The 144179-nt window shown below is 42.9% G+C and overlaps 7 protein-coding genes across 21 annotated transcripts; 6 read left to right on the top strand and 1 right to left on the bottom strand.

Annotated features, from left to right (window-relative positions):
• The first annotated feature begins 10974 nt into the window (after positions 1–10974).
• On the top strand, positions 10975–29411 carry LOC118397896 (apolipoprotein B-100-like). The gene is made up of 28 exons (XM_052471285.1): positions 10975–11073; positions 12519–12560; positions 12680–12792; positions 12901–13046; positions 13195–13342; positions 13927–14079; positions 14298–14422; positions 14521–14606; positions 14691–15132; positions 15232–15346; positions 15441–15587; positions 15688–15899; positions 16017–16212; positions 16329–16508; positions 16636–16839; positions 16984–17151; positions 17275–17480; positions 17568–17750; positions 17862–17992; positions 18104–18311; positions 18403–18575; positions 18748–18911; positions 20369–20478; positions 20594–20967; positions 21085–27117; positions 27201–27312; positions 27865–28051; positions 28175–29411. The coding sequence occupies exons 1-28, from the start codon at positions 11019–11021 to the stop codon at positions 29159–29161; spliced, it is 11400 nt and encodes a 3799-aa protein (XP_052327245.1). The 5' UTR covers positions 10975–11018; the 3' UTR covers positions 29162–29411.
• A 23569-nt stretch (positions 29412–52980) lies between these two features.
• On the top strand, positions 52981–69077 carry LOC118398839 (apolipoprotein B-100-like). The gene is made up of 26 exons (XM_035794598.2): positions 52981–53136; positions 53512–53556; positions 54614–54726; positions 54833–54978; positions 55203–55350; positions 55802–55954; positions 56464–56588; positions 56721–56806; positions 56930–57380; positions 57505–57622; positions 57747–57893; positions 58506–58747; positions 58856–59078; positions 59193–59366; positions 59459–59662; positions 59861–60028; positions 60299–60504; positions 60613–60795; positions 60907–61037; positions 61139–61340; positions 61461–61633; positions 61776–61951; positions 62071–62186; positions 62323–62696; positions 62947–67628; positions 67758–69077. The coding sequence occupies exons 1-26, from the start codon at positions 53082–53084 to the stop codon at positions 68847–68849; spliced, it is 9933 nt and encodes a 3310-aa protein (XP_035650491.1). The 5' UTR covers positions 52981–53081; the 3' UTR covers positions 68850–69077.
• An 8234-nt stretch (positions 69078–77311) lies between these two features.
• On the bottom strand, positions 77312–79228 carry LOC118398842 (rho-related GTP-binding protein RhoB-like). Its single transcript, XM_035794606.2, has one exon. The coding sequence runs from the start codon at positions 79023–79025 to the stop codon at positions 78435–78437; it is 591 nt and encodes a 196-aa protein (XP_035650499.1). The 5' UTR covers positions 79026–79228; the 3' UTR covers positions 77312–78434.
• Positions 79229–80031: 803 nt separating this feature from the next.
• On the top strand, positions 80032–106420 carry LOC118398841 (pumilio homolog 2-like). 6 transcript variants are annotated; one of them, XM_035794600.2, is made up of 23 exons: positions 80032–80199; positions 81717–82071; positions 82789–82857; positions 82999–83104; positions 89205–89392; positions 89633–89805; positions 90066–90381; positions 93245–93338; positions 93963–94070; positions 94244–94380; positions 94557–94677; positions 95487–95630; positions 95937–96227; positions 96417–96644; positions 97008–97275; positions 97573–97702; positions 99800–99934; positions 100385–100522; positions 101150–101275; positions 101608–101679; positions 102821–102942; positions 103246–103438; positions 103955–106420. In XM_035794600.2, the coding sequence occupies exons 2-23, from the start codon at positions 81730–81732 to the stop codon at positions 104084–104086; spliced, it is 3633 nt and encodes a 1210-aa protein (XP_035650493.1). In that variant the 5' UTR covers positions 80032–80199; positions 81717–81729; the 3' UTR covers positions 104087–106420. The 6 variants fall into 6 exon arrangements, with proteins under 6 accessions (XP_035650493.1, XP_035650495.1, XP_035650494.1 ...); XM_035794602.2 differs by lacking the exon at positions 80032–80199 and adding an exon at positions 80324–80565 and having other exon boundaries at positions 94253–94380; XM_035794601.2 differs by lacking the exon at positions 80032–80199 and adding an exon at positions 80324–80565 and having other exon boundaries at positions 99800–99928.
• Positions 106421–106568: 148 nt separating this feature from the next.
• On the top strand, positions 106569–112741 carry LOC118398843 (syndecan-1-like). Its single transcript, XM_035794607.2, has 5 exons — positions 106569–106946; positions 109298–109379; positions 109489–109631; positions 109754–109868; positions 109979–112741. Exons 1-5 carry the CDS (start codon positions 106878–106880, stop codon positions 110143–110145), a joined length of 576 nt encoding a protein of 191 aa, XP_035650500.1. The 5' UTR covers positions 106569–106877; the 3' UTR covers positions 110146–112741.
• A 3280-nt stretch (positions 112742–116021) lies between these two features.
• On the top strand, positions 116022–129796 carry LOC118398838 (lysosomal-associated transmembrane protein 4A-like). Its single transcript, XM_035794597.2, has 7 exons — positions 116022–116231; positions 121794–121932; positions 124245–124321; positions 125238–125360; positions 127121–127216; positions 127550–127648; positions 128804–129796. The coding sequence occupies exons 1-7, from the start codon at positions 116103–116105 to the stop codon at positions 128987–128989; spliced, it is 849 nt and encodes a 282-aa protein (XP_035650490.2). The 5' UTR covers positions 116022–116102; the 3' UTR covers positions 128990–129796.
• Positions 129797–133755: 3959 nt separating this feature from the next.
• matn3a (matrilin 3a) lies at positions 133756–143418 on the top strand. 10 transcript variants are annotated; one of them, XR_008071359.1, is made up of 8 exons: positions 133759–134062; positions 135063–135323; positions 135426–135548; positions 136408–136983; positions 138245–138382; positions 138964–139089; positions 141412–141939; positions 142017–143418. XR_008071359.1 is itself a non-coding variant. In XM_052471281.1 (6 exons), the coding sequence occupies exons 1-5, from the start codon at positions 133897–133899 to the stop codon at positions 141922–141924; spliced, it is 1026 nt and encodes a 341-aa protein (XP_052327241.1). In that variant the 5' UTR covers positions 133759–133896; the 3' UTR covers positions 141925–141939; positions 142020–143418. The 10 variants fall into 10 exon arrangements, 2 of the variants coding, with proteins under 2 accessions (XP_052327241.1, XP_035650486.1); XR_008071358.1 differs by having other exon boundaries at positions 135408–135548; XR_008071357.1 differs by having other exon boundaries at positions 133760–134062; positions 135063–135548; positions 142020–143418.
• The last annotated feature ends 761 nt before the right edge of the window (positions 143419–144179 follow it).

Genomic DNA, 144179 nt, shown 5'->3' with positions numbered 1-144179 from the left:
AAACAAAATAGCCTGAACGAACGCAGACCAAGGAGCATCATAAGTCACTCTGGGTTCATCCTGTCGTTATCTGCATGTGGGTTGTTGTCTTAACCCCACCCTGGCTTAGTTTCCCAGATGCAAGGATGATTTAGAGACAATGAGGAATTGTTCTTCCTGGCTATCTCTATCTCGGTTTACACCCACCACATCTTGTCTATGTAATGCAGTCTTTAACTCATTTGTCAGCTCAAGCCATATCTAGTGAACATACGCCCAGATTAGCTGCAGGGAACTAGAGTGGAAACCATAAGACACAGCATTAACAGGACAGAAATATCTTACTGTTTGTTAAGTAAATAATTGTTTACTATTAACATCAAACAAATCAGGTAAGTATGTCATTTTCTATCACAATGGAGTGTGTCTCCCAGTTTAGAACTAGAGGGGTCACAGATTGTCCCAGAGTTTGACCTAGTTTTGCTTTTGACTGGCTTCTGGTTTTCTAGAATGGCTTTATCTCAGATTTGAGAGGTCTGTAGGCAAGTCTTATTGCTATAGCTGTAGTTAGAGTGTAAATACTGTATTGGTATTTTTAGCAAAGGACATTTTATGAAAAATAAAAAGTATAAACGTTTGGAAAATACATACTGGTGACTATGTACATTTCTTTGTATTATTTTCTCTCAGCTCGAAAAATGAGTAGAATTGCTAAAAATGTGATACCTTTTTAAGTAATATATTATTTCAGAGTTTACACTTCCTCTGTGGGGATGTCAAAATAATGAAATATATTCATTATCATTCATCATTCATTTATTCATTTTAAAATGTTGATAAATTTTACTTGCCATTATTTTTTTTATTATTATTTTTTGCTAACATATGATAGGAGGTGGGTAGGTCATCAGTCTGCCTGGGCAAAGGTCGCTGAAAACCCCTGGCCGACAGATTAGAGAGGAGGACCTGTAACCGGAGGGTCTTCGGTTATAATCTCTAGCCAGGCACTAAAAAGTTACAGGTCCCAAGTTATATTTCCTACTGTTGTTCCTACTTGACAGTGGCTGACCCTGTGCACCTCTCAAATGTGTTCAGAGAGCTACATCCGGCGCCGACAGAGATGGCCGCCTCGCTTCGCGTTCCTAGGAAACTATGCAGTTTTTTGTTTTTTTACGTGTTATTTCTTACATTAGTACCCCAGGTCATCTTAGGTTTCATTACATACAGTCAAGAAGAACTACTGAATATAATAAGATCAGCGTCAACTCACCATCAGTACGACCAAGAATATGTTTTCCGCGACGCGGATCCTGTGTTCTGCCTTACAAACAGGTCAACGGAATTGATTCCATGCAGCGACCCCCAAAAAAAACGACTTCGTAAAAGAGGGAAACGTAGCGGTCTTCTGGTCAGACTCCGGACACGGGCACATCGCGCACCACTCCCTAGCATTCTTCTTGCCAATGTCCAGTCCCTTGACAACAAGGTTGATGAAATCCGAGCAAGGGTAGCATTCCAGAGGGACATCAGAGACTGTAACGTCCTCTGCTTCACGGAAACATGGCTCACTGGGAAGACGCTATCCGGGGCGGTGCAGCCAACGGGTTTCTCCACGCATCGCGCCAACAGAAACAAACATCTTTCTGGTAAGAAGAGTGGCGGGGGCGTATGCCTCATGACTAACGAGACATGACAAAGAAACATACAGGAACTCAAATCCTTCTGTTCACCTGATTTAGAATTCCTCACAATCAAATGTAGACCACATTATCTACCAAGAGAATTCTCTTCGATTATAATCACAGCCGTATATATCCCCCCCCAAGCAGACACATCGATGGCTCTGAACAAACTTTATTTAACTCTTTGCAAACTGGAAACCATTTATCCGGAGGCTGCATTCATTGTAGCTGGGGATTTTAACAAAGCTAATCTGAAAACAAGACTCCCTAAATTTTATCAGCATATCGATTGCGCAACCAGGGGTGGTAAAACCTTGGATCATTGTTTCTCTAACTTCCGCGACGCATATAAGGCCCTGCCCCGCCCCCGTTTCGGAAAAGCTGACCACGACTCCATTTTGTTGATCCCTGCCTACAGACAGAAACTTAAACAAGAGGCTCCCACGCTGAGGTCTGTCCAACGCTGGTCCGACCAAGCTGACTCCACACTCCACGACTGCTTCCATCACGTGGACTGGGACATGTTTCGTATTGCGTCAGATAAAAATATTGACGAATACGCTGATTCGGTGTGCGAGTTCATTAGAACGTGCGTTGAAGATGTCGTTCCCATAGCAACGATAAAAACATTCCCTAACCAGAAACCGTGGATTGATGGCAGCATTCGCGTGAAACTGAAAGCGCGAACCACTGCTTTTAATCAGGGCAAGGTGTCTGGTAACATGACCGAATACAAACAGTGCAGCTATTCCCTCCGCAAGGCTATTAAACAAGCTAAGCGTCAGTACAGAGACAAAGTAGAATCTCAATTCAACGGCTCAGACACAAGAGGCATGTGGCAGGGTCTACAGTCAATCACGGACTACAAGAAGAAACCCAGCCCAGTCACGGACCAGGATGTCTTGCTCCCAGGCAGACTAAATAACTTTTTTGCCCGCTTTGAGGACAATACAGTGCCACTGACACGGCCTGCAACAGAAACATGCGGTCTCTCCTTCACTGCAGCCGAGGTGTTAACCCTCGCAAGGCTGCAGGCCCAGACGGCATCCCCAGCCGCGCCCTCAGAGCATGCGCAGACCAGCTGGCCGGTGTGTTTACGGACATATTCAATCAATCCCTATACCAGTCTGCTGTTCCCACATGCTTCAAGAGGGCCACCATTGTTCCTGTTCCCAAGAAAGCTAAGGTAACTGAGCTAAACGACTACCGCCCCGTAGCACTCACTTCCGTCATCATGAAGTGCTTTGAGAGACTAGTCAAGGACCATATCACCTCCACCCTACCTGACACCCTAGACCCACTCCAATTTGCTTACCGCCCAAATAGGTCCACAGACGATGCAATCTCAACCACACTGCACACTGCCCTAACCCACCTGGACAAGAGGAATACCTATGTGAGAATGCTGTTCATCGACTACAGCTCGGCATTCAACACCATAGTACCCTCCAAGCTCGTCATCAAGCTCGAGACCCTGGGTCTCGACCCCGCCCTGTGCAACTGGGTACTGGACTTCCTGACGGGCCGCCCCCAGGTGGTGAGGGTAGGCAACAACATCTCCTCCCCGCTGATCCTCAACAAGGGGTCCCCACAAAGGTGCGTTCTGAGCCCTCTCCTGTACTCCCTGTTCACCCACGACTGCGTGGCCACGCACGCCTCCAACTCAATCATCAAGTTTGCGGACGACACAACAGTGGTAGGCTTGATTACCAACAACGACAAGACGGCCTACAGGGAGGAGGTGAGGGCCATCGGAGTGTGGTGTCAGGAAAATAACCTCACACTCAACGTCAACAAAACTAAGGAGATGATTGTGGACTTCAGGAAACAGCAGAGGGAACACCCCCCTATCCACATCGATGGAACAGTAGTGGAGAGGGTAGCAAGTTTCAAGTTCCTCGGCATACACATCACAGACAAACTGAATTGGTCCACTCACACTGACAGCGTCGTGAAGAAGGTGCAGCAGCGCCTCTTCAACCTCAGGCGGCTGAAGAAATTTGGCTTGTCACCAAAAGCACTCACAAACTTCTACAGATGCACAATCGAGAGCATCCTGGCGGGCTGTATCACCGCCTGGTACGGCAACTGCTCCGCCCTCAACCGTAAGGCTCTCCAGAGGGTAGTGAGGTCTGCACAACGCATCACCGGGGGCAAACTACCTGCCCTCCAGGACACCTACACCACCCGATGTTACAGGAAGGCCATAAAGATCATCAAGGACATCAACCACCCGAGCCACTGCCTGTTCACCCCGCTATCATCCAGAAGGCGAGGTCAGTACAGGTGCATCAAAGCTGGGACCGAGAGACTGAAAAACAGCTTCTACCTCAAGGCCATCAGACTGTTAAACAGCCACCACTAACATTGAGTGGCTGATGCCAACACACTGTCATTGACACTGACCCAACTCCAGCCACTTTAATAATGGGAATTGATGGGAAATGATGTAAATATATCACTAGCCACTTTAAACAATGCTACCTTATATAATGTTACTTACCCTACATTATTCATCTCATATGCATACGTATATACTGTACTCTATATCATCGACTGCATCCTTATGTAATATATGTATCACTAGCCACTTTAACTATGCCACTTTGTTTACTTTGTCTACATACTCATCTCATATGTATATACTGTACTCGATACCATCTACTGTATGCTGCCCTGTACCATCACTCGTTCATATATCCTTATGTACATATTCTTTATCCCCTTACACTGTGTATAAGACAGTAGTTTTGGAATTGTTAGTTAGATTACTTGTTGGTTATCACTGCATTGTCGGAACTAGAAGCACAAGCATTTCGCTACACTCGCATTAACATCTGCTAATCATGTGTATGTGACAAATAAAATTTGATTTGATTTGATTTGAGCAGAAGACTACATTTCGATGAAACAGTTGGATTAATAAAAGTTGTATTTGATTACTCACCACAGAAATAGCCATGGAAACAGTCATCAGATGTCTGAGCACTGTTTCTGTCTGAAAAGTAATATTCCAAACCATAACAAGTCCTATAGCAGAAACATATTCTCACACACACAAATAACATTATTCAGTACAAAATCTGCATCATCATTTCAAGTACCAACCACCCATTCCATTACTGCTTCAACATTGTATAGCTTCAAAACATGGTTAAAATGATCATTTTAATCGTATGAACTGTCAGTCCTTGCATTCATAGCTCCATCTATGAATTTGACAGTGGTTCAATTTTGCCAGCCTTATTCCTGAATTGTTTATCAAAACAAGTGGTAGGGCGGCTATTTTGTTGTTTTTCAAATGCCAGACTCTAGCTTAATGTGTTTGTGTCGTATCTCACGTGCAATGTGCTGCATTATGTGTGAACAAACACATAGGAACATAAACAAAACAATAATAGTATACCTCTCTGTAAATAATGTTTTGGGGATTGCCATGAAGTAAATAAAGTAGTATAATTATTAATTTTGAAGAAAAATAAACATAAACCATTCAGTACATTGGATGACGTGTGTCATCTTTTATGTCATAATATAATAATAATAATATATGCCATTTAGCAGACGCTTTTATCCAAAGCGACTTACAGTCAGTCATGTGTGCATACATTCTACGTATGGGTGGTCCCGGGAATCGAACCCACTACCCTGGCATTACAAGCGCCATGCTCTACCAACTGAGCTACAGAAGGACTATACTGTACAGTACCAGTCAAAAGTTAGGACACACCTACTCATTCAATGTTTTTTCTTTATTTGTACTTTAACCTTTATTTAACTATGCAATTAAGTTAAGAACAAATTCTTATTTACAATGACGGCCTACACTGGCCAAACCCTAACGCCACTGGGCCAATTGTGCACCGCCCTATGGGATTCCCAATCACAGCTGGTTGTGATACAGCCTGGAATCGATCCAGGGTCTGTAGTGACACCTCTAGCACTGAGATGCAGTGCCTTAGACCGCTGCGCCATTTGGGATATCAAAATGATAAAATAACACATATGGAATCGTGCAGTAACCAAAAAAGTGTTAAACAAATAAAAAAAAAATGTTATATTTGAGATTCTTCAAAGTAGCCACCCTTTCCTTGATGACAGCTTTGCACACTCTTGGCAATCTCTCAATCAACTTCATCTGGAATGCTTTTCCAACAGTCTTGAAGGAGTTCCCACATATGCTGAGCACTTGTTGGCTGCTTTTCCTTCCCTCTGCTGTCCAACTCATCCCAAACCATCTCAATTGGGTTGAGGTCGGGGAATTGTGTAGGTCAGATCATCTGATGCAGTACTCCATCACTCTCCTTCTTGGACAAATAGCACTTACAGTGCCTTGCAAAAGTATTCATCCCCCTTGACGTTTTTTCCTATTTTGTTGCATTACAACCTGTAATTTAAATGGATTTTTTATTTTGATTTCATGTAATGGACATACACATAATAGTCCAAATTTGGTGAAGTGAAATGAAAAATTACTTTATTCAAAAAATAAATAAAAAATAAAAAACAGAAAAGTGGTGCGTACATATGTATTCACTTTGCTATGAAGCCCCTAAAAAAGATCTGGTGCATCCAATTACCTTCAGTTGGCCACCTGTGTGTCACATGATCTCAGTATATATACACCTGTTTTGAAAGGCCCCAGAGTCTGCAACACCACTAAGCAAGGGGCACCACCAAGCAAGCGGAAATATGAAGACCAAGGAGCTCTCCAAACAGATGAGGGACAAAGTTGTGGAGACGTACAGATCAGGGTTGGGTTATAAAAAAATATCCCAAACTTTGAACATCCCACGGAGCAGCATTAAAACCATTATTAAAACATGGAAAGAATATGGCACCACAACAAACCTGCCAAGAAAGGGCCACCCACCAAAACTCACGGACCAGGCAAGGAGGGCATTAATCAGAGAGGCAACAAAGAGAACAAAGATAACCCTGAAGGAGCTGCAAAGCTCCACAGCGGAGATGGGAGTATCTGTCCATAGGTCCACTTTAAGCCATACACTCCACAGAGCTGGGCTTTACAGAAGAGTGGCCAGAAAAAAGCCATTGCTTAATGGAAAAAATAAGCAAACACGTTTGGTGTTAACCAAAAGGCATGTGGGAGACTCCCCAAATATATGGAAGAAGGTACTCTGGTTAGATAAGACTAAAATTGCGCTTTTTGGCCAAAACGCTATGTCTGGTGCTAACCCAACACCTCTCATCACCCCGAGAATACCATCCCCACAGTGAAGCATTGTGGTGGCAGCATCATGCTGTGGGGATGTTTTCATCGGCAGGGACTGGGAAACTGGTCAGAAAGGAGGGAATGATGGATTGCGCTATATACAGGGAAATTCTTGAGGGAAAACCGTTTCAGTCTTCCATGGATTTGAGATTAGGACAGAGGTTCACCTTCCAACAGGACAATGACCCTAAGCATACTGCTAAAGCAACACTCAAGTGGTTTAAGGGGAAACATTTAAATGTCTTGAAATGGCCTAGTCAAAGCCCAGACCTCAATCCAATTGAGAATCTGTGGTATGACTTAAAGATTGCTGTACACCAGCGGAACCCATCCAACTTGAAGCAGCTGGAGCAGTTTTACCTTGAAGAATGGGCAAAAATCCCAGGTGTTAGATGTGCCAAGCTTATAGAGACATACCCCAAGAGACTTGCAGCTATAATAGCTGCAAAAGGTGGCTCTACTAAGTATTGACTTTGGGGAGGTGAAGAGTTATGCATGATCAAGTTCTGTTTTTTGTCTTATTTCTTGTTTGTTTCACAAGAAAAATATGATGCATCTTCAAAGTGGTAGACATGTGGTGTAAATCAAATGATACAAATTCCAGGTTGTAAGGCAAAATGCCAAGGGGGTGAATACTTTCGCAAGCCACTGTACACACCCTGGAGGTGTGTTGGGTAATTGTCCTGATGAAAAACAAATGATAGTCCCACTAAGCGCAAACCGGATGGCGAATTGCTGCAGAATGTTGTGGTAGCCATGCTGGTTAAGTGTGCCTTGAATTCTAAATAAATCAATGACAGAGTCTCCAGCAAAGCACACCCACATCATCACACCTCCTCCTCCATGCTTCATGGTTGGAACCACACATGCAGAGATCATCCGTTCATCTACTCTGCGTCTCACAAAGACACAGCGGTTGAAACCAAAAATCTCAAATTTGGACTCATCAGACCAACGGACAGATTTCCACCGGTCTCATGTCCATTGCTTGTGTTTCTTGGCCCAAGCAAGTCTCTTCTTATTATTGGTGTCCTTTAGTGGTCGTTTCTTTGCAGCAATTTGACCATGAAGGCCTGATTCACGCAGTCTCCCGTGAACAGTTGATGTTGAGACGTGTCTGTTACTTGAACTCTGTGAAGCATTTATTTGGGCTGCAATCTGAGGTGCAGTTATCACTAATGAACATATCCTCTGCAGCAGAGGTAACTCTGGGTCTTCCTTTCCTTTGGCTGTCCTCATGAGAGCCAGTTTCATCATAGCACTTCATGGTTTTTGTGACTGTACTTCAAGAAAGTTCTTGAAATTTTCTGGATTGACTGACCTTCATGTCTTAGAGTAATGATGGACTGTCGGTTATCTTTGCTTATTTGAGCTGTTCTTGCCATAATATGGACTTGGTCTGTTATCAAATAGGGATATCTTCTGTATACCACCCCTAACTTGTCACAACACAACTGATCGACTCAAATGCATTAAGAAAGAAAGAAATTCCACAAATTAACTTTTAACAAGGCACATATGTCAATTGAAATGTATTCTATATTCTGCAATGTAGAAAATAGTAAAAATAAAGAAAAACCCTAGAATGAGTAGGTGTGTCCAGACTTTTGACTGGTTCTGTATTCCATAACTTATTCATTGCTGTAATGTTACACAGCAACACTGTATGTCTGAGACAAAAGCTTTCTCAGGGACAATAACGTTTATCTTATCTTATCAGCAACCAGGTTAATAATGGACATGGTTGACAAAAAAGTACTGTAAAATGCTCAGGTGCATATCTGTGATGTGGACTTGTTGCCATCTAGTGGTTTAAATTGAAATGATGCTCTTTTGAGAAATACAATATGGAGAGGAATTAAAGGTGCCTCTCAAAGCACAACTGCTTTCCTCATTTCAAGAGACAATATACGTACCACTCTTTGTGACCTGAAAATGTTGGCATCATATTATCAGAAAATTGTTTCCATTTGTTGCTTCCACATCAGTGATACGTTAGTTACATTCTGTACAAATTAGCACACATTTAAACATTTCAAAAATTGTTAGTTAATGTTTTCTTATTTGGTGTGCAGTAGCCTAAATCAGAGGTATAACGACTGAGAATGAATGGAGACTGTGCGTGCACAGTTGTTATAGACTTGAAAAATGTGTCTACCAAACGGGCTAACAGTGGCTCCGCCTATCTCCACCCAGTAAGTAATGATAATGGGGACACTACCCACTGGGCACAGATGTCAATTCAACGTCTATTCCACATTTGTTCAATGTAATTTCATTGAAATGGCGTGGAAACAACGTTGATTCAACCAGTGTGTGCTCAGTGAGTAGATTTTAACACTGCCATTGATGCACGGTCATGTGTGGCCTAGGCGTACTGTATAGGACCAATTATGAAGAAGAGGGTTGTGATGTGCTGCTGGGTGTCTCAGGGAAGTTAAACTCCTCCATGTACGGAATTAATAAAGTATCACGAGTCATCCGAAATATTTTATACTTAAACAGCTCAAATGCAATATGTGAAAGAATGGCATTGGCTATGCTAATTTAGAACATTGGAGATGCAGGTAGCCTAGTGGTTAGAGAGTTGGACTAGTAACTGAAAGGTTGCAAGATAAAATCCCCGAGCTGACAAGGTAAAAATCTGTCGCTCTGCCCCTGAACAAGGCAATTATGCTTTAATGACATTGAGTTAAAATTATAATATATCAAAGTTGGGATTATGTATTGCTTCATTTTTGGCTCAATCCCCTTCTAATTAACCCACTGTTCCTAGGCCATCATTGAAAATAAGAATTTGTTATTTTTTTTCTAGTTAAACAAAGGAAAAATAAAAATGATTTTCAATAGGTACAGTCTGCCTATCTTAACCCAATGCAGACATTGAGATTTGTAGATGTGAGAATATGTTCCCTGTGCTAAGCAGATATCACATCACACGTGTGCTCCAGACAAAAACAGAGATAAATCAGTGCTCCTTTGAAGAGTTTGTTGATAACGATACACACATGCCCAATTACACCACTTGTTATCAATACACAGGAAATATCAGAATAATACCCTGCAAAGAAATGATTACCTTTTTGGCTCTGAACTCTCATCTCCATATTGAATGAAGAGAGGCTGATTATAGATCACCTATAAGCTTATGTTTGAATTCTCAGTTTGAATTTATATGCAAGTCAGCTTTTTGTTAGTCAAGAAAATGATGCAATAAAGCCTGTTTTTGGACTTCACCCTTGCCTGTAGCTGTGTACCCAGACCCACCTCGCTCCAGTCAGTGGCAGGGGCCAGGCCTTGCTACACTTGCCTAATGCATTAAGTATATTATGTCCATGCAATAAGTCATAAGTTCATAGATACATACACAGTGGTGACCTATTTGTTTCTTGTGAATGTGATATCCCTCTGAATATCCTAAGATGGGAGTAATTGATAGTCATAACATGATATGCTTAATTAACTAATTCAAACTAAACAAGTGGAAGTATTTACTCTTCTTAAGCACATAAATATGTTCTAACATGCTATATCTGAACTAAAAGGAGAGAAGTAAATGTGTATCAACAAAATGTTTAGTAATAGGTTATGTATTGCTTTTATATATTATGTCAATGCGATGTTGTTTGAATGCATGCTTTTATGACACTGAGTTAAAATTATACTATATCAAAATTGGGATTATGTATTGCCTAATTTTTGTCTCAATCCCCTTCTAACAAGTGAATTGGAGTTTTATCAGGAAAAAATATATATAAAATGTGTGAAATAAGATGAAAATAAGATGAAACCTTCGCAATTCATTTACACTGAGAGAAATCACTAGTTTTTGCTGTTTTCTTCAGTGGTCTTCCTAATCTTGGAAAATACGTGTTACTACTGCACAAAAATGACTGATTCTGCAAGTTTGTTATCATATCCATGGACAGATTTATGAAACTAGTTGCCTTTGTCCCTCCACACATACGTATGGGATGGACTTTGGAGTAGGGGCAGCACTGTCTGTAGCTCCCACTTCCCCTTCCTATAGAATCCCTAGGGTATAATAGACTAGTGCTGGAGTGGAGAAATCAGTCTCAACGAGGACTCGCCAACGCAAAGGAAAGAGCTTCAACGAACCCATCATGGGGGACACAAAGCTCTCTCTTTTGCTTCTTCTGAGCACCCTTGCCTTAGCCCGTAAGTACCTCTCTGACTGGTCCCTGCTGTGAATAAAAATCTTTTTTTTTTACCAGGTAGTAGTTTGTTTCTTGAGTTTACATGTTTGTTATTTTCAGATTTGAAGTATATGCTTTAAAAGTTTTCATTTGGGACATTTTTAGTTTTACATATTAAAATACCAAAGAGACATGTATGCAGCTGTTAACTTTTTAAAAGATTTAAAATGAACTTTTACCCAGCAGTAGTTGTCACACTCTGACCTTAGAGAGCCTTTTATTTCTCTGTTTTTGGTTAGTTCAGGGTGTGATTAGGGTGGGCATTCTAGGTTTTTGTTTCTATGTTTTCAATTGATTTATTTTTTTGCCATGTGTGGTTACCAATCAGAGGCAGCTGTCATTCATATTCTCTTATTGGGGATCATACTTAGGCAGCCCTTTTTCCCACCTTCTGTTGTGGGATCTTGTCTTTGGTTGTTGCATGTGTTTGCACGCCTAGCTTTACGTTCGTTGAGTTGTTTATTGTTTTTGGTGGAACATTTAAAATGAAAGAAAATGTACGCCTACCACACTACACCTTGGTCTTCATTTAACGACGAGTGTAACAGTAGTTTGTTTCTTAAGTTTTCATGTTTGTAATTTTCAGATTTTAGGTATTTTCTTTAGAAGTGTTCCATTCGGAAATGTTCCATTTTAAATATTCTAATGCTAAACCAAATTATCGGTAGCTGTTGACTTGAACAACTAGAATTTGTTTATAAAAGTGGGTGTTTTTATCTATGTTCATTTTGCTTTGCATGTGCAATATCTATTATATCATTTTGTTGCAAAATAGTTTTTTGTTGTAAAATAACACTTGGAACATTACAGAGTGAACTGAAGCATTTCCTCTCGACACTGCACAGTTAATCTCCTAAAATAAGCACTGTCCCTGTTTTGCGAAATTACAAGTTTCAACTTTCTTCAAAACCACAAAATACATTGACTGTATATCAGCAAAACTATTTATGATGGTGAACCTGAACCATCAAAATAAAATGTAAATGATGAAAGTCCTGTTAAACTGGTAGATGCAAATCGAGATCTGTCTTTGAGCTTTTTGTCCTCTATTTGTAGTCTGGTAAAACAGTGTTTTCTAACAAAATGTATGATTTAATAAGTGATACTGTGCAAGCAATTTTACAAATATCTTAATTCTGACAGTGCAGACGTGCAAATATCACTTTCTGTGATGTAAACTATATCCGTTTTTATACGAGTGGGGGCAGTTCCCCCTCACACCCACATGATTTGATAGTGCAGTGAGAAGACGGGACAGGCAGTTGAACAGATACATAACTGCGCCCACACCATTCAAAGAAATTAAAGCTGCTTTTTACACACTTAAACGATTTCAGTCATGTTATAATTCATTATAAAACTTCTGTATAATCCTGCTTTGACCAAAATTGCGTTATCCACTCACAGACTCCCAAGACGATGGTGCCGAAGAACATCCAACATGCTTGTGTACGTACCAACAAATCCTTGCTTATCCTACCAATGTGCTGCAGTTTGCTCACTGTTATGGCAACATGACGGGTCTTTACTCAAACACATTCAAAATACAATTTCTAATCTCTCCCTAGTGGCAAGAAGATACAAGAGCCTTCACAAATATGAATACCAGTACGAAGCAGAGTCCCTGAATGCAATTAAAGGAGCTTCCAATCTCATGAATGGACCCAAGTGCACTTGCAAGGTAGACATCATACCTCAGAGCATTAAGCCTTCACTTCAGTCCATTAATATTGTCCTCACGCAACATCCCAGTAAGCAAGCCGTCTAACCTCTTTGTCTCCCCCTACAGGTCGAGATTGAAGTTCCTCAGTCTTGCAGCTACATCCTGCGCACTACAGGCTGTAGCTTGAGTGAGGTTGTTGATATGGACGCAGAGGGCAAACCTGTGTTCGGACCTGCCCCGGGATCTGATGCCTTTACTGCTGCCATGGAGAAGTAAGACCCCAAGGCTGTCACAAATGCCCTAACCCAACCCTTGTCCCCAATATTTGTTAAAAATTCCTTGTCCTCTCTTCTATTAAGCACATTGTAATTTGGAGTTAACAACTGGTAACCAACCTTTCACTTCTCTCTCCCTACTCAGACATCCTCTGAAGGTTGTGGTTGAGGGAGTGTATGATGTGAAACTGTACCCTGAGGAGGACGAGTCCGTGACCATCTTGAACATTAAGAGAGGTATCATCTCTGCTCTTGCCGTGCCCCTGCTGGAAGAGGAGAACAACAAGAAAATGGTCTGTTGATCGTCTCAGAAAACACCCTAATCATGACTATACACTTTGTATTACAGTGTAGTTTCAGTGATATGAGCAAGTAATTTCATATTGAGTACTTTATTACTCTAATGGGTACTTTAGAGTAGCCTAGTCGTTAGAGCATTGGACTAGTAACCAAAAGGTTGCAAGATCAAATCCCCGAGCTGACAAGGTAAAAATCTACCATTCTGCCCCTGAACAAGGCGGTTAACCCACTGTTCCTAGGACGTCATTGAAAATAAGAATTTGTTCTTAACTGACTTGCCTAGTTAAATAAAGGAAAAATAAACAAACTACCTGGTAAACAATGGTACATATTGGTGCTTGTTTTAGTGAATCCAAGAAAGAAAAATGTAATTATTGTGTAATAAAGCAATAATAAATGAAAGGGTGTGCAGTACTGTTGGCACGCCGACGTGATGCACTACAAGGTATAAGACTAGCAAAGAAAATTATATTCATGGCTCTGCAGAGAGCAATTTCTCACATTCAGTTTTTCAGAAAACATGAATCAGTATTTATATTTATTCAAATATGTCAAGGATCATTGACTTTCCCCTCAGCCCACCATCCACGGCATGTGCAAGACCAACTACATAGTCAATGCCATGGAGGACATCGCTACTGACATCACTCTCAACAGGGACTTGTCCAAATGTGACCACTTCATCCCCCAGAGGGACCACACCAGCCCCCTGGCCCTCATCTCTGGCATGGTAAGACTGCAAGGCAGTAAAAGTTGCTGGTTAGATTCTGAAATACACCCTAAATCATTTATTAATCCTAATTCACTTTTTAACTCCTTCCCAAAAACCCTTCAAAGTACTTATCTTCCTCTGCTCCAGTAGCTGAAATGACAACTAATATTACTCCTAATTCACTTTTTAACTCCTTTCCAAGAAAACCTAAACAATAATAATGTCTCCTCCTACAGCACTATCCTCTTGCTCAGCTGATCAGAAGCTCCCAGACCTGCCACTACAAGTTTGACAATGACAAGAAGCACATGACCTCTGGTGCCTGCACTGAGAACCACATCCTGGTGCCTTTCTCTCACAAGTGTGTAAAACATTATGCCTATAATGTTTTATGAAATACGCACCTGCAATGTTAAGAGATGTTGCATAAGTCTTTATCACCTCTTTGGCTTTCCACAGGGGAGAGTATGGAGTTACCAACGTTGGCAAGCAGTTCCTGACTCTGCTGGAGGTTTCCACATACAATGAGAGAGTTTTTGACCACAGTAAGTATCCCTTACATTGCATTCTAATTATGGAGATGATTGAAAAATGATTTCATTGTCAAAACTGACTTTATCTTCCTGCAGATGTGGCCAACCTTAAGGGTCTGCCAATGGAGGCTGCTGAGGACAAGAGCGTTGTTCAGGACAAAGATGCTCCTCTGGCTGTCCTGAGGGAACTGGCCACTCTGTCCAACGGTGAGAAGAGAGCCCACCTCTTCCAGCAGCTTGTGAGCATGGTCCGTGGAATGAAGACTGAGACCCTGAGCCCTGCTATCCCCGAGGCACTGAAGGTATCCAGACCCCTGACCTACCAGGTTCTGGCCCAGTGCGGTACCCCAGAGTGCAGCAGTGCCATCATGCAGATCCTCAGGACCTTTGACAACTCTGCCTTTGAGGTTGACGCCATCGTGTTCGCTATGGGACTGGTCCCCAACCCCTCTGCCCTCCTGGTCAACGACATGCTGGCTATGGCACGGTACAAGCAGAGCAAGCCTATCCTGTATGCCCTGAGCAATGTTGTCAAGAGGTAAACAGACATTTTAAAGCAACATATTTTCTAAATGGAACTGAGCAGGTGCAGACAATGAAATTCTTATGTTGAATTTCACATTGTCTTCTTCATCAGGTTCTACAAGGCCGAGGGCAAAGTGACCCCTGAGATCGAGGCTGTTGCTGAGTTTGCTGTTGCCCAGCTGGGTGACTGCACTGGGGACAAGGAGCAGAACTTCCTGGCCCTGAGAGTGAATGTTCCATCGCTCCCCTTAGTTTTTTCAGATTTACTCAATCAACAATTTGAATCAGAATACTTAATGTTTGCTTCTTTCTGCTCCCCAGGTTATTGGTAACATGGCTGCAGCCATGGGAGCCGCCAGTCCTGCCCTGAAGTCTGCTGTGATCCAGTGTGTAAACGAGCCCGCCGCTTCCCTGGAAGTCCAACAGGCTGCCATTCAGGCATTCAGACAGACCCCTGTCCCTGAGGAGGTAACTCACTCTTATCCTATTAGCTTTAAAAAATATATATATGGAAACCTTCAACTCTTCGTTCACTGCAGAACTGTTATACACATTCTACTGTTTACAGGGCAGAGAGGTGCTCATGCAGGTTCTTTTGAATGGTGCTAGCCCCCTGCAGAAGCGCGTTGCTGCCTACCTGGTGCTGATGAAGGACCCCCAGCCTGCTGAACTAGCTCAGCTGGCCGCCGCTCTGCCCATCGAAGAAGACCAGCAGGCCAAGAGCTTTGTCATCTCCCACCTGACTAACATACTGGCATCCACAGCAGCGGAGACCCAGGAGTATGTGAGAGATATCATCTGCAGTATTTACTGCCTCAGCTAACAGAAATATTCTGTTCGGTTGTTCCCTTCTCATCATAGGTCTGACTATGTAATAAATTATTCCATCCATTACAGGCTGAGACAGAAGATTCTTGATGCCCTGCAGGGCAATGAGGTTGGAATTGTCATGGATCCCACCAAGTTCTCCCGCAACTACATGATTGGATCTGTGCAAGGAAATATGCTCTTTGAGGGCACCAGCTATCTGCCCAAGGAAGTCATGCTGGAGATGACCCTGAAGGCCTTCGGCTACAATGTGGACATGATGGAGGTAAAAAATACTATTGAATTTGTTTCCCTAAGCCTTTTATAGAGATTATGTTTTTTTGTAGAATATGCAATTATTTTTCTATCGGTCTCATGGTGAACATTCTCTTCACTTGAAAGGTTGGCATGGAAGGCAAAGGACTTGAGCCAACTGTTGAGGCTTTGTTCGGAGAGAACGGATTCTTCCCTGACACGGTTCTAAAGATCGTCTACTTCGTTTCTGACAAGATGCCCCTGCAGGTCAATGAGGTCATGAAGAGGATGATGCCCGCTCTGAAGAAAGACAGAATGAAGAGACAGGTATTTAAAACCATACTATGTTCTTCCTCTTTCCTTACAAAACATTTTAATTAGTGTGATTTTAATCCTAGGTATTTAATTGTAGCAATAGCTAACTGTCTCTTTCCTTGAAAAAAATATTCTGTAGGCTTCCCAGAACATCGTGAGAGAAATCAGCCGCAACCTCAACAGACTGGTCAGGGATCTGAAGGCTCAGGAGTCCCCTGAGGCTATGATTTACCTGAGACTGCTGGGAAATGAACTTGGATACCTGAAGACCAATGAGATAGAGAAGATGGCCTACTCTGCTGGTCTGATGATTGACAACGTACTCAAGATGTTTCCCACTGATGTATGTAGAAAATATGGAGAGAAAAAAACACTATCACATCAGATATACATTCATGTTAACTCATCTGGCAAGAATGACATATCAATGATAAAAAAATGTCAACTCAATTTACTATCCAAAATCTGAAATCTACATGTTCCACAGCTTATGAAGGGACTGATGACCAACGCTGACAATGAAGTCTTCGCCCATTACATCTTCATGGATAACGAATTCTTCCTGCCAACTGCCACTGGTGTGCCACTGAAGATTGCCCTGTCTGGTACCTTCACCCCTGGCATCAAGGGAGGACTGCACATTACACCCGACATGGTAAACTTTTATATTTATTTTCACTGATCTGTTTTCTATTTGTAGTAACCCTAATACATGTGACGTCGGTCAGTCATTTTTGCATATCTGTATAATATCCTTGGACGGATCCCTTTCCCACAGAGCGAGGTCTCATTCATGCCCTCCGCTGGAATTGAGTTTGTGGCCCGGGTTGGTTCCCACATTCCTGAGTACCTTCTCTCTGGCCTGGAGATGCACACCAGCCTATACCATGAGAGTGGGCTCAGCGCTAAGCTCGTCATGGCTGACAAACAGGTCAAGCTGACCATCCCTGCTCCTCAGGGTCCTGCCAAGCTCATCAGCATCACGTAAGTGTCAGAGTATCATTCAGATAATACCTGATGACCAATATCTATCAGAGCCTAAACATTTCCTTTCCACGACCCCTATTATAGCAACAAGCTGTTCGAAGTGACCTCTGCTGGAGTGAAACCCATCCCGTCTCTGGTAGAGGACAGAATTGATGTGTCTGAGTGCACTCCATTCTTAGCTGGTATGAAGTACTGCACCACCCTTCAGTACTCTGATGCTAGCTCCCATGACACTGCACCCTACTTCCCATATACCGGAGATAGCAAGTAAGTACTAGTTCTATGCAAATACATTTTAACATGCTCCATTTATGTTTTCCTATTTTCAGGTAGAAATTGATCTTAGCCATAACTTTTGGAAATGAAACAATTATTTAGGCTTGCTGTGGAGCTCCACCCCACTGGGGATGTCACTGAATACACGGCCACCATCGGCTATGAACTCCTCAGGGAGGGAGAAGAAGGTCGTCAGAAAGTTGACACTGTAAAGGTGGTCCTGAAGGCAGAAGGTATAGATAGCTAAGTTACAAAATCCCTCTTTTAGAGTAACACAGTCCTTCCATTTCTAACGTACAACCTTTTCCTTGGTGACTAACTAATTCAGTTTATCCTGGACACAGGTGCTGACCCCACAGCCACAGCCACTGTGAAGTACAACAGGAGGAAGAATGTCCTCACCACCGACATCCAGATCCCTGACTTTGACTTGGAGGCCGGAATCAGACTGGGCGTTGTTGATGGCAACACCAAGGGCAACGAAATACACTCCATCTCCATTGACTTCATCAACAAGAACATCCCTCAGCTGTCGCTGGTTGGCCGCGCTAAGTAAGCTGACAATGCTACCCCACAAAGTACGTCCCTGTTTTGGTTTCTTCTGTTTTTCCAAATTCCAACTGACTAATGCTTTTCTTTGCAGAATTGAGGCCATGAAGGATGCTATGCTTCAGGTGCAGCTGCTTGTCCCTTCAATCAAGGCTGACGCCACAGTTACAGCCAACGTGAAGCGTGGTGAGGAACTGGAACTTGAGCTTGAGTGTGACATCAAGCTCCCAGAGACCACCTCAGTGCAAAAGATCACCCTAAAATATGGTATGCAGGCATTCAATATCGCCCAGCATTTGTACAATGATAAATTGTTTTGCTTCATGATCAACTTTAACTGTATGTTCCTGAGAGCTTTGCCAGGCTTTAAATGTCAAATATCCATTGGAAAGTCATTAACATTCAATTTAATTTACAATGAATGTATCTTACTTTGTAGATGATGAGAAGATTGTGGCTGAGGTCAAGTCTGACATGAACTCTGAGATCCAGAACATCCTCCCTCATGCTGAGGCATTCCAGAAGATGGTCAGTGATGTTCTTGATCAGCAGGTGGGCCAGACTGACATGAAGGTCCGTCACATCCTCACCAAGTCTGTAGAGGTAAAACAACAAAAAAACACTTTCATCTTATGATCACTATTATGTCCTTTCTGAACTTAATATATTACAATATGTATAGTACCAGTCAAAAGTTGACACACCTACTCATTTAAGGGTTTTTCTATATATTTTTACAATTTTCTACATTGTAGAATAATAATGAAGACATCAAAACTATGAAATAGTTTGTTTAACACCAAAAAAGTGTTAAACAAATCCAAATCTATTTTACATTTCAGATTCTTCAAAGTAGCCACCCTTAGCCTTGATGACAGCTTTGCACACTCATGGCATTCTCTCAACCAGCAGTTCCCACAAATGCTGAGCACTTGTTGGATGCTTTTCCTTCACTCTGCGGTCCAACTCATCCCAAACCATCTCAATAGGGTTTATGCCCTGTGATTGTGGAGGCCAGGTCATCTGATGCAGCACTCCATTACTCTCCTTCTTTGTCAAATAGCTGCAGAATGCTGTGGTGGCCATGTTGGTTGTGTGCCTTGAATTGTAAATAAATCACTGACAGTGTCACCAGCAAAGCACCCGCACACCTCCTCCTCCATGCTTCACGATGGGAACCACACATGCGTTCACATACTCTGCGACTCATCAGACCAAATGACAGATTTCCACCGGTCTAAAATCCATTTCTCATGTTTCTTGGCCCAAGCAAGTCTCTTCTTATTGGTGTCCTTTAGTGGTGGTTTCTTTGCAGCAATTCGACCATGAAGGCCTGATTCACTTAGTTGCCTCTGAACAGTTGATGTTGAGATGTGTCTGTTACTTGAACTCTGTGAAGCATTTATTTGGGTTGCAATTTCTGAGGCTGGTAACTCTAATGAACTTATCCTCTGCAGCAGAGGTAACTCTGGGTCTTCCTTTCCTGTGGTGGTCCTCATGAGGCCCAGTTTCCTCATAGTACTTGATGGTTTTTGCGACTGCTCTTGAAGAAATTTAAAAAGTTCTTGAAATGTTACGGATTGACTGACCTTCATGTCCTAAAGTAATGATGGACTGCCGTTTCTCTTTGCTTATTTGAGCTGTTCTTGCCATAATATGGACATGGTCTTTTACCAAATAGGGCTATCTTCTGTATACCACCCCTACCTTGTCACAACACAACTGATTGGCTTAAACTCATTAAGGAACAAAATTCCACAAATGAACTTTTAAGGCACACATGTCAATTGAAATGCATTCCAGGTGACAACCTCATGAAGCTGGTTGAGAGAATGCCAAGCTGTCAAGGCAAAGGGTTGCTACTTTGAATAATCTCAAATGTAAAATACATTGTGATTTGTTTAACACTTTTTTAGTACCTACATGATTCCATATGTGTTATTTCATAGTGTTGATGTCTTCACCTCTATTCTGCAATGTAGAAAATAGTAAAGATAAAGAAAAACCCTGGAATGAGTAGGTGTGTCCAAACCTTTGACTGGTACTGTATTCTATTACAGGCAACCAACAACTACCTGGAGAAATATGCTGCTGATATCCCATACATGCAGAACCTGAGAGTCCCTGGGATGCCAGAGATTACTCTGCCTGAGAAACTTTTCCTGAATGCGTAAGTTACATCAATCAACTAGCATGAGAATAATTTCAGTCAATACATTAACTGATTTTTTGAGGGGGGGGGGTTCCATGATTAATTCATGATTAAATATAATTTTCTTAAACAGTGAGGCCACAGCTGCTTACCACTTCAACAATGAGCGTATCTTCATCGCCATTCCCCTGCCTCTTGGTGGAAAATCATCTGTGGAGCTGAACTTCCCAGCTGCACTGACCACACCACACCTGGCTCTGCCCCTGCTTGGCCTGGACATTGCATCCTTGGAGATCCCGATCCCTGAGCTTTTCATCCCAGAGACCCTTGATGTGTTTGTGCCCCTCTTTGGAAAAGCTCAGCTGTCCACAAAAGTGAAGAGCAACTTCTACAACTTGGAGGGCTCAGTGTCTGCTGGCAAAGATGCCGCTGAGACACCAAGCTATTCTGCCAAGTTTGATGTGACAGGCAGCTGCTCAATGGAACTCCTGTGCATCAAGATTGAAGGTAGTGCTCCACCTCCAGACATGTTCTAATGCCTTTGTAAATAATAGAGAATTACACCATCTGGAACATGTTTAGTTGTGTAATAATCAATCATTGTTCCTTCTGTGTTGTAAATAGGATCTGGATTGCTTGCCACCACTCCTGCTGATTCCATCAAGGCCCATGTGAAGACCTCCGTGAGCCACAAGCTCATTGATGCCAGCATTAGCATAAAGGAAGTTGGCACTGTTACAGACAACAAGATCAATGTGAAATCCAGCAGCAAAATCGAAGCAACAAGCCCCATGGGTCTGAGTGTAAACCTAGAGCACACCGGCCAAGTTGGCTTCAATACTGAAGCGCTAATACTGGCTCCAACACTGAAGATCTCTGGTGATAGCAACTTGGAGGGAACAGTCAAAGCAGGACCTGTCTATGGCACCACAATCACCACCCAGTCTTTTACCATCTTCCCATTCAGACCAGAGGCAAAGATTGATTCTTCCCTGAAAATCGATTCAACCATTCTTATGGCCCAGAACACCATTGCTGCATCGTTTGCCAATGGCGAGCTGTCTGTTGTGTCTAACACGAATGCATTTGAAGACATCCTGACCCATGCTGCTGAACTTGCCTTCAAGGATAACCAGCTGTCCCTGAAATGTGACACCAATGCCCTTGCCCTTGGCATGAAGATCCACAACCAGGCTGAGGGTTCTGTTGGCTCTGGAGCAGTCACAATCAAGATGGAGACCAACGCTGACCACTCTGAGAATCGCATATACTCTCTTGTCACTGCCTCCCTGGATGTCAATGGCCTGGCTGTGAACAGTGATGCCACTGTAAAGCTGCTTGAGAACAAAGCTGCACACAAAGCTACCCTGACAATGAACAAGGATGGCCTGGCCACAAGCGGAACAACCACCCTGCAGGGCCCGTTCGCCATGGAGAACACCTTCAACGGTGGAATTGATGCCTCCAAGGCAACTCTGTCCATTGAGACCAAGAGTGCATTGAATGACATGAAGCTTGAGAATGCCAACTCATTGACCATCACTCTCTCCAGCCTTGCCTTCAACTCAAAGGCTGAGGCCATTGTCAGCGAGAGCACTTCCTATGCACATGACATCACCATTGACCTGCAGGACTACACTGCCTCTGTAAATGTGAACAATGACCTGAAACTGCTGGGAGCCAACCTCGTCAACGAGGCTCAGCTAAAGGCAGTGGTCTACAAAATTTACTTTACTGGAAGCCTGAAGGGGGCCTATGGTGAGGAAGAGCTCAAACACACCTATGAGATCAACTATGCAGACTTGACCACTAATGCTAAGTGCAGCACTACTGGAAAGCTCCTCGGTGCTCACATGAGCCACAACACTGAGCTTGAAATTGTTGGCCTTGCTGCAAGGATCCAAAATCATGCCCGCTTCAACTCCCAGCCTTTCCGCTTCGACAACACCATCCGTGCCAGCATTATTCCCTTCGACTTCAATCTTGACGCCATCTTTAATGCTGATGGTGACCTGACCCTATATGGCAAGCAGAGCGCTCAGCTCTATGGAAAATTCCTTCTTAAAGCACAGCCCCTGGCTTTTGCCAGCTCTCATGAATGCAGAGCTTCTGTCACCCATCAGCTGGACAATGGCTTCCCCCTGGAAACGACAATTGACAACAAGATAGACACACTTCTGACTCCCCAGGAGCAAAGGGCCATACTTAGGATGAAGTCAAAGTTGAACAGCCATGCCCTCAATCATGAAGTGAGTGCCTACAACAATGCTGAAAGGCTTGGACTGGAGCTGTCTGCAACCCTCCTCACCGGCCTCCTGAACACAGCTGCCAGTGAAGACCAGGAATTCACCATCTCTGGGTTCCTGAAGTATGATAAGAACACTGACAGTCACTTGATTAACCTTCCCTTCCTTAAAAGTTTGCCTGCAATCCTGGAAAAAATCAAGATCACTATTGTTGACATGGCAGAGGCTATTCAGAATTACATCAATAGTGATGAGGTCAAGGCTAAGCTTGAGGCTCTGCCCCATCATGTCAGTGACTTTGTTGCCAAACTGAATCTGGAAGGCAAGGCTGTCCAGCTCAAACAGAACCTGATTGCCCTCACCGAGGAGTACCCCATCACTCTGGAATACCTAGAGGTCTCCCTTCTGAACCTCAAGACTGCAGTTGAAAAACTGCTGATGGGCCTGGCATCCAGTATCCAGGGCATTGTTGCTGCCACCAAGGAGATGATTGCGAGTGGTACCCTGTCTGAAACTGTAATTGAGAGGCTCAGCCAGGAGCTGAATGCCATCAATGAGGAGTATAAAATCACTACTATGATCGTAGCTGTCATTGATGCTATCGAAGAGCTGATCAAGCAGATTGACATGCAGAAACTGAAGGACAGCAGCATTTCACTCCTTTACGACATTGATGCCCAGTTTGAAATCAAGGCTAAAATTGAAAACACAGTGAGTGAATTAAAGCAGTTCATTGAGACCTTTGACAGAACCAAAACTGTTGAGGATCTGAGAAACTACATTTCCTCCATCAACTTGGAAGCTCATGTTGAGCAGCTGATGGAACACCTTCCCACTGAAGTGATCAGCAAGATAATTGAGTCTGTCAAGGCAGTGATCCAGGAATTGGACATCATTGGCAAATTGAATGTTTTCCACGCCAAGCTGAGAGGTCTGATTGTCAAGTATGAGGTTGACAAGAAGGTTGAAGCAGTCCTGGAGAAGGTTGCGGGTCTAATTAAGCAGTTCAAAATTGTTGAAACAATTCAGGTCCTTGCTAACAACCTGAAGGCCATCGATATCCCAGGGAAGGTAATGCAGATGCTGGAAGAAACCATCAACTACTTGAAAGCTACTGAGATCAAACAGGTGATTGAACAGCTGAATGAATATCTTGACTCTGTTGTCCAGCAGCTGAGGTCATTTGATTACAATGCCTATGTGGATGAAGTCAACCAGATGATTTCTGAATACACTGCTCATGTAAACGAGCTGATCAAGGCACTTGAGATCCCACAGAAACTTCAGGCTTCAAGAGAGTTTGTCAACTTTTTTGTGTCATCTGCACTTAACTACATTGAACATCTGAGGAAAATCAAGGTTGCAGACATGATCAAAACAGTGAAGGACATGGTCGACCATGCCATCCTTAATGACCTTAAGGCAATTTCTGAGAGGCTAAAGCAGAGAATCACCGATATGGACCTTAGAAATTATATCATCTCATACCTGCAGCAGGTGAGCGAACACTACACCAAGGTCATCACTGTCATAAATGAGGTGTACGGCAATGTGATTGAGGTGATCCAGAAGTTTGCTGGTGAACAACAAATTGTCAGCGAGGTCAAGCTGATAATTGAGGGAGTTGTTACTGGACTGAAGACAGCTGAGCTGGACTTCCCTTCATTCACCATCCCTCTCACTGACCTGGTCATACCCTCCATGAAGATCAGCCTGGAGAAGCTTCAGGAGATTGAAATTCCAACACAGCTGGATATCCCTGAGTTCACTATCCTGGGTTTCCACACAGTGCCAGCCACCACCGTTTCCTTTGACGATATCAAGCAGAAGGTAACAGAGCTCATAGATTTTATTGTCAACTTTGAGATCCAGAATCTTAATTTGGATGTTTTCTTCGGAAACCTGACCATGAGCTACCTGCCAACCCTACCTGACATTACCCTCCCAGAGATTACATTCCCAGAGTTCTCCTTCCCTGTCCTACCTAAGGTGGCTGCAGAGAAGCTCCTAGAGATTCCAACTCTCCAGATCCCTAAGATCAAGCTCCCTGCCATTCCCAGTGAGATCAGTGTCCCTTGCTTTGGCAAGCTCTATGGTGAGATCAAAGTCAGCACCCCCATCTACAGCATTAGGACCTCTGCTGAGCTCCAGAACTCTACTGACAGTGAGGAGACTCCTCAGCTCACTGCTTTCCTTACCTCCCAGGCCATATCTCCCATTTTTGAGATATTCAGCTACAACCTGGACTCCACTGCTCGCGTTGCCATCCCCAAGTTTAACCGTGTGATAGTTGCAGAGACCCTTAAGTTTACCCACACTGCACTTGCAGTCGAACACCAGGCATCAGTGACCCTCTACCGCCTTGCAGCCCAGGCCTCAGCTAAGACCACAGTCAAGGCAACCACTGCACACTACATGGCTGACATTGTCAATAATGCCTTCTTTGCCACATTGGGTGGTATGTCTGCATCTGTGGACACTACCTACAACCACCAGATCAATATCCCAATCCTTGGCTTCACCAATGGAGCCTCTGTGACCCAAAAGGCTGTTGCCCGCCTGGAGGACACAACAATCACTCTGACCATTGGAAATGATGGTGCTATCAAGTCCAACTCTCACAAGGGCACACACAAGTGTGACCTTCACTTCACCATCAGTCCCAGCACTACTAAGCTGACAATCTCCGCTGACACAGACACTGCCCTTCTGAAGATGAAGCAGACCATGAACGCTGATGCAGTCATTCTCAGTCACATCACATTTGAGGCCCGCTCTGAGGCAGAAGGCCCAGCCATCAAGAACAGCCTTCTGGTGGCATCTGGAAATGCCAATTTGGGAGATATGAAGGTTGAACTGAAGGCAAACCATGACACAGAGCTTGTTGGAGATCTCAGTGGAATCCTGTCAAACTCACTCACTGTTAAGATTCATCCTATTGAAGTTGTCTTTGACTTCCAAAACAAGGGAAACACCAAGCTCAGCTTCAACGAGGCACTGATGGCCAAGATTGATCTCCAGAATGACTACTCTGCCACAATAAAGCCTGAAGCTCAACAGATCAACACTGTGGCTCTTGCCCGTTTCAACCAGTACAAATCCTCCTACAACTTCACTATTGACAACAACAAAAAGGAGGCTGGTATCTTTGCTACCATGAATGGTGAGGCTAATCTTGAATTCCTGACAAACCCCATCAGCATCCCTGAGATTGATCTTCCCTTCATTAACTTGCACATTCCAGCCATCAGCGATCTGAACCTGTATGAGCATACTGGCTTGAAGAACATCTTGACCACCACTGAGCAGTCTCTTGATGTTGCTGCCAAGATCCTGTACCAGAAGAGTAATTTTCACTCTCTGGGCAACCTGATCACTGAACTCTCCCTGAAGTCACCCATCTTCAATCTGAATGCCAATGCTGGACTTTACACTGAAGACGATCTTGTGTTCCGTCTCAGAGCTACCACAGCCTCCATTTTTGAGGCTCTTAAGACCAAGCTTGATGGCACCACCAGTTTAACCATCAAAAGAGGACTTAAGCTGGCCACGGCCCTGTCCTTGGAGAATGCCCACATTGAGGGAAACCATGACAGCACAATCAGCCTGAACACTGACAACCTGGAAGCTGCGGTGTCTGTGGCTACCATTGCAAAGATTGCCCTGCCCATCTTCAACCTAGAAGCCAATCAGAAACTTGTTGCAGACACCAAAACCAAGCCAAATGCTGCCTCTACATTGAAGCTGAAAGGTGATTTCAACCTGCCCCTTATCAAAGCAATTGGCAAGGCAGAGGCTGACCACAGCCTGAAGCTAGAGGGAACTCTTGAGTACATCTCTGTGGAGTCATCCATCAAGGGCAACATTGATGGCACAATCCTGGAATACAATGCTGTTTTGGGAGCTCTGCACAATGAAGCTAACATCTACCTGAATGCTGATGGCCTACGCTCCACCTCAAAGATCATTGCCAATGCCAAACTCAGCAACCGTGAGACAACTATCCTGGAAATGGATGTGGATGAGAATCTGGCTGTTGAAGCCTCCGTGATCCGTGTGTATGCAGTGTTGAAATTCGCCAGCAACAACGAAGCCAATGTGATTACCTTCAACACCAAGGGAAAGCATGTAGCCCAGGCTACCATTGACTTTGCACCATTGACATCACTGACTGCTGATCTTGAGATTGACATGTCTCAGCCAAGCAACATGGGTGACATTTCCCTCTTTGAGAAGACTGCTGTCGAGCTGACATGTACCAAGCAGAAGATCTCTACCACCGCCAAGATAGCCACCCCTGTGTATACGACAAATCTGGCAGCTGAGTTGAAGGGTGATGCCCCTGTCTTCAAGGCTGAACTGAAGTCATCTGCTACCTCTGTCATCAACTTCCTGGATTACGACGTGGATGGTAAAATTATAAAAATGTCCTCTATAATGTCATTATTTGATGCAAAATAATTGTATTTGAGGAAATTGAAACTGCCTCAACAGCTTCCTTCACTGCAAGCTTTGAGAACGAAGCCCTGAGCGTGAATGGCAAGGCTGTCCTTAACCATGCAGATCTGACCATGGACATTCAGAATGTGATTACCCAGGCTATGAGGTAAAGTAATACTTTTAAACAGGCTGATTTAAATGCATAATACATATTGAAACAAATTATTTAGGCTTGTTAGCACAATGTTAATCAAACCATTACAAACATTTAGCAATTTGAAGATACCTGAATATGTATTAGTATGGTTTGATTTGTCATTTGTGCATTTCAGGAAGAAGCGTCAAGAGGAGGGAAGGTAAACACTCAATGTACCTTCAATTCACATCAATCTAGAACTATTGCATGAGAAAATAAAGTCTACATCTTTTGACCTTCTACTACACACATGTATTACATGAAGTTATAAACTGGATGGTTCGAGCCCGGAATGCTGATTGGCTGAAAGTTGTGGTATATCAGACCATATACCATGGTATGACAAAACATTTATTTTTACTACTCTAATTGCGTTGGTAACCAGTTTATTATAGCAATAAGGCACCTTGAGGGTTTGTGATATATTGGCCATATACCACACCCGCCTCGGGCCTTATTGCTTAATTAAACTATGAATGAATAGACAGTAACTGATCACACTGTTTTTCTTCCACTTCTTAGTGTCTCCCGTCACACCCTGAATGTGGACATCACCAGCCCAACCTTCACTGATGTGAACTTCCGCTATGCTGCCCGCAGAGATGGAGTCAGTGCTTCCATCTCTACTCCATCCACTGGGTTCTTGGGTCTTCAGCTCCAGGGCAGGATCCCATCTCAGCTGAGCGCTAGACTCTACAGCCGTTATGCTGTGAGTTTCTTTTCATTTCATTCATCTTAAAATACTCCATATTTGTGTCCCTACAAGTCAAATAAATGTCACCCTATTGTACAGGTCAATTGAAATGGGTTGTGTTTCTCCTATATCTAACAGTCTGCCCCTGAGGATGATGTTGACATCTTGCTATTCAGAGCTACTGCTAAGGATGCCAATAAGATAAAACTACAGGTTGCCTACAACATGAAGGCTCCCCACGACATGCTCCTGGGTCTGAAGGAGAGACTCCCTGCCATCACATCCACCCTGAACAGCTTCTCTAACAAGTATGAGATCTTCGGGCACGTGGAGGGGCTGAAAAGCTCAATCATCAACCTCATTGAGGAAGCCTACACTGCTGCCAACAGCCATGCAGCTGAGCTGAGCCAGCTGTCAATCCTCTTCAGGAACACTGTTTTCCAGTTCCAGAAAACCATCCAGGTGTTCCTGGATGCTGCCATTAAGTTCCTTAGGGAGACAGAGTTCAAGCTCCCTGGCTCTGAGGAAATTACCACCCTGCCTGAGGTCCTCAAGCAGCTGACCACCGGCATTGCCACTATGGTTGAGCAGGCCATCCAGATGCTCATAGACAGCGCAGAGGCCTCCTTCAATGCTCTGGTCGATATGATCAGCGACATCCAGGTCACTATGCCAATTGGTGATGTGATGACTGGAGCCCAGATTGTAGATAACATGAAGCATGCTCTTGCCCAGCTTGTGGGTCTGGTGAAGCATCTGGAGAGCCTTGACATGGTCCTGGAGAAGCTCGGCGAGACCCTGAAGGTCATTGTTGAGAAGGCCCAGGAGTTTGTCGACACTCTGAAGTCTGACTACCTGGATGCCGTCGCTATCTACATCAACGCTCTGTACAATAACCTTGTCGGCGTGATCAAGACCATCCTGGACCAAGTCAATACTGTGTTGAACATGGAGCAGGTGAACTTAGCAATGGAACACATCGCTGACATGGTTCTGTCTGTGGTTAACCAACTCAACCTCGGCATCACTGGTCTTCTGCAGCAGGCTTCTGAGGAGGCCCAGGCTTTCATCAAAGTTAGCGGTGGAAGGCTTGAGATGGAGCTTCCCTTTCCCTTCCACCAGTGAGAGAACCTCACAGACTGAACCTTGAGTGTAACACTACAATGTGTTTAACATTATGCTATTCTGAGGCACAGGGCTGGGAACGTACCTCAAACAAGTATTTCAGCACGTCTTTAAAGCCTTTAGGTAAACATGCAGCTATTATTTGATCATTTTTGTGTAAATGACAATTGGTACACTTACCAACATAAAAATGAAATACTGTTGAGTCCTATTTCACTATCTGTCTGTACCATACAAGATGCAATATGAGTACAAAATAAATAACATTTATACAGCATTATGTTTGATTTATATTTTTCCACCTGCTATGTGTATGTTTTGAGATCCTCAGTATTTTAACAACAAGCATTCCATTAGTGATGCAAATGAGTGATGCGAACCATAGACAGTATTAATATTGATAAGACTGACTTTCTTTCAGTGTTGAGAGATCTTTAGACATAGCCCACATATAACTTCCAAAATGAGCAAAGTGGAAAGCCTATATGAATAATATAAGATCCCTTGCTGAACTTTAAAACCAACCGATATTATGGAATCACAGGACACAAACTCTGGCTCAAACACATAATTGAGCATTATCAAATACTTGTACATGGAATGCTATCAAAACTACCCTCCTATTTCAAATATTGTTTTTCATTTCTGATCTGACTGTAATCCTAACCTGTTTATGGATCTCCAAGGGATGAAAAGTACATATTACTGTAACATAGAGCACTACTCAAATGAAGGGCTGATGTATGCTGCTGGTCACCTTAACACGGCACGTTTAGTGGCTGTGATGTCTTGCCTTGTTAAGAACAAATTCTCTCCTGTGTAGAACGACATTGAGATAAATGTACTCTGGTGTACTAGTCACTAGGGAATCACTCGGGGAGAAATACATTTAACATTTTCTACAACACCCTTAGGGTATTCAGGCTTCAGAGCAGCAAAGGGTAACATCACGTCAGTAGGTAGCTAGTTTAAGTGTGAACGATTTGGAGGATATGGGCTGTTCTACACTAATGAAATAATTGGAACATAAGTATGTGACTGCGTATAGTGTGCAGCTTTCTTTATTTTTCATAAGTTTGTGTAATTTTTCCGTTCATAAGCACCTCTTTAATTATTTAGTGTGGGCGTCAAAAAGAAAGGAGGACCAAGACACTTCTTGTAATTAAAATGCCTTTATTGGGGTGGAATGTCTAATGGAACAAAATATTTACAACTTTTCAGCATGTCTATCTTTCGTCCTGGAGTAATGCAATGATTGAAAAAACAACATGGCTTGTCATGGGAACAAACTACAGAACAAACAGTATTTCAACCATGACTAATGAGGGAGTGGCTACTCACAACATATTATGGTCATCGGTGGACAATTATCAAAGGCAATATAATTTCAAGATAGAAATGAAATACATATGAATATTAAAAGGTAGACTCAGCAAAATGAGTTTGCCATGAGCAGCACCGCAGATATTGAGATGAGAGATGCAAGACTTCACTCTCACACAGTCACACACAGTATCTGCACATGGGCACGGGTTCGCTTCATGCTGTTCACAGATTGGAATCCACCACACCTAAACAGCAGAGAAGTTGAGCCTCACGCTTCAACACTCTTAGTTGTGGTGGAAATTAACTCACTATCCTGTTTACATTTAAATCACTGAGTCTACCTTTAAAGCTGGAATCCTTAATCAGTGGAACAGCAGAATACGCAGAATACATGTGATTGAACAGCAGAATACGTGATTGAACAGCAAAATACGCAGAATACACGTGATTGAACAGCAGAATACGCAGAATATGTGTGATTGAACAGCAGAATACGCGTGATTGAACAGCAGAATACGCAGAATACGAGTGATTGAACAGCAGAATACGCAGAATACGCGTGATTGAACAGCAGAATACGCAGAATACGCGTGATTGAACAGCAGAATACGCAGAATACGCGTGATTGAACAGCAGAATACGCGTGATTGAACAGCAGAATACGAGTGATTGAACAGCAGAATACGCAGAATACACGTGATTGAACAGCAGAATACGAGTGATTGAAGAGCAGAATACGCAGAATACGCGTGATTGAACAGCAGAATACGCAGAATACGCGTGATTGAACAGCAGAATACGCAGAATACACGTGATTGAACAGCAGAATACGCAGAATACGAGTGATTGAACAGCAGAATACGCGTGATTGAACAGCAGAATACGCGTGATTGAACAGCAGAATACGCGTGATTGAACAGCAGAATACGCGTGATTGAACAGCAAAATACGCAGAATACGTGATTGAACAGCAAAATACGCAGAATACGCGTGATTTAACAGTAGAATACACAGAATATGCGTGATTGAACAGCAGAATACGCGTGAGTGAACAGCAGAATACGCAGAATACACGTGATTGACAGCAGAATACGGCAGAATACGGCAGAATAAGCGTGATTGAACAGCAGAATACGCGTGATTGAACAGCAAAATACGCAGAATACGCGTGATTGAACAGCAGAATACGGCAGAATACGCGTGATTGAATAGCAGAATACGGCAGAATACGAGTGATTGAACAGCAGAATACGCGTGATTGAACAGCAGAATACGTAGAATACGGGTGATTGAACAGCAGAATACGCGTGATTGAACAGCAGAATACACGTGATTGAACAGCAGAATACGGCAGAATACGGCAGAATACGCGTGATTGAACAGCAGAATACGCAGAATACACGTGATTGAACAGCAGAATACGGCAGAATACGCGTGATTGAACAGCAAAATACGCAGAATACGCGTGATTGAACAGCAGAATACGCAGAATACGCGTGATTGAACAGCAGAATACGCAGAATACACGTGATTGAACAGCAGAATACGCAGAATACACGTGATTGAACAGCAGAATACGGCAGAATACGGCAGAATACGCGTGATTGAACAGCAAAATACGCAGAATACGCGTGATTGAACAGCAGAATACGCAGAATACGCGTGATTGAACAGCAGAATACGCAGAATACGCGTGATTGAACAGCAGAATATGCAGAATACGAGTGATTGAACAGCAGAATACGGGTGATTGAACAGCAGAATACGCGTGATTGAACAGCAGAATACGCGTGATTGAATAGCAGAATACGGCAGAATAGAGTGATTGAACAGCAGAATACGCGTGATTGAACAGCAGAATACGTAGAATACGGGTGATTGAACAGCAGAATACGCGTGATTGAACAGCAGAATACACGTGATTGAACAGCAGAATACGGCAGAATACGGCAGAATACGCGTGATTGAACAGCAGAATACGCAGAATACACGTGATTGAACAGCAGAATACGGCAGAATACACGTGATTGAACAGCACGCAGAATACGCGTGATTGAACAGCAGAATACGCAGAATACGCGTGATTGAACAGCAGAATACGCAGAATACACGTGATTGAACAGCAGAATACGCAGAATACACGTGATTGAACAGCAGAATACGGCAGAATACGTGATTGAACAGCAAAATACGCGTGATTGAACAGCAGAATACGCAGAATACGCGTGATTGAACAGCAGAATACGCAGAATACGCGTGATTGAACAGCAGAATATGCAGAATACGAGTGATTGAACAGCAGAATACGGGTGATTGAACAGCAGAATACGCGTGATTGAACAGCAGAATACACGTGATTGAACAGCAGAATACGTCAGAATACGGCAGAATACGCGTGATTGAACAGCAGAATACGCAGAATACACGTGATTGAACAGCAGAATACGCAGAATACACGTGATTGAACAGCAGAATACGCGTGATTGAACAGCAGAATACGCAGAATATGTGTGATTGAACAGCAGAATACGCGTGATTGAACAGCAGAATACGTAGAATACGCGTGATTGAACAGCAAAATACGCAGAATACGTGATTGAACAGCAAAATACGTGTGATTGAACAGCAAAATACGCAGAATACGCATGATTGAACAGTAGAATACGCAGAATACGCGTGATTGAACAGCAGAATAAGTAGAATACGGGTGATTGAACAGCAGAATACGCGTGAGTGAACAGCAGAATACGCAGAATACACGTGATTGACAGCAGAATACGGCAGAATACGGCAGAATACGCGTGATTGAACAGCAGAATACGGGTGATTGAACAGCAGCAGAATACGCGTGATTGAACAGCAAAATTGAACCGCAGAATACGCGTGATTGAACAGCAGACGGCAGAATACGCGTGATTGAACAGCAGAATACGCAGAATACGCGTGATTGAACAGCAGAATACGCAGAATAGAATACGTGTGATTGAACAGCAGAATACGTAGAATACGGTTGATTGAACAGCAGAATACGTAGGGTGATTGAACAGCAGAATACGCGTGATTGAACAGCAGAATACGCGTGAGTGAACAGCAGAATACGCAGAATACATGTGATTGAACAGCAGAATACGCAGAATACGAGTGATTGAACAGCAGAATACGTGTGATTGAACAGCAGAATACGTAGAATACGGGTGATTGAACAGCAGAATACGCGTGATTGAACAGCAGAATACGCGTGATTGAACAGCAGAATACGCGTGAGTGAACAGCAGAATACGCAGAATACACGTGATTGAACAGCAGAATACGCGTGATTGAACAGCAGAATACGCGTGATTGAACAGCAGAATACGCGTGAGTGAACAGCAGAATACGCAGAATACACGTGATTGAACAGCAGAATACGGCAGAATACGGCAGAATACGCGTGATTGAACAGCAGAATACGCAGAATACACGTGATTGAACAGCAGAATACGCGTGATTGAACAGCAGAATACGTAGAATACGCGTGATTGAACAGCAAAATACGCAGAATACACGTGATTGAACAGCAGAAAATGTTCTGTACAGGAGACTGAAAAGATTTGGTATGGGTCCCCAGATCCTCAAAATGTTATACAGCTGCAGCATCGAGAGCATCCTGACCGGTTACATCACCGCCTGTTCTGGCAACTGCTCAGCATCCGACAGAGGGTAGTGCGTATGGCCAGTACATCACTTAGGCCAAGTTTCCTGCCATCCAGGACCTATATACTAGACGGTGTCAGAGGAAGGCCCAGACAATGGTAAAAGACTCCAGTCACCAAAGTCATTGACTGTCCTCTCTGCTACCGCACTGCAAGTGGTACCGGAGAGCCAAGTCTAGGTCCAAAAGGCTCCTTAACAGCTTCTATCCCCAAGCCATAAGACCAGCATGTCAATACTTCTTACAAAAAAAAGTAGTGATGAAGTCAATCTCTCCTCTACTTTGAGCCATGAGAGACTGACATGCATATTATTAATATTAGCTCTCCGTTTACATTTAAGGACCAGCTGTGCTGCCCTGTTCTAAGCCAATTGTAATTTTCCTAAATCTCTCTTTGTGGCACCTGACCACACAAAACTAGGGCCTGTGTTGTTAAGTCAGAGCAGCGCTTTATTATGGACAGACTTCTCTCCATCTTAGCTACTGTTGCATCAACATGTTTTGACCATGACAGTTTACAATCCATGGTTACTCAAAGCAGTTTAGTCACCTCAACTTGCTCAATTTCCACATTATTCATTACAATATTTACTTGAGGTTTAGGGATTAGTGAATGACTTGTCCTAAATACAATGCTTTTAGTTTTGGAAATATTTAGGACTTACTTACTATATTACTTGATAACCATTCTGAAAATGACTGCAGCTCTTTGTTAAGTGTTGCAGTAATTTAATTCGCTGTTGTAGCTGACGTGTAAAGTCTTGAGTCATCTGCGTACATACACACCGGCCAGAGACATGTCAATAGTAAAGACTGAAAAAAGTAAGGGGCCATTAAAATCAAATCAAATGTATTTATATAGCCCTTCTTACATCAGCTGATATCTCAAAGTGCTGTACAGAAATTCAACCTAAAACCCCAAGCAGCAAGCAATGCAGGTGTAGAAGCACGGTGGCTAGGAAAAACTCCCTCGAAAGGCCAAAACCTAGGAAGAAACCTAGAGGAACCAGGCTATGAGGGGTGGCCAGTCCTCTTCTGGATGTGCCGGGTGGAGATTATAACAGAACATGGCCAAGATGTTCAAATGTTCATAAATTACCAGCATGGTCAAATAATAGTAATCACAGTAGTTGTCGAGGGTGCAACAAGTCAGCACCTCAGGAGTAAATGTCAGTTGGCTTTTCATAGCTGATCATTAAGAGTATCTGTATCGCTCCTGCTGTCTCTAGAGAGTTGAAACCAGCAGGTCTGGGACAGGTAGCACGTCCGGTGAACAGGTCAGGGTTCCAAAGCCGCAGGCAGAACAGTTGAAACTGGAGAGGCAGCATGACAAGGTGGACTGGGGACAGCAAGGAGTCATCATGCCAGGTAGTCCTGAGGCATGGTCCTATGGCTCAGGTCCTCAGAGAGAGAGAGAGAGAGAGAGAGAGAGAGAGAGAGAGAGAGAGAGAGAGAGAGAGAGAGAGAGAGAGAGAGAGAGAGAGAGAGAGAGAGAGAAAGAAAGAAAGAAAGAGCATACTTAAATTCACACAGGACTCTGGCAAAGACAGGAGAAGTATTCCAGATATAACAGACTGATCCTACCCCCCCGACACATATACTACTGCAGCATAAATACTGGAGATTGAGACAGGAGGGGTCAGGAGACACTGTGGCCCCATCCCAATGATACCCCCTAGACAGGGCCAAACAGGCAGGATATAACCCCACGCACTTTGCCAAAGCACAGCCCCCACACCACTAGAGGGATATCTTCAACCAGCAACTTACCATTCTGAGACGAGGTTGAGTATAGACCACAAAGATCTCTGTCACGGCACAACCCAAGGGGCGGCGCCAACCCAGACAGGAAGATCACGTCAGTGACTCAACACACTCAAGTAATGCACCCCTCCTAGGGACGGCATGGAAGAGCACCAGTAAGCCAGTGACTCAGCCCCTGTAATAGGGTTAGAGGCAGAGAATCCCAGTGGAGAGAGGGGAACCGGCCAGGCAGAGATAGCATAGCAAGGGCGGTTCGTTGCTCCAGAGCCTTTCCATTCACCTTCACACTCCTGGGCCAGACTACACTCAATCATATGACCTACTGAAGAGATGAGTCTTCAGTAAAGACTTAAAGGTTGAGACCGAGTCTGCATCTCTCACATGGGTAGTCAGACCATTCCATAAAAATGGAGCTCTATAGGAGAAAGCCCTGCCTCCAGCTGTTTGCTTAGAAATTCTAGAGACAATTAGGAGGCCTGCGTCTTGTGACCGTAGCGTACGGGTAGGTATGTACGGCAGGACCAAATAGGAAAGATAGGTAGGACCAAACCAATGTAATGCTTTGTAGGTTAGCAGTAAAACCTTGAAATCAGCCCTTGCCTTAACAGGAAGCCAGTGTAAGGAGGCTAGCACTGGAGTAATATGATCAAATATTTGGTTCTAGTCAGGATTCTATCAGCCGTATTTAGCACTAACTGAAGTTTATTTAGTGCTTTATCTGGGTAGCCGGAACGTGGAGCATTGCAGTAGTCCGATCGCTGCCTGCACCCGCATGCCCGACTAGCATCACCACCCTGGATGGTTCCAACCTTGAATATGTGGACATCTATAAGTACCTAGGTGTCTGGCTAGACTGCAAACTCTCCTTCCAGACTCACATCAAACATCTCCAATCAAAAATCAAATCCAGAGTCGGCTTTCTATTCCGCAACAAAGCCTCCTTCACTCACGCTGCCAAGCTTACCCTAGTAAAACTGACTATCCTACCGATCCTCGACTTCGGCGATGTCATCTACAAAATGGCTTCCAACACTCTACTCAGCAAACTGGATGCAGTCTATCACAGTGCCATCCGTTTTGTCACTAAAGCACCTTATACCACCCACCACTGCGACTTGTATGCTCTAGTCGGCTGGCCCTCACTACATATTCGTCGCCAGACCCACTGGCTCCAGGTCATTTACAAGTCCATGCTAGGTAAAGCTCCGCCTTATCTCAGTTCACTGGTCACGATGGCAACACCCATCCGTAGCACGCGCTCCAGCAGGTGTATCTCACTGATCATCCCTAAAGCCAACACCTCATTTGGCCGCCTTTCGTTCCAGTACTCTGCTGCCTGTGACTGGAACGAATTGCAAAATCGCTGAAGTTGGAGACTTTTATCTCCCTCACCAACTTCAAACATCAGCTATCCGAGCAGCTAACCGATCGCTGCAGCTGTACATAGTCTATAGGTAAATAGCTCACCCTTTTTCACCTACCTCATTCCCATACTGTTTTTATACTGTTTTTATTTATTTACTTTTCTGCTCTTTTGCACACCAATATCTCTACCTGTACATGCCCATCTGATCATTTATCACTCCAGTGTTAATCTGCAAAATTGTATTATTCGCCTACCTCCTCATGCCTTTTGCACACATTGTATATAGACTGCCCATTTTTTTTCTACTGTGTTATTGACTTGCTAATTGTTTACTCCATGTGTAACTCTGTGTTGTCTGTTCACACTGCTATGCTTTATCTTGGCCAGGTCGCAGTTGCAAATGAGAACTTGTTCTCAACTAGCCTACCTGGTTAAATAAAGGTGAAATAAAAAAATAAATAAATAAATAAAAGTCTAACCTAGAAGTAACAAAAGCATGGATTAATTTTTCTGCATAATTTTTGGACAGAAAGTTTCTGATTTCTGCAATGTTACGTAGATGGAAAAAAAGCTGTCCTTGAAACCGTCTTCATATGTTCGTCAAAAGAGAGATCAGGGTCCAGAGTAACGCTGAGGTCCTTCACAGTTTTATTTGAGACGACTGTTCAACCATCAAGATTCATTGTCAGATTCAACAGAAGATCTCTTTGTTTCTTGGGACCTAGAACAAGCATCTCTGTTTTGTCCGAGTTTAAAAGTAGAACGTTTGCAGCCATCCACTTCCTTATGTCTGAAACACAGGCATCTAGCGAGGGCAATTTTAGGGCTTCACCATGTTTCATTGAAATGTACAGCTGTGTGTCATCCTCATAGCAGTGAAAGTTAACATGATGTTTCGATTGACATCCCCAAGAGGTAAAATATATAGTGAAAACAATAGTGGTCCTAAAACGGAACCTTGAGGAACACCGAAATGTACAGTTGATTTGTCAGAGGACAAAACATTCACAGAGACAAACTGATATCTTTCTGAAAGATAATATCTAAACCAGGCCAGAACTTGTCCGTGTAGACCAATTTGGGTTTCCAATCTCTCCAAAAGAATGTGTTGAACACTACGGCCTAGGAGTTTAGTTTTTTTAGTTTAGTTTATTTTATTTTTACAGGGACAGTGCACATTAATCAACGTTTCAGTAAAAGTACCGGTTTTAGCCAGCCGGCTAATTTTCAACCGCAGTCCCTGGGCAGGTTATTAAAAACAATTACAATATAGACAATAGCACCATAGACATAGCAACATAGCAACATAGGACAAGCAAGACATAGCATACAGACAGAGCAACATAGAACAAAAAGCAGCAAGACAAAATTCATAAAAGCAACAAAGTGTTTCCATACCTCACAAGCTACAGACAACATGGAAAGCGACAACACAGCGGAGCATGAGGACAGATGCAGCGCCTCGGTCTGACGCCATTAAAAGGTCATTAACCACCTTCACAAGTGCAGTCTCAGTGCTATGATGGGGTCTAAAACCAGACTGAAGCATTTCGTATACATTGTTTGTCTTCAGGAAGGCAGTGAGTTGCTGTGCAACAGCTTTTTCTAAGGTTTTAGAGAGGAATGGAAAACTTGATATAGGCCGATAGTTTTTTAAATATTTTCTGGGTCAAGGTTTGGCTTTTTCAAGAGAGGCTTTATTACTGCCACTTTTAGTGAATTTGGTACACATCCGATGGATAGAGAGATGTTTATTATGTTCAACATAGAAGGGCCAAGCACAGGAAGCAGCTCTTTCAGTAGTTTAGTTGGAATAGGGTCCAGTATGCAGCTTGAAGGTTTGGAGGCCATGATTATTTTCATCACTGTGTCAAGACATATAGTACTGTTACTGTAATTTAACGATGCCAATGTATTGTCATTAATTGAAAACCCTTAATCTATTTTATGAGAATTTGTAAGATTCTTGTTTGCATAAAATATATGGAGACCAGTCTTTTCAATAATAGGTAACAGAATTTTTTCTCGGAGCGCGCTGCCACTTCACCACGAGCAACAGTTTATATACAAAACATGACGTCATTTCATTGCTTAACAGAAACCCGTCCTCTCGACAGGGACAAAGTGAGGTGAAAAGTTCACTCTAACTTACTAACACACTCCCAGGTAACTTTTGACCCCTCAACATTATCAATCACCACTTAGCTGACAGTTCTAATTAACAGAAAATCTAGGAATGCACTCACTGTCTTATCTTAAACACCCCAGAGCTAAGTTTCGTCGGTTCAACCATAGGTTAACGACCTTATCTGTTTACACAGTCCACTTCTTTCTTCCTAGTTGGAATGGTGTTCATTAACTTTAATTACTCCTTGTCTGTGTCACACAATCACATCGTATGAACTCATATTGTTAATCAGATATAATAAAACAGAGTATAAGTTTTACTTAGTTACAGTTCCATTTAAAATGATTTGTTCAGTCATTTAATCATAATTTTCCCAACAAGTACTAAAACACTTGAGTGTCTCTATTGATCCTAGGTCCTGGCAGAGTTGTGCAGACTCAGGACAACTGAGCTTTGGAGGAATACGCAGCCTCATATAAAAAACATTGCTGATTTGGCTGACATGCTTTAACAAATGTGGTTTCTACTGACAATTGAGATGTACAAACTATGGCATAAATGGACGGCGAGCAGATATAAGGCAATCCATAATTTCGATTAAGACATTAATGAGCGAGCTAGGACGGACATGGTCAATGTAACTATTTGTTCAGAGCTTTAGAAATGTACAGCGACAGAATTCAGAACATGGGCCGTTCTTACAGTATTCTCTCTGTACACCAAGTTAGAACCGCAGGATAAATAACGGGCCCATATAAGCAGATGAAATGAAAGCTCTTACAATATTTGATGATGACATTTATCTAAAACAGGCTATAGGCTACATGTGCAAAACCAAGTCAGAAAAGTAGTCTAAATTATGATGGGAAAAGGGACCAAATGATTAGGGTAAGGCACATGAGCTACTAACAGCTTACTACACAACATACACTTAGTATTCCTTTCTTGGCTACAGTATGCATGTAAGTGGAGCAGCAGCAGGGTGGCAGGCAGCCTACTGGTTAGTGCTTTGGACTGGTAACCGAAAGGTTGCAAGATCGAATCCCCGAGCTGACAAGGTAAAAAGAATCTGTCGTTCTGCCCCTGAACAAGGCAGTTAACCCAATGTTCCTAGGCCATCATTGAAAATAATAATTTGTTCTTAACTTGCTTGCCTAGGTATAATCAAATATAATATTGTTGTGCTTTGCTCACTTGAACAGGAAGGTGGCATGGAGGTCCTTCGTGGGCATCAAAGTCTGGCATTATCTGGATTTATGGTGCTTTCAAGACAACTGGGAACTCTGAAAAAAACAAGGTCAAATCAGGACATTAGTGATCTTCAGGTCGGAGCACTAGAAAGAGGAATTCCAAGTCGAGAAAGAGGAATTCCAACCTAATTTTCCCAGTCGGAGCTAGTTTTTTTCCACGGGTTCCCAGTTGTCTTGAATTCACTGAAATCTGGGATTTCCCAGTTCTGAGTTTCAAGTAGTTTTCAAAACTAATTATAAGCTCGAAAAAGAGACCCTTAAATCCAGACTTGGACCACACATCCACTCCACTGAATAGCAGGCTAGTGATTGCTTTGCTATGCTTGCAGTTCGACACTGATTCCTTCCAAACAACTTGTTGTTGAATTTGTGATATCCAACTTGTTTTGTATTGTATTTCCAATGGCCAATGAGCAGCGATACATTTTATCTAAAATCTCTCCTCATAATTTCTCTCATATGACAAGGATGGAAAAGGATTTGCCAGTAGATTGTCAACTTGATTCATCATGATGACTGCTAGCTTGCTGGCTAAGATTATGAAAGTATTATGTTGACATGATCAGTCCAATCACAGCTACTGTAGATATAATGTGATTTGACATCAATTTATCTGTGGCCAATGACCTTGAGCCTTCTTGGATGGGCACTTCTAATGCAACTCTATGGAAGCACCCAAGGGGCTTGAATTTTCTAGCTCTCCATGTAGATTTTGCGTTGACGTAGTGTCCCCATGATGGACAGAACACTGAGCCAATCACAGTGCAGCTAGAGAACATTACCAACCCCTACGCTTAGTATTTTCCGCTGGCTGCCCCACCACCACAGAAAGCACTGAGCTAAGCTGAAACACACACATTTTGGAGCTGCCTTACTCAATAAAGAAAAAAAGAGACTGTTTGTATGCAGCTTTATTAACTCAATGATTTATATATTTTTTTACATTGCTTGCAAACTGATATTTGACGCATATTAATGCCAATATAACATGCAAAACAGGCAAAGCAAAACAAGTGGGGCACTGAATAGACAACAATCAGTTTTTCACCTCTTCCACACTCACTTTTTGGAAATAAAAATTACAATGCTTGTCTTTCATAATTTTCATCATATGGATGAACCAGGATGGGAGCAGTGAAGCTGTGTTTGAGGTCATGGAACGCCCGGTCAGCAGCAGGGGACCACATGAACGGAACCTTGGGAGAAGTAAGTGCTGACAGGGGGGAAGCCAGGGTGCTGTAACCCCGGATAAAGCGGCGATAGAATTTGGCGAACCCCAGGAAATGTTGCAGCTGCACCCTGGACGAAGATTGAGGACAATCCACCACCGCTCACCTTCCCGGGATCCATCTGGACACTCCCAGCGGGGAGGATGTACCCCAGAAAGGGGATGGTGGAACGATGGAACTCGCACTTTCCTGCCTTAACAAACAGCTGGTTCTCCAGGAGACATTGAAGAACCTGTCGGATGTGGAGCACATGTTCTTGGGGGGAGCGGGTGAAGACGAGGATGTCATCAATGTAGACGAAGACGAACAGGTTCAACATGTCGCGGAGAACATCACTTACCAGAGCCTGGAACACAGCAGGGGCATTGGTGAGTATCCGGACCAGGAAGTAGGTGTTCTGTAGATCCAGCTTGGAAAACACGGTGGCCCTCTGGATTGGCTCGAAGGCTGAGGAGATGAATGACTGCGGGTAGCAATTCTTCTCTATTACGTCATTAAGTCCCCGGTAGTCGATGCATGGGCGCAGAGTCTTGTCCTTCTTCTTAGCAAAGAAGAACCCTGCACCGGCGGGAGAGGACGAAGGACGTATAAATCCTGCAGCTAGGGAGGCCCCAATATTGGTGTCCTGACAACGAATACAGTCGTCCCCGGGGCAGAGTGGTGTTAGGTGTTAGTTTTCAGACCATTTACTCAGTACTTTCTTGAAGCACCTTTGGCAGTAATTACAGCCTCGAATCTTCTTGGGTATGACAAGCTTGGCACACCTGTATTTGGGGATTTTCTCCAATTCTTCTCTGCAGATCCTCTCAAGCTCTGTCAGGTTGGATGGGGAGCGTGGTACGGCAACTGCTCTGCCCACAACAGTAAGGCTCTCCAGAGGGTAGTGAGGTCTGCACAACGCATCACCGGGGGCAAACTACCTGCCCTCCAGGACACCTACACCACCCGATGTCACAGGAAGGCCAAAAAGATCATAGTGGATAACAACCACCCGAGCCACTGCCTGTTCACCCCGCTATCATCCAGAAGGTGAGGTCAGTACAGGTGTATCAAAGCTGGGACCGAGAGACTGAAAGACAGCTTCTATCTCAAGGCCATCAGACTGTTAAACAGCCTCTATCTCAAGGCCATCAGACTGTTAAAAAGCCATCACTAACATTGAGCGGCTGCTGCCAACATACTGACTAAAATCTCTAGCCACTTTAATAATAAAAACAAATGGATGTAATGAATGTATATCTAGTCACTTTATATAGTGTTTACATACCCTACATTACTCATCTCATATGTATATACTGTACTCTATACCATCTACTGCATCTTGCCTATGCCGTTCGTCCATCGCTCATCCATATATTTGTATGTACATATTCTTATTCATTCCTTTACACTTGTGTGTATAAGGTAGCTGTTGTGAAATTGTTAGATTACTTGTTAGATATTACTGCACGGTCAGAACTAGATGCACAAGCATTTCGCTACACTTGCATTAACATCTGCTACCCATGTGGATGTGAGCAATAAAATGTGATTTGATTTGAAGCCACTCCTGAGTTGTCTTGGCTGTGTACAGATGGTCCTTGTCCTGTTGGAAGGTGAACCTTCGCAGCAGTCTGAGATCCTGAGTGCTCTGGAGCAGGTTTTCATCAAGGATCTCTCTGTACTTTGCTCAGTTCATCTTTCCCTTAATCCTGACTAGTCTCCCAGTTCCTGCTGATGAAAAACATCCCCACAGCATGAATCTGCCACCATCATTCACCGTAGGGATGGTGCCAGATTTCTTCCAGATATGATGCTTGGCATTCAGGCCAAAGAGTTTATTATTGGTTTCATTAGACCAGATAATCTTGTTTCTCATTGTCTCATTGCCTTTTGGCAAACTCCAAGCGGGCTGTCATGTGCCTTTTACTGAGGAGTGGCTTCCGTCTGGCCACTCTACCATAAAGGCCAGATTGGTGGAGTGTTGCAGAGATGGTTTTCCTTCTGGAAGGTTCTCCCATCTCCACAGGGGAACTCTGGAGCCCTGACTTATGCCCTCTTCCCCTGACTGCTCAGTTTGGAATGGGCGGCCAGCTCTAGAAAGAGTCTTGGTGGTTCCAAACTTCTTCAACTTAAGAATGATGGAGGCCACTGTGTTCTTGGGGACCTTCAATGAGGCAGAAATGTTTTGGTACCCTTCACCAGATCTGTGCCACGAAAGAATCCTATCTCGGAGCTCTACGGACAATTTCTTTGACCTCATAGCTTGGTTTTTGCTCTGATATGCAATGTCAACTGTGAGACCCTATGTAGACAGATGTGTGCCTTTCCAAACCATGTCCAATCAATTTAATTTACCACAGGTGGACACCAATCAATTTGTAAAAACATCTCAAGGATGATCAACAGAAACAGGATACACCTGAGCTCAACTTCGAGTCTCATAGCAAAGGATCTGAATACTTATGTAAATAAGTTTTTTATTTTTAATACATTTGCATTTACACTTTTTTTCACTTTGTCATTATGGGGTATTGTGTGTAGATAGATGAGGATTTGTTTTTATTTAATCCATTTTAGAATAAGGCTGTAATGTAACAAAATGTGGATGCAGACAAAAAAACACACAAGGGTACTTATAAATACAACCAGTGCAACCACTGCATGAACAGTGCACGGAAACAGTTTGGACAGGTTGTCACAACCTCCAACACTGAGTATCAAAACAAACATTTAATGAACTGTAAAACCGACCGCCCAAGTCAACATAGATATTGTTGGAGAGCCATAGCCAGCTGTAATGAACACGAGGGAGACAGAGAGCTGGTTTCAAGCGCAGGGCGTAGCAGGTGTTTAATGTAAAGGACCACAGGAGGAGGCAGGTAGCTGGGTCCAGGGGCTGGCAGCAGGTCATACACAGGGGGTCCAAAAGGCAACAGTACAGGCAGGGAAAAGGCTAGTAACGTCGTCCGTGAGATCAGGCAATAGGTAAATAACAGGAAATCCGATAGGCTAAGGTACATGAATGGAATAGGCTAAAGGGGTTGTTAGTGAGGCAGGCAAAAACTATAACTAAACTATAACTGCCTGGTTAAATAAAGGTAAAATTAATATATATTTTTTTAAAGTAGTTGTTCCCCTTGCTCTGCAAGGGCCGCAGCTTTTGTGATGCGATGGGTAACGATGCTTTGTGGGTGTCAGTTGTTGATGTGTGCAGACGGTCCCTGGTTCGCGCCTGTGTATGGGCGAGGGGACGGTCTAAAGTTATACTGTTACAATAGCATCCCTCTCTGTTTGAGCACGCTAAGCTAGCTAGTTCCATTCGCTAGCAAAGTGAAAAAAATACAAATAAACATAGCTATGTCTCTCTCTCTTTTAACCTTGCTTCTCCTTTTTAAATAAATACATTTGTTAAAAACTGTTCAACTATTGTCTTTCTCTCTTTGAGTCAACTACTCACCACATTTTATGCACTGCAGTGCTAGCTAGCTGTAGCTTATGCTTTCAGTGCTAGATTTCTTCTCTGATCATTTGATTGGAACAAATAATTAACAAAAAGTATGAAAATGTATGCACTCACTGTAAGTCGGTCTGGATAAAAGCATCTGCTAAATTATTAAAATGTCAAATGTAAATGGACATGCCAGTTCATGCTTGCTACAAGACCTCTGATAGGTTGGAGGATGTCTTCCAGAAGTTGTCATAACTACTGGGTAAGTCAATGGAAGGGGGTGAGAACCATGAGTCAATGTACCCAGAGGATGACAGAAAGTAGCTGTCCTCCACCGACACCATGGTGCTACCCAACAGAGTACTGGTGAAGCTACTGTAGACCTTTGTTGCAAAACAGTGTGTTTTTATCAATTATTTGGTGACGTGAATATATTTAGTATAGTTTTAATTTGGGGAATAAAACCGAAAATATAATTGAAAATGGGGAGGACACATTTCAAGTTTCCATATTTAATCTGAATGAATGCCATACTTTCCTAAGGCCCTAACGCTCAGTCTTGAGTATTAAAAGCCTCTCATTTGTGGGGAGTACAACTCCCTGACGAAGCTGGAAGGATGCCATCATGCAGGGCAAGCTAGTGATTTAAAATCAGTACTCTATATGGGGACCAGTTCAATTTATTGACGTTGATAGTGACAGATGAATAGAAACGAACTAGATTAATTGTTGCAATGTGCCCTTGTGCACGTTAGTCTGTTGGGAGCTCTGGCAGTTTATGAAACCATTAGGTCAACTGGAGAATAACTTCCATTTGTTCTAATTATTAGCTTTGGTTAAACAGGGCGAAAATGATCTTATCCGTGATGCAACCCGTTCTGCAGCCTTGTGAAGCGCATGTGCATCAAGTACAGAAAATGCGGGCAAAAACAACACATGGCAAAACGCATGTGCAGCTGGTGGACATGTGGCAGTAGTCACATTGTTTCTGACACCTATATCAGAATCCCATAGTTCTTACCTTTCTGAAAGTACTATGTAGGAATTATAGTTTTGAATCCGAAATGCACTTTATGAGGGTAGTGTTATGTATGGTACAGCGTGCTGTACTGTAGGGTTTACCACAATGTGCTGCTTTACGGATGAATGGGTTATGAGAATGAGTGGCACATGTCATTAAGAGAGAGTGATGTACAATGTGAAACCGTGCAGATGTGCGTTCTTCTACAGCTAAACTAGATATAATATTGGCAACGACGCCAGCACCATTCCTCGCCTTGAAATAACTGGCTTGATAAGTTTTAACTCTTATCTCGAAGCTATGGACTGTTCCATCACAGACTCCGTACAGAGGGACAGAGGATTTTCAGAGCGCTTGGATCGGCTCCAACATTCTGCTGCAGTCAGCCTCCTACTGAACCACTTTGCCGGGAAAAAGCGAGTGCTCCTCGGACGCTACCGGCTATAAAAAAAATAAATCAATGCCCGGGTGAGTCCATTCAAAGCTACGTGGCTATTCTGTGGGTATATATGGGACACTTCAGGACGAGATCAGCTGATAGAGGGGACGTTATGTTAAAAGACAAGGCGGGAGAAGCAGCTTTTGGAATCAAATAATTTACAAGTCGATGGAACTATTCAAACAGCACTCCAGGTTGAAGCGGCGTTGGAATGCTCAACAATGCTGACAGACAGCTCTGCAGTATACACTCGGCCCCCAGCCATTCACACAGCAGCTTCAGACCGAGCATGCGCACTACAACGATCACGCGCTGTGCACGCCTTCCTACATAGATAGCTGCATGGACACAGACGCCAGCATCAGTGATGCCAATTTAGACATTTTGTTGCTAGATTTAGCAACTTTTTTTTCAAACAGCATGTAGCAACCAATTTTGCTACTTTTAAAAATGTATTTTGAACTTTTAGCAACTTTTGAAAAGTGGCTAAAATGCACACATTTTCCCTCAAAATGACACAAAAACGTTTTTTGAACAGAACTTACAACATCAATCAACATGTCTCAATAACAATTGTACAGCCAGAAGAACAGAAAAGAGTGGGAGTCTGTACCTGAACATGTCAAATCATATTTTTCGCTGAGATGGCCAGTCAATTTGAGTAACGTTGTTGTGTGTTCTACGTAATGACGCAGTTTTACGCTATCACGCAATGACATCACAACGTCATTTAGCAACTTTTAGCAACAAATCAACCTGCCTCTAGCAACTTACCCTGAACATTTTTTTGGCACACTGACCAGCATGCCCATACAGCAGACACACAGACAAACAGACAGACTCTCACAATTCAAGGGCTTCAAACTGCCCAACCCATGGGAAAACATGCGAGAACTGTTCAAAATACAATCACTTTGCAAAATGTCATTCTGCTCCAGCTTTTAGCCACACTCAGAACAGGCACTTATTTTCATCTCACTCTCAAAATGAACACACTGAAATCCGAACCGTCTCCACCAACCATGTGACATTCAAGACATTGTGCAGCTCAGCGAGGTGGGTTTGCCTTTGCTACTGGATACTAGCACTGCGGTGTCGTTGCTCAACCTTGCCACTTACTACAAGTTTTTCCGTCACCTACCACTCCAACAACACTCCACTGCCCTGTGTGGGTATGGTAGATCCAAGATAGACATTGCAGGTGTAGCCGATGTGAAATTGCTAGCCAGTGCCAGTTAGTGGTGGTGCGCGCTTGTGGCGTTTCAATCGGTGACGTCACTTGCTCTGAGACCTTGAAGTAGTGGTTCCCCTTGCTCTACAAGGGCCGTGGCTTTTGTGGAGCGATGGGTAATGATGCTTCGAGGATGACTGTTGACGTGTGCAGAGCGTCCCTGGTTCGCACCCAGGTCGGGGCGATGTAAAGTCTATACTGTTACACAGGCACCCTTCAGGTCCCAGTGCACTACGGCGCCAAGCATCTACCATCATTCACGTTTCAAAGTGGGGTGTCAACCTCCTGGGCCTCGACCTCTTCATGGGCTTGGGGTTCACACTGAGAGATGACAGTGGGTCGGCTATCCACCAAGTTACCTGCACATGGCAACAGAATTGGCCAACTGACCGCACAATTTCATGGCTCCAGGGTCTTCACGAAGCTCGACCTGCGTCAGGTTACCTTCAGGTGCCTTTCCACCCAGCCAGCAGAGATCTCACGGCCTTTGTCACACATGCTGGCGTGTTCAGATACACACGCAGCGGAGATTGGAGTATGTGTCTTAGTCAACCTCCAGGTTAATGGACTGAACTGGCTAGTTTGGAGAGTCATTGTTTACCTCTTCTATTAAAGGGTTCATTTTTCATTCAGGTATCACTCTAGGTTCTCGCCCTATGGACATTTTTATATATGGTACCAGTCCCTGGTTTTGGAAAGGGGGGGAAATGTTATGTATGGTACGACGTGCTGTACGTTATGGTTTACAACAGTGTGCTGCTTTATGGATGAATGGGTTGTGAGAATGAGTGACACGTGTCATTAAATGAGAGTGATATACAGTGCCTTACAAAAGTATTCATCCCCCTTGGCGTTTTCCTATTTTGTTGTATTACAACCTGTAATTTAAATTGATTTTTATTTGGATATCATGTAATGGACATACACAAAATAGTCCAAATTCGTGAAGTGAAATGAAAAATATATAACTTGTTTATAAAAAATATAAAAAATGTGGTGCGTACATACTATGAAGCCCCTAAATAAGATCTGGTGCAACCAATTACCTTCAGAAGTCACATAATTAGTTAAATAAAGTCCACCTGTGTGCATTCTAAGTGTCACATGATCTGTCACATGATCTCAGTGTATATACACCTGTTCTGAAAGGCCCCAGAGTCTGCAACACTATTAAGCAAGGAGCACCACCAAGCAAGCGGCACCATGAAGATCAAGGAGCTCTCCAAACAGGTCAGGGACAAAGTTGTGGAGAAGGACAGATCAGGGTTGGGTTATAAAACATTTCCCCAAACTTTAAACATCCCACGGAGCACAATTTAAATCCATTATTATGGATTATTATTATCCATGGAAAGAATATGGCACCACCACAAACCTGCCAAGAGAGGGCCGCCCACCAAAACTCACGGACCAGGCAAGGAGGGTATTAATCAAGAGGCAACAAAGAGACCAAAGATAACCCTGAAGGAGCTGCAAAGCTCCGCAGCGGATATTGGAGCATCTGTCCATAGAACCACTTTAAGCCGTACACTTCACAGAGCTGGGCTTCTACGGAAGCCAGCAAAAAGCCATTGCTTAAAGAAAAAAATAAGCAAACACGTTTGGTGTTCACCAAAAGGCATGTGGGAGACTCCGCAAACAAATGGAAGTAGGTACTTTGGTCAGATGAGACTAAAATTTAGCTTTTTGGCCATCAAGGAAAACAATATGTCTGGCACAAACCCAACACCTCTCATCACCCCGAGAACACCATCCCCACAGTGAAGCATGGTGGTGGCAGCATAATGCTGTGGGGATGTTTTTCATCGGCAGGGACTGGGAAACTGGCCAGAATTGAAGGAATGATGGATAGTGCTAAATACAGGGAAATTCTTGAGGGAAACCGGTTTAAGTCTTCCAGTTATTTGAGACTGGGACGGAGGTTCACCTTCCAGCAGGACAATGACCATAAGCATACTACTAAAGCAACACTCAAGTGGTTTAAGGGGAAACATTTAAATGTCTTGGAATGGCCTAGTCAAAGCCCAGACCTCAATCCAATTGAGAATCTGTGGTATGACTTAAAGATTGCTGTACACCAGCGGAACCCATCCAACTTGAAGCAGCTGGAGCAGTTTTACCTTGAAGAATGGGCAAAAATCCCAGGGACTAGATGTGCAAAGCTTATAGAGACATACCCCAAGAGACTTGTAGCTGTAATTGCTGCAAAAGGTATTGACTACAAAGTATTGACTTTGGGTGGGTGAAAAGTTATGCACGATCAAGTTCAGTTTTTTTGTAATATTTCTTGTTTGTTTCACAATAAAAAAAATGTGCATCTTCAAAGTGGTAGGCATGTTGTGTAAATCAAATGACACAAACCCCCCAAAAATACATTTTAATTCCAGGTTGTAAGGCAACAAAATAGGAAAAATGCCAAGGGGGTGAATACTTTCGCAAGCCACTGTATAATGTGAAACCGTTCAGATGTGCGTTCTTCTACAGCTAAGCTAGATATAACAGGCAGCATACAATATTATGGGTCATTTAGAAAATGCCACCAGAGGTCATCAGAGTTTGAGGTTTGAAGAAAGTGATTGAGCCCAATGCTACTTCCTTGTAAAAATGCATGTAGGTACAGTGTGAAAAAAAGTACCCAAAAGTCATACTTGAGTAAAAGTAAAGTCACCCAGAAAAATACTACTTGGGTAAATGTCTAAAAGTATTTGTTTTTAAATATACTTAAGTATCAAAAGTGAAAATATAAAATATTTCCAATTCCTTATATTAAGCAAACTGGACAGCAATATTTTCTTGTTTTTAAATGTATGTATAGCCAGGGGCACACTCCAACACTCATAATTTACAAACGAAACATGTATGTTTAGTGAGTCCATCAGATCAGAGGCAGTAGGGATGTCCAGGGATGTTCTCTTGATAATTGTGTGAATGGACCATTTTCCAGTCCTGCAATGCTTTCAAAATGGAAACGATTACTTTTGGGTGTCAGGGAAAATGTATGAAGAAAAAAGGACATTGCTAAAGAAAATAAATGTAGTGAAGTAAAAGTTGTCAAAAATATAAATAGTAAAGTACAGACACCCCAAAAAACGACTTAAGTAATACTTTAAAGTATTTTTACTTAAGTACTTTACACCACTGTGTTGGTAGTTGTGTTGTTGTGTGTTTGTTCTGATGTTGTTTTGTTTGTTTGTTTATTTGTTGTTGGTGGGGGTTTTTGGGAGGAGGGGTGCTAGGAGGGGGGAGGGACATTTTTAAAGTGTTGCCACAACAGCAGTTGTGCAAAGTGTTCATGCCAACACAAATGAACGGCATAAGACATTTTAATTCAAAATGAGGCCTTACAACCCATGTTCAACCCTAGTCTGTATGGGACCAACAGTATGTCCCTTCTGTGTCCCCCTTTCTGAGCTCCTTGGTCTATTTTAAACGCTTAAGGTAGGCATAAACCTATTGTTAATGTTGCCTAATCACTGATGTAGTCGTTGTTCATGCCTAAAGGAGAACCAGTAAATAAAAAGGCTTTGTATCAGCACAAACTTCATCGCCTCCAGTTTTCAATTTGCCATAAAATCAACTGTGAAGTAAGCTAATAAACATTGACTTAATGTGTATTTCTTTAAATTTTCAGATGTAATTTAAATAATTTCTATCCCAGTTGATTTAGTCATTGAAGTGTATATAAGTGTGCACACTGAACCACTATGAGAGTCAAAGTTTTCAATGACTACTTTTTCTCTTATCCTGCTTTTTAATAATAATAATAAAATAATATGCCATTTAGCAGACGCTTTTATCCAAAGCGACTTACAGTCAGTCATGTGTGCATACATTCTACGTATGGGTGGTCCCGGGAATCGAACCCACTACCCTGGCGTTACAAGCGCCATGCTCTACCAACTGAGCTACAGAAGGACCACTTCTGCTATCTATGAAGCCTTAAATGTTCACTCAAAACATTTTCTGTACATAATAGTGTTCTGCAGTCCTGAGGTTACTCTTTTAAGGACTTATGCAACTTCACATTATGTTCGTCTGCCTGATTATGTTATCTTCTCACTCTAGCAAATATCATCACGCTGACTGAGTGCACTTCTGTGGGAATCCTGATCAAAGAGGTTCATAGATTTCTTTATGGAGGTGAAAGGGGGAACTATGCATCCGTCTCTGTCCATTCATACTTTAGTCACACACGATATGTCAGACACCACTGGCCTGATTTGAACTAAACTTGGGTAAATGATGCATCTTGCCATAGAGATCTGGCATTTACAAAATACATTTGATAAGCCCAAGGGGGGCGCTATATTAATCAACTGAAATGTGGCCTCCGTTTACACTTCTGTCCATTATAAACGTGTACATATGATATTCAGTTGGAAAAATAGCATTCATGGTCTTGTAGATAGAATTTCAGGGAAGTATAATTAAGCATACAGAAAACAAATGACTAAAATACACATTTATCCATTCAACTAACCTATTTGGGTTGGTAGAGTAGATCATTCATGTTAGTAGGCATGTTCTGAGTGACTTGCAGGCCACCAATCTCATCTGACCACATTAATCTATACAACACAAATATCAGAACAGGTGTACAGTAAATCCCATGTAACAATGATAAATAATTTGCTACAGTGCTTGAGCATCAGTGACAATGTTTTTTTTTTTAAATACACAAGTTTATTTTACAACCCCTTACTTCAATCACTTGTTTCTAAAGCATGAAAAACCTTAGTTTGTAAATAAAATAAAAATGATAATAATAAAAAGCTAATCTAATACAATCAGAGAGTCCAATCAAGTCCAGTGCTGACTGACAAGTCTTGGGAGTGTTTGTGAAATGAGTTAGGCCTACCTTTGCCCTGCCACAAGGACTGCCTGAACTCTGGAACCAGGGCGGCACTCTGGCAGTTCTGGATCTCTGAAAGAGGGTTGTGAGAACTATAAAAGCAGAGAGCCAAAGCAGAGGAATCAGTCTACTGAAAGAGTGAAGAGACCTCTTCTTCTCTCCCGAAGGCTTACAGAGCTTCTTCCAACCCATCATGGGGGATACTAAGCTCTGCCTTCTGCTACTGCTAGGCACCTATGCCTTGGCCCGTAAGTACAGCGCAATTTACACATTGTTTTTGAGGTCCATTTTTAATACATGCTTTTCATTCTCTACACAACTTTTTGGTAGTTTTGTGCTACAAGCATCCAGTTGTGTTGAAATAGGTCTACATTTAACAAGAGACGATATAAATAATTCTGAGTAGCTTACATACACTTTTTAAAATTGTCATTGACATATAAGCCTATATATATAAGCCTATATATATATATATATATATATATATATATATATATATATAATGAAAATATGCAGATACCCTGAATACAATTTACAGACAGACAATTGCTGCAATGGATGATGTTCTGTGCACTGGTATTTCAACTTTTTTCCCAATCCTTTTTTATTTTCATTATTCACAGAGCAAGATATTGGGAATTCTGAGGGACAATCTCCAACTTGTCTCTGTAAGTTTTTATTTTTATTTATTTAAATGTTAGATGAAGGTAATCTTCCAGTAGACAATGGTCTCTAGGGGAAAATGGGTTTTCAACTTTCAACAAGTTGCAAAATGTCACAGAGAAGAGAGGAGAAACAACCATATTGCTTGCTAGCTAGGAATCAAGCTTCAGGGGATTTTGTTTTACCTCAGGATTACAATAAAAATATGTTTTCTTCCAGACTCCACTAAAAACCATAGTGGAATAAGCACATCTTTATTATAACGTTTACTCCTTGTAGCCTAATCACAACAACTCTAGGGATCATTGCTAAAATTCACCTAGGCCTACTGAACTTGCACTGGTCAGCTGAAATGTGTGACTTTGGACACTTTTGATGATATCGCCATTCACTATCAGGTTGACTTTGCTAGCTAGCTACTGTCTGTAGCTATTTAGTTTCACCCCAGGATTAAAATTAAAATAGCTACATGGTGTTCCAGACTAAGATACTAAGCAAGTTGTCAATACAACTCTGATATGGAATTTTTGTGAATTCGCCTATAGACTATACTTAATTTGCAAACATTTAAAAAGAGTGAATAAACAGGATGGGACAAAACTTATGCTTAGCTTTTTCTCTGGTAAAATTCTGATAATTTTCATACACTAATTCTGACGTCATCAGAACCCAAAACAGGATATCAAACAAAAAAGGAGAGTGATTTTGTGAGAAGTTATCACGGCTTGTTAAAACCATAGAGGAATAGGCAAATCTTTGTTTCAACTCCTTGTAGTCTAGTACTCACAACGGTTCTAGGGAACGTTACTTCACCTAGGTCTACTCAATTTGCACTGGTCTCAGCTGAAATGTGTGACTTTGAACTCAATGATGAGATCATCGATCAGTGTCATGTTGACTTGCCAAATGTCAACACTATCAATTTTATCATACGAAAGGTAGAGTCCAGAACTCCTTATCTCACTAGAGATTAGATGTCTTTCATAACATGTCCCTACGTATTGCTCCCTTTTTCTCATAACTGTAATTGCAACGTTAGTAATTTTGCCCCCTTATTTTTAGTGGCAAAGAGGTTCAAGAACTTCAGAAGATTTCTGTACCAGTATGAAGCCGAGACACTTAATGGCGTAAATGGAGCTACCAACCTCAAGAATGGCCCTAAAGTAACCTGCAAGGTACGTGACAGACTCTTCCGGGCTCTCACTCAACTTCCATTCCTTCCTTACAGAAGGGGACATTAAAGGGACAGTCCTCTGACCGTTCCTTTTGTCCTTCTCACAGGTCGAAATTGATGTGCCCCAAACATGCAGTTTCATCCTGCGCACCCCAGAGTGCTCCCTGAGCGAGGTCGTCCACATCGACACAGAGGGTTCAGCTGTGTTCGCGCCCGCTGCTGGTGCTGAGGCTTTCCAGGCTGCCATGGCGAAGTACGCTATCACGTCACTCTTATCCCACAGCGATTTACAGACCTTTTCTATTGCTTGATAACCCTTGATGATATAATAAGAGTATACTTAGTGGCTCTGATGAAAGTTTGACTACCACACGTAAATAAATAGAAAATTGTGCATTGATCCTGAATGTGCGGAGATTCCTTTTAATTTCAGAATAAGAGTATACGAAATAAGATGATCACTCCTTTATTGTCCAGGAACCCCCTGAAGGTCATGGTTGAGGGACAGACAGGTGTGAAACTCTTCCCTGAGGAGGATGAGACCACCACCATCTTAAACATCAAGAGGGGAATTGTCTCAGCCCTTATCGTGCCTGCCTTGGAGGAAGAGAAGAACAAGGACATGGTAAGAGCTGACCAAGGCAATTTCCTCACCTGCCAGCTCACAGTCAATTAGTCAGTGACGTGACATAACAGTCATGAGGTCCATATAGGTCTGGGTCATCAAGGCAATTTGATTTTGTTTGTGATGTATCAAGATACAAATGACATAATAAATAGATAAGATGCCGCAATCTAGGGTGATAAATACCAAACAACAAGTTGTTACAATGACTACCTAGAATGACTGCACCATAGATAAAGCTGCAGGTCAAAGTCCTTCATAGCTTCATCTCAAAACTTTGTGTGTCCATCTTATTGAGTTGACCATTCTAGATCTATAATCTGTAAATATCCTTCTTGGTACCAGTCATGTGACAAGGAATCACAGAAACCGAAGTATATTGTGTTAACCTAATAATCTAAATGGATGTATGTTCGTCATTTACTTTAACAAAAACTCTCTCAACGTTCAGGCCACCCTTCATGGAGTCTGTGTCACCAACTTCGCTGTCAATTCCAAAGAAGACATCGCCACTGACGTGACCATCACCAGGGACCTGTCCAAATGCGACAGCTTCATTGCCCAGAGGGACCACACCAGCCCCCTGGCTATCCTCTCTGGCATGGTTAGAGGGAGGGGAATCACTTTATGGCCATCATTTACAAAAAAAAACATTTGGTCATTCTTCGATTAAGCATTACATTTTAATAGAATATCATATCATAAATTCAGCCACGGGCCAATTTTCTTCTTGAGCGGATGGTCACGGGGCCCGAACATAATTGCAAATAATTTGTAGACTGCAAATTTACCGCAAGATGCCCAAACAGATTAAAATATTTGACTAAAACATCATCAATTCTTACATTTGTACACATTCACATATCTCTCTATTATTGTTGGAAATACTTTGGAGCAGATTTCCCAAATTAAAATCACTTGGAGCTGATTTGCTGGTATTTTTAGTCTTTTATGGCCAACATTTAAAAAAATATATAACTCACTTTTTTAACTTTTTTTTTTTACTTGGGGGGACAAATAAAATCACGTCAGTTGGGAACCTTGATTTACACCATAAACCCATCATGATTATTGTTCCTGACAAAGTGTTTAATTGTGCTTCCCTGTCAACAGCAATACCCACTGTCCAAGCTGATCAGCAGCACCCAGACTTGCAACTACAAGTTTGACAACCAGAAGAAGCACATGACTGCTGGATCCTGCACGGAGAAGCACATCTTCCTCCCTTTCTCCCACCAGTAAATCCAGGCAACTTCAAATCTGTTTAATCCTATGAATAGAATACGGAGTCTGCAATGATGTTAGCCCAGATTTGACCCAGGCCAGTTTAGAATTCGTCACATGTTCTTCAATCCTCTTCCTAAATGCAGGACTGAGTATGGAGTGTCAACACTGGTCAAACAGACTTTGACTCTCCTGGAGACTAGCAAGATCAACGAAAGAGTTTTCAACCACAGTAAGAATTGACACTGGTCAAAATTCGTCTTTTACTCAAATGATAAACAGAATGTGTACTGTACCAGGCGGCCTTTACAGAATGGCCTTTAAAACTAAATGTCTTCTATCTTACTCTCTAAAGATGAGGCCAACCTCAAGGGTTTACCCATGGAGGCTGCTGAGGACAAAGCTGCCGTCCAGACAGCAGATGCTGCTCTTGCCACCCTGAGGGAACTGAGCACCCTGTCCGAGACCAACCAGGGCCACCAGCGCGCCAGCACCTTCCAGAGACTTGTGTCTGAGCTTCGGGGACTGAAGGGTGAGGCTATGAGCCCTGCCGTCCCTGAGATGGTGTTCGTATCGGACGCCCTGACCTGGCAGGCCCTGGCCCAGTGCGGTACTCCTGAGTGTAGCAGCGCCATGCTCCAGCACCTCAGGACCTTCGAGCCTGAAGCTATGGAAGTCGACGCCGCCGTCTATGCCCTGGGACTCCTGCCCAACCCCTCCCGCCTCCTTGTCAAAGACATGCTCAGCATGGCTCAGTACAAACAGAGCAAGCCCATCATGTTTGCTTTAGGCAATGTCGTCAGAAAGTAAGTCCAAAATGTATACTCTACTTGGTTATTGACTGATAGACAATGACTGACGGTTTCAATTTAGTTTATTAAACATTATGGTTCAAATGTTCATTGCCACCCTCTTGTTTTGTGTTACTAGGCTCTACCAGGCTGAGGGCAAAGTCACCCCCGAGATTGCTGCTGTGTCTGAGTTCCTTGTCTCCCTTTTGGGTGCTGATTGTGCTGGAGAAAAGGAGCTGACCTTCCTGACCCTGAGGGTATGTTGTCACCTGTTGCTCAACTAATTAGATTATTCTTCCCACCTTATCACATGACATGGAAAGCTTGACTTCTTTGACTGCTTATCTGACTCTCTCTCTCTTTATTTGTAATGGACTCCAGATTATTGGCAACATAGGAGAAGCCATGGAGGCCGCCGACGCTACCGTGAAGACCACCCTGCTGAAGTGCATGAGACAGCCCACCACAACCCTGCAGGTCCAGCTCGCTGCCATCCAGGCCTTCAGGCGCATGTCTGTGACCGATGAGGTAAACTATATTCGAACTCCAAAATGAACTTGAAGGACTAAAAAGGAGTGTAGGAGTGCTGATCTAGGATCAGGTCCCCATATAATGTTTTTCATTATGATCTAAATAAATAGACAAGCTGATCCTATATCAGCACTCCTACTCTGAGACATGTGAATAAGGGCCATGCACTGCTATACTGTGGCACACATTCTCCTTTCAAAAATACAGTGCCTTGCGAAAGTATTCGGCCCCCTTGAACTTTGCGACCTTTTGACACATTTCAGGCTTCAAACATAAAGATATAAAACTGTATTTTTTTGTGAAGAATCAACAACAAGTGGGACACAATCATGAAGTGGAACGACATTTATTGGATATTTCAAACTTTTTTAACAAATGTCTTCATAGATCAGCACATGTTGGAAATTAATTGAATCACTAAGAGATTCTGATGGTTTTCTTTCCTCCAGGCTTGAGGCCATGTTGATTCTTCACAAAAAAATACAGTTTTATATCTTTATGTTTGAAGCCTGAAATGTGGCAAAAGGTTGCAAAGTTCAAGGGGGCCGAATACTTTCGCAAGGCACTGTACATTGACTAATTAGCTGCCATTTTGTTTTTCCTTTCCAGGTGCGCTCTAACCTCCAGAGGGTGAGCTCATACGCTAAGGGTGCCGTGCAGAAGAGACTGGCAGCCTACCTGATTCTGATGAGGACACCTGAGGAAAGTGACCTGGAGCTGGTGAAGAAAATACTGAAGGCGTCGATGCAGGAGCAGAAACCAGACGTCCAGGAGCAGAATGCGCAGGTCAAGGCCTTCGTGACCTCTCACATCTACAACATCATCCACTCCAATGACCCCGAGACCATAAAGTATGTATAAATTTGATCTGAAACAGACTTTGTCATAATATTATACAAAAAAAGTTAAGTATCCAGTGTTAGTACTGATCTTTAATATTCTGTGATCCTAATCCCCAGGCTGGGCGAAAAGATCCTTGATGTCCTCGCTGACCCTACCATTGCAACCACTCATGGTGACTACACTACTATGTCTCGCAACTACAAGATGGATGCTGCCATGAACAACATGAAGACCAGCATGCAAGGAAACATGATCTTTGATCCCACCAGCCAACTGCCCAAGGAGATCATGCTTGAGACTACCCTAAAGGCTTTCGGCTATAACATGGACATGTGGGAGGTATGTAATAACAGAAAGATGTTTTTACGTCTAGTAACTCATAATAACAGGTTTGTAGTGTGATTTTTGTTATATCCACTCTACATTGCATTGACTGTTTTTTTTTGTCTATAGATTGGCATGGAGGGAAAAGACTTTGAGCCAACCATTGAGGCTCTGTTCGGAAAGAGCGGGTTCTTCCCTGACACCGTATCCAAGGCTATGTACTGGGCTGGAGACAAGATGCCAGACCAGGTGAACGAGGTTCTGAAGAACTTCGCTGCCCCATTGAAGAATGAGAAAACAAAGGTGATTACCACACATCAAAAAAAATATTACTCCACTGCATTCAGTTTGTGTTACGATTGTCATTGTTAACTCTTCTCAAATCTTTTCTTCAGGTCCCAGAGAACATCATGAGGGAGATTATCCGCAACTTCAACAAGCTGGCGAAGGATCTGCAGGCTCAGGAGTCCCCTGAAGCCATGGCCTATCTAAGGATCATGGGAACTGAGCTTGGATACATCAAGGGCAGCGAGCTGAAAGGCATTGCCGAATACGCAGCCATGTACGCTGAGATCCTCCTCAAGGACATGCCCACAAAGGTAATTCACATGTTTACATATATGTGTACCTCCAAGTGTGAAGAACCCTCTTGTTTTATTTCCAGCTAAGAACAATGTAATGTTTATAAAAATGTTCAAGAATGTATGACTTTTAAGTCGCTTTGGATAACAGCATCTGCTGAATGGTATATTTTATATGTATTTATTGTTATTGATTACATTTCTTCCTGGGTTTAGTTCATGCAGAATATGGTGGCAGGCACTGACAATGAAGTGTTTGCCCATTACATCTTCATGGACAACAAGTTTTCCCTGTCAACTGCCTCTGGCTTCCCTCTGAAGTTCTCTCTGTCCGGTACCTTTGCTCCTGGAGCTAAGGGTGGCCTGCGCTTTCACCGCAACATGGTAAATATCTCACTCACTGTTCTCTGCTATCTTCCTGCACTCAATCAACATTCTTTCACAAGATTCTAATTCCATTTTTTGTTGAGTTTTCAGTAACAGTAGTTTTCATACTATTAATACATTTGTATCGAATTGTTTGTAGACATTTAGAAAAATTCTCAAGTATTTGTAATAAACATTTGTAATAATAATATATGAAACATTTATAATAATGAAGGCATTTATACATAAGAGTTTTCTAATGGGCCTCTCACTGCTATCTTTTAACAGCAGGAAGTGTCCTTCATGCCCTCTGTGGGAGTGGAGTTTGTGACCCAGATGGGAGTACACATCCCTGAGTTTACCAGCTCCGTTGTGGAGATGCACACCAACATGTACCACGAAAGCGCTGTCAACGCCAAGATCACCATGGAGCAGAACCAGATCAAGCTGGGTATCCCTGCTCCTCAGGGCTCCACCCAGCTCTTCAGAGTCAGGTACATAAAAAACAACCAAAACAAATTCAAATTTTCAATTGAGTAAATGTATCAAAAGTCACATGATTTGTTATTTATTTTTGTTCTTTTGCTTTTCTTCAACAACAGCAACAGAATGCTGACAGTTACCTCTGGTCAGGCTACTCTGATCCCCCCCATGGATGAGGGCAGGACCAACGTTGTGAACTGCAACCCTCTCTTCTCTGGAGTGAAGTACTGCACCACCGTCCGTTACAACTTAGCTGGTGACAACGCTGCTGCTCCTTATTTCCCTCTCAATGGAGAGACTAAGTAAGTACAACATTTGAGGGAGTCTGGATGTGTTTATGGAAAGATATTGCTAATGCACCATGTATGAAGATCAAACTAGCATCATACTGAACAACAGTCTCTCTGTTCTAGGTTTGCTCTTGATATCCAGCCCACTGACGAGGTCTCTGAGTACACCGCCACCTTTGCCTATGACCTCCTTAGCGAGGGAAAGGAGGGACGCCAGAAGGTTGACACCGTGAGGATGACACTTAGAGCGGAGGGTAGGAACATCTGTCCAAGCACTACATTTCCCATGGTTCATACTGTTTGGTGTGAGTCAGTGGTTAAAATCAACTCACTCTCTTCCTCCTTGTTTCCCTAGGTGCTAAACCCACTGAGGCCACCGCCACCATGAAGTACAACAGGAACAGGAACATCCTGACCGCCAACGTCCAGATCCCCGACTATGATGTGGAGGCTGGAATCAGGATTGGTCTCACCGACAGCAGAGCCAATGGAAAGTCCATCACCATCGACATCACCAACAAGAACATCCCTCAGCTGTCTCTAATTGGCCGCGCCAAGTAAGTAAACGCAAAAGCCCTCCCCTTTAGCCACATTCATTGGTGCATGTCTTCATAGATCAGCACATGTTGGAAATTAATTGAATCACTAAGAGATTCTGATGGTTTTCTTTCCTCCAGGCTTGAGGCCATGAGCGACAGTATGCTGCAGGTCCAGCTGGTTGTCCCTGCCCTCAAGACTGATGCAGTTATCACTGCCACTATGAAGAGTGCAGAGGAACTCACCCTGGAGCTCAGGAGTGACATCAAGCTCCCCGAGACCACCTCCATTCAGGGAGTCATCTTCAAATACGGTACGCTGATTCTACAAATTCATAATACACCATTGTGTAGAGAGGAGGTCTATCTTTATGTGGTATGTTTATTTGACTAGTATGCAATAGACATAAGGTTCAAAGTTGAATGTACTAATAATACAACATGTTTTCCTTTTAGATGAGAACAAGGTTGAGGTTCAGCTGGTGTCCGACATGGGCTCTGAGATCCAAAAGGTCATCCCTCATACCGAAGCCCTCCAGGCATGGCTGAAGCAGCTCTCTGAGGACATCCTGGACCAGCAGGTGGTCAAGACCGACATGAAACTGCGTCAAATCCTCACCAAATCTCTTGAGGTAAGACAACACCCAAATCCTTTTCGTACAGTCTCCTCAATTCATTTCATGTTTGATTCTTCCATAGAAGTCAAACCAATGGTGGCAGATCAACGCATAACAAAATAGTTTTTTAACAGGCCATCAACATTTGGATGGACAAGATCACCTTTGATGTTCCCATGGTTGAGACACTGAAGGACAACATGCCAGAGCTGGCGATGCCCACAATGCCCGAAAGACTGTTCCTGAAATCGTAAGTACATCTGAAAGCAGTATTCTCTTTTTGGGGTCTATTTTTATAGAGCCTAGTAATTTTCTATGTGATGTCAGTGTCCAGTATCATAGTCTGATAATAACAAACTATTTGCATTATTTCATTTCTTCAACAGTGAGAGCACATTCAAATACCAGTTCAACAAGAACCGTGTTACCATCACCATCCCCATGCCATTCGGAGGAAAGTCATCTGAGGAGCTGAGGATCCCTGCCATGCTGACCACCCCACATCTGTCCGTGCCCCAGGTCGGTTTGGAGCTTGCCTCCAAGAAGGTCCAGGTCCCCACCTTCTCCATCCCCAATGACTACAAGCTCACTGTGCCACTCTTCGGAATGGTTGAAGTGTCTGCTAAGGTGAACAGCAACTACTATAACTGGGAGGGAATGGTCTCCGGTGGCAACAACTCTGTGGAGAGCCCCAGCTACATTGCCAAGTTTAAGGTGGTAGCTGACAGTCCCATTGAACTCCTCGCTTTCACATCTGAAGGTAAACCTTTTCTCTTAACTTTTTTTTAACCTTTTTGATTTTTATAACCTTAACAAGTTCATTGAACTTCCAAATCATAAATGTTTAGTAATTTTACAGATTGCCATATTATCATGTTTGGAAAGGAAGAAACATGTTACATAATAACTTCAAATTAGATTATACAATATAACCTACCTTGAGTCAGTTTGACTGATTTACCTTGTGTGTACTATAGTGACTTCATGTCCCTTGTTTTGTCTCATTACAGGAACTGCCCTCATCACTGACGTGCCAGAAGACTCTCTGAATGTGATTTTGAATGGTTCCCTGAGCCACAAGCTCATTGACACCAGCTTTGAGGTAATGGAAACCGTCAGTGTGTCAGACAAAGTGAGAGCCACAGGCAACCACAAGATTCAGGTCTTCAGCCCTCTGGGTCTGCAGACATCCTTGGACATCACTTCGCAGGCCTCCTTGGCCTCTGACATGCTCATTGGAGATGCTAACATGGACGGTAGTGTAACCCTTGGATCCGTGACCGCCAGCACCACCTATTCCCAGTCTTTCTCTTTCGAACACATGAAGAAAGAAGCCAGAGCCGAGTCCACACTGAGGGTGAACTCCCCAATCCTGGAGATTGTCAACAAGCTCAAGGCCGGCTATGCTAATGAGCAGCTTCTGATTGAGTCCAATACCAACCTGAACAACGACCCCATTAAGCACACCACCAAGTTCAGCATCAGCTACAAAGAGGCCCAGCTGACGATCCAGTCCAACTCTGTGACCAAGGCTGAAGAGAAAATGATCCGCAGCGAAGTGGACTTCACTGCCTCCAGGGATGAAGCCATCATCAGGGTAGAAAACCAGGCTGATGATACTGAGAATCGTGCCTACTCCCTGCTCTCCGGAGCCCTGAACCCCGCCAGCCTAGAGATCAATGCAGACGCTTCCGTCAACGTCCTCGGCAGCCGCGCCTTCCACAAGGCTGCTCTGACGCTGAACAAGGAAGGTCTAGCAACAAGTGCCACCACCACCGCCCAAAGCAGCCCCATAACCTTCGAGAATGTCTTCAATGGTGGAGTCGATATCACCGGGGCCCATGTGTCCATCAACACCAAGGGGGCCTTTGGGGAGACCACCGCCAACCTCAACTTGGAGGGGAAAGTGGCAAGCTCTGAGGTCTACCTAAACAGCATTTTCAAGGGCAATCTCTTCAATGCCAACACCATGAACAGAGTGAACCTGAAGGTGAATGAAGATGGCCTGGCCCTCACCAACAAGCTGGTCGCTGAACTGTATCAGATGGAGACTGAGAACACACACAGCCTGACTCTCACTCTTAAATCTCTGGCCCTCCGCTCCAAGACCGAGAACTTCTTCAACAAGGAGAACACCTACAAGCACGACATCTCTGTCGACATTCAGCGCTTGGGTGTTGCTGTGAACGTGAAAAACGACCTCAAGATCACAGAGATTAACTTTGTCAATGAGGCTATGTTCAAGGTAGAGGATTACAAGATGGAACTGACCGGCAGCCTGAAGGGAGTCTCTTCCGAAGAGGCCAATTTCAAGCACACTTATGAGATCAGTTTTGCTGACATGACCACCACTGCTAAGTGCAACACCAATGGAAAATATGCACTCTCTCAGATGACACACACTGCTGACCTCGAGATTGCTGGTCTGTCCACCAAGTTCAACAGCGTGGCTAGCATCAACTCTGAAGCACTGAACTTGGACAGCACTGTCAACGTTGTCGCTGAGCCATTCATGGTTGACATTTCTGCTCTATTCAACTCCAACGGAACTCCGAATATGTTTGGAATTCAGAACATTGAGCTGTTCAACCAGTTCCTGTTGAAGGCAGAGCCCCTGGCTTTCTCCCACTCCCACGAATGCAAGGCCTCCACCAGCCTCCAGCTGGAAAATGGAGACTCTGTCAAGACCAACCTGGACAACAAGATCACCAGTCGTCTGACTCCTCAGGAGCAGTATGCCTCAATGAAGATGACATCCAAACTGAATAACCATGAATTCAACCAAGAGCTTAGCGCCTTGAACAATGCTGAAACGATGGGAATGGAGATGACAGGAGCTGTCTTCACCACAATCTTGAACAAGGCCGGTGAAAACGAGGAATACGCTATCTCTGGTTCCCTGAAGTACGAGAAGAATGTTGACAGCCATTTAATTCTGCTGCCATTTGTTGAGCATCTCCCTGCAGTCATTGAACAAGTCAAAATTGCCACGATGATGACAATGGAAAACAGCAAAGGCCTGCTGCTAGATATTGACACCAAATACAAAATTAGAGCAAAGATCCAGGGGAAAGTGGGTGAACTGAAACAAGTTGTTGAGAGCTTCGACATCAACCTGTTCATTCAGGACCTGAAGAACTTCATCAATTCCATTGAAAGCCACATTCCTACACTGATAGCCAAGATTCCCACTGAAGAAATCATGAATGTCCTGAAGTCAATCAGGGACACTATTATGAGGTGGATCAAGAAAAATGACATCACCGGCAAGATAAATGCTGTTTACACCAAAATTGAAGAGATCCTGTCCAATTACGAGGTTGAAAAGATTGTTGAGAACATCATGGATGAGGTTGTGGAAATCATGAAGTCCTACCAGCTCAGAGAACACATTCAGTCAGCAAACAATGCTCTTAAGTCTATTGATATCCAAGCCATGCTGAACAAAATCATGTCACATGTGAATGAGTTTGTAAATGAACTGAATGCCTTTGACTTCAAGCAAATGGTAGACAACATCAGTGTCTATTTCGATAGACTGACAGAGAAGATCAGGTCTTTTGATTATAACACATTCGCCGAGGAGCTGAAACAGAAAGTCATCGAACTGAGCAGGGTCCCCTGTTTCGGAAAACTCAACGGAGAGTTCAGTGTCATCTCACCTGACTACATTATGAGCACCAATGCTGAGTTCCGGAATGCCACAACTACCGAAGTGACACCAGAGTTCTACGCTATCCTCAAATCTCAGGCCACTTCTACCTTTGATCTGTTCGCCTACACCCTGGATGCCAAAGTTGACATTGCTGTGCCCAAGATGAGCCACCTGTCTGTTTCTGAGAACATCAAGATCGTGCACAGGGACTTCTCCGTGGACCACCAAGGAACAGTTGCCTTCTACAGCACATCAGTCCAGGCTTCCTCCAAGACCAATGCCAAGGCCACAACTGAGCCCTACACCGCCGAGCTGGTTAGCAATGCCTTCTTCGACATGGAGAATGGAGTCTCTACCACACTGGAGACTACATACAACCACAATGTGAACCTCCCATTTCTCAACATCTTCAGCAAGGCTGCCATAACCCAGAAGGCAGTTGCTCTCCTGGAAGGTGGCATTGTCACTCTGACTCTTACCAATGAGGGTAACGGTAAATCTGCCATCCAGGATTACTCCGATGAAGGAACCCACAAGTATGACATGCAGATTGTAATGAACCTCAACACTGTCAAACTGATCTTCACTGGGGTAACCGACACCAACAACCTGAAAATGAAGCAGAATGTGAATGCTGAAGCCAGCATTTTCAGTCACATCATCATTGAAGCCAACAGTGAGACCGAAACTCCCTTCATCAAAAGCAGTGTTGCTGAGCTGAAAGCAGAGGCTAAGGTGCAGGATCTGAAAATTGAGGTAACTGCCTACTGCAACACAGAGCTGGTAGGCAAAGTTGAGGGAATTATTTCCAACTCAATCAACTTCATCGCTACACCCTATGAGTTTGTGTTTGACACCAAGAACAAGGAAAACACCAAGATTGCGCTTCCCTTCAAGTTGACTGGAAAGATTGATCTTCAGAATGACTTTGCCTTTACCCTCAACTCTGGAGTGCAGCAGGCTAGCTGGACTGGACTGGCACGATTCAACCAGTACAAATACTCACACTACTTCACAATGGACAACGGTGAGCAGGAAATCCACGTCTTCGCCCAGATCAATGGAGAAGTGAACCTTGATGCGTTGAAGGAGCCCATCTCCATTCCCAAGAGAGCTGTAGAATTCATAGGTAGGACTGAGTTCTCTCTGTGGGAGGACACCGGTCTGAGTGTGCTCTTGACCACACCTCAGCAGACCTTTGACATGGACACCAAGCTCACATACAAGAAGAACCCTGAGATGATCACCATTGGCATTGACATGGAGCCAATCTTCAATGCCATCAACAAGCACACCAGGAGTCTGAACAAGAACATGATCGTTGGAAGGGACAAGGCTGTTGCCATTCTCTCTACCTCATTTGACCAGGCAAAGGCAGAGTACGAGAAATACAACATTGAGCTACCCAAAACTCTCACTGTTCCGGCACACATAGTTCCAATGCTGAATATTGAAGTGTCTGGTTTCACCATTCCTGTGCCTGACTTCAGTCTCATCACAATGCCTACTATGCATGTTCCATCTGCTCTTAGCAAGCTGACCCTGCCAAAAATCACTCTGCCCAAAATGCAGAGCAACATCCTGATCCCTATCTTCGGTGACCTGACCTACGAGTTCTCCATGAAGACAGCTGTGCTGACAGTGAAGGCAAATGCTGCTGTTCTCAATCAGGATGACATCATTGTCCGATTTGACGCTTCCTCCACCTCTGAATTTGATGCTCTGAAGGCCAAGATTGATGGTAGCGCCACCTTGAACAGGAACAATGGATTGAAACTGGCCTCTATCCTGAATTTGGAAGCGATGTATGTTGAGGGCAGCCATGACAGCACCATCAGCCTCAATAGCGATGGTATGGATGCCTCCATCACAAATACAGCTACCCTCTGGACTCTGGAAGTCAACCAGGAGGTCTTTGGAAATGCCCAGGAAGGCCTCATCATCTCTGTGTCTTCTCCAAATGCCGGACTCCTAGGACTCCAGCTGCAGGCCAAGAAACCACCCCAAGTGAAAGGAAGACTCTACGGCAGATACCCGGTAAGACTTGTGTACATTTCAATGACTTGATAAGTACTGTTTGCAATGTGTTCATGACAGCCATGTAGAGCATGTTACAATGCTGTTTCACTCACTTATTTCTGTTTCTGTTTTCATTCTCTCATGCAGTCTGAACCCACCACTGATGTGGAGATCATGGCCCTGAAAATGTCTGTGATCAACTCTGAGAAGCTGAACATTCAGACCACCTGGAATATGGAGGTTCCCACTGAGATTCTCCTGGTAGTGAAGGCGAAGGTGCCTGAGATCATGTCAGCAGTTTGCATGGAGGATATCCTATCTGCTCCCCAGAAGATAGCCGACAGACTTGAGGGTAGTATGGAACAGATCACGGATCAGGGCAAGGTCATCTACAAGAGGGCTGCAGAAAACATTGCAGCTATGGATCTTACAGCCATCACAGACAAGCTCTCCAACAGTGTCATTTTCGTCCTCAGGCAGTACCAGAAAAATGTTCAGGTTTTGCTCGATGCTGCCATCAAGTTCCTGAGAGAGACCCAGTTCCAGATGCCTGGACTTGAGGGAAAGATGTCCGGTCTTGAGGCCTACCAGAAACTGAGTAGATTATTTGCTGAATTGGTTGAGCAAGCTATCAAGAAGGTTCCAGAATTCTTTGCCTCCCATGGTGCAGCTCTCCTTGAACAGATCAGAAACATCAAATTCACACTTCCTGGCTCCAGCAACCTGGTCAGCGGGAGAGAAATCCTGGATGACCTGATGGCTGCCATTGAGAAGATTCAGAAGCAGGTGATCATCATTGTGAAGAGAGTCGGAGATGTCCCTCTGGAGGATATTGTGAGCAGGCTGTCTGCATTCCTGCGCTTAACCGTGCAGAAAACCGAAGAGCTCATTGTCTCCCTGAAATCTCAGGATATGGAGAAACTCACCGTGTGGATGAGTGACGTCTTCAGCGAAGCCATCAACTCCCTTGCCATGTCTGATATTGCACAGCAGATCGAGGAAGCCAAGAGAATTATCCGAGAATATCGCGACCTCTTTGCTGAAATGTCCATTGAGCAGCTCAATGCTGACATCCAGTCTTGGATTGACTCCGTGATTCAGAGTATTAATGCCATCCACATCAAGGTTACGGAGTTCCTTCAGGACATTACCAGAAATGCTGAGTCTTTTGTGACAGTGAGTGACAAACAGATGGACATTGAAATTCCTATTCCATTCATTGCTCAGCTTAACATGTAAAACATATATGCCCAATTCATTGGCTTTCAACTTGCAAACATAACTGTTATTCTCATGTAGTCTATTCATATTATAATGCATTTCCATTTATTTTTTGTAAGTTACTAATTTAGTTTATTATTCACAAGTTAAGACAGCCAACTTAACTGGTTTAATTTTGCTCCCTATGTGTCTTGTTCTTTTTAAAAACTTGAAAGAAAAACATGAATAAAGACCATTTGATGCAAATGACGAGATACATTTTTCTATATCACTCCCCACCCATTCATAACCTTACATCTATCTTGCTCGGCCACGATCAATAACATTAACAGATCAAGCCTATGTTGTCTTGGGTTCTTGGTGGGTCTCTCTGATTTTGGTCAAATACCTTATGAAACAGCTGTTTAATTAAATAAAATGTACTATGATAATACACTATAATACACTGTTATGTATTTAATGTACTTGATCTATTTATAAACATAATTAGCTACAATACAACAACTATATACACTGCTCAAAAAAATAAAGGGAACACTTAAACAACACAATGTAACTCCAAGTCAATCACACTTCTGTGAAATCAAACTGTCCACTTAGGAAGCAACACTGATTGACAATAAATTTCACATGCTGTTGTGCAAATGGAATAGACAACAGGTGGAAATTATAGGCATTTAGCAAGACACTCATAAAGGAGTGGATCTGCGGGTGGTGACCAGACCACTTCTCAGATCCTATGCTTCCTGGCTGATGTTTTGGTCACTTTTGAATGCTGGCGGTGCTTTCACTCTAGTGGTAGCATGAGACCTAGTCTACAACCCACACAAGTGTCTCAGGTAGTGCAGCTCATCCAGGATGGCACATCAATGCGAGCTGTGGCAAGAAGGTTTGCTGTGTCTGTCAGCGTAGTGTCCATAGCATGGAGGCGCTACCAGGAGACAGGCCAGTACATCAGGAGACGTGGAGGAGGCCGTAGGAGGGCAACAACCCAGCAGCAGGACTGCTACCTCCGCCTTTGTGCAAGGAGGAGTAGGAGGAGCACTGCCAGAGCCCTGCAAAATGACCTCCAGCAGGCCACAAATGTGCATGTGTCTGCTCAAACGGTCAGAAACAGACTCCATGAGGGTGGAATGAGGGCCCGATGTCCACAGGTGGGGGTTGTACTTACAGCCCAACACTGTGCAGGACGTTTCGCATTTGCCAGAGAACACCAAGATTGGCAAATTCGCCACTGGCGCCCGTGCTCTTCACAGATGAAAGCAGGTTCACACTGAGCACATGTGACAGACGTGACAGTCTGGAGACGCCGTGGAGAACGTTCTGCTGCCTGCAACATCCTCCAGCATGACCGGTTTGGCGGTGGGTCAGTCATGGTGTGGGGTGGCATGTCTTTGGGGCGCCACACAGCCCTCCATGTGCTCGCCAGAGGTAGCATGACTGCCATTAGGTACCAAGATGAGATCCTCAGACCCTTTGTGAGACCATATGCTGGTGCGGTTGGCCCTGGGTTCTTCCTAATGCAAGACAATGCTAGACCTCATGTGGCTGGAGTGTGTCAGCAGTTCCTGCAAGAGGAAGGCATTGATGCTATGGACTGGCCCGCCCGTTCCCCAGACCTGAATCCAATTGAGCACATCTGGGACATCATGTCTCGCTCCATCCACAAACGCCACGTTGCACCACAGACTGTCCAGGAGTTGGCGGATGCTTTAGTCCAGGTCTGGGAGGAGATCCCTCAGGAGACCATCCGCTACCTCATCAGGAGCATGCCCAGGCATTGTAGGGAGGTCATACAGGCATGTGGAGGCCACACACACTACTGAGCCTCATTTTGACTTGTTTTAAGGACATTACATCAAAGTTGGATCAGCCTGTAGTGTGGTTTTCCACTTTAATTTTGAGTGTGACTCCAAATCCAGACCTCCATGGGTTGATAAATTTGATTTCCATTGATAATTTGTGTGATTTTGTTGTCAGCACATTCAACTATGTAAAGAAAAAAGTATTTAATAAGAATATTTCATTCATTCAGATCTAGGATATGTTATTTTAGTGTTCCCTTTATTTTTTTGAGCAGTGTATTTTACTTTTACACAGTGCAATATTTCAGTAGCCCTGAAGGAGATGCTGTTGCAGCCAAAAACCAATTGAGTGTTTCCAATGGCATAGGAGTCATACACTAAATATGAGAAAGAAACTGAATGATTTCTTAATATGAGGGATTATACAGCCTGACACAAACTTGTTCAAAAGCCAGAAAAATAAGTAATTTATAAAAACTTTTACAACACACTCTCTTAACTATAAAAATGTACTGTCCTTCACAGTACTTCACTGAACAATAATAAGATATTTCACTGCATCATCAGATTTGTATCCATCAGATAATTAATAACCGTACAATCTTATGGAATTCCATCATATACATTCTGATGTAACTTTCTTCAACAAACATGCCCACCCTTAAATCCTATGGTCTAAATATAAACTATGGCAGACAAAAATGACATCATTGCTAGCGTGTCTCTGGAGAGAAGTTTTACTGTAATTTCCACAGTCCTTGGTTATGATACTGGCATGCCCAGTGCTGTAAAGCCAGTGGGTAAAATCCTCAACTCCCTCCTAATGGAACTTCTAAAACTATATCAGCATCCGTCACTATTATAATGGGCGGCAGGTTGCCTCGCGGTTAAGAGCATTGGGCCATTAATCGAAAGGTCGCTGTTTTGAATCCCCTAGCCGACTAGGTGATAAATCTGTCGATGTGCCCTTTAGCAGGGAACTTAAGTCTAATTGCTCCTGTAAGTTGCTCTGGATAAGAGTGTCTGCTAAATGACTAAAATGTCAATGTAAAATGTATTACGACAACCAACTTTGAGCATGAAACACACTGTGATCCATCGGTGTAGTTGAGTAGAATATTATCTGTATAATTGATATATGGGTTCAATTCTTGCAATGCAAGGTCATGAACTGCTGTTCCTGGTACACACACTATTTCATGGGGCTGGATTTAAAAGCATTTGTAATTTTAAACATCTTCACTGGAGTGTTTAAACAGAGTATCAAGTGTAGTGTCCTTTATGTAGTTGGAGATGAAAATAGTGGAGAGTTGCTGTACTGTGGTGTAGGCCTAGCTAGCTCAATGTTAGGCTTTCAATTGAGAGACTATGATGTCATTAGAGGTCTTTGTTAATAATGATCAATTCTCTGTTATACGTAGTAGCCATAAAGACGAATGATATTAATATCCCAACTTCCCTGTGATTTACAAGAACAGTCTGATGTTACTCTTTGTCATATAAATGGGAAACCCGTTGGCACATAGGGGGATGGAGATCCATTGATTAGATATTGATGGTCCTGCTGCTGGCAATTGTTCCCTTGAATTCTCTATTGCTTTTCCAATTAAAACTTTCCATTCATTTAATTTTAGGTACTATTCCGAGATACAAAGTGGAGTTTAGTTACTAAACTCAGCAAAAAAAGAAATATCCTCTCAGTGACAACTGCATTTATTTTCAGAAAACTTAACATGTGTAAATATTTGTATGAACATAAGATTCAACAATGGAAACATAAACTGAACAAGTTCCACAGACATGTGACTAACATAAATTGAATAATGTGTCCCTGAACAAAGTGGGGGGTCAAAATCAATAGTAACAGTCAGTATCTGGTGTGGCCACCAGCTGCATTAAGTACTGCAGTGCATCTCCTCCTCATGGACTGCACCAGATTTGCCAGTTCTTGCTGTGAGATGTTACTCCACTCTTCCACCAAGGCACCTGTAAGTTCCCGGACATTTCTGGGGGGAATGGCCCTACCCCTCACCCTCCGATCCAACAGGTCCCAGACGTGCTCAATGGGATTGAGATCCGTGCTCTTCGCTGGCCATGGCAGAACACTGACATTCCTGTCTTGCAGGAAATCACGCACAGAAAGAGCTGTATGGCTGGTGGCATTGTCATGCTGGAGGGTCATGTCAGGATGAGCCTGCAGGAAGGGTACCACATGAGGGAGGAGGATGTCTTCCCTGTAACGCACAGCGTTGAGATTGCCTGCAATGACAACAAGAATCAGTCCGATGATGCTGTAAGACACTGCCCCAGACCATGACGGACCCTCCACCTCCAAATCGATCCCGCTCCAGAGTACAGGCCTCGGTGTAACGCTCATTCCTTTGATGATAAACATGAATCCGACCATCACCCCTGATGAGACAAAACCGCGACTCGTCAGAGAAGAGCACTTTTTGCCAATCCTGTCTGGTCCAGGGACGGTGGGTTTGTGCCCATAGACGACGTTGTTGATGGTGATGTCTGGTGAGGACCTGCCTCACAACAGGCCTACAAGCCCTCAGTCCAGCCTCTCTCAACCTATTGCGGACAGTCTGAGCACTGATGGAGGGATTGTGCGTTCCTGGTGTAACTCGGGCATTTGTTGTTGCCATCCTGTACCTGTCCCGCAGGTGTGATGTCCGGATGTACCGATCCTGTGCAGGTGTTGTTACACGTGGTCTGCCACTGCGAGGACAATCAGCTGTCTCTCCTGTCTCCCTGTAGCACTGTCTTAGCCGTCTCACAGTACAAACATTGCAATTTGTTGACATGGCCACATCTGCAGTTCTCATGCCTCCTTGCCTTATGCCTAAGGCACGTTCACGCAGGTGAGTAGGGACCCTGGGTATCTTTCTTTTGGTGTTTTTCAGTCAGTAGAAAGACCTCTTTAGTGTCCTAATTTTTCATAACTGTGACCTTAATTGCCTACCGTCTGTAAGCGGTTTGTGTCTTAACGACCGTTCCACAGGTGCATGTTCATGAATTGTTTATGGTTCATTGAACAAGCATGGGAAACAGTGTTGAAACTCTTTACAATGAAGATCTGTTTATTTATTTGGATTTTTACTAATTATCTTTGAAAGACAGGGTCCTGAAACGTTTCTTTTTTTGCTGAGTTGAGGTTTTGGTTTAAATCAACCTGGAAATGCACAGATGCACTAATCTATGTATTATTGCAGAGATTATGCAGCGTAATGTTACATACTTTAGTTTGTTTCCTACCAATTTACTTTTGTTGATGAATTTATCTAGGACTGAGATAAGAAAAAAATTGGACAGTCCCTACCAAAAAAGTGTCCTCTACTTTGCCTGTTACATGGGGGAAAACCCCATTATTGGAACATTTAAGATCGTAGTATCCGAAGGCAGACTTCCTCAATTTGGAACCAGACCCAATAGCTTTCTTTAAACTTGTTTTAACCATGAAAACCATGTTTTCTGCCTATCCTTCAGGAATAATTAAATCATACATTATTATATATGGAAAAAGGAGAAAGGAAGAAATGTTTATATGAAAGAGATCCAGTGGGTACATTGTGTCCTTTCCTGAACGTAAACAAAGGGTCCAGCAACAGAACACTATAGTAAAGAATGTGACTTCTAAGTAATTGCAAATGAAAAAAAGCAACCCTTTGAGAACCCCCCCCAACAAGATCATTATGTTACACAAAAGAGCCCAGCTGTCCTTGGAGGGGGTCAGGGGGAAAGGAAAGAAAGAAAATTGTACGTCTCCAATGGATGTTCCAATGCTGTCATCTGTGGAGACCCTCCCAGGCTCCCACCACATAAAGCACAGTAATGTCACAACCATCTGAACATAGCATCATTTAAGTTTTATTGGCCAGTGTGTGTCTCCTATAAAAATGAAATACTACTTGGATATACAGTACCAGTCAACATTTTGGACAAATCTACTCATTCAAGGGTTTTTCTTTATTTGTACTATATTCTACATTGTAGAATAATAGTGAAGACATCAAAACTATGAAATAACACATACTGTATGGAATAATGTAGTAACCAACCGTTTTAACAAATCTAAATATATTTTAGATTCTTCAAAGTAGCAACCCTTTGCGTTGATGACAGCTTTGCACACTCTTGGAATTCTCTCAACCAGCTTCACCTGGAATGATTTCCAACAGTCTTGAAGGAGTTACCAACATATACTGAGCACTGCGGAGCAACTCATCCCAAACCATCTCAATTGGATTGAGGTCGGGTGATCGTGGAGGCCAGGTCAACTGATGCAACACTCCATAACTCTCCTTCTTGGTCAAATAGCCCTTACATAACCTGGAGGTGTTTTGGGTCATTGTCCTGTTGAAAAACAAATGACAGTCCCACTAAGCGCAAACCAGATGGGATGGCGTATCACTGCAGAATGTTGTGGTAGCCATGCTGATTAAGTGTGCCTTGAAATCTAAATAAATCATTGAGTGTCACCAGCAAAGCCCCACACTATCACACCTCCTCCTCCATGCTTCACGGTGGGAACCACACTTCCATTCACCTACTCTGCGTCTCACAAAGACACGGCGGTTGGAACCAAAAATCTCAAATTTGAACTCATCAGACCAAGCACGTCTCCTCTTATTATTGGTGTCCTTTAGTGGTGGTTTCTTTGCAGCAAATCAATCAGGAAGGCCTGATTCACACAGTCTCCTCTGAACAGTTGATGTTGAGATGTGTCTGTTACTTGAACTATGTGAAGCATTTATTTGGGCTGCAATTTCTGAGGCTGATAATTTATTTTACCTTTATTTAACTAGGCAAGTGAGTTAAGATTCCTATTTTCAATGACGGCCTAGGAACAGTGGATTAACTGCCTGTTCAGGGGCAGAACGACACCTTGTCAGCTCGGGGGTTTGAACTTGCAACCTTCTGGTTACTGGTCCAACGTTCTAACCCTGCCGCCCCAACTCTAATGACCTCTGCAGCAGAGACTGCTGGACTCCCTTTCCTGTGGCGGTCCTCATGAGAGACAGTTTCATCATAGTGCTTGATGGTTTTTGCGACTGCACTTATAGAAACTTTTAAAGTTCTTGACATTTTACAGATTGACTGACTTAAAGTAATGATGGACTGTCGTTTATCTTTGTTTTTTTGAGCTGTTGCCATAATACAGACTTTGTCTTTTGACAAATAGGGCTATCTTCTATATATCACCCCTACCTTGTCACAACACAACTGATTGGCTCAAACGCATTAAGGAAAGAAATTCCACAAATTAACTTTTAACAAGGCACACCTGTTAATTGAAATGCATTCCAGGTGACGACCTCATGACTTTGAAGAATCTCAAATATAAAATATATTTAGATTTTTTTAACACTTTTTTGGTTACGACATGATTGCATGTGTCATTTCATAGTTTTGATGTCTTCTGTTTTATTCTACAATGTAGAAAATAGTAAAAATAAAGAAAAACCCTTGAATTAGTAACTACTGTACGTAGTTTTTAAAGATGTGAATCAAAATGTCTTATAGTTCTCAAAAACTAGATTACTGAGAATTAAACAGCTGAAAATAGGTCACACCCATCACCTGTGTGTTGATTCAAAGGCTATTTTAACATGGTACTGTAAAGGTAGAGCACCAAAAACATCAATAAAACACCGGGTTTGATGAGACACTGACATATCTTGTTAATTAACTGAGCGCCTTCTCAAACATTCACTGTGCAACTCATTTGTTGCTTTAAATTGAACTCCTTTCACCTTCCTCTAACCTGGCTGGGCATCTAAGAAGTGTGCTACAAAAGTCCCCCTCATGTTTTTCATGCGTCATTTTTTTCATCCCTCCTCCACTGCACTGGTTTTTAGACAAAGTAGCTTAAAAATGACAGCGTAATATCCTGACAGTTCTCTTGATAGAAACATCGCAAAATAATCCATTTTAGAAACACACACTTGCTCTTATTTCCCTGGTTTAAACCAATAATGGAGTCAGAGAATAGAAGGGGACAGAATTGTGTCATTATTGTCCGAAACCACTAAGCTGACCACCGTCACATTTAGCAGGCCTACCAGTGCTTCCAGTCAATTGTGTGTGGTTGGGTTGTGATGGAAAGCAGTCTCCCAGTCTACCTGTTCGCCCAGTCCCCCCATATTACAACAGTGCCTTTGTGTTCTGTCCTCATGTCATCCGCTTGTGCTGTAATACTAATTTCCAATATATATTTACTGTATTATTTATTATAATAGCTGTTAAAATAGCTTTCCATACCACCTAACCCATTTCTGCATCAGAGGTAGTTTGTGTTGTCCTGAATTGTGATGCTATTTATCCAAAACAAGGCTGTGAGAGTGTGAAAAATGTGCAGGCTGTGGGTTAACTGCTGCTATCAACAAGCTATAGCTGCATTACATAAGTGGATTGCCTTGTGACCCTGAACAACACCAGACCCATAAGTCAGGTGTGAGAGATCCTTTAAACATTTTAATGTCCCTGTAATGGTGACCTTAAAATTCCTGACTTGAGTTAATTATTTATACGATGATCCACTATGAAATTTCCCATGTGGGACAGATAATTATGCACAAAGTCAAATAATTAGGTTTTCCCATGTGCATTTACAGTTTACATCCACAGCAGCAGGCCATACAAATACAATTCCATTGGCAGTAGGCTATACACATTCTAATCATATCTTTATTATTTAAAAACATAAAACAATATAAACTGACAAACTTGAAACTAAGACAAAATATTGCACTATGGGGATCTTTTTTGAACCTCCACCATATACAGTATGTGAAATAATAGCATTCATGCTTTACACAGTGCTGCAGTGCTATCCCTGTCATGTTAATGCAATGATGCACACGGCAGGATGAACAGCCTTTTAAAAACATTAGGAGAGCAACAACAAACATAACAAACAAACCAAACATGGAAATGTTCCTTACAAGACAGAATGTTGAATAAATTAATTTTGAATTTATTCTACCGGTTGACTGTGTGGTTGGTCCTTCAGCTGCTTGGAATTTGAGGCAAATAGATATACTTTTTAGAGTGCTGATACTGAAGTTGAAATTTCTATCACATGTACAAAACCATGTAAACACCAGTTATCATGCATACATCACGTGCATGTACTTCGGTCTTGTGCACATGCCTTTGTTCATGAGCAAACATATTGATTGCCACACACAGACCTGCGTTTTGAAGTTGGTTTAATAATAAGTCCCTGTGGATATTTTGTCTCAAATGTCGACCAGCTAAAGGACCAACACCACGCACAATCGGCAGATTAAGTTGAAATATAAAATGTACTCAACATTCGTGACAGACAAGGGAAGTGTAGGTTTTTGTCCATGTAAATGTGCGTGGAGTTTAAGGCATCACCACGTTTCGTGACTAACTGGTTGCATGTCAACAAGGCTTGGCACCCGACACTCAAGTAAGCTCCTTGGAACAATATCCTCAAAGGCTACAGCATCATTTCAGGCAGCATCCGGAATGCTTAGCAAATGAATTTATTCAGTAAATTAGAATCGCATGGAGTGTCAGTTGTTGGCTACTTGTATTAGAGTATGTATTCGCGTCAATTGAGGGATCAGGTAAATAGATCAAGATGATCCACAATCTGAGGATTATTACATTTCTCATGGCTACCGGCTCAAAAGAAAGTCTTTAGCCTAATGGGAGACAGACTTGGTCATGCATCTTTTCAAGCACAATGACAACAGGTCTTGGTGGTGTTGGCAGCCGTACATTAACGTAAGATACATTATTGCTCACGTTAGCTGTTCATTCACAACAACAGACAGCAGTTCACACAACCGCTGGAGGGTTTTGATCTCTTCTGTAAAGAGGCACGTGTAGCAGTGTCGAACACCTCCCGAATACCATCCTTCGTTTTAGCAGAACACTCCAAATAGTCATATGCACCAATGCGCATGGCCATGGCGCGCCCGTCCTCTGTTTTCACTGGTTCCTGTTTCATTCTGGACAGCTCGCTCCTAACATTCTCGTCGTTGCGCAAGTCTCTTTTGTTGGCAACTAAAATAATGGGCACGTTGGGACAAAAGTGCTTTACCTCTGGCACCCATTTCTCGGGGATGTTTTCGAGGGAGTCCGGGCTGTCCACGGAAAAGCACATCAGGATGACATCAGTGTCCGGATAGGATAGCGGGCGAAGGCGATCGTAGTCCTCTTGTCCAGCCGTGTCCCACAGTGCTAGTTGGACTTGCTTGGTGTCCACTTCAATGTCGGCCACATAGTTGTCAAATACAGTTGGCACATAGACCTCAGGAAACTCGTCTTTGCTGAACACAATCAGCAAGCAGGTCTTTCCACAGGCGCCGTCGCCGACTACGACCAGCTTTTTTCGTATCTCTGCCATTTGCTTCTCTTAACCGATACTTTCCCTTGATCCTAACTGTTAAACAAATATGACGTATAAACTGTATGTGTTAGCTAAGAAGTCAAATTATGGTACGAGCCTGGTTAAACTTCCCTGAACGTAGCCGTCTGCGTTTCTCCGCTGGATTCGATATTTCTCAACTATTTGCTCCCTGTCCAGCCACTGAAGCGCTTCCTTTATAAAGAGCATGGGTGCTTTCCTAATATAGCAATCCAATCGGAAGTAGGGCGGGTGAGATCATTATTTCGAAAGAAGGAGGTGATTGGATCCCAGACCTGCTTTTTCGGTAGAGGAGGGTCGTACCACGAGGATCATGTCTCGCCCAGACACTGACCTGGGATCAGCTCTATAAAATCAGAGCTCAACTAATTTGGCAATATGATTTTGGGATATGTCATACACCATAAAAAATGTTTCAATAAATGTTTCATAATTCATAATCACATAATTTAATTTATGAAAAATCATTTGACATGGACACATGGCACTAGTTTATCCTTCTGTCAAACACACAGGTACTGTCCTAAACTGTAGACTACAATAGGCTATAGTACCGTGGGCAGAAAAGGCTTCGACCATACTGATACTAAAATATTTTAACTGGCCATCAACTCCCAAGATAACAATTCCATAGGCCACGTTTTTTTTGTTCAGGGCCTTAGCACAGGCAGATCTATGCTCCTCACAACCCCCCTCTCTCATTTACATAGAGATAGAAGCATAGGAACGTGTGTCTTCGTCGATTTTAGTTACACCTATAGAATTATAACAATCATTGTTATATTCATTAACCACCATGAAAAATATTGATCCGTATTTACTGAAACGACTCCCTAGAATACTTTTATTGATACGGATAAATCATGCATATGCTACCACATGTCAACAATTGAGAATTTGAGTGGGTATTATTTTATATTGTATTATAATTGCAAATAGCGGGTTTAATTGACGTACTATGCGCGGGTCTAATTAACGTACAATATGCATAATAGGCAGCAGGGAGGGCACTAGCGTGATATAGTCAAACTCCTATATATTGCATGTTCAATCCCAAATCATTAAAACACCGATCTCCACGGAAACAAAACAATATACATTTATACCCCTGAAATTTTGTACAAGCATCGCTCTTCTACCGAAAAGACAGCGCGTGAGTATCTTCTAAATGTCTATAATGCGATATTGTACGTATTCTCACTATTTTAAACGTGGATTATTGCCGTGGTCGTTGAGAATTTCCCCCTTTTGTTTAGCGGGTAAGGCCCCTCTGGAACTTGGAGGGGGGCCATGTTGTTAGTGAGTGTGTAGTTACCCAGCAGCAATGGTGTTTTGTTAATGCAGCTCACCAGACGGCATTTGTATGGTTCGCTCGGTTAAAAACGTTTGATTACAACTGTTCAGCGGCGTGTGAACAACGGAGAGCTATGTTTTTTATTGTATGCACTTATTTAACTACAATAGCTAGCTAGTAATTTTTGGGGGGTATTTTATTTATTTTTATTATCAAACTGAAAAGGTAAGAGGCCTTCCTTAATCTGCCTGGCTAGCCATGGTAGCATCAACAAATCTAGTTATCTGACTAGCTAGTTAAATTAGTTCATTTAACAAATTCAACATTGGCGCTGGATTTACAGGTGAACTGTTACCGCTAGCTAACTTGGCTTCTGTCTGTATAGCTCGCTACCTAACGTCAGGTAGCTAACCGCTAATGATAGCTAGCTAACGTAGTTCACGAACGGTTGTTTTTCCAGTGAACTAGCCTGTTGTCCGGAACAGAGAAATCGTTAACTATCTCTATGTTGTGTTGCCAGGAAACGTAAGTTGGCGAATGTATACATTTCGCATGATAACTAACATTCAGACAAGTTCTTTTTTTTTTTACTAGCCAAACTAATCCAACGAAGTACATTACCTTAACTAGCTAGCTACATGCTGCCTGTAATATGTCGAAACACACACCCGACACCGAAGAGTTGAGCATTCGGTGGGCAGACATTCATTGTTCGATTGGCTACGCTAACAAGTTATTTAGCAAGCTAGCTAATTTAGCTAGGCTATATGGAGAGCTAGTTAACGTTATCCATCTAACGTTACCTAACATTGTTTTGATTATTAAGAGATTGGTTTCCACTGCCTATAGCTAGCTAGTTCAATTTGACCATGTTAGCGATTGATGTTACCTAGTTTGGCTAAGGCCAAATTGCGTATTACACGGACTTTCGGACACTGAATATTTATTAGTTTATGTTAGCTAGCTAGCAACGAGCTCAAGTGTATTAATGTATTAATGTAATAGCTAGCTACTTAACTAGCAAGCTAGGTAGCCAAGTCATAGGAAGGGCAGGTAACGTCCCCAGAGAAGATTGTTACCTTAGATTGACACTAGCTGTTAGTGCTTTATGCTGAAGTTTATTGCCTTTCAGTGTGTAAATTTACAAATGTTATTGTAACTTATGAAACAAAGCAATGAAACTCTCTGTTAGGGACCAAAGAAAGACTGTGTGTGGTTGGTTCAATAAGCATGCATGGGGGATCCCTAATAAATACAAATACATTCAATATCAGAAACCTCAGGTTAATGTATATACATTATGTTTGATAAGTGCTATCCATATGCAATGTACAGCAACTCTACTCACACATGTTCTGTTATTTCCCCCTCCAAAGGTTTCCCCGTGGGATGAGCGTTCCATGCAGCATCCTAGGTATGAATGACGTGGCCTGGCAGGAGACACGAGGCGGGATGCTGCACACAAACGGTGCTCCTGAAGCCGGGGGCGTCAGAGTTCACGGAGGGGGATCCCTGGCCGCCATGGGGGTTGCAGGTCAGGGTCCTGGAGGGCCACACCGTCTGCAGGGACCCAACCCCATCCCAGGCACCCCACAGCCTCCACTAAGTGGGCGCTCTCAGGATGATGCCACAGTGGGCTACTTCTTCCAGAGGCAGCCTGGGGAGCAGCTGGGAGGTTGCACCTCCAGCAAGCACCGTTGGCCCACTGGAGACGGCAACCACGTTGACCAGGTACAATGGTTTTGCCAGAGCTAAACTACTTGGCTACAAGCTTCCTGTTTGATAATAAAATATTTGAATGAAGCAGATCTTATACTTTCTAGAAACTACTTTACCACAAGAGACCCTTGCCGTTTCAGTCCAGAGCATGACATCAATTGCACCAGCCAAAGATTTCCCACTCTTTAGAAAGCTACACTTGCTTCTGTTTCATAGAAATCGCTTTCAACAAATATTCATTGTAGCAAGCATTAGCCTGTCAAATATTCTAGTGGTTCATTCTAATGGCTTGTTAAACTAATTTTTAAAGTTGTACGTGAAAGTTTGAAGGAAATGTTCCATTCCCAGTAAACACCCAGCCTGTTGACGACAACAACAACTGACTTGGGAAGTATGTGTCTGTGTAAGGGGGGTCTCTGTCAGTGATCTCTATCTAAGGATAGAATTCAGATTTGTAACTCATCCTATGCTTTAACAACCCATACAGTAGTTGGGTTTTTATTACTTTTTAGTGAACATTGTAATTTATTTAGACTCATACTAGTCTTTGTTGTCTAGGACAACCTCGTAAGTGTGGCTGGAGTTTGCATCAATTTGTGTTGTATCAATTTGTGTTCCTCCAATTTCAATATGATGTCCAGAACTAGCGTACCATGAATAAGGATATAATTTTTGCCAGGTTGAATTGTGTATGTGCTCTGACTGAAGCCAAATTATTATTTTTATCAGGTTCGAACTGTGGATGAGATGAACTATGGTTTTCAAGCCCTTGCTTTGGAGTCCAGGGGCATGGGTGAGGTAGGTTGAGATCCACCACAACATCTCACATTTCCTCCCTTTAAAACTAGGATAGATTCTGTGCTACATCTTCCATTGAAGTTTCCCACGGTGACCCAGAATGTCGAATGTCCAAGTAGCCATTTTGCCTTCTCTTTACAGCTCCTGCCAGCAAAAAAACTGTGGGATTCGGATGACTTGTCCAAGGATGGAAGGAAAGGGATGCTCCTTGGAGAGGAATGGCGGGAGAATGCTTGGGGATCTTCTCGTGAGTGGTTTTCTATGCCTCTGCTTGTTTGTCTGTTTGTTTAACCCTCGGGGCTTTTTGAGAAACAATTTTATTTTTATCAACCCCTTGGCTCCCCCATATGCATACATTCTTAGCGGCACTATGCAGAAATCGCTCCGCAATTTCCTGGCTGCTAAAATTCTAATAGTTACCATAATTTATGTTTTTATGTGACAAAACAGTATACTGTTGTGTAGAGCAGGGTTCCCCAACTGTCGCGGGTTGGTTTTATTCCCCCCCCAGGTTTTCTGAGCACTAACAAAAATCTCTATATAAATATATAGTGTGTGTGGAATTTTCATTGTTGGACATAAAATACTGTTTGTTTTTTTTAACACCAGGAAATCGGCTCCAAGTGATTTTTAAGTCAAGAAATCTGTTCCCAAGTATTACCCATACTTAATAAAGAGATATGACATGATCATATACAAATGTAAGCAAGGTTGAGATTGTTTTAGTCAAATATCTGTTTGTTCTTCTTGTGGTCAATTTGCAGTCTACAAATTATTTGTAATTATGTTCTGACCATCAGGCTACGCTGGGGCGGCAGCGTAGCCTAGTGGTTAGAGTGTTGGACAAGTAACCGGAAGGTTGTGAGTTCAAACCCCCGAGCTGACAAGGTACAAATCTGTCGTTCTGCCCCTGAACATGCAGTTAACCCACTGTTCCCAGGCCGTCATTGAAAATAAGAATGTGTTCTTAACTGACTTGCCTGGTTAAATAAAGGTTAAAAATAAAAAAAAATCTGCTCAAGAGAGAAATTGGGCTGCAGCTGAATCTAGTTCATTATTCCTGGTGTAGAGCATCATTGTACCATCTAAACTGCTGTAAAATATATTTTTTTGAAGCTGGTGTACAAAACCGTAAGTGAAAAAGACGCAAAAGCTAAACTTAAGAGTGGAATCAAACATTGACCAGATCTACCGCTTCTTAGTCCAGCTTTCAATGAGAATGACAGATCTATAACACGCATACCTATGTGAATTTGGTCAGAGTCACCTAAAAAGTGACATTTCAGCTTTAACTTCTTGGATGTAATGTCTGTTTAGGGGATCTGCATGGTTCTTGTACTGGTTCCGACTGATATTTTTATGGACACTATATCTAATTGGCTGGTTCCTACTGACACCATAGTATATTTGAGCCGGTGTGAAGTAGGATGTGAAATCTGAAACCACTTGAAGCTGGGGTGGCCCTCCTACCATTTCTTTCGCTCTTCGACTGTCCAACTCCTGGCTGAACCCTATGTCACAAGCACTGGCAAAGCACATGCCTGCAATCCTTACATCATAGCACAGCAGGAGAGCGTGGCTTCATGGCTGTAGCACACTGAGATCGGTTTATAGCCATTAATCTCAAAATTCACAGATACATTTTTTTTAAGCATCGTTTGTTTGTCAGACTGATAAGATTAATATGAGATGAAAGGCTAGTTCCTAACAAGTTCAGATAGCCACGCTACAGCTCCGTGAGACGTGAACAGTGACATTTTGATCAAAAGCCCTTTAGAAAATATGCCCCCCAAAATTCTAACATTAAACAAACAAATATGAATTTTACAGTTATAAGGAAGGGGGAGTCTTGTAGTTGGTCACTTTATTATTTGGTTATCCTACACTGAACAAATATAAATGCAACATGCAAAAATGAAGAATTTTACTAAGTTACAGTTCATATAAGGAAATCAGTCAATTGAAATGAATTCGTTAGGCCCTAATCTATGGATTTCACATGACTGGGGAATACAGACAATGCATCCGTTGGTCACGTACCTTAAAAAGAAAATGGGTGTGGATCAGAAGCGGTCAGTATCTGGTGTCGCCACCATTTGCCTCATGCAGTTGCGACACAACTCCTTTGCATACTTGGGGCTGTGCATTGTTATGTTGAAACATGAGGTGATGGCGGTGGATGAATGGCACGATGTGGAGGTCCTGGGCTGGCGTGGACACACGTGGTATACGGTTGTGAGGCCGGTTGGACATACTGCCAAATTCTCTAAAATGACATGGGAGACGGCTTATGGTAGAGAAATGAACATTTATATTATCTGGCAACAGCTCTGGTGAACATTCCTGTAATCAGCATGCCAATTATACACTCCCTCAAAGCTGGGGACTGGCATTGTGTTGTGTGACAACTTCACATTTTAGTGTGGCCTTTTATTTTCCCCAGCACATGGTGTACCTGTGAAATGATCATGCGGTTTAATCAGCTTGATATGTTGATATGCCACACCTGTCAGGTGGGTAGATGGATTGTCCTGGCAAAGGAGAAATGCTCACTAACAGGCATGTAAGCAAATATGTGCACAGATTTTGAGAGAGAATAAGCTTTTTGTCATGCAACTTGGGACCAACTGTTTACATGTTGCATTTTATTTTTTTAAAGCGTACTAGTCATTTCAAACTTTTAATAGTTATGGAATAGGAGATGTGAGATGTTACCCCACTCCACCAAGGCACCTGCAAGTTCCCGGACATTTCTGGGGGGAATGGCCCTAGCCCTCACCCTCCGATCCAACAATTTCAAGACGTGCTCAATGGGATTGAGATCCGGCAACAACGTCACCTATAGGCACAAACCCACCGTCGCTGGACCAGACAGGATTGGCAAAAAGTGCTCTTTGACAAGTCGTGGTTTTGTCTCACCGGGGGTGATGGTCAGATTCACGTTTATCATCGAAGGAATGAGCGTTACACCGAGGCCTGTACTCTGGAGCGGGATCGAGGTGGAGGGTCCGTCATGGTCTGGGGAAGTGTCACAGCATCATCGGACTGCGCTTGTTGAGATTGCCTGCCATGACAACGCTGTGGTTACAGGGGAGACATCCTCCTCCCTCATGTGGTACCCTTCCTGCAGGCTCATTCTGACATCACCCTCCAGCATGACAATGCCACCAGCTATACAGCTCGTTCTGTGCGTGATTTCCTGCAAGACAGGAATGTCAGGAATGTTCGTTGCCATGGCCAACGAAGAGCACTTTTTGCCAGTCCTGTCTGGTCCAGCGACGGTGGGTTTGTGCCTATAGGTGACGTTGTTGATGGTGATGTCTGTTGAGGACCTTCCTTACAACAGGCCTACGAGCCCTCAGTCCAGCCTCTCTCAGCCTATTGCGAACAGTCTGAGCACTGATGGAGGGATTGTGCGTTCCTGGTGTAACTTGGGCAGTTGTTGTTGCCATCCTGTACCTGTCCCGCAGGTGTGATGTTCAGATGTACCGATCCTGTCCAGATGTTACAAATCAAAATCAAATCAAATTTTATTTGTCACATACACATGTTTAGCAAATGTTAATGCGAGTGTAGCGAAATGCTTGTGCTTCTAGTTCCGACAATGCAGTGATAACCAACAAGTAATCTAACTAACAATTCCAAAACTACTGTCTTATACACAGTGTAAGGGGATAAAGAATATGTACATGAGGATATATGAATGAGTGATGGTACAGGGCAGCATACAGTAGATGGTATCGAGTACAGTATATAAATATGAGATGAGTATGTAAACAAAGTGGCATAGTTAAAGTGGCTAGTGATACATGTATTACATAAGGATGCAGTCGATGATATAGAGTACAGTATATACGTATGCATATGAGATGAATAATGTAGGGTAAGTAACATTATATAAGGTAGCATTGTTTAAAGTGGCTAGTCATATATTTACATCATTTCCCATCAATTCCCATTATTAAAGTGGCTGGAGTCGGGTCAGTGTCAATGACAGTGTGTTGGCAGCAGCCACTCAATGTTAGTGGTGGCTGTTTAACAGTCTGATGGCCTTGAGATAGAAGCTGTTTTTCAGTCTCTCGGTCCCAGCTTTGATGCACCTGTACTGACCTCGTCTTCTGGATGATAGCGGGGTGAACAGGCAGTGGCTCGGGTGGTTGATGTCCTTGATGATCTTTATGGCCTTCCTGTAACATCGGGTGGTGTAGGTGTCCTGGAAGGCAGGTAGTTTGCCCCGGTGATGCGTTGTGCAGACCTCACTACCCTCTGGAGAGCCTTACGGTTGAGGGCGGGCAGTTTCCGTACCAGGCGGTGATACAGCCCGCCAGGATGCTCTCGATTGTGCATCTGTAGAATTTTGTGAGTGCTTTTGGTGACAAGCCGAATTTCTTCAGCCTCCTGAGGTTGAAGAGGCGCTGCTGCGCCTTCTTCACGATGCTGTCAGTGTGAGTGGACCAATTCAGTTTGTCTGTGCTGTGTATGCCGAGGAACTTAACTTGCTACCCTCTCCACTACTGTTCCATCGATGTGGATAGGGGGGTGTTCCCTCTGCTGTTTCCTGAAGTCCACAATCATCTCCTTAGTTTTGTTGACGTTGAGTGTGAGGTTATTTTCCCGACACCACACTCCGAGGGCCCTCACCTCCTCCTTGTAGGCCGTCCATTCGTTGTTGGTAATCAAGCCTACCACTGTTGTGTCGTCCGCAAACTTGATGATTGAGTTGGAGGCGTGCGTGGCCACGCAGTCGTGGGTGAACAGGGAGTACAGGAGAGGGCTCAGAACGCACCCTTGTGGGGCCCCCGTGTTGAGGATCAGCGGGGAGGAGATTTTGTTGCCTACCCTCACCACCTGGGGGCGGCCCGTCAGGAAGTCCAGTACCCAGTTGCACAGGGCGGGGTCGAGACCCAGGGTCTCGAGCTTGATGGCGAGCTTGGAGGGTACTATGGTGTTGAATGCCGAGCTGTAGTCGATGAACAGCATTCTCACATAGGTATTCCTCTTGTCCAGGTGGGTTAGGGCAGTGCGTGGTTGAGATTCCGTCGTCTGTGGACCTATTTGGGCGGTAAGCAAATTGGAGTGGGTCTAGGGTGTCAGGTAGGGTGGAGGTGATATGGTCCTTGACTAGTCTCTCAAAGCACTTCATGATGACGGAAGTGAGTGCTACGGGGCGGTAGTCGTTTAGCTCAGTTACCTTAGCTTTCTTGGGAACAGGAACAATGGTGGCCCTCTTGAAGCATGTGGGAACAGCAGACTGGTATAGGGATTGATTGAATATGTCCGTAAACACACCGGCCAGCTGGTCTGCGCATGCTCTGAGGGCGCGGCTGGGGGCACGGCCTTGCGAGGGTTAACACTTTTAAATGTCTTACTCACCTCGGCTGCAGTGAAGGAGAGACCGCATGTTTTCGTTGCAGGCCGTGTCAGTGGCACTGTATTGTCCTCAAAGCGGGCAAAAAAGTGATTTAGTCTGCCTGGGAGCAAGACATCCTGGTCCGTGACTGGGCTGGGTTTCTTCTTGTAGTCCGTGATTGACTGTAGACCCTGCCACATGCCTCTTGTGTCTGAGCCGTGGTCTGCCACTGCGAGGACGATCAGCTGTTTGTCCTGTCTCCCTATAGCACTGTCTTAGGCGTCTTACTGTACGGACATTGCAATTTATTGCCCTGGCCACATCTGCAATCCTCATGCCTAAGGCACATTCACGCAGATGAGCAGGGACCCTGGGCATCTTTCTTTTGGTGATTTTCAGAGTCAGTAGACAGGCCTCTTTAGGGGTCTAAGTTTTCATAACTGTGATCTTTATTGCCTACCGTCTGTAAGCTGTTCGTGTCTTAACGAGCAACGTGCATGTTCATGAATTTATGGTTCATTGAACAAGCATGGAAACAGTGTTTAAACTCTACAATGAAGATCTGTTTAGTTATTTGGATTTTTACAAAATATCTTAGACAGGGCCCTGAAAAAATGATTCTTTTTTTGCTGAGTTTAGTTATTGTTTATGGCCCTCGTGATTAATAATTACTTCTGGGGATTACTTTTAGTTACACTTAAGTTACTTGTTTTATAAAATTCTATTTGCTCAGAATTAATGGTGCTTTTAACAAAATGGCCAATTCAACCCAAAATCAAAGTTTCCTTCTATGCATAAAGGCATAGTGTAACATTTTAGTGCGTAGAGATAATACATAGTTGAACTGGTACCATGAAGACCATGCAAATAGCTTTTTAACATAAAAAAAAAGTAATCTGCTGAAACTTCTATTCTTTGAGAACGGTTGTCTCTGCATTGACCCAGGACAATCTCCATGTCTCACCTTCCTGGCTGTCTATTCTTTTCCTCTGAGCAGATCACTCTGTGTCCCAACCAATCATGGTGCAGCGACGACCCGGACAGGGTTTCCATGGGAACGGCGACGCCAACTCCGTGCTCTCCCCTCGCTCTGAGGGCGGAGGCCTGGGCGTGAGCATGGTGGAGTACGTCCTGAGCTCCTCCCCTGGGGACAAGATGGATGGCCGCTACAGGAACGGTGGCTACGTAAGTCTTTCTGCCAAGGTCTCTTTCGCTCTCTGCCCTTTACGCCAATCCACTCAGAACCAACAGAAGATCTACATCGGCTTCAGTAGTGATACAAAAATTGTCAGGTCTAGAATTATTCCAGAAATGCAACATCAAATTCTTATTGCTTAGGGCCTAGCCTCTTGTTCTCTGATGGAGCGTTGCGTCTGTTTGGAGGAACAAGCCTTCTGAATGTTTGATTTATTTTTGCTTTTGTAGGGCGGCGGGGACGCTGACCCGGACGGAAGGGAGAAAGGTAACGCCCAAGATCAGACGTCCCCGTTTGAAGAGGACAAGAGCCCAGAAATGAAAGTGGGAGAGGAGAGTGATGCGGCCAAGGCCAATGGGAGAGGCCTGCTCAATGGCATGGACAGAGACTGCAAAGACTTCAAGTATGGGACATTTTTAGGGGGGTGAATGGGGGGCCTTGAAATTATCTTTGAGATTTTATTTACCAATCCGTCACCGCACATAGAGCCCATTTTGGAAAATGAAAGTTATTTGAATTATGCCGATTAGACACTTTAATCCTTTTGCTTCAAAGAGCAACTGATTTGTAAGGCAGTCTGTCTGAGACTTTGCAGGGAGATAGTTGTGAACAAAGCCTCAAAGACCATATCGTCACATGTACTGCCCCCCCCCCCTTCTCCAGTCTCACCCCAGGAAGTCGCCAGGCCTCCCCCACCGAGGCGGTGGAGAGGATGGGCCCCGGCCAGGCCGGGCTGGAGATGTTGGTCCAGCACCAGCAGCACCAGCATCAGCAACACCACCTCCAGCACCAGACCATGCAGCCCCAGAACAAGCCCCAGCAGCAGGAGGACTTCCAGAGCCAGGAGGCCCAGAACATGGGCAACATGGAGCAGCAGCAGGGTGTGGAGTCACTCCAGTTCGACTACGCCGGCAACCAGATCCAGGTAGACTCCTCCGGCACCCCCGTCGGCCTGTTTGACTACAACTCCCAGCAGCAGGTGGGTTGAACCAGGAAGTAGTAACCAGGAACTACATTTCTCTAGTGCATAGATTGATGTAAACCTGTCACTTTTTGGTGATCTGAGCCGTTTTGATCTCCAATAGACCTGGAGATCTGAAGGAACAATGTTTTTTTTGGGTGGGTGGGGGTCTGTGTCCTATCAATCATTGACTGAGCACAGAAAGTTAAGTGTTGAACTTATTAGAAAATAAGTTATGTTGCAGTAGTTTCTCACAATTCATGAACATGTTAGGGTTTGTTTCTTCTTCGTCCTTGTCAATCATTGGTTCATTGAAATTGGCATTATGGCTATCTTTAATTAAATCATTCAAAAACTTTGAATGCAATTGCAGGCAAAAGTTGACAAACAGGAACATAGCACACACGTTTCTGAGTAAGTTCTGCATCAAACAAAAGGTCTCAAGTTGTTTTATTAAACTGAAGTCCCGCCTTACGTCATTACCTTTTTACTCCTGAGACCAAAACCCTGCATCCATAGCTATACAAACATAAGAGTTTCAGTGTTTATCTAAAAGCTAGGCAATAAATGTCCCCTCTCCAAAGTTGATTTATTGTGGAATGTCTGAGTAGTCTCTTATCTCCCACACTCCCCTGCAGAGTTCTGTCTGTCACACATTATAAGAGAGCGAGCAAACAACTGTGGAACAATTATAAAACTATATTTTGTGTGTGTGTAGTCAAGCACCCTATAAATGTGAGGGAGGGGTCTTATAACCCCTCTCCTTCTATTAATAAAACATAATCAATTATTCTAATACATCAAACATTTTGGTACAACCCTTTTCATGACCCCTTGGTGAACCCGACAAACAATGCATCAGTGATTCTTATTTCCTGCAACTTTCTGAAGTACCGCCTGTTTCTGTGCACCTCTGTGTTGTGTAGCCAGTTAGCATGACTTTAATGTCTGCATAATCTAGTGGCTTTTCCACAAAAAAACTTCCCAATCAAATGTTGACTGCAAAGTTGGTCTACCTTACAGAATGATATCATAAGGATTTCTTATCAATCGATTTGCAAACGCTGCTGCAGAAAGAAACACTGCTAGCCGAACACAACTCTCTTCCTGGTGTGCAATGTTTTGTTTATTTTACATTTATTTTATTTAACCAGGTAGGCTAGTTTAGAAGTTCTCATTTGCAATTGCGACCTGGCCAAGATAAAGCAAACCATCACAACACTGAAGTGTAGGAGGTCTCCAATTTTTTTAATGGACTGGATCTTTATATATACCACTTGGGTCCTGTTTCAGTAATAATGATATCAGACCTTCTTGTTGCTTGTCTGATAATCTACCATCTATATATGAGTGGTTAAAACATGCTAATAATGGTCCTTTGAGTATATAAAAAAAAATATATTTTTTTATTTATTTTTTATGCCATCCAGCCCTGGAGTTTATCCATCCTTAAAGGCCCCAATTGCATCAAGTAGTTCCTCCTCTGTGTCTTTCTGTACAGATGTTAATTTTACAATATTATTAGGGGAAAAATCCATACAATTAGTTTCAGTTAGTGGAGATGGAGGAGCCTGAAACACAAACATATTCTTAAAGTACTTCCTCTTTCAAAATATAATTTGGTGAATCATGCACGACTCCATCATTTGTTACAAGTTTTAATTTTAACATTTTTTTTTTTGGTAGCATTTCTATATTGAAGATTGAAAAATCATTTGGTGTATGTTTTTCCCCCATATTCCATCCAGTTCGCTTTATTTTTTTTATAGTATATTACACTGGATCTTTCTGGAATAACTTCCTCCATTTCTTTTTGTTTTTCCTCTAACTTATTCTGTGCCTCTATGGTATCGTTTTTATTGCTATCTAACTGTACTGTTAGTCCTTCAATTTCCTTTGTTAATATGGACTCTTTTGATCTAAATTGCTTTTGTTTTATAGATGAGTACTGAATTCCATGGCCTCTAAAGGCACATTTAAAAGTGTCCCATACAATAAGGGGATTGGCTGTACCTATGTTATGTCTGAAACAGTCAGTTATAAATGAATCTGTCCTAGTTCTAAACAATTTATCATCTAGTAGGCTTTGGTTAAATTTCCAATATCCTCGCCCACGTGGAAATTCTGTAAGAGTAATATATATGTAAATGATGTGATGATCCGACCGCATTCTGTCCCCTATCAACACTTTTAAAACTTTTGGTGCCAGAGAGAATGGCATAAGAAAGTAGTCAAGACGACTGGCTTGATTAAGCCTCCGCCAAGTATATCTCACTAGGTCAGGGTATTTAAGTCTCCATATATCCACTAATGCCAATATATCCATGACATTCATGATTTCCTTAAGTGCCTGCGGGTGATTTTCCTTTCCGGTCCATAGAGCTAGCTATATAAGACCGTATTAAAATCTCCCACCATAATAATAGAGTCTAGTGTTAAATTCTTATATTTTCAAAGAAGCTTGGGTCATCATTATTCGGACCGTATAGGTTAATAAGCCATATCTGTTTATTGTCCAATAACATATTTAAAATAATCCATCTACCTTGAGGATCTGCTTCTTGGACTTGCTTTGAATGAGTGACAGATCTATAACTCACTTTTCTTTGTCGACTCTTCCAAAAAGTTACGCACTGTAACTTTAAACCCAGACCAAAGAGTCCAACGCCCCCCCGACCCCAGGACAATAACGTTTGTGGTTTGGATAGTTAGGAATATTGAGATTGATCAAATGTGTGTAATTTAAAAAAAAATCTGAAATGCATGTTTCTGTGCAAGTAGTTTGTCACCTTTTTGGGTCCTTACCAGTTTGCTTCCCTGTCCCTGAGAGTAGTGGAAGCTTGGGTATTAATGTGTCTAACTTGTTCTGTTTGTTGTCCAGTTGTTCCAGAGGTCCAACCATCTGACTGTCCAGCAGCTCACTGCTGCTCAGCAGCAACAGTATGCCCTGGCTGCTGCCCAGCAACAACACCTTGGTAGGTTCTAGATGTTCTACCCTGGCTGCTGCCCAGCAACAACACCTTGGTAGGTTCTAGATGTTCTACCCTGGCTGCTGCCCAACAACAACACCTTGGTAGGTTCTAGATGTTCTACCCTGGCTGCTGCCCAGCAACAACACCTTGGTAGGTTCTAGATGTTCTACCCTGGCTGCTGCCCAGCAACAACACCTTAGTAGGTTCTAGATGTTCTACCCTGGCTGCTGCCCAGCAACAACACCTTGGTAGGTTCTACCCTGGCTGCTGCCCAGCAACAACACCTTGGTAGGTTCTACCCTGGCTGCTGCCCAGCAACAATACAAGCACCCCCTAAATTATGATTGTAGTTTTGATTACTATATACAGTAATATACTGTGGATTTATTCATTATTTGCCTCCAAACTGCACACACACATATTTGTGCCAGATTGGGTAGTATTACCTGTTATTGGTGTAGTATTACAGCTGAATGTTTTGTACGTAAAAATGTCCTGAATGCCATACTTTAAAAAAATATATATATATATTTTTTTTTTAAATGTAGTTGTGGTTTTGACGGCAATTTGATATCGGATGATGTGTTATTCGATTTGGGCACACTGCTAACTGGAGGTTTTCTTCAGCCGGCCTTGCTCCCGCGTTCGTGCCAAACCCATACATCATCAACACTGGACCCCCCGGAACCGACCCTTACACCGCTGCAGGACTGGCCGCAGCAGCTACACTTGCCGGTTAGCACACACACACAAACTGTATTCATACATAGCACCTCTTTCACTCTGAGTGGGTACTGTCATCAAAAGCTGCTTTACTGCTTCGTGAGTGTATAATCTTCTGTATAAAATTGAATTGCAAATTCATACCACAGGTTTGGTAGTAGTAACTGAGGACTCCCTTCCCTTAGGGCCTACAGTGGTTCCTCCCCAGTACTATGGTGTTCCTTGGGGCGTGTACCCTGCCAACCTCTTCCAGCAACAGGCTGCCAGTCACAACGCTAACCAGCAGGGATCCAATCAAGGACCGGGGCCAGGACAGCAACAGGTAGGCATTTCACCAATTAACAGCAGCTAACTAGAGAATTAATTTAAGGGTTAAGCGTTATAGCCGAAGGTGTATTGGAAGTGACCATGATTTATCTTGTACATTTTCCCTCAGATGACTCAAGTCATTTTAAGTGTGGTTGTGGTGTAACCCCTTGATCTTCTCTCTCTCTCCAGGTGATGCGCCCCGGGAACAACCAGCGCCCTCTCACCCCTGGTCAGGGCCAGCAGAGCCAGCAGGAGTCTCTGGCAGCAGCTGCCGCCGCCAACCCTGCCCTCGCCTACGCTGGTATGCCAGGTCAGTGACTGAGTAGTGTTAGTTGAGCACACAGGTTTTTACCTACATTTACAAATGACCTCGACTAACCGGTGCCCCCGCACATAGACTCTGTACCTGTACCCCCTGGTAACAATAGCATTGCTATTGTTATTTTACTGATGCTCTTTATTTATTTGTTGTTTTTCTTTATTGCGTTGTTGGGTAAGGGCTTGTAAGTAAGCATTTCACTGTAAGGTTGTAGTCGGCACATGTGTAGTCGGCACATGTGTATTCGGCGCAAATAAAATTTGATTTGAACACTACTGAGCCAAACCAAGCTCTACTGAGCAGGCCTGGTTAAGCAGCCACATAATTGCAGGAACAAAGGACAATGTCAAAAGAGGATATCCGAGCAGGCAGCGTTTGGTTAGGTGCGTTAGTGTGAAAAGTACAACACAGCCAGTCCTGTACAGGTCTGGAGTTTACCCAAGGGGTGAGAGGTGAAGAGTAGCATGTGAATATATTATACTGACTCTCAGCATTATGTGCATCTATGCCTTGAAGCCTTTCGAGGCATGTTGAAGTTTCCCTTTAGCCCCTTTTAACAGGTCTATGTAGTGCTTTGGGGGGGTGTAATTTGATATGAACGCTTGTCTCATATTCCCTCTGGAATACGTTTGTGTACACACTCTTTCAAACGGCCTTTCCCTTCTGATTCGGGTGCAGTAAGATAACACGTCTTCAGCCCTTTCGTAGACCACACGCAACTTCATAGACCAAACACACACTCGCCAGGCTGGTTTTCACAGTGTGTTTCCCCTCAGTTTGTCTGTCTCCTGCCCACCCAGGTTACCAGATGCTGGCCCCCGCCGCTTACTACGACCAGAACGGAACCCTGGTGATGGCCCCTGGGGCCCGCGGTGGTCTGGGAGGGCCCGTCCGCCTGGTCCAAACCCCGCTCCTCATCAACCCACAGGCCGCAGCGCAGGCTGGTGAGTACCACGGGTTGTCTGGCCCAGTGTTCTCCTAATGGGAGGCGGCTTAGCAGCTAGTGGAATGAGCGCCATGTGGATAGTTTGAACACAATATTACTGTACTTTGCTTGTGAAAGTTGAGCAAGGCTTTATAATCGAATCTCAATCTTACAATGACGTGGATGAATTGCTCATATTAACAGGGCTATTCAGCAGTTTTAATAGTGCTCATCCCACCCCATGTCTACTCCAAATAGGCACCATACTGAACCGTGGTGACCTGGTTTTTCTTTCCATCCCTCTTTCTTCCCTCTGTCTATATAGCGGCTGCGGCGTCAGCGTCCGGCTCGGGCAACAACATGTCAGGCCCCCAGCCCAACGGCCTGTACCGCTCCATGTCCCAACCCCAGCAGCAGCCCCAGCAGCAGCAGAACCAGGGCCTACCTTCCAGCTCCTTCTACGGCTCTGGGTCGGTGCCGGCCAGCTCCCAGAGCAGCTCCCTGTTCTCCCACACCTCCCAGGCTCCACCGCCCACCTCGTCTCTAGGATTCAGCGGTGCCGGCGGCTCCCTGGGCGTGGGCCTGGGCTCGGCGCTCGGAGGCTTCGGCTCCTCAGGTTAGTGGAGAAGGAACCTTCAGGTTCATTGTTCATATGGCAAAAAGCATACATAAGACGTGATGTCATGCACTCTTGACAATTAATAGCATTTTCCAAAGATTCTGTACCCCCCTCTTTGGATGCCCTGCTGTCCTTTTTTTCTCTCCCCTCTTCTTATTTCCCCGTCTTCATCTCTCTCTCCCATAGTGTCGAGCTCCACCAGCAGCAGTGTCTCTCGCCGGGACTCCCTGCTGGCCAACTCGGACCTGTACAAGCGTGGAGGTGGTAGCAGCCTTACCCCCATTGGTCAGCCCTTCTACAACAGCCTGGGCTACTCCTCACCCAGTCCCATTGGCCTAACACCGGGCCACTCCCCCCTCACACCCCCACCCTCTCTGCCCTCCTCTCATGGCTCCTCCTCCAGCCTTCACCTGGGTAAGACCAGGTGTAATAAATGCGTTGGAGAGCATAGACATGAACACAAGATGGGCAGGCAGATAGAAAACTTCATGCAGTGATACACAATTAAGTTTTGTCGCCACCCTGTCAGTCACTCTTCAAAAGATGAAATGGTTTTGCACCATATGGAGATGTCTCTCTCACATATAATCTGTCTCTCACATTATAATCTGTCTAGTTCACTTTACTCAACACCACTCTAAGTGGATGGCTAGACACGCATAGAAATAGTGACCAGATGGGGAATTCCCATTCAAGCTACGTACTGAGGGTCGAAATTCTATCTCTATGGCAACACCCCCTCATCCTTTGTTTCCTCCCGGTATTCCCAACCTCCAGGCGGCCTGACGAACGGTAGCGGGCGCTACATCTCGGCGGCGCCCGGCGCGGAGGCCAAGTACCGCAGTGCGGGGGGCACCTCCAGCCTGTTCAGCTCCAGCAGCCAGCTGTTCCCGCCGTCTCGGCCCCGCTACAGCCGCTCAGACGTCATGCCCAGCGGACGCAGCCGCCTGCTGGAGGACTTCCGCAACAACCGCTTCCCCAACCTGCAGCTGCGTGACCTGCCCGGCCACATGGTGGAGTTCTCCCAGGACCAGCACGGCTCCAGGTGGGTGACGAATAGACGCACGGCTGAATGGACACAGTCTCTCACATACTATGAACTCGTTTTCTCACACCACACACACAAAGTCTCTCTCACGTACACAAGCTCACTCACATAAAATGAACATGCATTTTCTCACGCCGCATGCACACACAGTGGTACATAGACTCACACAACCTCTGCGGCATATTATGCCCTCCAATCATGCTGTTGAAAAACAACACTTATCACTGTAATGCTCAGGTTGCTCTTAACTCCTCTTCCTCCTTTTCTTTCTCTTGCTTCCCCCCCTGTGTCCAGGTTCATCCAACAGAAGCTGGAGAGAGCCACCCCAGCAGAGAGACAGATGGTGTTTGGGGAGATCCTGCAAGCAGCCTACCAGCTGATGACAGACGTGTTTGGCAACTACGTCATCCAGAAGTTCTTTGAGGTGGGAACTGGTCAAAGTTGTCGGGTTAGATTCAATGCCACTCTGGAGACTTGTGATATCATTGGTTCATACCATACCAACTAGAGGTCGACCGATTATGATTTTTCAACGCCGATACCGATTATTGGAGGACCAAAAAAAGCCGATACCGATTTAATCTGCCAATATTTTGGGGATTATTATTAGAATTTATTTTTTGTAATAATGACTATTACAACAATACTGAATTAACACTTATTTTAACTTAATATAATACATCAATAAAAATCTATTTAGCCTCATAAATAATGAAACATGTTCAATTTGGTTTAGATAATGCAAAAACAAAGTGTTGGAGAAGAAAGTAAAAGTGCAATATGTGCCATGTAAGAAAGCTAACATTTCAGTTCCTTGCTCAGAACATGAGAACATATGAAAGCTGGTGGTTCCTTTTAACATGAGACTTCAATATTCCAAGGTAAGAGGTTTTAGGTTGTAGTTCATATAGTATTTATAGGACTTTCTCTCTATACACACATTTGTATTTCATATACCTTTGACTATTGGTTGTTCTTATAGGCACTTTAGTATTGCTAGAGTAACAGTATAGCTTCTGAACTGGGAACACATCGACAACAGCCACCCTCGAAGCATCGTTACCCATCACTCCATAAAATACGCGGCCCTTGCAGAGCAAGGGGAACAACTACTCAAATCAAATCACATTTATTTATATAGCCCTTCTTACATCAGCTGCTTTCTCAGTGCTGTACAGAAACCCAGCCTAAAACCCCAAACAGCAAGCAATGCAGGTGTAGAACCAAGTCTCAGTGAGTGACGTTTGAAACGCTATTAGCGCGCACCCCGCTAACTAGCTAGCCATTTCACATTGGTTACACCAGTGACGAGCTGCTGGCAAAACCCACGAAAGTGCTGTTTGAATGAATGCTTACGAGCCTGCTGCTGCCTACCACCGCTCAGTCAGACTGCTATATCAAATCATAGACTTAATTGTAACATAACACACAGAAATGCCAGCCTTTGGTCATTTAATATGGTTGAACCGTTCAGTGTTTTATCTAACGGGTGGCATCCCTAAGTCTAAATATTCCTGTTACATTGTACAACCTTCAATGTTATAATTGCGTCAAATCTGGGCAAATTAGTTCGCAACGAGCCAGGCGGCACAAACTGTTGCATATACACTGACTCTGCGTGCAATGAACGCAAGAGAAGTGACACAATTTCACTTGGTTAATATTGCCTGCTAACCTGAATTTATTTGAGCTAAATATGCAGGTTTAAAAATATATACTTCGGTGTATTGATTTTAAGAAAAGGCATTGATGTTTATGGTTAGGTACACATTGGAGCAAGGACAGTCCTTTTTCATGAATATGCACCGCATCGATTAAATGCAACGCAGGACACGCTAGATAACTACACATGGTTGATGATATTACTAGTTTAACTAGTGATTATGATTGATTGATTGTTTTTTTTATAAGATAAGTTTAATGCTAGCTAGCAACTTTCCTTGGCTTACTGCGTTCGCGTAACAGGCAGGCTCCTCGTGGAGTGCAATGAGAGGCAGGTGGTTAGAGCATTGGACTAGTTAACTGTAAGGTTGCAAGATTGAATCCCCCGAGCTGACATGGTAAAAATCTGTGGTTCTGCCCCTGAACAAGGCAGTTAACCCACCGTTGCTAGGCCGTCATTGAAAATAAGAATGTGTTCTTAACTGACTTGCCTTGTTAAATAAAGGTGTAAAAAGAAATCGTCCAAATCGGTGTCCAAAAATACCGATTTCCGATTGTTATGAACTTGAAATCGGCCCCAATTAATCGGTCGACCTCCAATACCAACTATTGGTGTGCTTTCAACCAGCACATGTCTGATAATTCGATTTTTACTAGCAACGATATTGCAGCTTGTGGCTTACTTTTTCAGGTTCAATATTAATCGTGTATTATCTTAACCGTACAATAAGTGTATCCCACTAAAGTAGTTATCTGGATAAGAGCATTTGTTTTAAATTACTGGACATTATATAATGCAAACAATCAAAACGAACAAACTTTCAAGTCGCTGTCATTGAAGTATTGTTTGTCTCTGCAGTTTGGCAGTGCGGATCAGAAGCTGGCTCTGGCCACGCGTATCCGCGGCCACGTGCTGCCCCTGGCCCTGCAGATGTACGGCTGCCGGGTCATCCAGAAGGCCCTGGAGTCTATCTCCTCTGACCAGCAGGTAATTGTAAGTCGGATCTTCACTTCTCATTAGATTTATTTTATTGCTTCTAGGATGCATCCCAAATGGAATCCTATTCCCTTTTCTAGTGCACTACTTTTGACCATGACGTAGCCCTAGGGTTATCAGTTGCTGTCTTCTGATAAGTTCTGATAAGACTCTCCGGTAAGCATGGTGGATGGATAGAAACCTGTGTAATATGATCCTGTGACCTTTTCGGTCCACTTTGAAAAGCCTTAAGCTTCTTTGAAATTGCCCTTGACATTAAGGACTATGGTAGAAATTAGATTGTTATCAATGAGCCATTAGAAGGAAGAGCATGGATGTATGTACCGTAGAAGCAGAATAATAGAATGACTCAATTTCTATGGGAATGACCTAGATGGGTTGAAAATGGATAATGGATGTGAGAGAGGGATGGATAGATGACTCCTCTCCCTCTATCCCCTTCCTCAGAGTGACATCGTACGAGAACTGGACGGCCACGTGCTGAAGTGTGTGAAGGATCAGAACGGGAACCATGTGGTGCAGAAGTGTATCGAGTGTGTCCAGCCCCAGGCCCTGCAGTTCATCATCGACGCCTTCCAGGGCCAGGTGAGAGCCCATTCAATAGGGCACGCAATGGGAAAAACATTTTTTAACAGAAAATTAGAGATTCTGTTGGCAACAATTTGTTTGTTTTTTTGCTGACGTTTACTGACACGGCCATATTCAATGGGTGTTGTGCTTTTGTAAATTCATTAGTAATTCTGTGCGCTGGCACACTCAGACGAGAGTGCTCTGAAATCGGAGTACATAGCCAGAGTGAATTTACAAACGCACCCCTAGTTATAGGTGTAGCTAGGCTCGTGTTCAGCAGGGCACTCCGCAGCAACACTTTTTACAACTGGAAACTAAAATCTGTTCTTACCTGCCCGTTTCAGAAAAATCTTAATCTGTTGAAAATTGACCCAGGCGCACAGTAGAAATGTTTTCTCCTTGGGATTCAATGTATGGACTGGCCCATTTGGCCCTTTTCAAATGTTTTTTGTTTTTTTAATTGAACAAATCTTCACACATTGACATTGAGTTAATTCAGTTAATGACAACATACTCTACGCTTTAATCAATGTTCTGCTTAATTCCATTTATCTAAAGCATTACTTTATTTTCCACTTATCTAGACCTGAGGGATCCTGCCACCCATTTAGTTGAGGTGTGCTGTCTGTCTCTTCCCTGCAGGTGTTTGTGCTGTCCACCCACCCTTACGGCTGCAGGGTGATTCAGAGGATCCTGGAGCACTGCACACAGGAGCAGACCCTGCCCATCCTGGAGGAGCTGCACCAGCATTCTGAGCAGCTCGGCCAGGTAAGTGCAGCCAGTTAAGCCCCTGGTCTCCTCATAACTTGGCCCAAGTCACCCAGATACAATGTGATGAGCTTTGTGTGTGTGTTGTAGTTCTTGTGACGTTTTCATTGTTAGTGTTGCTGTGTAGCCTGGGTTGTGTCTGATTTCTCTTTGGACAAGTCCCGGCAGTCCCTCCCTGTTTCAGTAGGTTTTCTTCCCTTTGGTGCCTAATGAACATGACTGTGAGCCCTGTCAGTTAATGATAGATAAGGATAAGTGTATGAATGCTGTCAATGATTTCTACCTCTGACCTATGTTAATTTTACCCCCTCCCCCCCACTTATTCCATCTAGAAATATCAAGGCGTTTCATTGGAGATGACACCCAAAACATATTATACAGTTTCCAGCGACGCACTGTTTAAGGTCAGAGCAATTCGCCTCCCTCCCACGCGGACGCTGTCCTCGTGTCACCTCCCTCCCCTCTCTCTCTCTCTCAACAACCAGTGTGCTTTAACACAGTAAAGGCCTTTTTACCGTCACTAAACTCTCTAACCCTCTTTTGCAGGCCTCTTTCCTCCTCTAAACTCAGAGCACGCCTCTTCCTCCCTCGCCACTTTTTCTTTCTCCTTTGCTTCTAAACAATCTGTTCTGTCACGTAGAGGATACACAGCACCCCACTTCTCGTCTCTCTCTGTTTAGATAATCCCTCTCTTAGGTCACGGGCGCCTCCTGATTCTTCCTCTTTCCCCCTCCCTCCTGCTCTCTTCCTTCTCTGATGTTTATTCCTCACTGCTTGGTAGAAAGACTCCCTAAGTCGACAGCATTTGTTTTGCCAAAATTTGGACCCCCCTCCCCCAACATTGACATGGATTGTCTGATAGGCTTTGAACTCAATTGTGGGTTCTTGGAACTTAGGGGTAAAGTCCATCAGACCATGTAGAGCAATTATGCCAAATGATGGGGGAGGTTTGTAAATCAAATAGGGGAGGGGGGAAGCATGATACTCATGGGTGATTTTATTTATTTTTAAAATTAATCTTAAAGCATTAGTGAGAAATAATGATTTTGAAGTTGTAACATTTTGGCATTTATCTGTTTTCGTGAGGAATTGTCATCATTTAAGATTGTCAAATGTTGGCACTATTGATGTTATTATCTGGTCAGGTGAGTTTCAGTGTCTGTCTTCCTGCACAGGTTTAGGTGTATTGGGTTGTTTTCCCTCACAACCATAATGGTCTTATCAGCCATCCCTGAAGGGAGATGCAGCTGTTTGCTCGTGGACCTGTATAGGCCTGTGTCCCATACGAATCACTAGCCTCTCTCTGGTCTTTTGACCTTAATCTGTGGTAATGATGTGGTGCTATTGATACAATTCTGCGGGGTTGTCATGCTAGATTTCTGTCAAAAGAAAATCTGTCTCAACTGTCTGTGAATGATTGAATCCATAGTGGGGGTGAACTAAATGCCCTTACAAGATTATGTAATTGATTGTTTTCCTTTGTGGGGAATGGGAACTGTGATCCCACACACGCTCACTGTCTTCTGTTTCCATCACCCTCTGCAGGATCAGTACGGCAACTACGTCATCCAGCATGTCCTGGAGCACGGCAGACCCGAAGATAAGAGCAAAATTGTGGCAGAGGTCCGCGGAAAAGTGCTCCTCCTGAGCCAGCACAAATTTGCAAGGTAAGGCAAAACCCTTTCGTTCTCCCATTACTAATCACAGGGATGTCTTCATTTTATATACAGTTTCATAGCTGGTGGGAGTGAGATCCATAGAGATGTGCTTTCCCTTTATTTCACTCCAGCCATTACAATGAGGCCATTTTTAAAGTGACACAAGCCTCCACTGAGTGAGACGAGTCACATTCTGAGACTTCTAGGGGTGGTTTTCAATGTAGATTCTCCAGTGAGTTGGTTTTTAGTTCAGGACTAGGCTGACTGTGTCCAGGAAACCGGCCCATGTAGCCTCTCTCGTCTCTCCTTCAGTAACGTGGTGGAGAAGTGCGTGATCCACTCGTCCCGTGCCGAGCGGGCCCTGCTGATTGACGAGGTGTGCTGCCAGAAGGACGGCCCCCACAGCGCCCTGTACACCATGATGAAGGACCAGTATGCCAACTACGTGGTGCAGCGGATGATCGACATGGCCGAGCCCGCCCAGCGCAAGATCATCATGCACAAGGTGGGTTGCCATATACCATCGTCTCTGAGGTGAATTCATTAGTGCAATACGTTTCACAACAGGAAACATTTTGCTATGAAAATTTGTGTTTCTCATTGGAGAAGTTCAGGTTAGTCCCGTTTTGGCCTGTTTGCTTGGCTTTGGTTCCTAGTGAGTACATCCCCCTATTACCTGTTCATTTAAATCAGAATAGTTTAAGCCAGGTTCATTTATTCAGGTTAATTTATTGTCATACAACCAAAGGTTGGTGATTTTGGGTGCAACATGGTTGGGATACTCTGAAGTTGTTCTAATTGTTAATTAATCACGTGCTCTGGGAAGTCCAGTATTATGTGGAATGTTGACCAGACTGCTGTCCCATCATTTTTTCTGTTTTAGTATCCTTCAATGGCAGACTTTTTAAGTAGAACGCAGACTGCATTGTTTTTTAAAATTAAAACGAGAACAACTTTTAAACCTCATTGGTCCTGTCCCACCAAAAATGGTATAATTAATCTTTGCTCTCTGCTCCCCCAGATCCGGCCCCACATCGCCACCCTGCGCAAGTACACCTACGGCAAGCACATCCTGGCCAAGCTAGAGAAATACTACATGAAGAGTAGCTCTGACCTGGGGCCCATCGGAGGGCCCACCAACGGCCTCATGTAGTCCTGCCTTCTGTGTCCACTGACTAAAGGCCAGAGTAGGAGCTGCCCCCCTAACCTTATTTCTAGTTATGTAAAGAGGTGCTCCTGAGCCATCAGGGCTGACCTTTGACACCCTCTGAATTACCAAAAAGATTTAAATGTCACTTGTGAAATGCTGTGACATCTGACCCCTGCAACTCTAATGCTACCCTCAGTGCTTCTGGCCACCATGGAGGGTAGCAGACAGTTTTGCAGGCAATCTCTTGGGTAAAGCACAGCCCCCCTCACACACAATTTGTTTATGATGTAACTGGCTGGTTTTTCTTATATAATCCTGTACATTTAGTTTTTTTACCTTGTAAATTCTCTGTAGAAAAAAAAAAGAAACGCATTTGCTGATAATGTACAATTCTTACAATTACACCAGCAAGTGACTTTATAAGGCCGAACTTGAGTGATCCTTTTAAACAATTTTTCATTTGTTTTTGTACCCACACTTACTACTACTATCAGCTGTTATGATTAAAAGCCAGGTGTTTAAATATATATATATATAATTATCTTTCTACTACCACAAAATGATCCCAATGCCAAAGCAGCTGATGGATCCATTTCTACTTCTTGCACTGCATAGTATGGATAGATTATGAAACTCATCTGTCCCACTGACGATTACTATGTCTCTCGTGCCAATGAGTTAGTCATCCACTGGTCTCTACTTGAACACCTACAATGCTTTGTGCTTCATTTTTAGTGGAGCGTCATCCACTTGCCGGCTTGTGATCGCCGCATGCCTCTGTTTTTCCGCAGACGGGCCTACTCTTTCTCTCACACTGTTTGCTTGATTTGACTAGTCGGCTCCGGGCGACAAATGGCATGGTTATTCAACAGTGCACATATGCTGTTGCATCTGTAAGCAGTGATTCCACTAAATCCCACCTATACGGTCTTTCCTTTTCTCGCAGATCATTCAATGGCTGCTTGGGCTTACAGCAGACACGGGTAGCGTGGACGTTTATTCTCTTTCAAAAGCAGAGCACAAGGTTGGGTTGTATAGTGGAAGTGTAACTTGGTTGTAATCTTTACAGTAAATGACCGTAGCGGGGCGTGTGTGGGTGGGGGGTGGGGGGTAAGCATAGGCATGCTGTAACAGGTTTTTAATAACTTGACTGATTTCTTTATCATGTTTTGTGGAACATCTATCTGTCTTGTAGTTTTGAGATGAACACTGCCCTAGAAGCGGTATCTTTATGTACTGAATATTCATCTCTTGCGTAGAAATAGTTTAGCAAAAATGTATAGCATCTTTGTGTATGAGTAAATATTAAATGGTTGCTTTTTTGGCTAGGGGGCTTGGGGTAAGAGTTTTTATTTTACATTTTTTTTGAAGTGGCTCATCCCAAGTATGTAAAGCGGAGGGTAGAATTGGGAATGAAATTAGGAAAAATAACAGGATGGTTTTATGCGAGAACGACCGTCATGAGGTTGTTTTAATTTAGTTATTCCTCAATTTAATTTTTCTTCTGGTCTGAATATTCAAGTGAATTAGGTGGGGTGAGTAGTGGGGCCATCTAAAAAGCTATACAACTCCTCTGTGACGCTAGTAGTAATGGCTTTTGCTTCATATGAATAATTGTAGAATACGTGTAGTATATGTGCAGTTGATAAGTGTGTAAGTTTAATTGGTGTTTGACAGGCCTTGATAAATTGGTAGTGATGCTTTTTATTTTGTCTGTACAGTTGTACATTTGTAAACGTTGATGCTGTAAATGGATGTCTTTTACACTTTTGGGGGAAAAATTGCCTAAATGTGCATTTTGATGTATGTGTGTGTGTATATTCATCACTCCTTTCCCCTCAAATATAATGTATACAGTTTTATTTGATCAAGCGTTATTTTAAAACAATCTTTTTATGGCTTCTCGATCTGACATGGTTTTGTTTTAAATCTGTTATGAGAAAGGTCGGCCTCGTTTTGTATGCGGAGCTTTATAACGTCTCCTGTTTATATTGTCTTTCTGACGTGTGACAGTTTTAAAGGAACACCAATGCTCTGTACTTAAAATGAGGCTGCTTCTGGTCCCCTCTGCTGCCATGGAAACTTCACAGGATATGACAGAATTATTTTTGTACAGAAGAGTGCTGTATTTTGGAACAGCTACTACCTTGTAAGCAAAAGAAATGTAAGATATTGTCAATTATATAAATATGAACATATGAGTTTTGTCACACTGTCAAAGTCTTGTACATTTTCAGGTGGCCTTATGTACATTTCCAGACATTTAGATGAAGAAAAAAATACTCATTTTTTGGAAGCAGAATTGTGGCTGTATGATTAAACCGTTCTAACATTTGATCATTTATTTCTGTGCCTTTTTTAAAATGTTATTTCAATATCATCTTTTAGGAAGTTGGTGTTGCGCAAACTACAGTACTTGAATTTGGAACATAAAGTTGGATTTAACTGACCTGCTTATCACCTGTTTTGAGCAGTAGATGGTGCTTCTTGCCAGTCTCCAGTTTATACTCAAGAATCATTTTCAATATCAATTGTTTTAAAGTAGTTTCTAAACCGGTTGCTGAATGTCTGTCTACATTCTGCAGAGCACACAATTTAATTTGAGTCAAGATTTTTCTTACTCTGATCCTGTGTCCGACTCTGACATTCTCACTATTTGCTTCTGTAAACAGAGGGCGGGGCCTTGAATCCCGCCACAGGTAGGTTTAACATACACCTGTACTACTATGAGACGGAAAATACATTTTAAGACCTACACTAGTAGTAATAAAATCACTGCAGACGACAAGATACAATGAGGACTTTAGTGATTTCCACTTTACTGTTTGCTATGGGCACATGTTTACCTGCAATAACCACATCTGTGAGTAGACTGGTATACTTCTCATGTTAATGTCATTTACTTGTCATGAATGTTGATTTGTGCAGTGTACTTGTATATATACTTGTCTTGGTTGCCTTTGCTATGACTGCAGTGAATGAACATTGGCTTTGGGATATATATGCAGCTTGAAATATGAATACCTTGTGATCGATTGCTTGTGAATTTTATCAAATCAAATGTTATTGGTCACAAACACCGACTACAACAGGTTCAGCCTTTACCTTGAAATGCGTACTTACAATCCCATTCCCATCAATGCAAAGTTAAGTAAGTATTTACAGTATGTATGCCATTGGAATTGTATCATTAGACCTAACACCAATTATGCATTAACTGATAAGATATCAGGCAGTTGAACTTCATTAATATTTTGATAGGCTAGGGGATCAGCTCTCAGACAGGCTTTCAAGGGATGGAATTTGAATACAACTTGTGTACCTTTGACCAAGCCTCCTAACAAAGTATGGACTCCACTCAATCACGTACACATTTTAGGTGAAAAATTGTGAGATTCCGATCTGAAAAGTACATCGGTGTCATTTTTCTTCTCAATATGCAGGATTACTGTTACATTTTAAGTGTTCATGTGTGATACTGTCATGGATTAAACTGAGTGTACATCACTAACCATTATTGTGAAGAGATGAATTTCACAGGGCTGCAGGAGTGAGGTTGGTGATGTCACCATGATACTGAGCAAATCCTGGCCTAATTCTATATCTTCAATTAGTAAAACAATGTCATAAGAAACATAAAATTAAACATTTTATTTTCCAAATTGATGCCCCTATTAGTTCTAGGCTCTAGCCACTCAGTCGATTCTGTCTGACACTTCATGGGGGTTTCTGTTGTGAATCACTCTTCTACCAACCATTTCCTGGCATACAAAAGATCCAATGTTCTGTTTGTTATCTTACTGGGTTAATCTGTAGTGTGTTGACACTCATTTACATTGTAAAAATCCAGCCACTGCTATTGTCCCTACAGTCCATGTATTGTCCCCTCGGGGTGTTTTTATAGGACAGTGGCAGCTTGCCGGCAGTGCCTCGTCCTGAGTCATTACGTATCGGCCATGTTGTGTTGCTGGTGGGGCGACGAGTTGTTGGCGTAGCACTGGACTTCAGACCTTATGATTCACTGGCTGACTCACAGCTCTGTGTTATTGAGACAATATTGTTTTAGCCTTTCCTCTTGCAGTCCTTAATCTAGTATGACATGGTTTCAAAGGGTTGCATGAAAGTTAACCCTGTAAATACTATTCAACCAGTAAATCATTAAAACTACCATGAAAATGTGATAAATACTCCTTGTTTTCTGTTTCTGTGACAATCCTCCTCGCCAGTGAGAGGTAATGATACAGAGCAGTGATGGGGAGTCTACTCTGAAAGTATAGTTTACCAATTACTTCACACTGGAAGAAGTTAAGCCACACTAAAGCTATCCTAAAGAAACATATAGTTTACTTCACTAAAGTGACTATGAAAAAGTAGTTCACTACTTTCTGAAAAATTATATGTAAATCTGAAATGTCAGACTACAAATCACAAGAACAGATCACTTTGGGGTCATATGTTAACAATATGGAATTTAGCCTATTAAACACAATTATGTTTCAAGTGATATTTTGTTTTTGCAAAAAAAAGTGCATAGTTCTTGTAGTTAGATACAGTGCATACACATTGTGTTACGTTACAGCTTTATCTAAAATATATTACATTTGTTTTTCTTCAATCTACACACAATACCCCATAATGCCAAAATTAAAACAGGTTTTGGGATTCTTTTGCAATTTTTTTTAAAAACAATATTATTTAGACTTCTTGAGTATCTGGAACATCAGCATGTGTGGGTTTGATTACAGGCTCAAAATGGCCAGAAACAAAGACCTTTCTTCTGAAACTCGTCAGTCTATTCTTATTCTGAGAAATCAAGGCTATTCCATGTGAGAAATTGCCAAGAAACTGAAGATCTCGTACAACGCTGTGTACTACTCCCTTCACAGAACAGCAAACTCTTTGTTTCTGGCCATTTTGAGCCTATAATCGAAAGTCAAGGGGTCTGAATACTTTCCGTATGCACTGTACACCGTTACATGGCAAAAAAGTAAATAACTAATGAAAACACAACCTAGAATTGACTTTAGTTCAACTACCACCAAGCTACTGTAAAATGTAATTAAATGACTAGTTGAACTACATATAGTTTATTACTCCACAACACTGGAATAGAGGTACACAGTTATTGGCTTCTGTGGACACTGGCCTTATGTTGGACTTCTGGGGTCATTTCCACACTGAAGTTGTACGTGTGTTGTTTTTCCTTGTACTCAGTATTCTATTCCTCCAGAAGACCTGGATGGATCGGGACATGATCTGGAAAGTTCTGGCTCAGGTTCAGGGGAACGGGCAGAAGGTAATCCTATTCATTGTGTGTGTCAGGGTGTGTGTGTGTGTGTGTCTGTCTGTCTATGTCTGTGGGTTTCACATTTCTTAGTAAACATTTCTGCTTCCACTCCCTTCAGTGTCCAAAGGCTCAGTGAGGTTTACCACTATCTCAACATTTACAATGACAATGAGTGAAGATGACTTAATGTTCAATGCCATTGATGAAGAGGATAAAACCGTCCCAATTATCATGACAGACAACACCAGAAATAAAATATCAGTAGGTCATTTTAGTATTTTAAGAATTGATTAGTCTTTTAAGAATTCACTATGAGCAAAATATGTTCTCTCTTGATAGAGGTGAAAAAACGTGTGAGTATCCCATCTTTTCTGTGTCTTTAGGAGGACTCAGACTTGACCTTTGACAAAAGGCCTAAGCTAGATGACAACAACGGATCAGCCATTGGCAATGTGGCAAAGAGCGGGGGTCTTCTAGCAAACAAAGAAGCTCTTGCAGGTAACATCCAACTTATTGAGTATATTATTTGGTATATTATTTCCTCCATATCAACTGACAGATGCGCTGAGGTACAAGTAGCCCAACCTTCTTATTCTTCCTCTTTGCAGCTATTATTGCAGGAGGAGTGGTGGGACTGGCCTTGGCTGCCTCCCTGTTAACACTCATGGTCTATAACATGAAGAAGAAAGATGAGGGAGGCTACACTGTCAACCAGAAAAACACATCTAACGGAGGATATCAGAAACCGAAGACCAAGGAGGAGTTTATTGCTTAACTTCCCCTCAAAGACAAAATAATGTCTCAACCCAGCAGATTTGTTTGAAGAGTTCATTTTTGAGAGAAATAAGTTGGTTGGGTTTGCGCCAGGAGAAAATTCACAGCAGAAAATGCAAACTTGTGGTGTATTCGAGGTTTAAAAAGACGGTAACACTTTACTTGACACCCAAGTAAAGATAACATATAACATGGTCATAACCATGTCATAATACGTCATAACAGCTGACATAACTTGTCATATGGTCACAACACTGTCATGACACATAATAAACAGCAAAAAAAGAAATGTCCTCTCACTGTCAACTGTGTTTATTTTCAGCAAACTTAACGTGTAAATATTTGTATGAACATAAGATTCAACAACTGAGACATAAACTGAACAAGTTCCACAGACATGTGACTAACAGAAATTGAATATTGTGTCCCTGAACAAAGGGGGGGTCAACATAAAAAATAACAGTCAGTATCTGGTGTGGCCACCAGCTGCAATAAGTACTGCAGTGCATCTCCTCCTCATGAACTGCACCAGATTTGCCAGTTCTTGCTGTGAGATGTTACTACACTCTTCCCCGAAGGCACCTGCAAGTTCCCTGACATTTCTGGGGGGAATGGCCCTAGCCCTCACCCTCTGATCCAACAGGTCCCAGACGTGCTCAATGGGATTGAGATCCGGGCTCTTCGCTGACTATGGCAGAACACTGACATTCCTGTCTTGCAGGAAATCACGCACAGAACAAGCAGTATGGCTGGTGGCAATGTCATGCTGGTGGGTGATGTCAGGATGAGCCTGCAGGAAGGGTACCACACGAGGGAGGAGGATGTCTTCCCTGTAATGCACAGCGTTGAGATTGCCTGCAATGACAACAAGCTCAGTCCGATGATGCTGTGACACACCGCCCCAGACCATGACGAACCCTCCACCTCCAAATCCAAATCGATCCCGCTCCAGAGTACAGCATTCGGTGTAAAGCTATTTTTTTCAACGATACACACGAATCCGACCATCACCCCTGGTGAGACAAAACCGTGACTCATCAGAGAAGAGCACACTTTGCCAGTCCTGTCTAGTCCAGCGACGGTGGGTTTGTGCCCATAGGCGGTGTTGTTGCCGGTGATGTCTGGTGAGGACCTGCCTTACAACAGACCTACAAGCCCTCAGTCCAGCCTCTCTCAGCCTATTACAGACAGTTTGAGCACTGATGGAGGGATTGTGCATTCCTGGTGTAACTCGGGCAGTTGTTGTTGCCATCCTGTACCTGTCCTGCAGGTGTAATGTTCAGATGTACCGATCCTGTGCAGGTGTTGTTCCACGTGGTCTGCCACTGAGAGGACGATCAGCTGTCCTTCTTGTCTCCCTGTAGCACTGTCTTAGGTGTCTCACAGTGCGGACATTGCAATTTGTTGCCCTGGCCACATCTGCAGTCCTCATGCCTCCTTGCAGCATGCCTAAGGCACTTTCACACAGATGAGCAGGGACCCTGGGCATCTTTCTTTTGGTGTTTGTCAGAGTCTGTAGAAAGGCCTCTTTAGTGTCTGAAGTTTTCATAACTGTGACCTTAACTGGTCACAATAAAAGATCCCAGAAATGTTCCATATGCACAAAAAGCTTATTTCCCGCAAATGTTGTGCACAAATTTGTTTACATCCCTGTTAGTGAGCATTTCTCATTTGCCAAGATAATCCATCCACCTGACAGGTGTGGCAGACCAGGAAGCTAATTAAACAGCATGACCATTACACAGGTGCACCTTGTGTTGGGGGCAACATGCCACTAAAATGTGCGATTTTGTCACACAATACAATGCCACAAATGTTTCAAGTTTTGAGGGAGAGTGCAATTGTCATGCTGACTGCAGGAATGTCCACCAGAGCTGTTGCCAGATAATTTTATGTTAATTTATTTACCATAAACCGCCTACAATGTAATTTTAGAGAATTTGGCAGTACGTCTAAATGGTCTCACAACTGCAGACCACATGTGGCGTCATGTGGGCGAGCGGTTTGTTAATGTCAATGTTGTTAACAGAGTGTCCCCTGGTGCCAGTGGCAACAAACAGAATTGCATTTTGTCGTTGGCAATTTGAATGCACAGAGATACCGTGATGAGATCCTGAGGTCCATTGTTGTGCCATTCATCCGCTACCATCAAATCACCTCATGTTTCAGCATGATAATGCACGGCCCCATGTCACAAGGATCTGTACACAATTCCGGAAAGCTGAAAATTTCCCTACATACTCACCAGACATGTCACCCATTGAGCATGTTCTGAATCGACGTGTACAACAGCGTGTTCCAGTTCCCGCCTATATCCAGCAACTTCGCACAGCCATTAAAGAGGAGTGGGACAACATTCCACAGGCCACAATCAACAGCCTGATCAACTCTATGCAAAGGAGATGTGTAATGCTGCAAAACCAGACACTGACAAGTTTTCTGATCCACGCCCATACCTTTTTTTAAGGTATCGGTCACCAACAGCATTTCTGTATTCCCAGTCATGTGAAATCCATAGATTAGAGTTTAATTCATTTTTTTTCAATGGACTGATTTCCTTGTATGAACTGTAACTCAGTAAAATCTTTGAAATTGTTGCATGTTGTGTTTGTTTTTATTTAGTGTATATGTCACAACAGGTGTAAATATATGAGTCATGACAGTGTCATGACCATATGACAGATTATGACAAGTTATGTCAGCTGTTATGACATTTTATGACATGGTTATGACCGTGTCATAACATTTTATGACGCTGGGTGTCTAGTAAAGTGTTATCAAAAAGGCATCTAAAGTTCATTTAAATTTTAATATATATTTGCCCTTACTAAAAATGAATCAATCTCAACAAATATTTCTTAATTATAATCCACACAATAATTCAGATTTCCTTTTGCTTAAGGTTTATTTTCCTGCTGTGAGAAACTGTAAGATCCTACATATGTAATTTCAAGGTTTTTTTAGAGTAAGGAACAGGTTTATTTAAAATCAAAGTACATTTTGTATTACTGTTCCACATTTGTATTATGTTATCTGTAACATGTGTGCACTGTGTGGATATTATACACCTTGATGTAATGGACACTTTACATACAACTGTGTTGAATGTAATTAATATACTGTGGCCTTGAGACTAAAGTGTACCTTGTAGTTGTTTGTCCTATGTCTAATCCCTTATTGCTTAAATAGGAGCGGAAATTGACCTCCCTAACACAATACACTCCTTGTGTTGCAACAGTGAGAAGCACCTTATCACAAAGCAGAGCCATATAATAACCATATATCTCTCTGACTCTGAATCACCGAGGTCATAAAGAAGTATATTACTACATTTCTGTACCAGTTTCTATGTTTTACCATGCAAAAACACATTTCTAAGATATTTTCACATGTTCATAGAGAAACTGTAGACATTTTTAAATGTATATTTATAGGTCCATGTGAGTGGAATATTGTTATGTGAACCATAACTGTTGTTCTGCTTATATCTTAACGTGTATTCTGCACTCATTAAAAAAAATAGCATACACGTGTCTGCTAAATTAGTATTCAGTCTATGCAGTGATGGAAAAAGTACTTAATACTTGATTAAAGGTAAAGATACCTTAAAAGAAAATGACTCAAGTAAAGGTGAAAGTCACTCAGTAAAATATTACTTGAGTAAAAGTAAACAAATATGTAAATTTAAAGTAAATGTAATTGCAAAAATATAAAAAAGTATCAAAACTAAAAGTATGAATAATTTAAAATTCCTTATATTAAGCAAACCAAACAGCATAATTGTATTTTTAAAATTTAATTTACGGATAGCCAGGGGCACACTCCAAAACTTGGAAATAATTTACAAATTAAGCATATGTTTATTGAGTCCGCCAGATCAAAGGCAGTAGGGATGACCAGGGATGTTTTCTTGATAAGTGTGCGAATTTGACCATTTTCCTGTCCTGCAAAACATAAAAAAATGTAACTAGTACCTTTAGGTGCCATTGAAAAATATATGGAGTAAAAAGTACATTATTTACTTTAGGAATGTAGTGAAGTAAAAGTAAAAGTTGTTAAAAATAGAAATAGTAAAGTACACATACTACCCACAAATACTTAAGAAATAGTTTAAAGTATTTTTACTTAATTACTTTTCACCACTGAACAAATTGCCCTGATAACACATTGCTGCTTCTGACTTCAGAGTTTGTCTTGAAAACCTTGGTCTCACTATTGCTGTCCTGCCATCTAGGGCTGAAAGTAGGAATAATCTGACTGGATCTCAGTTGAATTTGTCACATGTAATACCCTTAGTCTGGCATACATGGTCTTTGTGCTACATACAGTCAGTGCCTTCAGAAAGTATTCATACCCCTTGACTTATTACACCCATCTACACACAATAATTCATTATGACAAAATGAAAACATGTTTTTAAAAATGTTTGCAAATGTATTGAAAATGAAATAACATAACATGATGCAGCCACCACTTCGCTTGCAAATATGGAGAGTGGTACTCAGTAATGTGTTGTATTGGATTTGCCTAAAACTTAGCACGTTGTATTCAGGACAAAAACTTGATTGCTTTGCCACATTTTTTGCAGTATTGCTTTAGAGCCTTGTTGCAAACAGGGTGCATGTTTTGGAATATGTTTATTCTATACAGGCTTCCTTCTTTTCACTCTGTCAATTAGGTTGGTATTGTAGAGTTACTACAATGTTGTTAATCCATCCTCAGTTTTCTCCTATCACAGCCATTAACCTCTGTAACGGTTTTACCATCACCCTTGGCCCCATAGCGAAATCTTTGAGCGGTTTCCTTACTCTCTGAAGACTGAGTTAGAAAGGACGCCTGTATCTTTGTAGTGACTGGGTGTATTGATACACCATCCAAAGTGTAATTAATAACTTCACCATGCTCAAAGGGATATATTCAAAGTCTGCTTTTTAAATGCCCTTCTTTGCGAGGCATTGGAAAATCTCCCTAGTTTTTGTGGTTGAATCTGTTTGAAATTCACTGCTCGACTGAGCGACCTTAGAGATAATTGTATGTGTGGGGTACAGAGATGAGGTAGCCATTCATTATGTGACATGTTAAGCACATTTGTACTCTTGAACTTATTTAGGCTTGCCATGACAAAGGAGTTGAATATTTTGACATAAGACATTTCAGCTTTTCATTTTACATGAATTTGTAAACATTTCTAAAAACATCACTCCACTTTGACAATAAATGGGGTATTGTGTGTAGGCCAGTAAAACAAAATCTAATTTTAATAAATTCAAAATTCAGGCTGAACATAACAAAATGTGGAAAAGGTCAAGGCGTGTGAATTATTTTTGAAGACACTGTAGTTCATTGTTGTTTTACCATTTATCCATCATTCCATCATTGCAGCATTAACTGGGATAAATGGAAACAAAAACAACAGCAACAATAGCCAAACACACCAAAAGACTTCTGCATTGCCCTGCCATTGACCTGAATACTGTATGCAACTATGCATCCACTTTAGTTATGGATTCTATTCATGTTTATAGATTCTCTGCATATTGTAACTCGTTTAATCACCAAAAAGCAGAGGTGAGAGATGTTAAGTGTGTAAGGGTAGAACAATAACATTTTCTGAATAACAAAGAGCAGTTTGTTTTATTTTTTTGGAGAGCATATCGTCTTTTAGAGATGGGAAACTGATGTGAGAGAATGGAAACTGATGATGGTGTTGTATTCCCTCCCCATCATCACCCTCAACCCCTGGGCCACAGGGGACAGTTCTGAGTATTTGTCAGTGTGAGCTGTGGCAGCTGATTTGTTGACGTTCACCATCTCAGCTCTACTAATGGCCAAATTGTCTGTCAATCAAAACAGGGTATAGTTTGTGTTTTCTTTCACCACGCCAGTCATATAAGTGGGCGCGTCATAACACTGTCGGTTGTTGATGGTGCAGGCTTTCTTCATCGCGCAGCTTCAGCGATGTTTATCCCTACTTTAGAGGAAGACATGCACCATTTTAAACCGAATCGACACAGGCGCTACACAACGAGATGCTGTGGGTGTTGCCATGTCAGGACGGGAACCATCATTCTCGGCACTTGGTACATGGTACGTACTATACAAATGGTCGCCTTGCTTTTAGATTGTGCTAACGTTAGCTTCGTTGCAGTCATGTTGCAGTACCCCATCGTTGCCATTGCACTGTCGATAGTAGGCCGTTGTACTAACTAACTAGCTAGCTTGTTACCAGTAAGTTAAACCGAAGCTACTATTTGTCGAGAAAATCACTTTGCTATCTGAATGCGTGCCCTACTTTAGAACATATTGCCAGCTAGATTATGTAACTGTTCCTGTATTAGCTGACTAACTAGCAAATGTAATCGGATAGTTAACTAACGTTAGCTAAATTAGTTAATTAGCTAAGTGTCAACGTTACCCGCTAGGGACTTTCAGCCAATAGTGTGATTGCTGCACGCAATTCGGGCAGGGCTGACAACTTTTGAAGAAAACTGGAGTGAGATTTGCTAAATGGATTTCATTGCCCCTTGACAGAGTCCCTAGAAGTGGGGCTGGGAATATGTTACTGTTTTAAAGCTAAATTACTGCAATTCTGCGTATTGGGTTAGGCCTATGACCAGGGTGGAAAAAAATAATTCGACCACCTTGAGGGATGAACTTTTTAAAAATCGAACATTTTGTTTACATGGTTTGAGAAGCATTCAGACTGTAATGAAATTAGCTAGGGAGACGGTATAAAAAGTGGGAAGATTGGAAACCGGGCTTGATCCCTGTTCTCAGGTAGAAAGTTGTGTGTAGTGCTCTGCACAGGAGTTAAAACATTATTTTTAAACCTCTCAAGGATCGGACCCTTTCTTTTAAAATGTATCTGAGAATGACATACCCAAATCTAACTGCCTGTAGCTCGGTACCTGAAGCAAGGATATGCTTGATACCATTTGAAAGGAAACACTTTGAAGTTTGTGGAAATGTGAAATGAATCTAGGAGAATATAACACATTAGATCTGGTAAAAGATAATACAAAGACAAAATGCGTTTTTTTGCCACCAGATGGCAGCTGTGTATGTGCAAAGTTTTATACTGATCCAATGAACCATTGCATTTCTGTTAAAAATGGTCTCAAGACTGCCTAAATGTGCCTAATTTGTTTATTAATAACTTTTCAAGTTCATAACTGTGCACTCTCCTCAAACAATATATGATGATATTATTTCACTGTAATAGCTACTGTAAATTGGACAGTGCAGTTAGATTAACAAGAATCTAAGCTTTCTGACAATATAAAATAGGTTTGTGTTCTGGGAAATGTTCTTGTTACTTATAACCTCATGCTAATCTCGTTAGCCTACATTAGCTCAACTGTCCCGTGGGGGACCCACCGATCCTGTAAAGGTTGATAGCAAAGGGTAGCCAAATCATAGATTGCAGTTTCCTTGTCCACAGACTGCTTTCAAGGTAAGGACACAAACATTTTGTAATTTGGGTGAACTAGCTATCTCTTTAAAATAGATCTGGAAGAAAACCCTGCTTGCTATCCAGGAGGGTTGGTCACCCCTGATCTATGTTTTCCAAGTGCTGGGTGTTTGAAAATTTGAATGAATATCAATATTTAGGAGGTTTATGTCTACTAGTTGAATATCCTTGACATCATCTTACTCTACATAGACAAAATATGTATTTATGAGGTGAGTCCCCCTACCATCTCTGCCTAGCATGTGCACAATACTAAACTGTAAAAATTATATTTAATTCCTGGTGTATTTAACATCCTTTTGCTTATTTGTATGACTTATGATTTAAAACTGTCCATGAATGGCTACAATAATACATAATTCGTTTTGAAAGACACAACAGGTATATCATATTTCAAATGGGTAATTCCACTAGCAAAATGGAATTATACAAGTTTGGGGAATAACAAGTGTTCTTGCTGACAAGCACAGTAATTATCCTGTATTTTAGCGCATTGTTAACAATTAGAATTGTTCTACTGATCAGACTAAATAAATGGATAATAAAAATAAGACATAAATCTACCACTACACCCTAACCAAATAATATTCCGTCCTCTTTAGAATCACATGTACACTTTTGGGTTCACAATCTGACACAATTATTGTCATAGTTCCAAATCAGGTCACCCTACCAAACTTCCCTGCTAAAACATACTGTAGGTCTGTCTGCTCCCATTTTGTCATCTCAGCCTAAATGCCAATAGGCTGTCATTGAAAAATAAGAATTTGTTCTTAACCTGACTTGCCTAGTTAAATGACATTTGACATAACACAGCTACCATGCTGCTCTTTTTACAGTTTAATAAACTCAGCTCCACTCTAATCTTGAGGGGTGTTTCTTTAAAACATGCACCCAATCCCCTTGATCCTTCACATAACTAGACCAATCATTTGCTTCAATGTGCTGTGGTTCACAGTGCTGTGTCAAGACAGGACGATGATAGTGGTCCCGCTCATGATGTTAAATTGTAGGCGCAGATGCTTTGATTTCCGAAAGATTTGGAGCACAGTTAACACGCTAATGTAAAAATGAGGAAAATAAATGCAGTTGTTTTCAATGTGTGAGATATTAGGTGTGGCTTGAAGAGGGTCAAATGTGCGTGTCTCATAGCCAATGTGTGAGAATTGGCAGCTCTGATGTAGGCATTCCTGGATATGCAGGAACACCTTGAATTTCGTTCTGCAATTACACCCGTCTCCTTTCAGCTCCCTCCCATGCACATCTGGTGCCGGTGCTGTAGCTAGTGGTAGCTAGCTACCAGTACCTAGTTAGCTGGATACACTGAACAAAAATATAATCACAACATGCAACAATTTAAAATATTTTACTGAGTTATAGTTCATATGAGGACATCAGTCAATTGAAATACATTGATTAGACCCTAATCTATCAATTTCACATGACTGGGAATACACATATGTTGGTCATAGATTTTTTTTTTTATGCCTGTATGGATCAGAGAACCAGTTAGTGTATGGTGTGAACATTTACTTCATGCATTGGGACACATCTCCTTTGCATATAGTTGATCAGGCTGCTTATTGTGGCCTGTGGAATGTTGTCCCACTCCTCTTCAATGGCTGTCTTCAAAGTTGCTGGATATTTACTGGAACGCGCTGTTGTACACATCAATCCAGAGCATCCCAAACATGCTCAATGGGTGACTTGTCTGCTGAGTATGCAGGCCATGGAAGAACTGGGACATTTTCAGCTTTAGCTTTCAGGAATTGTGTACAGATCCTTGTGACATGGGGACGTGCATTATCATGCTGATACTTGAGGTGATGGCGGTGGATGAATGGCACGACAATGGGCCTCATGATCTCGTCACGGGATCTCTGTATTCATAATTGCCGTCGATACAATGCAGTTGTGTTCTTTGCCCGTAGCTTATGCCTGCCCATAGCATAACCAATGTTCCCTCAAATGTTTTTCATCACTGAGCAAGATTCAGGTCTGCCGAGCGCAAACTTGAACATTTAAAATGCTGTGCAACTTCCGGCGTGCACTTACTGTGAACACTGAGGTTGTACCCACTTTAAGTTAGTTTTAACAGTGATCAAGTAGGCTACTGGGGCTATTTGATCATAATGTAGGCCTACCATTGTGGCCTACCATCAAAAACAATGGAGAAAATGCATCCCATAACATTTTAACATGGAAATAGCTGTTCTATCATTAAGCCTACAGTAGCAGTGTGGTGGTCAATGTAGGCCTACATTCTTTGAGACTTTTTGAAGAAAGAAAAAACATGCAGGGCTTGACATTAACTGGTTTATCCACTTGTTTTTCAGACAAGGTGACTGAAAATGTTGTTCTTTGATGAACGAAAATGCATCATAATTCCCACACCATTATTACAGAAAATCAGACAAATGTATTCTACCCTCCGCCTATTGGCCACTTAGCTTATTCAAGCCTGCCTCAAAATACAACACTGTCCCTTTTTATGACAAAAAAAGCTATGACTCGCTTCAAAGATGTCTAGAAATGCACACCTTGTGCTCTTGTAGGAGGAGGCAAACACTCCCACATTGCTGACTACAAATTATGTAATAACTCACCGAGTAGCAAAGGATATGTACAAATGTGCACACTGCTACATGTAGCTGTCGCTTTGCTCTCAAAACAAGCACATCTACTGACAACCGCTCATGTTGTAAACACAGTCCAGTTCAAAGTGAATGGCACAGATCCATATATGGCGAAGTGCCTTTTTGCATATAGGCCCGACTGCAGCTCTTATTTGTTGTGGTGCACTGATTTGTGTAGAGTACGGGCCTGAGTTGTGCCAGTCAATGCAATAGAATCCTACTCCGAAGCTTAAAACGCCAAACTGCAGTCCGGTCAAGACTGGTGAGGACGATGAGCACGCAGATGCACTTTCCTGAGACTGTTTGTGCAGAAAATCTTTGGTTGTGCAAAATAATATAAAATCAGTTTCATCAGGTGGCGATCCCGCAGGTGATGAAGGTGGATGTGGAGGTCCTGGGCTGGCGTGGTTACACATGGTCTGCAGTTGAGGACAGTTGGACGTACTGCCAAATTCTCTAAAATTATGTTGGAGGCGGCTTATGGTAGAGAAATGAACATTCAATTCTCTGGCAACAGGCCACCACTCTACAACACAGTGAGTTTTTCTCCTTTGCCAAGCTAATCCATCCACCTGACAGGTGTGACATATTAAGAAGCTGAGTAAACAACATGATCATTACACAGGTTCTGGGCCACTTTTTAAAATGCGCAGTTTTGTCACAAAACACAATGCCACAGATGTCTCAAGTTGAGGGAGTGTGTAATTGGCATTCTGAATGCAGGAATGTTCACCAGAGCTGTTCCCAGAGAATTGAATGTCGCAGACCAACCACAGACCACACTTAAGCACTCCAGCCCAAGACCTCCACATCCGACCTTCTTCACCTGCGGGATTTTCTTCAATAAATGTTCACTTTCTCCGTCTCGTGTTTTTTAAACATTTTTAATACTTGATATATGTATTATAAGAAGTGAGAATTACGGAGGGATCGTAACCACAAGTGTTAACATCTCTTCGAGTGTTTTGTTTTGCACAGTGAAGATGGGTAACCGTGCATGATTTAACATCAACAGTTGACAAGTGTAAAAAGACCCATTTTATCCATCTGTCGTCATTCACAACGGTTGTTGGCAAAACCTCTGGATACATTGATGACCGAGGCCTATATCACAAGTCTAATCATTAAATATATTATGCAATGTATGAGAGGGATTTAATATTTTAAATATAACATACACTTTGACAGGGAAAGTCCATTAAACAGTTTAGGGAAAAAGGACTCCTAGCAACCATACAAACCACCTGGTAATAATAACTATTATTTAGGCTCTTCCTAATGAGAGCGCCTTGGTTTTTTTCAAATAAAATGAAGTGTAATTTGTTTATCTGTGGAAACAGAAACCTAGTATGTCACAAAATATCAATGTTCTCATCTACAACAGACTGTATCCTAGCATGGTTTCAGATCTGTTTGTAATGTCTTGACAACTCCTATGTCACTCACGCCACATTATAGGAGTTGGCAAATCAGCACAAACCGATCTAGGACCAGGCTATGCGTTGAAGGACATAGTGTAACAATGCCTTTCTGTCTCTCCAGGTGGTGAACCTGTTGATGGGCATTCTGCTGACCGTGGCTGTGACCCACCCAGAGAACGTGCCCACTGTGGACCTGCAGTATGAGGTTATCGAGCACTACTTTAGCCACACCCTCCAGGTGGAGGGGAATGTCTTAAAGGGTTAGTTCGTTGTATCTTCATGTTTTGTTCAACTTGAGTTGTCTACGTAGGCCAGTACTGACAGCATCCACGATAATCTATGTTTATCTTCCCAAAAGGCAGTAGCTGGCATGATTTAGCATAGTCTCCCGATGTTGGTATTTGTTAGCAAAGCTGCAGTACTTTTTCTGGACTGGTACCTCATAGCTCTCACACACACACACCAATCCCCTTCTCATCCAGCATTGATAACTTTCGCCAAATGCCTGCTTCTTTAATCTTTCAGCCCTATACGGACTGATTTAGCTAGAACTCTTATTTTGTCACAGGCTCAAAGCCTGTAGAATCAGGATTTTAATATATAACCTGGAGCTGGGCAGCGCTGAGCTGTGCTCTCTGTGGCTGGCTGTTTTTTAGTTTATTCGGTGCGGTTACGTTGTTTATTTGGCTTGGTTGCACAAGGACTCCTCATTTCCCAGAAAGTGACTCAGTAAGAGCTGAAGGGGCTTGGCGCTTGTGGGCAGCGACTGAACCACCCCCACAACACACGCGCACACAGAGCAGGGCTGTGCCAAAAGAAGGGGGGGGGGGGGGTTATGCGTGCACTATGTAAATCCAAAGCCTGGCACTGCTGTGGCTTCATGGGTGCCATTTCTAGACAGCCTCTTGCCACTTGGTTGACGTTGAAGGTTGCAGAAGGTTGCGAGCCAGTTTGGAGCCAACACAGCCGACTTCTGACAAGCAATGGTATGACATCGCCCTGCGTTAGAGGTACGAATCCCCGGTATGACACTTTCAATGCTGTCTATCCTTTTCTAGGACTCCCACCCACGGTCTAAATAAAGGATATTGTTTACAGACAAAACACGAGGGGCTGAACCGCCGTGACCTGCAGTGTGATATTTTTGTGATATCAAAGTACAAGGTGTGTTAGAGGGCCCCTGTTAGAAGAGGGCTTGAAAATGCATCTTTCCTTTCTTGTGTCCTTGTGGTAAGCACAGATCTATAAGCAATTGGATCGGTATTAAACAACGTTAGCGCCCTATCACTGTCGCCAATCCAACCATTTCAGATCTGTGATTACCTCCAGGTAGGTAGGAAGGCAGGATACCTTTCAGAAGTATTCTAACAGAGCTGAAAACAAATGGAGAAGCCCCAAATAAGAGGTGTTGTTCCATCCGAATACTCTTTTACAATTACATAAAAAAAATGTAAGTTCTGTATTTGACTACCATTTCCATCTGTTCTTTTCCACTGATATCTTTCACTGTAATATCAGATATTTCACACGCGCATAGAAAGGTACACAGTTATCCTGTTGGTGTTGGCAGATGCCCCGATCCAGAATGCCTGCCAGAGGCTGATGAATGTATAGCCTGGCCTCAGACACGGGACGTAATGCTAAACGATCTAATGTAATGGATTGGGCTACAGATTGCATCAGTGACGACCCTTCTGATACACACACACACACACACACACACACACACACACACACACACACACACACACACACACACACACACACACACACACACACTATGTACAGCTTCAGAACTGAATTTGGAAGCTCTGCATGGACGGCACACTCCTCTTATCATTCAGTCACATTCATAAATGCCCTACTAGGAAGGAATGGCTTGCAGATTGCATCAGTTACCGTTACGACAATCGGATATGTTACACTCTGAAGAGAAACGGCTTCCTGCACAGCTTTAGAACGACTGTCTGACTGATAGTCTGGAGTGAACCACACATGCCTCGCCTCAACTCACTCACTTAGTGCCCAGCACGAGGCTGTGAGCTGTTAGAAGCGATTGACCGACGGAGCAGATGGCAGGCCTATTAATTAGCCTAGCGTAGCCTGTGTTGTTGTGCGTTGTCTTCACTGATGCTACTGAGTGCCTGAGTGGGAGAAGCTTAGGGCTCCCCAGAGCACGCTAACGCTAAAAGAGAGCGAGTTAGTAGGCAATGCATCCCTGGAGACGCTTCAGTTACACACAAATCAATTGGGCCTCTGTAGTAATGCTCTCACTGACAGTTGCATGAATGCACTCTGTGGGGCCCCATCGTGGGATGCAACTGGCCCAGACCAGGCAGCCATGATGGCTCACAAGGATAGGTGCACAATACCACTATATTCAATTGTTAGTTATAGATAATTCAACGTTTGTGTTAATATTTTTTAGATTTAGGAAATGATTCTCCCAACGTCTTTGACTGGCGTTAATTTCAAGACTTACTACAAGTTGAGTTTGTAGTTGAATATACAAGTATTTGACCCTAATGAATGAACACTGTTAGTCTCTGACTTTCTCTCTCTGTGCTTATAGAGAATGCCTGTGTGGGATTCGCAATCTCTCTGTTGATGCTCACTATCAGCGCCATGATGGTCTATGGAGCCATTACTGTAAGTTTCTATTTTGTATGTGTGTCAATCAAATGTCTTACATTTGTATGCTGGGCTTAGAATATATAAGTTGTGACAGCGGGGATGACAATTACCCCTGGAGGAGTGGGAGAAATAGGAAGTTGAAAAGATAGTTCTCACTGAACTTCAACCATGGTCAAGTTCATTATGGAAGAAAGCGAACTGAAACGGGGAAGAACTACCTGGAGTTATCCAATAATAAACACTAATTTTGAGCTTTGTGTTGCAAAATGTTTTAAAACCTATGTGCCCCAATGAACACAACTCTGATGGCAGTGCTTTGTCCCTTCCTGGTGTCTGAAAGGACAATATATTTTTTTTATGTCTTAATGCTTTTTAACAGATTCACTGCATGCAAACTCCTTGCTTGTGCATTCAACTAGCCCCACCAGGGTGAGCGGAAAGTTTGCTACACAACGTTGTTCTAATGTTATAATCTTTACCTCACCAGGCCTACCTGATGGGCATCCACACTGACAGGTTTGATGGATATGTGACGTGGACCTGAATAGAGTTTCATGACGCATTGTCTAGGTTTTGGTTGATCTTTGTGTGAGCAACGAGCGTTATGCCTTAGCTGTGAATACAGGCTCTTAGGTTACCCTTGTAGATGCCCTGTATTCAGTGTTTGTCAGAGTAGTTCCATTGCTGGCTGTAGCCTCCCTTGCTAAATACCCAGTCCTGATGACCTAAGAACGGATGTACATAGATTGATTCAATGCCTGTGAATTTTGTGACATCCTCAACATTGCTTAGAACCCAAAATTTAGATCAGGTTTTTTGCTAGGGCTAGATATGCTTCTTGCTTGACAAACCCCCAGACAAACTCTTGTGAAATGGCCATTCTTTTACATGTATGGTCAATGACGTGTGTTTACTCTTCCTCCCCATGTAGCATCGTGACGGCTGGCTCATCCCGTTCTTCTGCTACCAGCTCTTTGACTTTGCTCTGAGTTGTCTGGTGGCCATCAGCTCCCTCACCTACCTACCCCGGATCAAGGACTACATGACAGAGCTGGTGAGTCAGTCCAGTCCACCCCCCCCAGGCCTGTCGGCTGGTCCGCCACCCCCCCAGGCCTGTCGGCTAGTCCGCCACCCCCCCAGGCCTGTCGGCTAGTCCGCCACCCCCCCAGGCCTGTCGGCTAGTCCGCCACCCCCCCAGGCCTGTCGGCTAGTCCGCCACCCCCCCAGGCCTGTCGGCTAGTCCGCCAGTCCGCCCCCCCAGGCCTGTCGGCTAGTCCGCCACCCCCAGGCCTGTCGGCTAGTCCGCCACCCCCCCAGGCCTGTCGGCTAGTCCGCCACCCCCCCCCGCCTGTCGGCTGGTCCGCCACCCCCCCAGGCCTGTCGGCTGGTCCGCCCCCACCCCCAGGCCTGTCGGCTAGTCCGCCACCCCCAGGCCTGTCGGCTAGTCCGCCACCCCCCCAGGCCTGTCGACTAGTCCGCCACCCCCCCAGGCCTGTCGGCTAGTCCGCCACCCCCCCCCAGGCCTGTCGGCTAGTCCGCCACCCCTCCAGGCCTGTCGACTAGTCCACCACCCCCCCAACAATGAAAGCAATGAATTAAACCAAAACAATATGGGTGGCTGGTTGTTGAATGAATTTTTTTTACCATTTCTATACTGAACAATAATATAAATGCAACATGTAAAGTGTTGGTCCCATGTTCCATGAGCTGAAATAAAGATCCCAGAAATGTTCCATACGCACAAAGCTTATTTCTCTCAAATAGTGTGTACATTTGTTTACCTCCCTGTTAGTGAGCAGTTCACAATTGCCGAGAGAATCTATCCACTTGACAGGTGTGGCATGTCAAGAAGCTGATTAAATATCATTACACAGGTACACCTTGTGCTGGGGACATTAAAAGGCCACTCTAAAATGTTAAGTTTTTTTCACAACACTACCACAGACGTCTCAAATTTTCAGGGAGCATGCAATTGGCCAGGGGAATAGTTACAGAGGAGAGGAGGGGTAGGTGACCGTGATGGTTTGATGACCAGATTGGGAATTTAGCCAGGACACCGGGGTTAACAACCCTACTCTTACGATAAGTGCCATGGGATCTTTAATGACCGCAGAGAGTCAGGACACCCGTTTAACGTCCCATCCGAAAGACGGCACCCTACACAGGGCAGTGTCCCCAATGGGGCATTGGGATATTTTTTAGACCAGAGGAAAGAGTGCCTCCTACTGGCCCTCCAACACAGTACATCCAACCGGCTTCTTCACCTGCGGCATCATCTTGGGGGGGGGAGGTGCTGATAAGTATTTCTGCCTGTAATAAAGCCCTTTTGTGGGCACCCCAGTGGTTGGGCCTATGCCCTCCCAGGCCACCCGTGGGAAAGCCCTTGCCCAGTCATATGAAATCCATAGATTAGGGCCTCTGGAATTGATTTCAAGTTTCCTTATATGAACTGTAACTCAGTAAAATCTTTGAAATGGTTGCCTTTTATATTTTTGTTCAATATAGTTTTATATTCAGAATAAACAAAGTAATTGCAGAATGCTTAGGTAACTTAGCTGGCAAACTTATTGGCCCTACTCTGTCATACCCCCTGGAGGCTTAACAATGTGTTCTCACTACCGTCTCCACTGTCTTTACATTAGACCTGCTGCCATTATATCAGATGGATTTGACATCTGAATGAGAAATGAAAAAACACTGGGATGTTCAATGGAACTGAAGCTAAAGATGCTCTGTCGGCCTATATTTCAGTACAATCCCTGGTTTTATGGGGTGTTTCGTTTCTGTACATGCTGAATGTGTGTTTCGTCTCAGCCAGACTTCCCCTACAAGGACAACCTACTCTCCATGGACTCCAGCTGCCTGTTGCTCTTCGTCCTCGTGTTCTTCGCCTTCCTCATCATCACGAAGGTGTGTGTTTCTGGAAAATGGACTCATTTGAATACTAAACTTATTTTCCCCCCATCCAGATACCCAAGAATATTTAGATTGACTGCACTTGTTAGTGATAACTGAGATCTTGATCTGATTTACCCAATCCATTGGCTGAACTTTAGTAGACTGATGATAGACCTTGACTGACAGGTCTTCAGTAGATGGTTGATAGAGCTTCTGGAGATGAATCAGTGGTGTTGGAGCTGGGCTAGAACACAAGCCTGCACACTGTAGCTCTCTAGCACTAGGCTTGAGCATCACTGGCTCAGGTAGAAAGACTTAACATTTTGGCTGTGCCCCCCCCCCCAGGCTTACCTGATCAACAGTGTGTGGAACTGCTACAAGTACATCAACAACAGGAATGTGCAGGAGAGTGCTGTTTACCCTACCTTCATGGCCCCTCCCCAGGTTTGTGTCTGAAAAACCTGCTCTCCAGGTCCCAAACTAATTGTCAATGACACACGTAATCAAACCTCTGAAGCATACTGTGGCATAACCAGTAGAGGGCATACCTTTCACATGCTGAGTCCGTTCAAGGATGCAAGGTGGTTTCAATTGCGTTCGGAAAATATGCAGACCACTTGACTTTCTCCACATTTTGTTACATTACAGCCTTGTTCTAAAACTGATTCAATTGTTTTTCCTCATCAACCTGCACACACTACCCCATAATGATAAAGCAAAAACAAGTTTAGAAATGTTTGCAAATTTATTAAGAATAAAAAAACTGACATTTACATAAGTATTCAGACCCTTTACTTGGTACTTTGTTGAAGATTCTTTAAGCAGCGATTACAGCCTTGTGTTTTCTTGGGTATGACGCTACAAGCTTGACACACCTGTATTTGGGGAGTTTCTCCCATTCTTCTCTGCAGACCCTCTCAAGCTCTGACAGGTTGGATGGGGAGCGTCGCTGCACAGCTATTTTCAGGTCTCTCCAGAGATGTTTGGTCAGGTTCAAGTCCGGGCTCTGGTTGGGCCACTCAAGGACATTCGGAGACTTGTCCCGAAGCCACTCCTGCGTTGTCTTGGCTGTGTGTTTAAGGTCATTGTCCTGTTGGAAGGTGAACCTTCATCCCAGTCTGAGGTCCTGAGTGCTCTGAATGATCAAGGATCTCCAATCAAGTTGTAGAAACAGCTCAAGGATGATCAATGGAAACAGGATGCACCAGAGCTCAATTTCAAGTATCATAGCAAAGGGTCTGAATACTTATGTAAATAAGGCATGTGTTTTAGTTTTAATACATTTGCAAAAATGTCTAAACCTGTTTTTGCTTGGTAATTATGGTATATTGTGTGTAGATTAATGAGGGGGGGAATTTATTTAATCAATTTTAGAATAAGGCTGTAATGTAACAAAATGTGGGAAAAAAGTCAAGGGATCTGAATACTTCCCGACTGTACACCCAGTCTGCCCTCCTTTCCAGTCTTAGACGGATGAAATATCTAGCAAAATATCAAATGTCTCAAATATGATTATGTCCATGGCTTTGGTCCTCTCACTGTGTGCAGTATATTTATAAATTGATTGATAAATTAAAATAATTCTCCCTCTCTCCTCAGTACATCCTGCCTACCTACGAGATGGCAATGAAGATGCCAGCGAAAGAGCCCCCTCCCCCTACATGCCTGCCTGAAGACCCCGAGCCCCCTCCCCTCTACCCCCATCTATATGTATGTGTGGGCCACCCAGAGCTTGTCATTTTGACTCCACCATGCATTTCTAGAGAGGAGGGATACTCTTTATAAAGTCTTGCTAACATTCAAACCCCCGTAATATTGTAGACAAGTGAGAGGGGCAGATGCCGTGTATAAAGGGATGAAAGCTTTACGACTGTTCGTTCCTTGTCTAGCCCCGTCTTTTGATGCCTTGATAAAAAAGGGATATTGTGAAAGTACCATCACTTCAATGCCTTTCACCAGTCCAGCTTTAGAAAAACAATATCCTTTCCTTGTAGATTGATATTATAACACGTGAATGTAAAAAGGAATACTCTTAAGACAATCCACTTATGATAACTCATCTTTATCTTTGAATTGTTTTTTTGCTTGTTAAAATATCTAGATTTTATTCTGTCTAAGAGTTTGATTGGGACGTTTGAAGCACTTTCTCTTTATCCCTTCATTTATTTAGCCTTGGACATCCATTCGCCACCTGCGTGTGCCATGTTCATGCTCCGCCACCGCCTTTGTGACCTTGCGTTGTTAGCTTAGTCAAGTTAGTGTATTGTGTTGCAGTTCGAAGCGTCCAGACACTGCTGGTTAAAGGCATAGTACACCAACAGTTGGCAGATGTTTTCAGACCTCAACATTTGTCCAATGTCAAGATGAAATAATAAGACTTAACAAAAGTCTGCTTTGGAGGACTGAAATCAGACAAACTTTGGTTTTGAAGTGGACTGTCCCTTTAAGGACAGCGTAAGGTTCACCTGAAGGGAGCGAACGGCTCGTGTGAACAGTAGTGGATCCGTGCTACTCTTTCTTTCTGCCTTTTTCTTTACATTGTGTTTTGATCCTTGTGGGAAACAAATAGCTTCAATAAACCATTCAAAAACATGTTGTATCCATTACCCGACTGAGTCCATTTTAACCTGATGTGAGCAAAGAAACATCCTTACTTTTTGTTGACAACTTATTTGGTTCTGTACTCAGGTTAAATGCTCATACCAGTCCCCCCCTGTTTTTTTTGCTGAAAGATGACAGCCAGCGCTTAACTGTGATGTTGCACAATGATTTAAGTCTTTTCCTATGATATACAATTATTTTGGGACTGGGTTTTATTTAAATGTTACCATCTGCCAGCATAGCATTGTTTATTAACAGAAAAGGCTGCAAAGTTCTTCCTCTTTGTGACCGAGATTAGCCAAACAGCCTTGTCTACTTGTCCACCTGAGACATGGAGCTAATTAAAATAGGAGGGGAACTTTTGTTTTTGCACCTACATTTGGGGGGTGAATTATCATAATTGGATCATTTGTAAATTCACTTATTGTTGAGCTAGTCTGTAAAAAAAATATCTTGCCATTTTATAAATGTATATAATTGCGCGATAGCAATTACTGCGTCTTTTACAATGTAGAAAAATGCATATCAGCTATCTTTTGAATAGTTATCCATATTACGAGAGCTTCAACTATTTATATGGTGGATTCACGGCCGCAATTTATGGAAAATCACAAACTTTAGAGATCAAAGATAGGTTTGTGGTTTCCATCTGTGGTGAAATTTCTTCTGGATTTCGTTGGTGGATCACATCCAACTTTTAGGTGCATCCACCGCCCCCTACTGTACTAGTGTGAGGCCATTCATTTCTGCAGTACAATTGACAACCATGGCTATGAATGCAAAAAAGCCCACAAAACTGAAGTAGATATTCTTCATCACTCTCTCTTGGTCTCTGCTCCTCTACCACTCCCTTCACTGCTTTGGCAGACAACACTTTCTATACTACTCTAACCCTGGCAACCTCAACCTGCCTTTCACCGGACACCTGATCTCCAGCCCCACGGACACCCCCACAGCTAACACACACAACTTTCTCCACCAACTACACATTCCTGCGTCTCATGCCCTCCTGCACACTACTCACATCTATGAATCTCTGTCGTACACACTGTTGCAACATGCCAATAAACTTCAAATCAAATCAAAATAAAATCAAATTTTATTTATATAGCCCTTCGTACATCAGCTGATATCTCAAAGTGCTGTACAGAAACCCAGCCTAAAACCCCAAACAGCAAGCAATGCAGGTGTAGAAGCACGGTGGCTAGGAAAAACTCCCTAGAAAAGCCAAAACCTAGGAAGAAACCTAGAGAGGAACCAGGCTATGTGGGGTGGCCAGTCCTCTTCTGGCTGTGCCGGGTGGAGATTATAACAGAACATGGCCAAGATGTTCAAATGTTCATAAATGACCAGCATGGTCGAATAATAAGGCAGAACAGTTGAAACTGGAGCAGCAGCACAGTCAGGTGGACTGGGGACAGCAAGGAGTCATCATGTCAGGTCGTCCTGGGGCACGGTCCTTGGGCTCAGGTCCTCCGAGAACTTGACACCTAAAACACCGTAGTATTTTCGGCGCAATTCCCGTAGTATATTTCCCACGCTCTCCACCGGATCTGTGTCGCACCAAACAGCGGGCATCACCAGACACCAGGAATTTTCCATTTCAACTGATCCTCAACACTTAATGCCACCCCGTTATCACTCATTTCAATGGCACCCTGCTCCAGAGAGTAAAGAAAGTCACATTTATTGTCCCTAATTGTGTAATCTGGAGCGCCAGCTCCAGCTGGACTGAAGAAACACAGTAAATCATCACTAATCCACTCCGTTCACCAACTCAACAGTTCCCAATCTCTTCTCCACCCAACCCGACACCACGTATGGATCAGCCAAAATTCAAGGATCCATTCTCTCCACAAACCTCACTCCCACTGGGCCAGAATGATCCTTTCCATCCTGGGGATGAGGCCCAAACTCAGAGGTCCTCAGTGCAGGTACTACATCCATACTACCGTCAGGTTCCATCTCTGAGCTACTAGAGCACATATCCCTCTTTTTGCTCGATGCCAATCGTCCTCACCGCAACGCTTCCCTCTACACTCAGCTCCCGCTCATCGGTCATCACTGCACCTGCCACCAAAATGAATTCCCCCTCACTTTCGTCACATTTACTTTGCTTCTCCTGCTCTTCCAAAAGTTCTGTGCAATCCTCTACTCCATATTCCTTATCTGCCATCTTCTCCTTCCAGAAGGATTCTGCAATCCCCCACTCCATATTTATTAATAAGGTTCCACTTTATTCCTTGTACACCATCTTCTTTTCATGATCTCTGCTCTTTTTTTGGCATAGTCCTTTTCCCCTCAATCTATGTTAATGACAAATCCAGCTCCAGACTTCTTCAATGAGTTTTAAAGGGCTGTTGCCATTCAATAAATGTTGCATTACCGCCACCAACTAGACTGGGGTATGAATTCCTTATACTTTGCATTGAAAAAGGGGAAAGTGATAATTTTTTTTATATCTATATATATATATTCCCGGACTTCAACTCCCGAGTGACGCAGCGGTCTAAGGCATTGCATCTCAGTGCAAGAGGCGTCACTGCAGTCCCTGGTTCAATTCCAGGCTGCATCACATCCAGCCGTGATTGGCAGTCCCATAGGGCAGCGAACAATTGGCCCAGCGTTGTCTGGAGTTGGCCATCCATTGTAAATAAGAATTTGTTCTTAACTGACTAGTTAAATAAAAAGAGAACCATTGCTATGAATGCTAAAAAGCCAATCTTACTGAACCATATATTGCTCGTTGGCCTAACCCTCTGTGCTGGCACAGATTTACTACTGACACATATTCTCAGGATCCCTCCCCCTTGACCCATCTTCCTCTACTTTCTTCAATGCCTCTGCATACGACAACGTCTGCACTACTTTACCCCAGGTAACCTCAACCTGTGTCTCTCGCCTCCGGACACTTCTGATGCCCAGTCACATGGGCACCCCTAAAAATATGGAAGATAGTCCTATTTTGTAAAATACCAAGTCCATATTATGGCAAGAATAGCTCAAATAGGCAAATAGTCCATCATTACTTTAAGACATGAAGGTCAGTCAATCTGGAAAAAACATGCAGTTGCAAAAACCATCAGGCGCTATGATGAAACTGGCTCTCATGAGGACCACCACGGGAAAGGAAGACCCAGAGTTGCCTATGCTGCAGAGGATACGTTCATTAGTTACCAGTCTCAGTGAATCATGGAGGAGGAGGTGTGATGGTGTCGGGGTGCTTTGCTGGTGACAGTCTGTGATTTATTTATAATTCAAGGCACACTTAACCAGCATGCCTACCACAGCATTCTGCAGTGATACACCATCCTATCATTTGTTTTTCAACAAGACAATGATCCAACACACCTCCAGGCTATGTAAGGGCTATTTGACCAAGAAGGAGAGTGATGGAGTGCTGCATCAGATGACCTTGCCTCCACAATTACCGGACTTCAACCCAATTGAGATGGTCTGGGATGAGTTGAACCGCAGAGTGAAGGAAAAGCAGCCAACAAGTGTGGGAACTCCTTCAAGACTGTTGGAAAAGCATTATAGGTTAAACTGGTTGAGAGATGGCCAAGAGTGTGCAAAGCTGTCAAGGCAAAGGGTGGCTACTTTGAAGAATATAAAATATATTTTGATTTGTTGAACACTTTTTTGGTTACTACGTGATTCCATGTGTGTTATTTAATAGATTTGATGTCTTCACTATTGTTCTACAATGTAGAATATAGTAAAAATAAAGAAAAACCCTTGAATGAATAGGTGTGTCCAAACTTTTGACTGGCACTGTATATGTTTTAGATACTTCAAGAGGTCTTAAAATTAAAAATCAAATAGCTTAGTGATTATTGGTTTGACCTCCTGAAAACAAGGATCCTGCACATCACTGACCCTTCCAAAATGGTGTTTGGTTTGGGGAGGGGGAAAATGTGCTCTTTTCCGTCTTGCATCTGGATTGGACAATAACTACACACGTGCTTTAGTCAGGGGTCTTCAAATTGACCCTCCGAGTCCCTCTCCTAAACATTTGAGTTTCAGACATTTGTGCTGACTGGGTAAACCGGCAAGAACTTGAACGGACGTGAGAAGAAAACATTGGTACAATGAAGTCTTTATTCGGGAGTCTCGTCTACTGCATTTTCCTCTTTGTGTCTGATGTATACGGAACGTACCGCTTGAATGGATTCGATCCACAGCAGGTTACTGCTCAAAGTTATGCACAACGTAGAAATATTGCCCGGCCACCGCTGCGGACGCTCGCTCCTTCAGGTAAGTTTACAGAGAAAGGTGTCGGTCCCCCATACACCTTTCTGTTTGTTTGTGTTTTGTGTCATGATACACACTGAACATCACTTGATTGTTTAGCCAAGTACATTTTCCGCCAAAATTTAAAAGAGCTTTTTGAATTCAACTATTTGTCTAATCCGATCAAAATCTCGTGCCAACTACTCGTAGTCTGTCCACGAGAGATTAATCCGATAATTGTATACTTCTCCTCATTGGGAACCAACCAAGTGTCCGTGCGTAAAAATCGCGTAAAATATGCACGGAACAATTGGTTTTATTATAGTCACTCCTTGAATTGTAGATAATTCGGTCTGCTATAGGTTTGCAAATTTCCAGTAATTTTTAACCTGGTTTTCCAGAAATCCTGGTTGGAGATTCCTTTTGGGAACGTTACCAGAATTTTGCAACCCTAGTCTGCTATGTGGAAATTCTAATACGTGTACTAAGGTACTTGGACATATGCATTCCATGTTCATGCAGTTCAACAGGGCAATAACTCATTATAGATTTACATTGACTTTTTTTAGCCATACAATTTCAAAATGGACAAATAATACTTGATTTTGCTTTATTGGCTAAACAATGACATCCAAGTTTATAAGACCGATACCATATCTGTCAAATCTATATGTGCAACAAGACTAAATGCATGTGTAAGTAATTTACATTTTATAAAATTTTATAAGTGCGATATTCTTCTATGCTGGTTCGAAAACGAGCCAAGCGGCTACCAGCTCAAATGTCACTCATGCTTCAAAAACTAAAAAATCAGTATTCTCATGCTAACTCTTAAAGCAAGCGGAGTTCATTCTCACATCAACAACACACCCATAACTATAATTTATACAAACTCACATCGAAGCATAACTATCATTCATACAAACTCGCTTCGAAACTATAATTCATAGACTCACAGCTTTCCCATTTGCTGACTAACTCATTTGCTCTACCGCTCCTCCTCTCCTCCTCTGGTGGCCCCTAGTTCACGCCAGTGCATACAGGCATAGAGGCTATCACTACCACCACCAGCCACCAGGGATCCACCTGCCCGTGGTTTACCAACAACCTGGCCCTCTATCTCCACCCGTGGCTTACCCCAGATCCTCTGTCCCCTTACCACCTTACCAACACAGAGCGCCACCGGTGGTGTACAACCTATACCAAGACCTTTCACCTCCAGTAGTTCACCACCACCCGTTTAAAGTTTTTTTTCCACCAGTGAGCCACCACCACAAATTCAAAGGTAAATGTCCACACATTTTACCTCTGGTACAGCCTAAACCTACTACAGTGCCAACGACCCCTGTGGTGTACCTACCCACCACAGTTCCAACTCTACCATCAGTGACTACATTGCAACCGGTGATGACCACCTTGCCACTGGAGGTGACCACCACCCCTGTGCCGCCAACACTACCTGTCAGTACCCAAAGCGGCGTCGTCATCAGCACCGCCAGTGTGGAGACAGGTAGAAGCCAGGTTTCCCTTCCTACCCAACCAATTCAATCCATAGTTGTCCAGGTCAGCTCTTGTCTTTTTATTTTATAATAGCACAGGACTACTGTCACATAATCAACCATTCTCATTGATAATTTCATCACATAATCAACCAGCCAGAATTTATGTTATTTGCAATCTAATAATGACAAAACACCATACAATACTGGGGTGAAGCATTCCAGGACAAGTCAAAAAATACTTTCTTGTTCTCCGCAGTTTATAATTTGGAAGAGAAAAACTATGAATAATATAACTGGATATACATTTAAATACTTTTCACTGCATTAGAAGGATATTTTTTGTTGTTGTTTTGTTTTGAAAAAAACGAAGCAGTTTTGACAACAATGATTAAAGAAGGATACTGGTATCAATTAAAATTCTGCACCAGTTGGGATGTCAAAGCTTAATGAAGCCTTTCCATTCAATTTGACCTTTCACAGTCCAATCCTGAACTATTAACATAGAAGAACGGTTAAGAGGGGAAAGGATACAGTATGGCTCCATGAAAGGCATAATATACTGTAATAACTAACCTCTAAACCGTCTAACTGAAATTATTCACAACTCATGGCCTTGCAAACCCCTCTCATCCTATAACTCAAGCAACCAGAATTGTGCATCCCCCCAAACAACCATGAGAAATGTCCTTTTTCTGTGTAGCTGAATTGTTTCAACTTTCTTCATGGACACTAATATGAATGAATGTCGCTTTTCAATCCACAAACTAGGGCTACATGTGTGTGTCAATGAAATGAGTTTGTATGAAATAAACTGGTGAACATATGGCCATCTTGTTAAGAGCTGCAATGCTTCTGGTTTGCCACCAGCAACCGACAATTCGTGCAGGAGCCGTCCCCTGGACCTGGTCTTCATCATCGACAGCTCCCGCAGCGTGCGCCCCGGCGAGTTTGAGAAGGTCAAGATCTTCATGGCCGACATGGTCGACACCTTGGATGTGGGACCAGAAGCCACCCGTGTGGCCGTGGTCAACTATGCCAGCACAGTCAAGATCGAGTTCCTGCTCAAGGCTCACCTGAACAAGCCCAACATGAAGCAGGCTATCACCCGCATCGAGCCCCTCGCCGCCGGCACCATGACTGGCCTGGCCATCAAGTCGGCCATGACCGAGGCCTTCACCGAAGAGTCAGGCGCCCGGCCAAAGTCAAAGAACATCGCCAAAGTGGCCATCATCGTGACAGACGGGCGTCCTCAGGACCAGGTGGAGGAGGTGTCAGCGGCTGCCCGGGGGTCCGGCATCGAGATCTACGCGGTGGGGGTGGACCGAGCCGACATGACCTCTTTGCGGCTGATGGCCAGCAACCCTCTGGAAGACCACGTGTTCTACGTTGAGACCTACGGAGTCATCGAGAAGCTCACCTCCAAATTCAGGGAGACCCTGTGTGGTATGACTGAGCAGGGTGGAGGAGGAGACTAGTCTAAACCGTAAACGTTGGTTTTAGTCCGAGAATGTGTAGGGACCGTGTACAGTCTACAGGGGTGGTTTCATCTGTTTTCTCTTTAGCACTTAATTTTGAATCCTTAGGTTTTCTATTCAAGTGTAAATTATACGTTGACCAAATGGTAAAGAGAAAAAACACACCTCACATGGATTAAAGGTTTATATACCCTGGTACTAGATTCCAGCCCATTGGAAAGTAGTTCGGCCATTTGGTCTACTCTGGGCTTGTTTCCCCACATTTAGATTAAATCTAGTCACAGATTAAAAATCTATTTTAATGGAGAATCTCTATTGAAAGTGCCTCTTAGTCCAGGACTAGGCTTAATCTGGGTCTGGGAAACCCGCCCCAAGAGTTTTGGCCAATCTTGGTCTCTAGTGAACAGTCAGGTATGGTTCCTCACTTTTAGTAACAGACAGGATGGTCCTTTAACAAGTGCAAGGTGATCGAAGAGGTAACTGCTCATTAACGATTGACCAATGAGAAATCAAAGCATCATGCCACACACAGATTGCTTTGAATCTGTCAACCGTACAGCTTTGTTTAAAATGATCAGAATACTGTTCTAAAATCTTCAAAGTAATTTTGAATAGTAAATTGACTTTTTTTCATAACATTCTAATATTTATTAACTTGAATGTTGTGTACATTTTAATATTGTTTTTAAAATGTATTTATTTTTTATGTTAACAGTCCCCCTTCTATGTTTGCAATGGACCTTGACTGAGTTGGTGTATGGTCCCCCAGCTTTCCAGTCACATTAGGTGGCCTTCAGTGTATAGCTGGCCTTATCTCAATAGTCTATTGATATACTTCCATACACCTTTTTGAAGCTTGAAACTCAGACAACAGTCTTTTGCGTCTACAATTTCATCAAACAGGCTATGGAAACATGTCTCTACCTTCTGCACTTACACGCATATGCTCAAAAACATGTCTTAGTTCATTTTGCTATGGTATCTATACTTGTTATGCTATTTATACTATATACAGAAGTGACGTTTTCTTAGAGAAATGAGATTATAAATGGGTTATAAACGACCAGCGTTTATATATGGTAAGTATGTTTGATAATTTTGGCTTCTTCAGATCACGTTTGAATGCATACAAGCTATAACCGTTCCAAACTTACCACCCTATGAAATTGTACCCATGCTGCTTTGTGTGTAGCTTGATAGCGGCTTCACTTAACCCCGACTTATTCCAGGTTGGGACCCCTGTGACATGGGACACGACTGTGAGGACATGTGTGTTAGCAGCAGCAGCAACAACTCCTATCACTGCGAGTGTCGGGAAGGGTATCTCTTGAACGCGGACAAGAAAACATGTTCCCAGAGTCAGACACGTAAACCTCCCCACTATGTTTGCAAAGGACCTTGGCTGAGTTGCATTGAAGGTGTATGGTCCAACAGCTTTCCAGCCACAGTATATAGCTGGCACTATGTCAATATATACTTCCATACAGCTTTTTGAAGCTTGCAAATATTGCCACTGGAACTCAGATAATACAAGTGTCCTTTGCATCCACAATTTCATCAAACAGGCTATGGCAAAATGTGTCCCTATATGTGTGTGTATGTATATATATGTATATGTATATATATATGTGTATATATATATGTATGTATATATACTTAAAACATGTTATCCTACTTCAGTTTGTTATGGTATTTTCACAAATGAGCGTTTCTATCAAATTGCCATCCAGGAATGAAATTGAATAAATTAGTTATAAATGACCATTACATACAGTGAGGTAAGTATGTTTGATAGTATGCCTTTTTCAGAGCACTACCCCAGATCACCTTTACTTAGATAGAATCCTTATGCATACAAACTAACCGTTTCAAATATGATGCCAGCCTATGAAATTGTACCCATGCTGCTAGCTTGTCAGCTCCTTCCCTTAACCCCGGCTTATTCCAGGTGTGGACTCCTGTGCCATGGGACACGACTGTGAGCACATATGTGTCAGCAGCAACGCGTCCCATCACTGCAAGTGTCGGAAGGGCTATATCTTGAACCTGGACCAGAAAACGTGTACTCTGAAACGTAAGAGTCAGTGCGCTAACTGTGGTTGTATTCTAAATATGCCTCCTTTATTTAATTTGAACTTTATGTTGAGTCTGCTCAGATGCTCGACCCGTTATGGATGGTGATCACAGAAGATCTCTAATTTGTTTGTTTTCTTATAAGCAGCACATAAGTCTTCATTCCGCTTTTAAAATCCAACTGGTGCACAATCAATATTACTACTTGATTCACCTTTGGTTTTCCATTTGCCGAACACTTTGTAACACTCGCTAGGTTGCTTCAACGTTGTCATAGCATTGTGTTCCTGTCACGGCCATGCAAATGGAACCAAACTCTCTGTGCTGATCGTCTTGCCTACTAGAGAACACGAGAGCAAAACCAGGATAGGTAAGGGATTAGTTTTTGGGTATGTCTGCTGCTATCAAAGAGGATCAGTTGAACGTAGGTAAAGTACTTATACATGGTCATGTTTAGTAGGGAGAAAATGTTCCAGACACTACCTGATCTAGTCCAATAAGAACACATTTATTTTCCAGTGCAAAACACCTTTTGCTACGATGTACTCTACTGAACACAACCCTGGTCTGTAGAAGAACAATTGCAAGCCCAACTAGTATATGGAACTCAACAGTATAACAACATTGAGTGAGAGGCTCCTCCTGTGTGGTGTTATCTACTGTACAGTTGAAGTCGGAAGTTTACATACAACTTAGACAAATACATTTAAACTCCAGTTTTTCACCATTTCTGACATTTAATCCTAGTAAACATTCCATGTTTTAGGTCAGTTAGGATCACCACTTTATTTTAAGAACATGAAATATAGAATAATAGTATAGAAAAGGATTTATTTCAGCTTTTATTTTTCATCACATTCCCAGTGGGTCAGATGTTTACATACACTCAATTAGTATTTGGTAGCATTGCCTTTAAATTGTTTAACTTGGGTCAAACGATTCAGGTAGCCTTCCACAAGCTTCCCACAATAAGTTGGGTGAATTTTGGCCCATTCCCCCTGACAGAGCTGGTGTAACTGAGTCAGGTTTGTAGTACTCTGTCCTCGCACACGCTTTTTCAGTTCTTCCCACAAATTTTCTATAGGATTGAGGCCAGGGCTTTGTGATGGCCACTCCAATACCTTGACTTTGTTGTCCTTAAGCCATTTTGCCACAGCTTTGGAAGTATGCTTGGGGTCATTGTCCATTTGTAAGACCCATTTGCGACCAGGCTTGAACTTCCTGACTGATGTCTTGATGTTGCTTCAATATACTTTTCCTACCTCATGATGTCATCTATTTTGTGAAGTGCACCAGTCCCTCCTGCAGCAAAGCACCACCACGACATGATGCTGCCACCCCCGTGCTTCACGGTTGGGATGGTGTTCTTCGGCTTGCAAGCCTCACCCTTTTTCCTCCAAACATAACGATGGTCATTATGGCCAAACAGTTCTATTTTTGTTTTATCAGACCAAAGGGCATTTCTCCAAAAAGTACGATCTTTGTCCCCATGTGCAGTTGCAAACCGTAGTCTGTCTTTTTTATGGCTGTTTTGGAGCAGTGGATTCTTTCTTGCTGAGCGGCCTTTCAGGTTATGTCAATATAGGACTTGTTTTACTGTGGATATAGATAATTTTGTGCCGGTTTCCTCCAGCATCTTCAATGTCCTTTGCTGCTGTTCTGGGATTGATTTGCCCTTTTTGCACCAAAGTACGTTCATCTCTAGGAGACAGAACGCATCTCCTTCCTGAGCGGTATGACGGCTGCGTGGTCCATGGTGTTAATACTTGCGTACTATTGTTTGTACAGATGAATGTGTTATCTTCAGGCATCCTCCCAAGGATGAACCAGACTTGTGGAGGTCTATAATTTTTTTTCTGAGGTCTTGGCTGATTTCTTTTGATTTTCCCATGATGTCAAGCAAAGAGGCACTGAGTTTGAAGGTAGGCCTTGGCATACATCCACAGGTAAACCTCCAAAAGGCTAATTGACATAATTTAAGGCAATCACAAGCTTCTAACGCCATGACATCATTTTCTGGAATTTTAGAAGCTGTTTAAAGGCACAGTCAATTTAGTGTATGTAAACGTCTGACCCACTGGAATTGTGATACAGTGAAATAATCTGTAAACAATTGTTGGAAAAATTACGTGTCATGCACAAAGTATATGTCCTAACCGACTTGCCAAAACTATAGGTTGTTGACAAGAAATTTGTGGGGTGGTTGAAAAATGAGTTTTAATGGTTCCAACCAGTGAATGTCAACTTCCGACTTCAACTGTATGTACATACATTATGTAATATTTAACACTAACGTGACATATTGCTCTGTCCCAACATGAAGAGATTAAGGCGGTGGTGGTGGTGGAGGACCCTTGTAAGTGTGAAGCCAGACTGGCTTTCCAGATGCAGACACAGGCCGCCCTCCAGGAGATCACTGCCAGATATATCCTTTCTGTTAGTTCACAGTAGGAAAATAACTGACCGCAGCACTCAATATAGGCTGAAGACTCAGTGGTATGCCTCCTTCAAAACAATTCATGCGTTATCTTGAATGCCTTTTATGATTAATGGGCTGGGTTGCATGATCTACCATGACATTATGCATTTTAGATTTGTGGAAGCAAATGCTACTTTGTCAACTGGATAATCTGATCAATTGTAAAAACAAATATATGTATATGAAAAGAAAAGGTTATAAATATTAGTTTTTCAGATGTAACTGTTTATTAACCTTTTATTCAAGTTAGCTTACTCCTAATGTTTTACCATGGAAAAAGAATTGCCTTTACTCTTCTCACTAGCTGACATGACAGGAAGGGTGGAACAGATTGAGAACATTTTGGGACCTGTCTAAGTTGAGGAAGAAACGGTAAGTAACTATTCCCTATAAGGAAGACTAGGTTGAAACCTTCCAACTCTGACCTCTGTGTATTTGTTTACCCTCAGCAGGGTCAGACAACCTCCGATGGCCCCGCCGTCAGTCACGGACCACTGCAACACAGGCATGTACTACTACTGCTGTCCTCCATCACATCGGCGGATATCGACAACAACAGACAGTGGAACTTTGGATAAACAACACTGCAACAGCTAGAAGGAAATGATGTCAGTCCATGGTTCTTTAAACAAGCTATTGGCCTTAGGTCAGGACTGTATCAGGGAATTATGGGGGCTAATGGTGTCAGTCTGTCCATATATGAGCATCAGGTTCCCACAAAACGTTACAGTATATAACGGTATACACCTTTTAGAAATGTGCTAAATACATCTATTGTATTAATTCATTTTCATCAACTCTGCTTCAGCTAACACATTTGAATTTTGTTTTTGGAAGTTTCTTTGAAGTATATTGAGAAATTGAAATCATGTTCAGTAGGGACCAGTCAGTGAGGGGCAGCGCTTTTAATATTTTGTTCTATTTTAGAAATGTTATACTATATGATCATTTCCAATCTGGTAGAAATATGTAATTTGTTTTTTGTGCCCGCCATATAAGGTATTTTTGTTAGGTTGTGTCATTTGTCAGTGCAAAATGTTGAACGCTATAATGTGAGGAAAATGTACACCCCCATGTGTGCTGTGTACGTCAGAATAAAAAAACAAATGTACTGAATATGTGGCAATCAAGACCAGGGGAGGAAGTTATTTTGCACAGTGCCTTTATCCATTGAACTACTTGATGAATATTAAATGGGAAGTTCAGTATTTTACAAGTTGTTAGATTGTTTCTCCCTCTGAAAGTAGTCTAGACCAGAAAAAACAGTACTCCATGGTTCAGTTTCCTTAACAGCCTCTAAAAACCTAATGACAGGTCGAAGGAAAATGGCAAGAATAGTGCAAGTTAACAGGCGGGACACAAACAGACAAATAACAGCACAATACCACAGTGGTGTGCAGAACGGCATCTCGGAACGCACAACTCGTCGGTCCTTGTCATGGATGGTCTATTGGTCGACCACACCAGGTTCCACTCACATCAGCTAAAAGCAAAAAGAAGCGGTGCCAGTGGGCACGCCATCACCAACACTGGACAATTGAGGGGTGGAAAAATATTGCCTGGTCTAATGAATCCCGGTTCCTCTTGCCTCACGTTAAGTTAGGATTTGGTGTATGCAGCAGGAGTCCATGGCCCCTTCGTGCCTGGTGTCAACGGTATAGACTGGTTGCAGTGGTGTAATGGTGTGGCGAATGTTTTCCGGGCACACGTTAGGTCCTTTAATCACAATTGAACAAAGTTTGAACGCCACACCTTGTAGAATCCATGCCCAAAGAATTCAGGCTGTTCTGGAGGCAAAGGGGGGGTCCGACCCGGTACTAGATGGGTGTACGTAATAAACTGGCAACTGAGTGTGTGTGTGTATGTGTGTAAATATATATATATGACACCAACATCTCAGATTCAAAACAAAGAGTCACACGTGTTTTTAGCAGCACACCAAGTTTGACCCGCACTCTGACTAGTGACTATCTGGTGGTAGCAAGTGCATTACTTATGTACATACCGGTATTCAAATTTTCAATACATACTGCTATAATTCTGTACACTACATGTAGATACAAAAGAAGCTCTATGTGGTATTTGTTATATAAACCTGAGCTCCCTACGCTTAGGTGTCAGTATAGGAAGGCAAATATTTAAGTCCAGCAACGATATTTATGTTAACACTGTGTTAAAATGTACTCTGGCTGTATGGTAGCAGTGAGACCTTTCAGAAACGTATAGCATTGGAAGAAGGGGAACGATCCTTCCATTCATGGATCCAGCAATGCAGGAGTTTTGAAAGAGTTTACAATATTCTGTTCCTGCTGAATCTCATTGAGATGCAACTTTACTATAACCTACAATAAAAATAACCATATTTTTCAGATGATTCAAAGAAATAAACAAACATTCATTCCAAAGAGTGCCTTCAGATGTTTTTGGCAATCGTCAAGGTGCAAACATGCCGTGAACCAGTTCAATTGAAGAGGACCCAGTTCAAATAGAGATCACATGCGGTTGAAATGTGGTTGTACAATGGAATTTATAATTACCTTGTTCTGATGGACTAATTTAGCACAAGTGCCTCCAAATACCTTATTTCAACCACATGTGACCTCTATATTTGA

Source organism: Oncorhynchus keta, chromosome 19 (genome assembly GCF_023373465.1).
Source record: "Oncorhynchus keta strain PuntledgeMale-10-30-2019 chromosome 19, Oket_V2, whole genome shotgun sequence".
Taxonomy (NCBI): domain Eukaryota; kingdom Metazoa; phylum Chordata; class Actinopteri; order Salmoniformes; family Salmonidae; genus Oncorhynchus; species Oncorhynchus keta.
Note: the sequence above shows the minus strand (reverse complement) of the source record. Positions and strands in the feature narration are given on the sequence as shown.

Bases quoted from the DNA above. Each gene is read 5' to 3' on its own strand.
- LOC118397896 (XM_052471285.1), top strand. From the start codon at position 11,019: ATGGGGGACACAAAGCTCTCTCTTTTGCTTCTTCTGAGCACCCTTGCC. The intron at 14,080-14,297 runs GTAAGACTGCAA...CTCCTCCTACAG, and splicing joins TGGCCCTCATCTCTGGCATG to CACTATCCTCTTGCTCAGCT. The intron at 15,347-15,440 runs GTGAATGTTCCA...TCTGCTCCCCAG, and splicing joins AGAACTTCCTGGCCCTGAGA to GTTATTGGTAACATGGCTGC.
- LOC118398839 (XM_035794598.2), top strand. From the start codon at position 53,082: ATGGGGGATACTAAGCTCTGCCTTCTGCTACTGCTAGGCACCTATGCC. The intron at 60,505-60,612 runs GTACATAAAAAA...CTTCAACAACAG, and splicing joins ACCCAGCTCTTCAGAGTCAG to CAACAGAATGCTGACAGTTA. The intron at 62,697-62,946 runs GTAAACCTTTTC...GTCTCATTACAG, and splicing joins CCTCGCTTTCACATCTGAAG to GAACTGCCCTCATCACTGAC.
- LOC118398842 (XM_035794606.2), bottom strand. From the start codon at position 79,025: ATGGCAGAGATACGAAAAAAGCTGGTCGTAGTCGGCGACGGCGCCTGT.
- LOC118398841 (XM_035794600.2), top strand. From the start codon at position 81,730: ATGAGCGTTCCATGCAGCATCCTAGGTATGAATGACGTGGCCTGGCAG. The intron at 93,339-93,962 runs GTAGGTTCTAGA...GGTTTTCTTCAG, and splicing joins TGCCCAGCAACAACACCTTG to CCGGCCTTGCTCCCGCGTTC. The intron at 96,228-96,416 runs GTTAGTGGAGAA...TCTCTCCCATAG, and splicing joins CGGAGGCTTCGGCTCCTCAG to TGTCGAGCTCCACCAGCAGC.
- LOC118398843 (XM_035794607.2), top strand. From the start codon at position 106,878: ATGAGGACTTTAGTGATTTCCACTTTACTGTTTGCTATGGGCACATGT. The intron at 109,380-109,488 runs GTAATCCTATTC...CACTCCCTTCAG, and splicing joins TTCAGGGGAACGGGCAGAAG to TGTCCAAAGGCTCAGTGAGG. The intron at 109,632-109,753 runs GTAGGTCATTTT...CTGTGTCTTTAG, and splicing joins ACACCAGAAATAAAATATCA to GAGGACTCAGACTTGACCTT.
- LOC118398838 (XM_035794597.2), top strand. From the start codon at position 116,103: ATGTTTATCCCTACTTTAGAGGAAGACATGCACCATTTTAAACCGAAT. The intron at 116,232-121,793 runs GTACGTACTATA...CTGTCTCTCCAG, and splicing joins TTCTCGGCACTTGGTACATG to GTGGTGAACCTGTTGATGGG. The intron at 127,217-127,549 runs GTGTGTGTTTCT...CCCCCCCCCCAG, and splicing joins CCTTCCTCATCATCACGAAG to GCTTACCTGATCAACAGTGT.
- matn3a (XM_035794593.2), top strand. From the start codon at position 133,897: ATGAAGTCTTTATTCGGGAGTCTCGTCTACTGCATTTTCCTCTTTGTG. The intron at 134,063-135,062 runs GTAAGTTTACAG...GGTGGCCCCTAG, and splicing joins GCGGACGCTCGCTCCTTCAG to TTCACGCCAGTGCATACAGG. The intron at 135,549-136,407 runs GTAGAAGCCAGG...GTTTGCCACCAG, and splicing joins CACCGCCAGTGTGGAGACAG to CAACCGACAATTCGTGCAGG.